Source organism: Antechinus flavipes, chromosome 1 (genome assembly GCF_016432865.1).
Source record: "Antechinus flavipes isolate AdamAnt ecotype Samford, QLD, Australia chromosome 1, AdamAnt_v2, whole genome shotgun sequence".
In the NCBI taxonomy this organism is placed as follows: Eukaryota; Metazoa; Chordata; class Mammalia; order Dasyuromorphia; family Dasyuridae; genus Antechinus; species Antechinus flavipes.
Window position 1 is genome coordinate 653261783 of NC_067398.1, and position 138687 is coordinate 653400469.

The 138687-nt window shown below is 45.6% G+C and overlaps 9 protein-coding genes across 18 annotated transcripts; 4 read left to right on the forward strand and 5 right to left on the reverse strand.

The window, feature by feature from the left end:
* The first annotated feature begins 8506 nt into the window (after positions 1–8506).
* Positions 8507–15811, forward strand: MRPL4 (mitochondrial ribosomal protein L4). The gene is made up of 9 exons (XM_051971501.1): positions 8507–8629; positions 8739–8796; positions 8878–9040; positions 14425–14476; positions 14558–14675; positions 14820–14926; positions 15082–15191; positions 15374–15447; positions 15602–15811. Exons 1-9 carry the CDS (start codon positions 8564–8566, stop codon positions 15745–15747), a joined length of 894 nt encoding a protein of 297 aa, XP_051827461.1. The 5' UTR covers positions 8507–8563; the 3' UTR covers positions 15748–15811.
* A 2373-nt stretch (positions 15812–18184) lies between these two features.
* LOC127544724 (intercellular adhesion molecule 1-like) lies at positions 18185–26505 on the forward strand. The gene is made up of 7 exons (XM_051971495.1): positions 18185–18391; positions 18573–18744; positions 19396–19671; positions 23368–23700; positions 24023–24307; positions 24398–24640; positions 25869–26505. The coding sequence occupies exons 2-7, from the start codon at positions 18678–18680 to the stop codon at positions 26054–26056; spliced, it is 1392 nt and encodes a 463-aa protein (XP_051827455.1). The 5' UTR covers positions 18185–18391; positions 18573–18677; the 3' UTR covers positions 26057–26505.
* A 100-nt stretch (positions 26506–26605) lies between these two features.
* On the forward strand, positions 26606–31569 carry ICAM4 (intercellular adhesion molecule 4 (Landsteiner-Wiener blood group)). 2 transcript variants are annotated; one of them, XM_051971503.1, is made up of 4 exons: positions 26606–29495; positions 30003–30269; positions 30466–30780; positions 31013–31569. In XM_051971503.1, the coding sequence occupies exons 1-4, from the start codon at positions 29432–29434 to the stop codon at positions 31180–31182; spliced, it is 816 nt and encodes a 271-aa protein (XP_051827463.1). In that variant the 5' UTR covers positions 26606–29431; the 3' UTR covers positions 31183–31569. The 2 variants fall into 2 exon arrangements, with proteins under 2 accessions (XP_051827463.1, XP_051827462.1); XM_051971502.1 differs by having other exon boundaries at positions 26606–30269.
* Positions 31570–31669: 100 nt separating this feature from the next.
* ICAM5 (intercellular adhesion molecule 5) lies at positions 31670–42408 on the forward strand. Of its 3 annotated transcripts, XM_051971489.1 has the most exons (12): positions 31670–32241; positions 33565–33847; positions 34412–34681; positions 35031–35351; positions 35594–35890; positions 36008–36262; positions 38700–38948; positions 39224–39454; positions 39532–39792; positions 39885–40124; positions 40205–40471; positions 41964–42408. In XM_051971489.1, exons 2-12 carry the CDS (start codon positions 33766–33768, stop codon positions 42227–42229), a joined length of 2739 nt encoding a protein of 912 aa, XP_051827449.1. In that variant the 5' UTR covers positions 31670–32241; positions 33565–33765; the 3' UTR covers positions 42230–42408. The 3 variants fall into 3 exon arrangements, with proteins under 3 accessions (XP_051827449.1, XP_051827450.1, XP_051827451.1); XM_051971490.1 differs by lacking the exon at positions 39224–39454 and having other exon boundaries at positions 31670–33847; XM_051971491.1 differs by lacking the exon at positions 41964–42408 and having other exon boundaries at positions 31670–33847; positions 40209–40343.
* Positions 42409–43789: 1381 nt separating this feature from the next.
* Positions 43790–49931, reverse strand: ZGLP1 (zinc finger GATA like protein 1). Of its 5 annotated transcripts, XM_051971498.1 has the most exons (9): positions 49477–49931; positions 49253–49319; positions 49063–49169; positions 48221–48308; positions 45646–46083; positions 45346–45446; positions 45097–45190; positions 44719–44843; positions 43790–44060 (listed from the first exon to the last, which is right to left on the reverse strand). In XM_051971498.1, exons 1-9 carry the CDS (start codon positions 49628–49630, stop codon positions 43879–43881), a joined length of 1356 nt encoding a protein of 451 aa, XP_051827458.1. In that variant the 5' UTR covers positions 49631–49931; the 3' UTR covers positions 43790–43878. The 5 variants fall into 5 exon arrangements, with proteins under 5 accessions (XP_051827458.1, XP_051827457.1, XP_051827456.1 ...); XM_051971497.1 differs by having other exon boundaries at positions 43790–44051; positions 49063–49319; XM_051971496.1 differs by having other exon boundaries at positions 49063–49319.
* An 89-nt stretch (positions 49932–50020) lies between these two features.
* On the reverse strand, positions 50021–57806 carry RAVER1 (ribonucleoprotein, PTB binding 1). 3 transcript variants are annotated; one of them, XM_051971492.1, is made up of 14 exons: positions 57413–57803; positions 56037–56103; positions 55446–55915; positions 54963–55154; positions 54682–54814; positions 54460–54560; positions 53883–53970; positions 53462–53670; positions 53302–53383; positions 53073–53188; positions 52690–52773; positions 52469–52603; positions 52110–52193; positions 50021–52013 (listed from the first exon to the last, which is right to left on the reverse strand). In XM_051971492.1, exons 1-14 carry the CDS (start codon positions 57794–57796, stop codon positions 51867–51869), a joined length of 2292 nt encoding a protein of 763 aa, XP_051827452.1. In that variant the 5' UTR covers positions 57797–57803; the 3' UTR covers positions 50021–51866. The 3 variants fall into 3 exon arrangements, with proteins under 3 accessions (XP_051827452.1, XP_051827454.1, XP_051827453.1); XM_051971494.1 differs by lacking the exon at positions 52110–52193 and having other exon boundaries at positions 57413–57802; XM_051971493.1 differs by lacking the exon at positions 52110–52193 and having other exon boundaries at positions 52469–52773; positions 57413–57806.
* A 152-nt stretch (positions 57807–57958) lies between these two features.
* Positions 57959–65507, reverse strand: LOC127548057 (intercellular adhesion molecule 3-like). Its single transcript, XM_051975225.1, has 7 exons — positions 62605–65507; positions 61998–62258; positions 60494–60811; positions 60103–60387; positions 59699–59992; positions 58417–58710; positions 57959–58328 (listed from the first exon to the last, which is right to left on the reverse strand). Exons 1-7 carry the CDS (start codon positions 62669–62671, stop codon positions 58033–58035), a joined length of 1815 nt encoding a protein of 604 aa, XP_051831185.1. The 5' UTR covers positions 62672–65507; the 3' UTR covers positions 57959–58032.
* A 22826-nt stretch (positions 65508–88333) lies between these two features.
* On the reverse strand, positions 88334–102278 carry TYK2 (tyrosine kinase 2). Its single transcript, XM_051971488.1, has 24 exons — positions 102133–102278; positions 99718–99964; positions 98961–99084; positions 98327–98480; positions 97920–98083; positions 97044–97434; positions 96730–96933; positions 96459–96616; positions 95743–95860; positions 95450–95663; positions 95118–95224; positions 94711–94890; positions 94536–94623; positions 94280–94407; positions 93924–94059; positions 93675–93826; positions 93373–93523; positions 92957–93051; positions 92655–92847; positions 92194–92312; positions 91948–92120; positions 91629–91746; positions 91421–91531; positions 88334–91154 (listed from the first exon to the last, which is right to left on the reverse strand). Exons 2-24 carry the CDS (start codon positions 99893–99895, stop codon positions 91020–91022), a joined length of 3591 nt encoding a protein of 1196 aa, XP_051827448.1. The 5' UTR covers positions 99896–99964; positions 102133–102278; the 3' UTR covers positions 88334–91019.
* A 7761-nt stretch (positions 102279–110039) lies between these two features.
* Positions 110040–115918, reverse strand: CDC37 (cell division cycle 37, HSP90 cochaperone). The gene is made up of 8 exons (XM_051971504.1): positions 115725–115918; positions 113678–113959; positions 113188–113293; positions 112240–112355; positions 111854–111976; positions 111493–111675; positions 111168–111239; positions 110040–110646 (listed from the first exon to the last, which is right to left on the reverse strand). Exons 1-8 carry the CDS (start codon positions 115824–115826, stop codon positions 110482–110484), a joined length of 1149 nt encoding a protein of 382 aa, XP_051827464.1. The 5' UTR covers positions 115827–115918; the 3' UTR covers positions 110040–110481.
* Between the last annotated feature and the right edge of the window lie 22769 nt (positions 115919–138687).

Sequence of the window (138687 nt, forward strand, 5' to 3'; positions counted from 1 at the left end):
GGAAGATCATGACTGTCATCATCAAGGGACTGAGCCATGTGTAATAGAGGAGCCAGATTGGGCAGTGTACATGGATGTCAGATCTTGAATAGTTCCAAAATGGGCCTTTTTCTGGACATTAGCTCTGGGAAGTGTCTATAGGCAAAAGGAACAACCTTCAGGCCAGGTGGCTATTGTTTCTTTCTTCCTCATCCCTCCTTGCCCAGCAGAACAGATAGACACCTGAGTGTAATACAGAAAGATGAGTACTTACCTAATCATTGAAGATCTCTGAGCGGATATCTCTTCATCGATTCAGGAACCTGAAAGCTGCTGAGGAAGTCACTTTGCTCCTTTTCTGTCGCCTGTTTTTAGTCATCTCATTGCATTTGCGGTTCATTGCCTCCAATTACAGAAATGGGGAAGACAGCGTCTGTGAAATCACCCCGTCTCCAGACAAGTGATGAATTCATATTCTCTCCCTACAACAGAGACTAAGACTGACCTCCAGATGGTCTCAGATTCAGACCCATATATTGGCTGACTTGGATTCAGAACAACAAACCCATAACCCGAAGATACAGTCACTCTTACCTAGAGAACTTTGGTCTCAGACTCATTTACAACTCAATTTCTCAGTCTCACAGACAAATAGATTCAAAAAGAACTTCACTGTATATAAGATAAAAAAGTGTGAGCTAGTAGAAGACAGTACAGGTAAGTGGATTCACAGAAGTTTGAATGAACTAATCCTGGGTAATAAATGGTGCTTAAAATTTGGGAGGGTGCAATTGGGGTTAAGTGACTTGCCTGGGATCACACAGTAGCAAGTGTTTGAGGTCATATTTGAACCCAAGTCCTCTTGAGGACACATGGTAGATTGGGGGGTGGGATAAGAAGGAAACTGTCTCACAGAAAGTTAAAGCCCTGGGCTTCTAGTGGCTCAGAGTGGGAGAGTGACAAGGGACACTGCCCCTCCAACTGCCTTGGGAAGGTAAGCAGTGACACTCTAGCAATCAATGACTGAACTCCAAGGCTGGTACTCTATTCAATGTATCACCTAGATGTCCTGGATGATGCTATTTCTATTCTATTTGGAAACTAGATGTTTCTAGTTGAGGGTCCCAGGGATGTGTCCTTAGCTCAGAATTGTTCAACACTGTTATCGATGACTTAGATGAATATCAAATTTATAGTTGACGCAAAGCTAGAAAGAATAGTTCAAACAATTCACAGAAAGATGTGCTCATCTTATTAAATCTAATAGGAATAAATATAAAGTCTTCAAATGAGATTCAAAAAATCAATTTCACAGATCCACGATGGGGAAAGAAACAACAATTCATGTGAGGAGAAAGAGATTTTAGTGGACCAGAAGCTCAATATGAAACAATAGGGTGATAATCTTAACAGCCCAAGACTCAAACATATTTCCTCCTTTGCAAAATGAGGGGATTGGACTAAATAGCCTCTGAGGCCCCTTCCAGGTCTAGATGTGTGAAATGATGTTAAGCTGCATTAATGAGAGAAGTAACAATCCCATGGTCACTGCCCGCTTCATCTGTGTTGTTTTCAGTTTAGGACACCATGTTTTCTGAAGAACTTTGTGGCAAATTAATGAATGCAGAGTACTTTGACCATGCAGGGAAGGGGATTGTGAGTACTCCCAAAGAAAATTGTGTTTAGTTTGGAGAAAGACTTAGAAGAACCTTGCCCTAAAGTATTTGAAGGATAGCAAAATGGTAGAGTGTATAGGAATCTGTGTCAGGAGAATGGAAGAAGTGAGTTCAAATCTGCTCTCAGACCCTTACTAGCTATGTGAGCCTGAACAAGTCATTTAATTGTTGTCTGCCTCAACTTCTTTATCTGTAAAATGGAAGTCATAATAGTTCTTACCTCTGAGGATTCTAGATGCTAGATTCTTGATGCTAGAGAACAGAACTAGGTGGATAGTTATAAATTTTAGGGAGATACATTTAGGCTTGTTGTAAAGAAAAATTAGAGCTGCTTAAAAGTGGAAGAGGGTCCTTGTGATGATAAGTCATCCCTCAAGGATAACTCTGATGAATATAGTAAATGATCACTCAGGGAATGTAGATGTAATTTCTATTCAGGTCCAAGTTGGAATGTATGCCTCTTAAGGTTTCCTCCAATTCTAAGTTTCTGTGCTATTCCGACATACAGATTCAGCCCCTTAGTGCTTCTCTCATATGTCCCAAGTACAGAGCCTACAGATGACCCACCACTCTAGCCCTACCTACTTCGCTGAATATATAAAGAAGCCACCTTTATGTTTGGAGAGGGGCAGAAGGGACAAGAAGCTTCCTTTGCCCTTGTCATTCTGGATCTGGAACCTCTAGATGCCTCTTTGTTGTACCACCTGGAGTCCCTCTGGACAACTTCCATCAGATTCATACATACCTACCCCTAAGTTTAATTAGTGGAGTGAGATGAGAGTAAGAAGGATCTGTGGTCCCATGACCCTTACCCCACTGGACAGTCATTCCTTGGTGACAGAACCAAGACCCGAGCCTTGACTCCAATCCCTAGTCCTCCCTTCCTTGCCTGCCAAATGTTAGCATCTGACTGGGAGTAGAATGTTCAGGGAAAACTGGGGGGTGGGGGGAGGACCGCTTTAGGGGAGAAGGTCAGAGCTACCACTCCCCAACATCCCCAATGTTATTTTAGCCCCAAGTGACAACTGGATCCAGGAGTGGGGGAAGGGATTGCCTGCTACAGAGAAGATTTCCAGATGTTCTTCTTGGCACTCTGAAGGGATGGAGGGGATGAAGGAATGGGAATATGAGGGGGTGGGGCCCAGTTTTGGCTGGAAGAGTCACTGGGGGGGGCCTTGAAACTCCAGGCCCAACTCTAGCCACGTCTACAACTGTGTAGTAATCTTGTATCACCAGCTTTCACAGGAGGATCAATTAACTCTGTAGGAGTTAGGAGTGGATGCAACATGAACCCTTCCCCACAAATATCAAACCTAATAGGGCCGGCCCAGGTCCTGTGTGTGGATGGATATCTGGCAGTAGGGGAAGTGGAGCAGCTGTTCTGGACTCCCAGTTACCCACTCCCCTCCACCTATTGTCCCCATCAGTATAAAAGCAAGAGCTCCTCATACACATACACATAACAGAAAGCTGCTTGAGGACAGTGACTCACATTTTGTCCCTAGAGCTTAACAGGGTTCTGGGCACCTAAGAGACCCTCAATAATGGTGTTGAATAAAACTGTATTTGCATGTCTTTTTTATGACCATAAGCCCTTTGAAATAATTTTATAGATGAAGAAACTGAAGCTCGGAGAGATTAAGGTGATATCAATTAGCTCCCTTGGGGGTCACTTATATCTCTGTGAAGATGATTTCAAAATTTACATTTCTGATCTTCATCTTTTTCCTGAGATCCAACCCATTCTGCATTCCCAATTGACTTGTGAGCATCTTTTTCTTGAATGTCTAATTGATGTCTCTAATCACTATGTTTGAAATGGAATTCATTATCTTCTCCACTAAACCTAAATCTCTATCCCCTTTCTCCAATTTCTTGTTTGTAGTCAGCTAGTTATCCTGATTCATAATGTCAAAGTCAAGCTCAGTTCTTTGTTTTCTCTCATTCTTAATAGCCACTTCACAAAAATTAGCTTTACAAGAACTAGATTGGGGGATGGGGGAAATAATTCATGTGGAAAAAGATATTGAGATTTTAGTGGACCATAAACCCAAAAGGAGCAAACGGTTGTCAGTAGCCAAAAAAAAAATATCTAACCTGTTTACTCATATGCAAAGTGAGGAAGTTGGACCAGATGGCCTCTGAAGTCCCTTGCCTCTAGATCTGTGAGCTCATGATCTTTTCGGCTTCAGGAATGAATCCAGAGCATCAGGAATTAAAATGAGTTGCCAAGACTTGTTGATTCTATTTCTACAACACTTCTGTCTCTCTTTTTATCAAAATCATCATCCTAATTCAAATTCTTATCACTTCTGGATAGAATATTGCAATAGCACTCTTTTGTGGGGGTTGGGGGGACATTTATTAACTTATTTTAGATTTTTATTTTATTTTACTTCTGTTCCAAACTCTTCCACCCCATCCATTAAGAAAACAAGTAAATATGCAGCATTATAAATGTGTAAATATGTTTAGAAGAATTGCACATGTTTAACCTATATTGGATTACTTATTGTCTAGGGGAGGGTAGTGGGGGGAGGGGAGAGGGAAAAATTTGGAACCCAAGGTTTTGCAAGAGTGATTGTTGAAAACTATCTTTGCATGTTTTTTGAAAATAAAAAGCTATTATTAAAAAAAGTTTTTAAAAAGAAAACAAGAAAAACAAAACCTATTACAGATATGTATAGCTGAGGATAGCTAAATGGCCCAGTAGATAGAGCTCTAACCCTGATGTCTGGAGGAGTTCAAATCCAGCCTCAGACATTTACCACTTACTAGCTGGGTAACCACTAGCAAGTCACTTAACCCCAATTATGTTGCAAAACCAAAGCAAAAATCAAAACCAACAACTCACAAATATGTGTAGCTATGAAACACATATTTTCATTTTAATCATGTCCAAAAGAAGGAGAAAAAGAAGGGAGAGGAGGAGGAGACAGAAGACAATATCCTTCAATTGCATTAATTCTATTAGCTCTCTATCTGGAGATAGCTAGCATGCTTCATGATGAATCCTTTGTAATTGTACTTAGTACATTAGATACTGAATTTTATAAGTGATTATCTTTATAATATTGCTGTTACTATATAAACTATCGGGTTCTGTTCACTTTACTTTGCATCAGTTCATACAAATCTTCCTAGATTATTCTGAAACCATTTCTTTCATCATTTCTTCTTCTTTTTTGTTTTGCTTAGGTTTAGGAATTAAGTGACTTGCTCAGGACCACACAGATAGGAAGTAATAAGTGTCTGATTTCAGATTTGAACTCAAGTCCTCCTGACTTCATGGCTGGTGCTCCATCCACTGCTTCATCTAACTGCCCCTCTTTCATCATTTCTTTCAACACATTTCTTTCAACATTGAACTGATATGCCATAATTTGTTCAATCAATCCCCAATTGATGGATACCATCACAAGTTTCAATTTCTTGCCTCCACAAAAAGAGCTGCTATAAATATTTTTGTCATATAAGTGTATTTTCTCTTTATTTTATCTCTCTGGGGGTATGGATCTAGTAATGGTATGACTGGGTCAAAAAGTATACACACCTTAGTAGCTTGGGGGGCAACTTTTGTTGTTATTCAATCATTTTAGTTGTCACTCCTCTGACTTTTCATGACTCTATTTGGGGTTTTCTTGGGAAAGATAACTGGGGTGGTTTGCTTTTTCCTTCTCTAGCTCATTTTACAGATGAGAAAACTGAAATAAACAGGGTCAGATGACTTACAGTTAGTAAGTATCCAAAGCCAGATTAGAACTCCTTAAGAAGTTTCTTCCTGACTCCAGAGTCAGCACTCTATCCACTGTGCCAGCTAACTGCATTTTGGGCAGCTATCAATTCATTTAATTAATAATTTAATTTTTTAATTATTAGTGATTTAGATCATTTTTTTAATATGGCCATGAATAGCTTGGATTTTTTTTTCTCTGAAAACTTCCTGTGCTCTGACCTTTGACCATTTATTAATTGGATGACTCATTTTTGCAAATGACCTAATTCCCTATATATTTTAGAAATGAGACCTTTGTCAAAGAAATTTGTCTTCAATAGTAGTTTTTTTTCCCCCCTGAAGCAACTGGGGTTAAGTGACTTGCCTAGGGTCACACAGCTAGGACGTGTTAAGTGTCTGAGGTTACATTTGAACTCAGGTCCTCCTGACTTTAGGGCTGGTGCTCTATCCACTGTGCATCTAGCTGCCCTCCTTCAATGGTGTTTTACTTATTCTTTATGCTTCCAACCTTTCCTTTCTCTAATCTATATTCCACATAGCTGTCAAAATAACCTTCCTAAATTGAATTTCTGGCCAGGTTACTTCCCTGCCCAACAATCTTCAGTTGCCCCTTATTGTTTCTAGGATAAAATGTCTCAGCTTGGCATGTGAAGCCCTTCATGATCTAGCTACAGACCACTTTTTAACATTTAATACTAGTCTTCTTTACAGTCTACGTGACAAAACTAATTTCTTTTCTGTTCCATGAATTCAGCATTCTATTCCCCTCCTCCTTGCCTTTGTATAGGCTGTACTTCTTTTCTTCTTGATATGTACTTATTCCTTCTTCACCTTTGTCTCCTACACTCTCCACAGGTGTCACTTCCTATCTCCCAGTTAGTCAACTTATCTTGCATTTACTTATCTGAATACATGTTGAATCCTCCAGTAGCATACAAGCTCCAAGAAGAAAGATAAAGAGTTTTCATTTTCTCTGTATTCTCAGCTAGTACATAGTAGATTCTTAATAGGGCATCTAGGAGGTGCAGTGGACAGAGCACCAGGCCTGGAATCAGGAAGACCTGAATTCAAATCAATCTCAGACATAATTTGTGTGACTCTGGGCAAGTCATTTAACCCTGTTTGTTTAAGTTTCTCATCTGTAAAATGAGCTGGAGAATGAAATGACAAATCATTCTAGTATCTTTGCTAAGAAAACCCCCAAATGGAGTCATGAAAAATCAGAAATAAATAAGATCCTTTTTAAAAAAAATAGGTTTTTATTTTCAAAATACATGCAAAGATAGTTTTCAACATTCTTCCTTGCAAAACCTTGTGTTCCAAATTTTTCTCCCTCCCCCCAACAAGTAATCAAATATACATTAAACATGTAATTCTTCTAAACACATTTCCACATTTAAATAAGATTCTTAATAATGCTTAATTTAATTGTCCAGGGTCACACATTTTGTTAATGTCTTACACAGGATTTGAAGTCAGGAAGACTCCAAGTCCTGGACTTTTTTTCTTCTTACTTCCATATGGCTTCACTCAGAATCACCAAAATGGGCAGAAGAAAAACTCAAAAGTTATCTATCAAACTCAATCTTGAGCAAGACTACACTCTATAACTTTCCCAAAAGGTGGCCACCCAAATGCTGTTTAAAGATCTTCACCTTCTGCACAGCCTTTCCCATCCCCAGGCTAGCCCTCATCGGATGGTACTAAGGCTTGGCCCACCTTACTTCTCTTACATACACTTAACCCCCTCCCCCACTTCCCATCACCACCACCACTCCTACCCCAAGGAAACAGAAATTTCCAGAGCCTCCTCCACATGCAAAACAGAGTGGGGGAGGGGTTGGGGGTGCCCCTGGGGATCTTCCCTCCTGCCGTACTAACAAGCAGGGCAAAGAGTATCTCCTAGAACGAAAGGGAGCTAGAGTGCAGCTCCCCCTCCCTCTGGATCCCACCCCGTCTCCCCAGAGCTGGACGTCTGGTGGGGATGGCCCGGTTCGGGCAGCAGAGACGCAGATTCAGTGTACAGTGGCCAGCGTCCAGAGCTCCGTGCTCTTGGAATTGTTCACGGTCCAGCTCGGCCCTGGTGGGTCTCTGTGAAGGCAAAGCTTGGTGCGCTGCCGCAGTCTTCCCGAAGCAGTCTGGTCAGAAGGCCATGGGAGGGCTCACGTGGGCGGGCCTAGTTCCAGACTGACTTAGGCGTCTCCACAGCCTGACCTCGGCCGCCCGCCCCGGACTGGGGAGAGGCAGAGGGAGACACCTGTAGCTCTCCTCTGCAGCCTGGGGCGCTAATCATGCTGCGGGTGAAGGAAAGCCTGACCCCGTTGACCCAGGAGGCTCTAGCCTGACCACAGTACCCCGGAAGGGGCATGCTGGTCACCGTGACTGGGGAGGGAGTGCACAGATCGCACAAGCCGCATTAGCCTCCCGGGGTTACCCTGAGAAAAAGGATGCCTAACTCCGGTGCCCTTGGAGAGAGGAGGGCCAGAACGAAGATGCAGCTTTACTGAGTGATGGGAATACGGGGGAGGGTCCTGGGGGTACCGCTAGAGGAGTCTGAGTGCAGACGCTTGGTAAAGAGCCAGACTTGGTGGAGAACCCTCCCCCCAGCACCACCAAGTTGCATGGTCTTGGGCAGACGTCTTTTTCCGGGTCTCGGTTTCTTCAACTGAAAAATGAAGGAGTAGGGCAAGACACGTCTGCGGTCCCTTCAGGATGCTTGTAGCTACGTCTCCAACCTCCATGTAAATTCAGCTGGGATTGTCGTTATTATTATTTCGATCTAAATCTCGGGTTCTGAGCCCGGGACGCTCCTGGAAGACCGGGGGAGACCCCCAGCGGAGGCTGGGGCAAGGGGACAGGATCACAGAGGTTCCCGTTCCTCATTGATCTCAGCTAAACCCCGCCTCTTCCCGCCCACAGAGGGAGTGGGCGGGGTGACAAGGAGAAAGACGTTTACCTTGGGCGCTGAGAGGGCGGAGTCTGTCTGGGGGCGTGGCCCTAGTGGGCGGAGTTGAACATAGTCCTCAGCGTTTGTCCCTCCCCCCCGTGGGGGGAGGGGGCGGTGTCCAAGCTTTCCCGCTCAGAATTCGAGCTTACGCCATCTGTCGCATATGATGTCATTTCCGGGCGTCCAGGAAGTTGTTCTCTCTGGGTGTCCGAGCCGGTTTTCGCTATGCTTCTGATCCGAGCAGCCCTGGGGCTCCGGGGTCCTGGTCGGGGTCTGATCCCAACACGAAGGGTGAGGGCTGGGCCGAAATGGGCCCAATCAGAGATAAAGGGGAGGGGTCGCGGGAGGTACGAGGGCGGAGGTCAAAGGTCATCTGGGCCCCTCTCATCTCCCCGGACAGGCTCTTTCAGCGCTGACCGGAGGAGACCTCGAAGTCCCGGAGCATGCGTTGACTACAGGTTAGAGGTCATTAGGGAAGGGAAGGGGTAAGGGATAAGGGGTGCTGGTCCATGCTCATGCTCACCTTCTCCCCGTCGTAGCATCCCCAACCTCCGTCGGTGTCCCCCTGCTCCGTCGCTGTGAGCTCCCGGTTCCCGTGCACCGGAGTCCGGTGCAAGCCTGGGTGGAATCCCTCCGGGGCTATGAAGAAACGCGCTTGGGCCTGGCCGACCTGCATCCCGATGTGTTCTCCGTGGCACCCAGGTGAGTGGGAGACGACCCCACCCTAACTCTCCTCCCACCCATTCATTAAGTGCCCGCCCACTCAGTGCTAGGTGAACTAGGTTACACTGTGCATTTCCTGCACACACACACACAAGATTTCACACTTATTCAAAGAAAAAACCTGACCAGCCTCTTTTCGATATTAAAAATATTCATGTTTACTATTTGCTACCTTGTCCAGATGATTCATCAAAGCATAGCAGGAACCCTGATTTTAAAATTTATTAATTTAACATTTTTCTCCACCTCAAAACAATTTTTTTTAACATTTTTAAAATAGCTTTTTATTTACATGCATACATTTATATGCATGGGTAATTTTACAGCATTGACTATTGCCAAACCTTTTGTTCCAATTTTTCCCCTCCTTCCCCCCACCCCCTCCTCTAGATGGCAGGATGACCAACACATAACATTTGTTTTTAAGATTTTTTAAATGCTAGGTTCTTTCCCTTATCCCCACCTACAATTAAGAAACCACATATGAAGTTATGCAAAACATTTCAATAAAAGTCAAGTTTTAAAAGAAAACATAGATCTCCTACCTTAATGAAAATAAAAACCCTCAAGAACAATTAAATTAAAGAGAGAGAAATAGAGAATGCTTAAATCTGTTTTCAGACACAATCAGTTTCTTCTCTGAGTATGGATAAGATTTTTCATCATTAGTCCTTCAGAGTAGTCATTTACGGCTGGGAACCCTGGTTTTTAAAAGCTATTTTAGGAAATACCAACTTTGCAACTTTTACTAAGCTGGAAAGGTCAGTGAGATTCCATCACTGTTTGAGATTTCCCAAGATCATTTAGTTCAGCTCTTAATTTTAATAGGATTATAAAATGAAGCTTTATGCCCACATCAGTCTCATTCTTTACTGGAAGATTACCCCTGTGGCTCACCCTCTTGCTTGTTTCATGAAAATAGCTTCCTAATTGGTAGTGGGGGGGGGGGAGAGGGGGAGCGCAAGCATTTATTAAGCACCTCCTATATGTCTATATACATAGGCAATGAGCTAATCACTTTGCAAATATTATCTTATTTTATCTTTACTGTAACCATGTGGGAAGGTGCTGTTATTCCTGTTTTTCAGATTAAGAAATTGAGGCAGAAATTAAGCGAATTGTTCAAGGTCACACAGCTAATAAGTGCCTTGAGGCCATATTGGAACTCAGATCTTACTCTATGCACCCTATTTACCACCTAACTGTTTCCCAGACAGTTTCATTTCTCTATTATACAAACTCCAAGGACAAAGCTATCTAAAATGAAATACAAAAGCCTCTGTTTAGAATTTAAAGCCTCACACAGTCTTGCTACAATCTACCTTTCCATTCTTTTTACATAGTCTAGTCTAGCCAAACAAGAACTCTTGATATCCTTCAACCAGAGCCTCCTCTCCCATTTGTTTCTTTTGGACAGTCCATTCCCTCATTCCTGGAATTATCTCCTTCGTCATCTGTTGTAGAATCCTTAGATTTTATGAGCACTCAGCTCAAGCACCAGCTCCAACATCATGCCTTGCTGGATTCTCCCCAGTTGCTGACATCTCAAACCTAAAAATTACCTGTATTTATTTATACTTATGTATATGTATTGTCTCTCTTCACAAAATGTAAGCATTTTGAGAGTAGGGACCTTCATTTTTGTTTTTATATCCCTGATGCCTAACAGTGCCCAAGACATAGGAGTTACTTAATAAATCCTTGTTTCTTTATAGATGCCTAAAGTACCCCCAATTCAAGTCCAGCACAAAGCTTTTATTTCAGGCCCAACAGGTATCTGTTTTGATGATTATCTCCAGCTAATTATGGAGAAACTTGTCACCAGGGAGTTGGCTGCAAAATGACCCATTTTTCAGCTCTTCCTCGAACTAAGGGCAGAGAAGAAAGAGGAATATTTGTCAGTGTAGAGGAAACAGGGTTGAATCCACAGGTCCTTGTTGAATAATACAGTATGGTTATTACAGCATGGAGAGCAAAGTCTATCTGGGAAGAAAAAGAGGGATCACAGAAATCAGCACAACTGTGAAGTGTGAATGACTCAGTGGTAGAAATGGATCTTATGAATCTTCTGGAATCCCTGAGTGGTTAAGTGACTTACTATAAAGTCCCAACAGCCAGTGGCACTAGGGGCTGGAGATCTTCAAGCAAAGGATGGATAGTCCCTTATTGGTTCAGTTGCAAGGGGAACACATACTTATTTGGACTGGAAAACCTTTCTCTTATTCTATAAAAGTGTTCTGTGTCCCATCTCTTCCTTGTAGTGCTGCTAAGCCCTCCATAAATGTTTATTGTTGTCTGATGGCCCATAGGAGAACCTTAACCCAACTTAAGGCATCTATCTCCCAGCTCCCACCTCAGTACAGTTCAAGCAGCACTAATCTCCAGCTCTTTAAACTCTGGTTCACAACCCCATGTGAGATCTCATAATTGAATGAAGAGGTTGCAAAATTATGGTTTATTATGAGTAAATGTTTAATTTGTGTACCTATTTTCTATACTCATATATTCAGGGTGATATAAAAATTTTTCTCGTGGAAAGGGATCAAAAGTGAAAGAGGTTTAAGAAGTCCTACACTATCCCATGTGTTGGGGATATCAGAACAAAATGAAGCAGTTCTGCTCTAAAGGGACTTACATTCTTCCAGGAGATTATACACAAAGATACACTGGTACACATTAATACATAAATGCAAGCCCATTTGATAAAGGAAGGACCATTAATGACTGGGGGTATCAAGAAAGGATCCTCCAGAAAACTGGGAAACAATTTTTACAACCAGTGTTTCTAATAAAGGCCTCTTTTTTTCCCCCCTGTTTTAGATGAGCTTTTATTTATTTATTTTTTTGGTTCTTGGAAATTTTTATATTTTGGGGGTTTTTTCCTATTACATTTATTTTTTTTTAATTACAACTTTTTATTGACAGAACATATGCATGGGTAATTTTTTTTGCAATATTATCCCTTTTATTCACTTCTGTTCTGACTTTTCTCTTCCCTCCCTCCATCCCCTCCCCTAGATGGCAGGCAGTCTTATACATGTTAAATATCCTAGATACAATATATGTGTGCAGAACCATACAGTTCTCTTGTTGCACAAGAAGAATTGGATTCAGAAGGTAAAAATAACTTGGGAAGAAAAACAAAAATGCAAGTAGTCCACGTTCATTTCCCAGTGTTTCTTCTCTGGGTGTATCTGATTCTGTCCATCATTGATCAATTGGAACTGAATTAGATCTCTTTGTCGAAGATATCTACTTCCATCAGAATACATCCTTATACAGTATTGTTGTTGAGGTATATAATGATCTCTTGGTTCTGCTCATTTCACTCAGCATCAGTTCGTGGAAATTAAAGACCTCATTTCTAAAATATATTAGAGAACTGAATCAAATTTATAAGAATCCAAGTCATTCTCCAATTGATAAATGGTTAAAGGATATGAACCGGCAATTTTCAGATGACAAAATTAAAGCTATTTGTAGTCATATGAAAAAAATGGTAAATCACTATTGATTAGAGAAATGCAAATTAAAACAACTTTGAGGTACCAACACATACCTATCAGAATGACTACTATGACAGAAAAGGAAAATGATAAATATTGTAGAGAGTTGTGGGTAAATTGAAACACTAATGCATTGTTGGTGGATTTGTGAACTGATCTAATCAATTTGGAGAGCAATTTGGAACTATTCCCAAAAGGCTATAAAACTGCATACCTCTTGATCCAACAATATTCATAACTAGCCCCAAAAGATCATCAAAAAGATGAAAGGATCTACCGTGTGCACAAATGTTTATAGCAGCTCTTTGTAATAGCAAAGAACTAGAAATTGAGGGAATACCCATCATTTAGGAATGGCTGAACAAATTGTGGCATTTGAAGATAATGGAATACTATTATTCCTAAGAAATGATGAACAGGCAGATTTCAGAAAAACCTGGAAAGATTTACATGAACTGATGCTGAGTGAAATGAGCAGATCCAGGAGAACATTGTACACAGTGACAAGATTATGTGATGATCAACTATGATAAACTTACATCTTCTCAGAAATACAGTGATTCAAGATAATTCCAAAAGACTCATGGAAAATGACATCCACATCTAAAGAAAGAACTATGAAGATTGAGTACAGATCAAAACTTTTGTTTTTTCTTTCTTGTGTTTTTTCCCTTTTCTGATTCTTCTTTCACAAGATGACTAATGTGGAAATATGGTTAATATGTATACATGTATAACCTGTATCAGATTGCTTGCTATCTTGGGGAGGTGGGAGAGGAGGAAGAGAGGGCAAAATTTTTTTGGAATTTAAAATCTTATAAAAATAAATGTTAAAAACTAATTTTTTCATGTGATTGGATTAGTGGGAGTAGGGGAAGGGGAGGAGAAGAAAGGTTTCTCACAGAAGGTGAGCTGAACCTTGAAGCAAAGTATGGATTCTATGAAACTTGTGGAAAAGCATGGAAGCAGGAGATGGAGGGCTGAGGTCAGAGATGTAGACTTTGTAAAGGAGGGCAGTATAAAATGTTTGAAAAGGAAGTTTAGGGTTTTAGATGCCAACCTGAGGAATTTGTTTTTTATATTTAAGGCAATAGGGAACTACTAAAGATTCTTGACCGGGAAAATGACCTAATCAGACTTGTGTTTTATGAGGGTTATTTATATAAACTAATGAGATTAATTGGAAGATGTCCTAGAGGTGAGAAGCAGGAGACAACCATGATAGTGCTCATTTAAATGAAGAGATAAAAGAGGTGTTAATAGAGGCAGAATCAATAAATCCCATCAACTTATTGGATATAAGAGTAAGAAAGAGTTGGCATTGACTTCTAGATTGTCGACCTTGGTGGAAGGTGAAATCGGAGATGCTCTCAACAGAATTGAAAAATAACAGAGAGAGGATTAAGGGAGACAATTTTAGGTTTGATATGCCTTCAGGAATGAAAATCAGGAGGTGAAGGTTGAACATCTATATATGAGAGAGCATATGACAATCAGTTGCTTACAATTGCTAGTTTAATCCAGTTGCTGATGAAATCACCAAGAGAATGGTATGAAAAAAGATGAGAGGCCCAGGCTGGCTTGAGAGCAGCCAGTCAAGGGTCAGGACTTGGCAGACAGTCCAGCAACCAAGACTTAAGAGTAGTTAGACAAATAAGAGAACCAGGATCTATTTGCTAAAAATTAACTGCAGGAGAAAATCTCTAGGAGAAGAGAATTGTAGTAGCTGTTAGTTGTTACAGAGAAGGCAAGGAGGATGAAGCCTGAGAAAAGGCGTCAGATTTAGTGATTAAAATGTCTCTCAGAAGCCACTTGCTGAGAGTTCTTATTGCCCGTGACTTTTCTTTCTCTTTCCAGGCTGGACATTCTACATGAGGTTGCTATGTGGCAGAAGAACTTCAAGAGAATTGTGAGTGTCATTGGGGGTCAGGGTGTCACGGGGCAGGAGTGGGCCCTGGAATAACTCCCCTCTTTTCTTTCATCCCATCAGAGTTATGCTAAGACCAAGACACGGGCAGAGGTGAGAGGAGGTGGGAGAAAGCCCTGGAGGCAGAAAGGTTCAGGCCGGGCCCGGCACGGGAGCATCCGCTCCCCCATCTGGCGAGGAGGTCAGTCTTGAGGATTTGAGGGACAAAGCACTAAAACATTTTTGGAGCCCTAGTGTCCTGGGGCTCCTATGGGGGTCCTAGCAGGAGTACACTGGGCATTTATCAAACCTTCCCTTGCTTCCTCTTCCCCCATCCCCATTGCAGGTGGTATTGCCCATGGTCCACGGGGTCCGACTAGCTACTACTATATGTTACCTATGAAGGTTCGAGTGCTGGGCCTCAAGGTGGCCCTGACAGTCAAGCTGATGCAGGTACCAACTATACCCCTCACATGGACAGAGGGAGGTGCACTTATTCCTTGGAAAGGGCTGGAAGCAAGAGCTTTGATGGCTTTTGTCATAAACCAGAATGTCCCATCCATGAGAGGGTCTAGTTATTGAAGGCTGACTTGACTCTAACCTCCCAGGATGATCTTCATGTGGTAGATTCCTTGGAGCTGCCAACCTCAGACCCAAGATATTTATCAGACCTGGTTCGGCACCGGTGTTGGGGTGACTCAGTCCTCCTTGTTGACGTGTGAGTGGTATCTGTGGGTGAGTGGGAATGGTACAGTCTTTCACTGGGCTCAATTTCCCCTACTCCAGAGGGGCTGCCAGTTCATGATTGGGTGGGGGTCAAAAGGAGCTTCCAAGGCCAGGGCTTCTTCATCCTGGACATTGTCTAAGTTGACCTGCTGCTTACCCGACCTTGTGTTCCAGGAATGAGGAGATGCCCCAGAACATTGTTTCCGCTGTATCCAACCTGAAGACCATCAACCTGGTACCAGCAGTTGGTGAGTGATTGGGTCCGAATGGTCCAGCTTGGAGACCCCATTCCTTAGAAGCCTGGTGGTTCGCCTGTGGGATTGGGTTACATCTTAGGAGCACAAGTCCTATGAGATATGTGATTCTGTCTCCAATCTTAGCCTCCCTCTTCCATACCCACAGGCCTCAATGTCCACAGTATGCTGAAGCACCAGACCTTGGTCTTGACTCTCAACACTGTTGCCTTCCTAGAGAAGAAGCTATTATGGCACGATAAGCGCTACACAGCCCTCTACCCATTCCGTCTGCCCTACAGCGACTTCCCTTGACCTCCAGAGTGACTGTGCTTCCCCACTCCTGGCATAGCAAAATAAAGAGTATATTTGTCACTTATTGCTACCTCCTCTCCCAACTTTGATAAACCTGAATTGCTGCATTCTGGCAAGTGTCAGGAAGTTCTGGCTCTGACTCTGTCCAACTTTCTTCTCAAAGTATCTCCCTCATTCTCTTTCCCACCCACCCTTCTCCTTAAGCAGCCTCTGTTTTTTCTCCCAACAAGGATTGGTCAGTGAATCAGGTTGCCTGATGCCTTAGAGGAAATCCTAATTTTCCTTTCCCCTGCAAGCTCAATCCTGCTTCCTATTTCCCAATTATATACCCCTTAGGGAAGAGGAATTTGCCCTCAAACCCTAAAGGCAGCAGAACATCTGTTTCCTTTTCTTCTCTTGTCCCTCCTTTTTCCTCCCTTTCCTTCCCAACAGAAAGTTTGCTTCTTGACAAACCAGGCAACCCCACATTTCAGGTGACACCTCTCTCATTTCAGCCCTATCCCCAACAGTTAACAGCAGATGAGATTAGAACTGAGGCTTCTGGGTACTTCCCTCCCCCTCCCCCCTCCCCATCCCTTCATTCTTGATTGCAGGCTTCCCCTTGCATTGTCGGGGAAAGGACTATGAAAACCTGAGCAGTCTGAACAGAGAAGTCCAGTCATCCCCATGCAGCCGCATGGGGCCGCTCTTGGCCACAAGTCCCGGGGTTAAGCCTTAGATACCCTTTGTTCAGTTTAGCTTGGGGAAAGTTTCACCTAAAAATAAGCTGTACATTCCCACCCAACCGCTCAGGATTTTCCAGACCCGACAACCTGAGCTTGGGTTTCCCAAATCCCAGAAGACCTTGTGATTTAATTAACTTTCTCATACTTTTCCCTCTCAACATTCCCTCTTCAAAATACCATAGGAGATCTGGCACTGCCAGTCTGGTGAAGTCACCTTTGGACTAGGGTTGAGGAGGGGAAGGAATGAGACTCTCCGATTGGGTTTCTCTGAAACTTGATAAGGGAGAGGCTGTCTCACTTTTCCGGCCCTGGAGGGGTGAGGGAATTGGAATTGGAATAAGATTGTTTGTTCAACTCGGACTGCTACTCCAGGAATGTGAGGGAGGTTGGGGCGGTCCCCTCTTGGGGTCTCCGAGGAAGTGAGGGCTCCGGAGATGAGGACACAGCCCTCCAGTGTCACTGCATTCCCGGCATAGGCCCCCCTCCCCTTCCCTTTCTGCTCGGAGACCTCTTTGCCCTGTGGACACCATGGCAACAACTCAGTGTGGGTCCCACAACAGGAAACTGGGGGAGGAGGGGAGACTGTAAGGCCCAGCCATAAGGGGAAGGGGAGAACCAGTCTGGCAGACCCTCCATCAGAGAGATAGGAAAGAGGCTCCGGAATCATTTCATCGAGTTCCCCCCCCCCCCTTCCTCAGGGTTCCCAATTCTGGAGAGGTGGGTGAGCAGGGACCGGGACTCCGGAGGCACAAGCTCAAGCCATCCTTGAAAGGGCTTCTGAGATAGGGAAGATGGAGCCTAGGCTTCCTGTCCCCTTCCCCACCCACCCTCTCAGCAATGCTGGGTTCCGGCTGCTCCTGTAGTCCGGTCCCGGTTCAGAGCTCCCTGACTGCTTCAGCGGTGAGAGTGCTGGGACGGGCTGCTGTTTGAGTTTCTGCCGAAACCAAGCTCTATCCTGGGTGTCATTGCATTCCCGATGTAGGTCTCCCTCCACGAAGCCCCTGCCTCAGGAACAAAATCCTTCTATCCTTTGCTCCTGGATTTTCCCGACAGGATAGGGGCACATTGCTGTGAGCGTTGAGAGATGGGGAGGAAACATCTCTTCCCTGGCGAAAGGCCTTAGTTATCTGGAGGGGAATCATTCACGGAGCCAGAGATTAATCAGCACGTCCTTGCACAAGTGCCTTCTTCCTCTTTCTCCGAACCCCACTGTAGCCCCAGTCCGAGGGAAAGGGAAATTTTAGTGCTGGCAATTGTGACCACAGCTTTTAGAACAGACTAGGGTGGCGAGGAGACGGCATGGTGATTCAGCGTCACTCCAGATGTCTCTCTACCCCTCCCACCGCCTCCCGCCCACGGCCATCTCACGAGGCGGGGGCTAACGCCGGGACCGCGCTGTCAGGGGCTCCAGCCTGCGGAAAAGTTCCGCATTCCGAAAGTTGCTTGAGGGGGATGGGGGGGGGGCGGAGAAGAGCCCTGAGGGCTACACCCTCCCGTTCTTTCACTGGAGTCCGGAGTTCCTGGGTCCCATTCCAATCACCTTCCCCATCCCCTCGCCCTCCGTCCCTTCCACTGCCATCTGCTCTGACAATTCTCGCTTCTCGAGCTTTAAAAACGCTGGAAGACTCCCGAGATGAGAAAATGGGAAGAGCCTTCAAAAACAAAACCAAAGCTTCAGGAAAGCAAACGCTGGATCTAAGCAAAAAATACATTTTGAGTGGCCCAAATACATTCAAAAATCTTAGTCAATTAAAAATAATAATAACGCTAATCTATAGATTTGCCGGATCCTCAATCTTCTAAAGGTAGAGATGGGCTAGGTATCATTTTCTACAGGATATGACTCCATCCTCAAAACTCGCCGCCGGATCCCTCTCTGGCCCCTAGACGACCCCATAACACACTCTTCCCCATGACAGGTAAACACTGTTTGCTTAACTCTGGAAACTCCTGAACTGGGAGGGACTGATCCCCTGCGTGCTCCCCCTCATACCTCCAAATACACCCCCCCCATCCGGAAATACCGGGCAACTTATTCTGGAGGGGAAAGCGTGAGGTTTCCGGGAAAGCAGGACCGCCTTCCCCCCTCCCTCTCTCCAGTCCAGCCCCTAGTCACCAAGGGAGATCATAAAAGGAGCCCCGCACTTCGGCTTCGCATTCAGCCCGCCCCGCAGACTCCGGCTCGTGCCCGACTCCTGCGCCAACATGAGAGTCCTCAGCTCCCTTCCCGCTCTTCCTGCGCTCTTGCTCCTGTCCCTACTCTCATCTTCAGGTGAGACCCTCGGTCTTGGTTAGCTCTCCTCGCCCCCAGCCCTGTTCCAGACCCCTTGCTTTGCCCCGGGAGGGACCAACAGGAGAGCTGCCTGGAGGAGGAGGCACTGTCCTTAGCTGTTCTGGGCTGGCATCCAGTCCCGAAGCTGCAGCTGACTGCTCTGGGTCAGAATTGAGGGTGGGAAGGAACTTGAGACAACTTTTGAAACACTTGGAGGTGGCAGATAGGATAGAAAGGAGTGAAAAAGTCCCACCGCTCGCTGACCGAGAAGGGGGTTAGGGCGGGAGGGGGAGTCCGAGGATGGACTGCGTTGGTCTGGAAGGAAGCCTTGTGCCTCGGGGTGCCAATCCCCTCCCCCCAGAATGGTTTTCTCTCTCTTCAGACGCCTTCGTCTCCCCCTCCCGTCCTCTCCCAGGGGAGAAGTCTATGGTCCCCATGGCGGGGGAATTCCAGAGCTGGGTTCCCCGAGGAAGTGCTAACAGAGTCAAAAGCGCCCAGGCTTGGGGTGGGGCAAACCCGGGGGGAGTTCCCTTCAAATCTCCGGAGATTAGTTCCTGGGAGACCGACTCAAAACGTGTGTGTTGATTGTGAAGGGATAGAAGCGACTCCGTTTCCAGGGCCAGACTCTGGACTCGCGGTCTCTCCTTGCAGGAGCCCAGGAGAACCCCACCAAGGTTCGGGTCTGGGTGGATCCCCCAAACCCCGTGATCCTCTTGGGGACTGAAGTAACTGTGAACTGCAGCAGCGACTGCGCCGACCCCCTCGGGATCGGCCTGGAGACCAGGCTGACGAAGGCCGAGGAGAGCTCGGGGACCCACTGGAAAGCCTTCAGGTTGAGTAACGTGACCCAAGATAACAGTCCGCTCTGCTTTGTTAACTGTCGCGGAAAGCCTCAGGGCATCGCCAAGGCGAGCATCACGGTGTACGGTGAGTGAAAGCGCGGCGGTGTTGGGGGGGACTCGGGGCTCGGCGCGGGGGGCGCCCGGCAGGTAGGGGCGCGGGGGTGGGGCGTGTGCGTCCAGTTTCGAGGAAGGGCGGGGAGCTTGCCTTTGGTGGAGGAGAGAGTGACTGAGTGAGTAGCGGGAAGGAAAGGCTGGGTTGGGCAGGCAAACAAATTCCCCGGCCGCGGCATCCTCGCTTAGGAATTCACTTCAACAAAACAAACACTTGATGCTACTGATTAAGGCTCTGAGGGAGACGGCAGGAAAGTGACTTGTCGGAGCAGGGTCCTGCCCCCGGGAGCTCACTGCCTGAACTTGGAACCGGGCTCGGATAATTACAGCTGGGTCGGCAGGCTCGCCGCGGGAAAAGCAGGGACCCAGCTAGAGTGGTCGGGGATTCGGAAAAGGTCGCGTCCGGAGGAGTGGTCGGGCAGGAACACTGGGACGCGAGAGCGGGTCCTCTCCCCCGGTGGGACCCGGTTCCGACACGTTCCCTCGGAGAGGGGGAGGCCGCTTTCCCCCGCCTCTCCCAGCCCCGGCTGCCTCCCCTATAGATCCACGCGACAAACATTGAGCACCCACCGAGTCAGAACCTGGTGCCGGCCCCCGGAAGAGATACAGTTTGAGAGAAAACACAGTCCCTCCCTGCCCTTTACTAAATGCAAGACAAATGACCATCTGGGAGGTGCAGGACAGAGGGCCAGACTGCGGAGGGCTATGAAACGCTAGGGTGAGGAATTCGGCATTTATTTAGTGCGTGAGCTATTTCCATGGGTAACAGAAGGGTTTTTGAACAGAGGAGTGATATTACCAGATCTGTCTTTAAGGAGGATTTTTATTTTTATTTTTGATGGGGAAGAAAGTCATGAAGAATAAAATGGAGTAAAGAGGAGAGTAGAGGAAGAGGGAGAATGTAGATGAAAAAAACAGTTAGGAAACTTGCAAATTTTCCTGTAGTCGTCTGCCCTACAGCCTTGAATGAGCGGATACTTTCAGCCTTCTCTTGCTATGGAAAGTAGAAGTGAGGAGGGGGCTCCCCTATTAAGACTCTTCTGCAAGGGAATCTGAGCCTAGGTCAGAGCCAAAGTCAAAAGTTGTAAAGGTCAGATTGTACAATGAATCAGGCTAGGCCCTGCTTCTGGCACCTTCCACCTTCCTGTCTGAACTGAAACCAAAATTGCAGCCTTCAGTGCAAGTGTGTCGAAATCTCCTCAGGTAATAGAGCCCCTCTTTGTCCAGAAGTGTTTACATGCCTACTGAACCTGGCCTAGCTTGTTTCTCCCTCTTAGCCAACAAGAATCAGGATTAGGGTAGAGACTGGACCCGTGATTTCATGAGTGTAGGGAACTCTCAGAGAAGGAAATTCCTACCACCAAACTCTCTAATGGTATTCTAAAGGAATACCACTACTACCTGCCATCTAGGGGAGGGGCTGGGGGCAAGGAGTGGAAAAGTCGGAACAGAAGGTTTGGCAAGGGCCAGTGTTGAAAAATTACTCATGCATATGTTTTGCAAATAAAAAACTATAATAAAAATTTTGAAAAATTGCCATCTAGGAGAGGGGGGGAAAGGAGGGGAAAAATTGGAACAAAAGGTTTGACAATTGTCAATGCTTTAGAATTACCCATGCATATAACTTGTAAATAAAACGCTATTAAATTTTTTTAAAAATTGAAAATTAAAAAAAATACCATTAAATATTTTTAAACCCTTTGCAAATTAGAACATATAACCCCAGATTTATAAGCCTTCCCCCAAATGGACCATGACCTATTATTGATAAAACTATGCTGACATGAACTACAGCTTCCACCTCTTTAAAGATTTTTGCCAGGAATTGAAACCAAACTTATTTTGTTGTTGTTTTAAATCAATAACTCTACTTTCATAGCCAGTAAACCTGCAAGTGCATCCCTTCCTTTCATCCAGTATGTCTATTCAATATAATAAGAACAAATTAAAAAAAAAAAAAAAGGGAAAACAATTCTGCAAAACCAACCTATCAACTGAGACTACAATATATGTAGTGCTCCACATCTATAGTTCCCTATCCCTTAGTCAAAGGAGAAAAGTTCATCTTCTCATTTCCTCTTCAGGGCTCACTGGCCTAGAGTTAGCAAGTTTTTATTCCCTGTAGTTTGCAAGTTTTATCTCTCTTCCCTTTTTAAAATTCAATTTTATTTTGTTGTTAAGTTTCAAAATCACTCCCCATTCTATCCTTTGCTCTGGTCATCAAGAAAACAATAATACAATAGCATTATAAATATGCAGCAATGCAAAGCATATTTCTACATGAGCAATGGCTCCTTCTTTGGGGGGAGGGGAACAATTGATGTTAAGTGACTTGCCAGGGTCACACAACTAGTGTCTGAGGCTAGATGTGAGTTCAGATCCTGATTTCAGGAGCAAAGTTCTACCACTCCAACACTTAATTGCCTCAGCCCTCTTTTTTTTTTTTTTTTTGAAAATTGAGAAGCTGTTTGTTTTTTTCTAGTCCTCTGGATCTATTCTCTGTTCATTAGAATATCCCTGACAATTGCTCAGCAATGGCATCCACCACTTCTTTCAGTAAGGGATGAATGTATCAGAAAGTACCATTAGGGACTTTCTTGCTATCTTCTTATTTTCCTGGGTATTAACATCCTTTAGTCATTTTTGTTCCTTCTTTTCCAATCCAAAGGTCTTTTTATTTATTTTTTAACTCGTTGCTTTATGAATCATGTTGGGAGAGAAAAATTAGAGTAAAAGGGAAAAACCATGGACGTGATAAAAACAAACAAACAAACAAAAAAAGTGAACATAATATGTGTTGATTACATTCAGTCACCTTAGTTCTTTTTCTGGATGCAGATGGCATTTTCTATCCAAAGTCTATTGTGTTCAATATTCCTGGTTCTGCTTGTTTCAGTCAGTCTCAGTTCATGTCAATCTTTCTAGGCTTTTCTAAAATCAGCTTGTTATTTTTTTTTGAAAATAATATTCCATTATCTTCATACACCACAACTTGTTCAACTATTCCCCAAATGATAGATATCTACTCATTTTCCAATTCTTTGCTACCACAAATAGAGCTGCTACAAATATTTTTGCACACGTGGATTCTTTTTCCTCCTTTATGATTTCCTTGGGATATGGACCCAGTTATAAACTTGACTGTTGAGTCAAAGGATATGCACAGTTTTATAGCCCTTTGGACGTTGCTCCAGATTACTCTCCAGAATGGTTGGATTCGTTCACAACTCCACCAACAATGCATTAGTGTCGTAGTTTTCCCACATCTCCTCCAACATTTATCATAATCTTTTCCTGTCTTCTTAGCCAATCAGAGAAATGTGAGATGGTATATCATAATAGTTTTAATTTGCATTTTTCTAATCAATAGTGATTTAGAATATTTTTTTCATATGACTATAGATGGTTTTAATTTCATTATCTGAAAATTGTCTGTTCATATCCAAAGGTCATTTTTCTAAGCAGAAAAAATGAACAAAAAAATGAATAGCATGACTCAATCTTCTCTTGGCTGTCATTTTTTTTTTTGTCCATCCTGTGTGCAATGTTGACCTGATTTATCCCTCCTTTAATCTTTTTATCTTCCTCTTTCCTCCAATGACAAGGCCCGGGCAGCTCCGTCCAGCCTGCCTTCCCACTCACCTGTCCTCGTTCCTTCCCTGCCCCGCAGAGCCGCCAAGGAGCCTGGAGCTGAGTCTGGAGCCTTCTCAGGAGCACTCTTCTATCCCGATCCCCCTGGGCCAGAACATGACTTTAAGCTGCCGCCTGGCAGGTGGGAGACCCCGGCAGCACCTGACGGTGGCGCTGCTTCGGGGGACCCAGAAGATAAGCAAGCAGCCGGCCCCAGAAAGTCCCCCCGATACAGTCGTTGTCGAGTTCCCCCTGACGGCCACGAGGCAGGATGACGAGACCAGCTTCTCCTGCCAGGCTGAGCTGGACCTTCGGCCCCGGGGGTTGGAGCTTTATGAGAGCAGCTCAGCCCCCCTGAAGCTCTCCACTTATGGTGAGGGATTGTGGGGGCACTGAAGGGTAGATTGGGGGAAAGCAGGGCCCTGGGAGGGTTACAGCCACTTACGAATATGAATGTTCACAGTGTTGACACATAGTTGCTGCTTATTAAGAGGCTATTCCCTTCTCCCTCCTCCTTCAGAATTTTATTCTTGAGAGTTACTCATCCCTCCTCAGTTGATTTACCCAGTTCAATATTAGCCCATGGGGTCTTCTTCCCTAGCACTTCCCTGAAGGAAATTATCCTTTCCCTAAGGGAGGATGACTTTCCTTTCCCTGCTAATTGGACTCTATTTTTCTTCCTCCTTTCCTCCAAGACATAGCACCAGGGCCCCCGAACCTTACGGCCTCCCGGGTCCTGGAAGCTGGGACCAACAAGCAGGTGAGCTGCGAAATGGACAATCTGTTCCCAGTGGAGAGAGCTCAGATACAACTGTCCTGGGGAGGGCAGATCCTGACTCAAAACAGCACTACCCGACAAGGCGACCGGCTGAGGGCCACAGCCACAATCACGGCCCCGGAGAAGGGTGATCGAGAGCTGACCTGCAGGGTGACGCTGGAAAACGAAACCAGGCAGATCTCAGAAAATGTGACAGTCTACAGTAAGGATGGAGAGGGAAGCTGAGCGGGGCTGGCCAGGTGGGAGGGGCCAGGGAAGGCAGGGATCACAATCCAGGCTTCCTCTCCTCCAGACTTATCAGAGCCCACTTGTACGGTCAGTGAGCCCATCGAGAAGGGAAGCCTGATAAACTTGACCTGCCAGGTCGACCCACCGGCCAGGGCCGTGTTTGAAGGAGCTCCATCTAATGAAACTGATAGGCTATCCCTGATAGTCCAGGAGAAAGACAACGGGCGCTTGTTCACCTGCTCCGCTATCCTGGAGCTGAGGGAAGAGAAAATCACCAAGAACTGCACCCTGAAAATAAACTTCTCAGGTGAGTGACGACTCCCACCTTCTGACCCCTTCTCTCTTTTTGTGGCAAAGGCACTGACCTCTCCCTCCTGCCTCTGGCTGTTCAGAGAAATTCAGTGTATGTGCGTAGGGGGCAGGGGCAGCTGGCACTAACCATCCTGGTATCCAGTCCCCCAAAGCTGGATGAGGAATGCCCAGGACACTGGATCTGGCCAGAGGGGACTGAACAGACCCTAGAATGCACAGCCAGAGGAAATCCAGCCCCCGCTGTGAAATGTGTCCTAGCAAACAAACGGGGGAGATATTAGTTGGGATTCCCCAGTGGGTCACACGGACCCTCAATAGTACTTGCCTCTGCACCGCTAACAACTCCCTGGGAGAAGCAAACAAGTCTGTGCGGGTGGTCGTGCAAAGTGAGTGACCAGGGAGCTGACCTGGGAGGGAGGGAAGGGTGGCTCAAGTTCGGGAGCAGGGCCTTATTCTGAGGGGACTGAGAACAAGGTAAATTTCATCTCTTAGAAGGCAGGAAAGCTACACACACCCCCCCTTTTCTCATTGATGAGCACAGAGCTCTGTAGTTTCTAGATAAATCAGTGTTCAATAAAATGGATGAATGAGACAACATTTTAGGAGGGTCACAGAGAAACCCAGGCACAGACTAATGAAGGCTCTGCAGCTGGGGAATTGTCTGAAGAAACCGGGTATGTTTAACCTGGAGGAAAAAAAAAGCATTAGGAATAGAGAGGCAGGAAAAATATATCTATTCTATTGCACATGTGTAACATTTATTAGATTACTTGCTGTTTGGGGGGGGAGAAGGAAAGGAGAAAAAAAACTAGAACACAAGGTTTTGCAAGGGTGAATGTTAAAAACCATGTGGATGTTTTGAAAATAAAAAGCTTTTAAAAAAACTATAACTATTCTATTATCTCTAGGAAAATGTGATAAAATTACACTTGTTCTGCCTGAAGCCAAATGAGGTAGGGGTAAGGAGGAAGCAACAGAGAAGATTTAATCTCAACATGAGAAAAAAAAAAAGCAAACTTCCTAAAAATAGAATGGGCTGCCTCAGTGGTGAATTCATGTTCATCATCACTGGGAGTGTCTGAGCCTAAAGAATTTAGGAAACTTTAATAAGGGTACTTCCCCTTGGAGGGATTCGATGGGATTTGCTCTGCAGTCCTGTCCAGTTCTAGAGTCTTGAGTAAGACAGGGCCACGGAATACTCATTGAGTTCTCCTTCCTTCCAGTCCATGAAGAAATGGACCTGACTCCAGTTCTCATCGGCATACTGGTCAGCGTGCTGGCTGTGAGTGTTCTGAGCTTCATGGGATACATCTATTACCGGCAGCGGCGAATTAGGAGTTATGAACTGAAGAAGGCACAGGAGGCTAGAGCCATGCAGCTGATGAAGCCAGAGGCCAAACTCTGCCCCTAGAGGGGGGTCCCACCCTTCCCTGCACAAGCACTTTTTTGGAGAGCCCCAGGGCTGGCCCCAAAAGCCTGAAGCCTGGGCCGGGAAGCTGCCTGAGCTCTTCCTGGCTGTCAGCACAGTGCGAGAGCTTACTCACCTCTGGCTTTGAGGAACCTGCAGTCTCTTTGGAGCCACATAACCAGGGGGATGGGAAGCCGAGGTGATGAGAATTGTGGGGCTGAAAAAGATGTGGCTGACTACTGATCCCTGGGACCCAGGGACCTGGGAGCACAAGAAGGCTCCTGTGGAGCCCTGGGCCTTGCCCAGCACAGAAGGATAAACACTAGCTGAGGGCTGCTTCAGCACTTGGAGCTGGAAAGAGGGGGAAAAGGTGGAATAAGGCGGAGATAGTTGGGTGTCCTGGCCCATAGCTTGTGGTCTTTTCTACTCCTCCCAATAAAACTTGACCAATGTCTCTGACTCTACTTCTGGGGCAACCAAACACTGGTCCCCTACTCCCCAACCTGACCTTGGACTCGGTGGGAAACAAAAGCATCGGAAGGGTGGAGTGGGTGCCACGGACTGTCAGTGATTGGTTGGTTGGTTTCCTTCATTCTCAAAAAGGACCCAAATGAATCACTGGGTTTGAATGGAGTTAACGTGTCTGACTGAGGTCATCCGAGCTCTCTGAGCTGTCACAGGTTGGACACAGATAGTCCCTATGAAGGCAGACTCTCTAACTTGGCCCATCTTGAGTTTTTTCTGAGCTAGTTCAGTTGTGCTTTCTCAGAGAGGGTACACCGTGCTGGGAGGCGTGTCCTGTGCCAGTGTCTCCCATGTCATACAATCAATTCTAAATTTCTTGAGTGTCTTTGTTTCAATTTTTTGGGCTGCCTTGTGAGTACTTGCCCTGGGTGAGCTCCCTCAGATAGTCTTTTTGGTAATTTGACATTTGAACAATGTGCCCAGCCCAACGCAGTTGGCTCTTCGGTACAGCTGGGATGTCCGGTAGTTTTGTTCCATAAAGGACCTCGGGGCCCCATACCTTCTCCTGCCTTCAGAATCTCCCTAAGGCAAGTGAAATGGAAACGCTTCAGTTTCCTGGCCTGGCAGACTGTCCAGGTTTCACAGGCACACAATGCGGTCTGCGGCTCTGGAGACCTTCAGGTTGTCGGTCAGTCTGACACCTCCCCTCTCCCCCACCTTCCTCAGATCTCCCAGACAGTGAATTACCTCTGGCAGTGAGTGCCTGCTCATACACGCACAAGCCCTGAAACACTCACACACTCTGTCTCTTTCCTTCTTCCTCCCTCCCTCTGCCTCTCTGTCTGTCTGTCTGTCTCACATACCCACACAATAACTGAAGAGTTCCATTAAGGGGGAATTCCATTCTCCTAAGGTGGCCTATTTAACTACTGTGGGCCAGCTCTCCTTAAGCACTTCTCCCTGACATTGAGCTCCTTGCTCTTTTTTCTTATTTCTCTTATATTTTTACTTATTTCTTATTATTTACTTATTTCTCTTTGTTCTACCCTCTGGGAGCAAGCAGAACATCCCTAATCACATGATGCTCTTTAATGAATTGAAAGCATCTATTAGTCACACTTTCCCCCACCTTCTTTTCTTCCAGTTGAACATTCCCAGTTCTTAAAAAATTTTCTTGCTAAGCATGGTGTCTGCATCTGTCATCCTTGCTACTAGAGGATGGGGTTGGTGGATTGCTTGAGTTCTGAACTGCAGCAGCTGAAATAAATGAACAAACAGGAATGATGAATGAGTACCGACAATGGTTAGGAGTAGGGGACCATCAGGTTGCCTAAGGAAGACTGAGGCTGCCCAGATTGGAAAAAACAGGTTAATGGTTCCATGCAGAGCCATGAGTGACTATTGTATATCCAGTCCTGGGGAAATTGGGAGCCGCTGTTTCAAAAACAAAAAAGTCACATGGCAGGCTTGCTAATGTGTTTCCTAAAATGAAACATCCAGAAATGAACACAGTATTCTATGGATAGCCTGGTATGTCGAAGGACAGCATTAGGCTCACCCTCTGATTGAGTTTGACTTTCACTTTCATTTTATTAGATTTTGTTGGGAGGTTCAAACTGCCAAGACTTTTTTGGAATACTCTTGCATCCAATGTCTCAGCTCTTACTCTAGCTTTGTTTCATGTATAAATTTCATAAAAGGGCCCCAAATTTTATAAGCTTAAATAAAGGTCTTTATTTAAGTCACAGATAAAAATACTAAATAGCACTGGTCAAATATGGAATCCTGAGATCCTTTGCTTCTGAATGGGCATGGAGCCATTAATCACTGACTTTTGGGTCATCCCATTCAGGGAGCCCTAAAGCCACTTAATTTTTACAATTGTCTAGCTCTCCATTTTTAAACATTTCTAGCTTGGTGCTAGAGTAAACTCACAAAGGCATAGTACAAAATATTTAAAATTTTTGACAAATAATAGGACTTTGGTTATTTTGGGGGATGGAGAATTGCTATAAAAAATTTCTGAGACACAGTACACAGTACACAGGGACATAGTACATAGAATACACCGAACTGAGAAAGCGTGAGAGCTCCAGTCTGGCCTAAAATCTCTTTTTTTCATTAGTGAGAATATTATGACTTTCTCAAAATCCTTTGTTAAAACTATATACCTACAGTAGTCTTATGAAAGCTCTACCAACCTAGAAACCTGGTTGAAAAGGGGGAGGAAGATAGTTCGATATGACCTTTTCCTCCTCTGACACTGAATACTCTCTGACTTAATGGTGCATGGGATATCTATTATGTCTCTTGGAGAACAAATATCTACTTCCTAATCCCCCTTTGGGAAGAACTTTATATCCATGGCTTATCTTTAATACCTTCAGTAGTCCTTTCCTTTCTTCTTTGCTGCTTCAACTTCCCAAATTCTTCCTCTCCTGTCACTTTCCCTTCTTCCTTTTATACTGACACCCATTTTTAAAGTAAACATTTTATTTTATTATACCTAGGAGCGGGGTAAGGCATTCCTGTTCCTCAAGGCCCTTTGCTAGCTCCTTTTCTAAGAGGAAGCCCAGCCTTCACTCCAGCACAGTCAGACATTCCCCTTTCCCCACCTCCACCATCACTTCCTAACTTCCTATCATATGTCCAAAGATCCACTTACATACTTGCTCCCACACAGAACTCCAGGACCCTGTTCTGGCTTATCTGGCTCAATGGCCAGGGGAGGGGGGGTTGGAAGAGGGGTATAGATGGATGCACCCCCTTCTGACAAACTCTGTCAGGGGGTGGGGGAGAGTATTATCCCTCCTGCTGGCTCTTAACATAGAGGGCCTCAGAGGGCCAGGGTGGGGCTGCCTGTGACCTTATCTCTGTGCCTTCCGAGAGGCCCTCAGTCCCGGGATCCTCGCCATGAAGGCACCCTCCCCTCTTGCCTTCCTGATCCTGCTGCTGGCTGCCGCTGGTGGTGGCCAAGGTGAGAAACTGAAGGGGGTTGGATAGGACTCGGCTAGGAGGCCAGTCTCCTGGACTGATCTGGAACTTTAGCAGACACCTTCCCCAGGAGTCCCCTAGGTGCTGAGGTTGGGGGCGGGGGGCTACAAGAGGAAAGATGAGAGATTATAAGTAGAAGTCTGAATCCTTCACTCTGTAACTTCTTTCTCAGGACTCCTGGATTGTGTGGACTGTGGGTGTATAAGGTGGGGAGGGGAATGAAAGCCTGGAGGCCCTCCTCCCCAAACTCCCCTTCTTCATCTCTCTCTTCTTCCTAGCCTCAGTTGGAGGCTGACGGGTTAGGAGTATTCCAAGGTCTGTCTCACCCCTTACTTCCTAAGGGGCTTCCTTCAGTGCCAGAGCATTTCTGAGCTCTAATATGGCCTTAGGAAAGGCCAAGATTAGTTTGGAATGATGGGATCAAGGGAGAGAAAGTTCGGGCGCCTGGGAGCTCAGAAAATTGACCCTCTCTTCATGGCTCCCTCCACAGAGGCCCGCAGGCCCTTCTGGGTTCAAGCCTTGCCCCGAGAGGTGAGCGTATCCCCTGGCAGTTCCGTTTGGATTAACTGCAGCACAAGCTGTGCCCAGCCAGAAGCCTGGGGACTGATCACTTCACTGACTCAGGGCAAAAAGGTGGCAGGACCAGGATGGGCCGCTTTCCAGGTGCTGCATGTGAGGAGGTGGGATTCAGCGGTCCGATGCTTCTTCACATGTGCGGGAGAAACCCAGGAGGCCACTGCCACAATCAGGGCCTACAGTGAGTGGAAGGGGTCAGCGCCCTGGCTCTCAGAGCCTCCCGGGTGGTCGTGGGCTGGAGCTGGCTCGGCCCTGGGACGTGTGGGGCTCCAGGGGTCTCTGGCTTCCAGCGGCTGAGGATTGGGAGGGCTGTAGGGCTCAGAGAGGATGTGGGTGACCAAAGCGGTTGTCTCCACCCTGCCTCTCCCTTTCCCCAGGCCCCCCGAGCACCGTGGTCTTGGAACAGCCGCCCCTCCTGGACCTGGGCACCGAGTACCAGTTGCGATGCCGGGCATTCTTTGTCTTCCCTGTGGAGAGGCTAACTATGATCCTGAAACTCGGGGGCAGAGTCCTGTGGTCCACTAGCTTAGCGGGATCCGGTGACAGCCTGTACTCAGCCAATGTGACCTGGACCTTCACACTCCATCCCCGCCTCCAGGACATAGGGCAGCTCATGTCCTGCCATGCACAGCTTAACCTAAACAGCGTCCTGGTCACTCGAAGCTCCAAGCCCGTGAAGCTCCACTTCCGAGGTAAGGTCCCAAGCGGGAGGCCCACCCACAAGGGCCCCGTGGGAGGTCCTGGCTGTGGGAATTAGGGAGTCATTGCTCGCTGCCTGCTTCAGCTGGAGAAGGAGGCTGGGCGGGAAGGAACGGGGTGCTGGGAGAGGAGAAAAGACGGCAAGATACTAGGAGGGAAGGAGAAGTGGAGCTTCAGAAAAGCTCGCTGACCTCACCTCCTGCCCTTCCTTCCTCTTTTGTGCAGAGAACCCGTTGTCTCGAGTGGTAGCCTGGGTCGCCTTAGCAGCCCTGGCTGGGCTCCTGCTTCTTACGGCTTCAGGTGCGTTCCTCCTGCAGCCCAGGGGCCAGCTGCAGCCAAAAGGCGCCTGCCTCCCCCAGGTGGAATCCCAGCTGAGAAGGTGTTTGGGACGTTGACAGCAAGAAGTGACGGGACAGATAAAGGCAGAAAGCCGAGCCCCAAATAGTGCCTTTGACCCTATTGGCCTCCTAACAAACTGGAAAGGATGCTCCTCCTCCGGCCCTCCCTCGGATCCCCGAGCCAGCCGGCCGTACCGGCTTAAGTTTAAGGAAACGGAAGTTCCAGCCTAGCCACAGTCCTGGGCTCCACGTTGTTGGGCTCTTCGAGCAGCAAAGAACTCGGGTGACCAACCCGGGGGAGGGGAAAGACTTCCAGCGGAGGGGGAAGACACCTGGGTCCAAATCTCTATGTTGCTATAGCTGTGTGGTCTTGAGCAAACTACTGAGCCGTGGTTTTTCCTCCTAAAAAATGAGAATAATCCCTACCTCACTGGTAGTAAGTAACGTGCTTCTTAAACCTTAAAGACTATAGGAATGCTCGCGCTCCATCGGCTCGCCTTTCTGCCCCCTCCCTCCCCCCGCCCCTTCCCCCGTACTGCTAGCGCACTGGCGGAGCTCTAGACCACAGTCCGTAGCCAGATGCGTCACCCCACATCTTTCACAAGGTAGACTCTAGACTACCGGCTTCCGGTCTCCGGATTTAGAGCAGGAGGCCCAGGGGTCTGAATAAGCCCAGGTCCGCCGGAGCCTCAAGGTCCCCAATCACCCCCTGTTGGGAACGGAAAATCGGGGGTGGGGGAAACCAGGATGACAGTCCGAGTCTATTGCCTGGGGGTGCCAGAGCGGGCGGGGCCTCGAAGGAAAGAGAAACCCCAGAACCGAGGCTTCTCCCCATTTGGCCCCCATAACCGGGCCGCTCTCCCCACCCCCGGGCGCCTTATCGAAGCGCAGCAGTAGGCGGAGAAGGCGGAGTCGAGTGGGGAGGGACTGAGGCCACATGGGGGGCTAGCGGTTCAGAGGGCCATCGGCTTACAGACCAGACCCTGGGACCCAATTGGCTCGGCTCCCGCGGGCGGAACAGATCTGATTGGTCGGTTTACGAGCCCACAAGCCCTATGGTTTGCGCGGAGGGCTAGGTGAGGACAGAGGAGGGGGCTGCGCCTAGCCGGGGCCCAGGTAGGTCCATAACGCGTTGGTTCCCTCGTGTAGCGAGCTCAGGGTTCTGCTCAGAAAGACCTATTTTCGGCTCTCGCACACAAGAAGGCCTACGCAAAGACACTCGTCCCTCCCACGCTTAGTAAATCCGGACACCAACGAAAAGCCCCTAATTGCGATTTCCACCGACACGATGCGCGCTGTACACATGCGCTCGTGCACACTCCGGCACACACGCACACACACGCACGCACAGACTCGGCTGTCTCCAGAGGCAACTGGGCTCTGCCTCCCACCCTCCTTTCGGTGTGTGGTGCGCGGGGGCGCTGAGAACAACGGTCCCTGACTCTCCTGAGCTAGTAGGACCGTGAGAAGCCGCTCTTCGGTGAAGGAAGGGTGGAGCCAGGAAATGGGAAGAAGAGAAGCGCACCCGACCTTTGGGATCCCCGGGACAGGAGAGAGTAGGAGGGACCACCAAGAACCCCCCCTTCCTACACTTGCCCTGCTCTCCCTCAGCCCTCCCCCGCCACACCCCGCCGCCCGCCGGGGTCTCAGCCTCGGAGAAGTCGTCAGCGGCCGGCCTGCTTCGGGTCTCCTAGGTTCGAATCTGGCCCAGGCCGTCCCCAAGGGATCGTTCGCAGAGCTCCGCTCCCCTCACCCCCACCCCGACTCCCCGTAGGGCCGCCGTGGCCAGGATGGGGGCGGGGCCTGGGGAAGGCTTTTTGTGCCTGAACGGCCGGGGAAGGAAGTCTGAGGTTAACAGCACTCTCAGCCTGCGCGGTTTTTCGCCATCGAGCCCAATTCCAGCCGTCAGGCGCGGGTGGTGTGGGAGCCGCGTCCTTCCTTTCACGGGGCCCGGGGAGATGAGAGTAGTCTCCTCCCCGCGGGCGGGACGGAGCTGACGCGTGCGGGTTCCAGAAAGCCTCCGCTGAGGCGTCGCAGTTCACACCTACTTCCCGCCCCCACGCGCCCGGACTTAGCGGCCCAGTGGCTATTCTCCCGGCGCTGTGGCCGCTCGGCTGGGGTTAGCGAGGCTTGGTGGGCACGGCTGCGTGGAGGGGCGAGAAAACCAGCCCTCGTTTCCAGCCGCGGAGGCTGCTGGAAAGGTTCCCGTGGCTCAATTTAATTCAATTCAGCAAGCATTTGTTACGCACCTACTATGTGCAAGACGGTGGTAAGCGCTGCTGGAAACGGCAATCCCGAGCCAAGGATGCTCCAGTTGCCTAAGGGTCTCTCGTTTCTTGTTTCCTCACGCTTCTGAGCCTCGCTCCTGCTCTCCTGCTCCTCTCCGCTCCCCTCTTCTCTCCTTCCTCTCCTGTCCTCTCCCCTCTTCTCTCCTTCCAGCCGCCTCTGCCTCTGCCTCCTCCTCCTCCTTGGATACCAAGTTACCAACGTTAAACCAATCCCCAAGCGCAACTTGGCCTCCTCCACACCCTGCCCCGCCCCGCCGCGCCGAGCCCAGGCAAGCGTCCTCCCCGTTTCTCCCTCTCGTCCTCTTCCTCACCCTCTCCATCTCCGCTTCCCTGCGCTCCGGCTCCGCCGGCAATGACCTTCTCTCGGCCGCTGCTGCTCCGGGCACTGCTCGCCCTTGTGGGGTCCCTCTGTCTGGGGCTGCTTGCCCTCTCAGGTAAGAGTCGCCCCATCCCACGCCTGTAGGACCTGGACAGGGGGTAGGTATCCCCGACTTGCAGAAGCGGCTGATTCCCCGTGGAGCTGCGATCCGTCTGTGTCGACCTTACAACCCCAGCCAGCCAGGGGAGAAGTGAATGGTAGCCCATTCCGCTTAGGCCCCCAAACCCGCTCCATCCCCCACCCCGGGCCGTGCGCGCTCCCGCCCGCCCCCGCGGCACGCGGCTTGGGGGCCAAGGATCTCCGACGTTCCTCTCCTTTTTACCAAGTCCCGAAGCTCTTGACACTACTTGAAGGATCAGGAGGAAAGTGAGACTGGAGATTTCTCGCTCAGTGGCTAAGATCTCAGAAGGCATAGGAACGCGAGAAATCCCGGGCCTGGGGTTCTGCTCGGTCCCCGCGAGGCTGCGCGTCCCCTGGAGAAGGACTGGAATTGGGGGTGGGGGATTCCTGGGATCACGGGAGCGGGAGAGGAAGCGCTGAGCTAGGGTGGCTTTCAGAAAGCAAACCGTCTCGGGTCCGGGACTGGTACCTCCCTGAGGGCAACCTGGTCCCCACGCAGGGGCGGCGCAAGAGCCATACTGGGCAGACCTGCAGCCCCGGTCCGCACTCGTGGAGCGAGGGGGCTCGCTGTGGCTGAACTGTAGCACCAACTGCCCACGGCCCGAGCGGGGCGGGCTGGAGACCTCGCTTAGGAGGAACGGAACGCAGAGGGGGCTGCGCTGGCTTGCCCGCCAGCTGGTGGACATCCGTGAGCCCGAAGCCCATCCCATCTGCTTCTTCCGCTGCGCCCGCCGGACCCTTCAGGCGCGTGGGACGATCCTCACCTACCGTGAGTGACAGTGGAAGGGGGAAGCGGACCCTCTGCAATCCTCCCCCCGTCGATTGCATCCTTCCTTCCCCCTTCCCCGCACCCATCTTCTCCTCCGCGGAACTCTCCAATACTACCCGGTGTCCCCGAGTCCCTTGCCATCGCCCATGCTCCTTCGACACCTTAGCCCCCTTTCTTCTCGGGCGTTCCCCACCCTCCATCTTCTCTGTCTTCCGTGTCCTTGTGCCCTTCTCCATTCCGACTCTGCATCCCTCTCCAGCCTTTCCCCGGGCTCTCCCCTCTCCATCTCACATTTCTTTCTATTCCCTCTCCCCTTCCATTCCCATTCCTCACGCCCCTGTGCCCATAGAACGACCAGATCGAGTGGAATTGGAGCCACTACCTGCCTGGTTACCTGTGGGTGACAACTTCACTCTAAGCTGCAGGGTTCCGGGAGCTGGACCCCGGAGTAGCCTTTCTATCACCCTGCTTCGGGGAGCCCAGGAACTGAGCAGGCGGAGGTTCCCGGGAGAATCTCCAAGAGCCAGGGGCGCTATGGCCACGTACACGGCCACTGCCCGAAAGGAAGACCACAGAGCCAACTTCTCCTGCCTTGCTGAACTGGATCTGAGGCCCCACGGACTGGGGCTCCTTCAGAACAGCTCCACCCCACAGGAACTCCACACGTTTGGTGAGTGGGAAGGAACGGGCCAGCTTCGGATTCCTGATAGGTAGAGAATAAGGAGCTGTGGGCTCCAAGAACCTGGGAAGGTTCCCCAGTTCGATGACGCTAAATTTGTCTGTGCTCACCCCATGTACAGCCCCAATTTTTCCCTTTGACCCTGGACCCCAAGTCTATCAGAAGAGCAGGGTCCACTCACCTCCCCTTTCCCTGGGCTACTTTCCTTTGCTTATTTCTTTCCGTCCTCACAGCCTTGGCCCCGGGGCCTCCTAGCCTCAAATTCCCCAGGCTCCTGGAATTCGGCAGGGAGCAGCTGGTGAGCTGTGAGATGGACAAGCTGTTCCCCGCTGATGAAGCCCACATACAACTGGCTCTGGGGAGCCAGATGTTAAGCCCCAGGATCCTCCTGGATGGGGACAATCTGAGGGCTACGGCTACTCTCACTGTGAAAGAGGAAGAAGTTGAGGATGAGGGGGACCAGGAGCTCACCTGTACCGTGACTCTGGGAGGACAGAATCGAAAGGCCCAAGGAAACCTGACAGTCTATAGTAAGGAGGTGACAGGAGGGGAAAGGGCTGGCCCTTAGGCGGTTACAGGGGGAAGCTGGGGAGGAAAGCTAGCATCTTGGGCTCTGGACTCATGGGCTATGGCTCCCCTTCCTCCAGGCTTTCCTCAACCCAACCTCACAACCAGTGAACCCAGTGTCAGAGAGGGCACTTTGGTGAACGTGACGTGTGAAGCCCGTGCAGGTGCCCAGGTGCGGCTGGATGGGGCTCCTGAACCTCCCCCGGGGGAGCCAGCCTGGCTCACACTGACTGCTAGTGAAGAGGATGATGAGCGGGTGTTCACCTGCGAAGCTCTCCTGGAGGTGAAGGGAGAGATACTTCGCCGGAACCGAAGCCTGGAGCTCCAAGTTCTCTGTGAGTGCACCTGTCGACCTATCCCTCCACCCCTGCCTCTGATGGCTGATCAATATTGCCACAGGCACTTCCTAACATCCAAATCTGACCCCTTTCTAATGTAATTGAATCAGCTTGCCAGCTAGCAACCAAGGCATCTCAAGGCATTTTGAGCAGAAATACTTATTACAAACAGATAAAAAGGAGGAAGGGTTTTGGACCTGAGCCCAATAACAAGGGTCAAAGCTTATCTAAGCAAGTTCTGCAACATGAATAGAGCCAGGACAATCTTGTTTCCAACAAGACACTCAACTGTAAAAAGTCCTGGGGTTCCAAACCAAAATGAAACTGTCCTTGACTTCAAGACGTATATATTTTTCTGGGAGGGGGGGGAAAGGGTTCAAACTATAGCTTCCACGCAAATAAACTAAAGGGATATAATTTGAGGAGAAAAAAAAAGAATTAACTGGGGAATCAAAGAAGGAAGAAGAAGCATAAAGGAGGAAAAAGATAATCTGAGTCCTGAAAAAGGAAGAAAGGGGATAGCTAGATTGATAGAGCACAGGCCCTGAAGTCAGGAGGACCTGAATTCAAATCCAGCCTTAAGACACAACAGCTTATTAGCTGTGTGACCCTGGGCAACCCACTTAACTCCAATTGCCTCCCTCCCACAAAAAGGGAAGAAACTGGTTAAAAGTCTGGAATTTGGGGTAATGATGGGGAGGACTGTGACAGAGAGAGGTACCTGACTCTGCAGGATCCTTATTGCTAGAGTGAGTTGTTGGAGACAATAAGGAGCAGATGGATGACATCATAGAAATACAGGCTAAAAATTGGAAGGACCCCTTGATGTAAAGAGACTAGTTAGAAGATTATCACAGCAGGATGGTGCAATGCTAGAGAAGCTGAAACTTCAGTCAGGAAGATTCCATTTGGCTTGAGACATAATAGCTGTGTGAACCTGGACAAGTCACTGAACCTCGATTTATCTCAGTTTCCTCATCTGTAAAATGGGGATAATAATAGGATCTATTTCACAGGCTTTTTATGAAAATCAAAGAGATGGTATTTGTAAAGTGTTGCAAATTTTAAAGCACTATATTAACACTAATTATTATTATTATTATGATAGCCCAGATGAAAAATAATAAGGGTGCTATAAAATGATGGTCCTAGGGATTCAAAGAAAAGAACAGATGGGGAGGCTGTCATACAGTTGGAATCTGCCAAGACTTGGCAAATGATTAGATATGAGAGGAAAAAGGGAAGAATCAAAGATGACTTCAAATTAACTAGTCAGTGTGACTAGAAGGATGGAGCTGGTTTCAAACTCGAATAGGGAGGATTTAAGGAGGGATGGGTTTGGGGCAAGAACAATTACTTTGATTTTTGTTTCAAAGTTGCAAAATGCTTTTCATACAAGATTTCATTTGAGTCTGACAAAGACTAGTTACTACAGGTATTCTTATTCATATGGCTAGTGAGTGTCAGAGGGAGGATTTAAACAAACACATCATTAAAAACAAATCCTGCACTCTGTCCAAACCAGGTCACACTAAATACACTGAGAATGGTATGCTAATGGTATGGACCATAGAGATACACAACAGCCAGAAGACCCTGAAGGGCGTCAGTTCAGGAGGCAGATGAAGGTTGGGTGTATGTGTTGGGTGTATTAAATAGGAAATCATCTGAGTAGAGCTAATCATTAACTCCATGGGAATGAATGAGATCACTAAGGGAATATACAATTGCTTTGGGAGTGTGATATGGCTAATGATCTAGCAAAAGGGACTAAAGAAAAGTAATCAGACCAGCATCTTAGAATCTCAGAGTACAAGTCCAGAGACCATCAAGTTGAAACCATCCTGGCTAATCCAAGCTTTGCTTGGAAAAAGAGCTCCAGTTTGGGGGTGAAGGTGGGTGGGAGAGACAGTCCATCCCACTTTTGGAGAAATCAGTTAGGAAATGATTCCCCACATCAAATCTGTCCATTTGATTTATAACGAATTTCTTTTTTTTCCATTTGACAACCTTTCGAATGAGCCACGGATATTCCATCCAAGTGTTCTTTCTAGGTTCTATTGAATTCTTTTAGGTAATTCTCATCTTGGGCTTGTTACAATCCTAGTGGCGGTTCTAAGGGATCTTTTGGATGTCAGAAGTCCCAGAAATGAAGAAGGAAAGAACCTCTGATCCTAACTGCCCCCTCTTGATTTCTGATCTCTGACTCTACCCCCCTTCTGCCCCAGACCTTAATCCTGTGACCTTAGGTCAAATCATTTCACCCTCGGGGTATCCTCAAATGCGACATCCAGACTATAATTCTGATCTACCACTTCATGCTGACTTTCTCTCCTTGCCGCGCCTCCGTGCCTTTTGGGTAGAACTGAAAGTCAGACCCACTCTGAGAGTCAGCCCTGCACAGTCCACAGGGAACTCGCTCTTTTCCCTCCAGATGGGCCGCGGCTGGATGAGGCGGGCTGCCCGGGGAACTGGACGTGGCTGGAGGGGATGGAATCCACCCTGCAGTGCTGGGCCCCAGGGAACCCGGCCCCCGTGGTGGAATGCACCCGGCCCGAAGGGGGCCCGGCCATCCCTCTGGGCCTGCCCCTGCCCATCAGCCGGGATCACGCAGGCACCTACCAGTGCACCGCCTCCAACCTGGTGGGCCGGACAACCAAGGATGTGACCGTGGTGGTGGAGTGTGAGTGACAGCGGGGCCGCCGGGCTCCCCTCACTCAGCCCTTGGGAGGGAGGGCCCCCGGGGGGAGCTGGGGAAGGGGGCGGGGGCACGGCCAGAGCGCCCGGCAGAGGAGAAGGGCTGCTTTTAGATGGAGGTTCTTTGTGTTGAAACATTGCTGTCACTTTCCAATGACTCCGTCCCGCCACTCGAAGCCCCCACTTGGCCACAGCTGAGTGTGGCGGGTGCCTTTCCTTTCCTGCCCTCGCCCCCACCAACGCCTTCCCCTCTGCTACCAGATGGGCCAGTCCTGGATCAGTCAGGGTGCCCAGAGAGACGGACATGGCTTGAGGGGACGGAGGAGGTGCTGAGCTGCCGGGCTCTGGGGGTCCCGCGGCCCACCGTGAGCTGCACGCCCCCTGGGGCCGGGGCCCGGCTTCGCGTCACCAGGGAGCACGCGGGCACCTATCACTGCGTGGCCACCAGCCCTCGGGGCTCGGCCTCCACAAACGTGTCCGTCACTGTTGAGTGTGAGTGGCGGGAGAGGGCCCGGGCCGGGCCGGGGGCGAGCCCCCCGCTGCCTGACGCTGTCTTGTCCCCGCGGCAGATGCCCCCAGCTTCGGGGAGGCCGGCTGCCCCGGGGCCTGGACCTGGGTCAAGGGCTCTGACCACCGGTTCTCCTGCGAGGCTGACGGGAACCCGGAGCCGGAGGTGCTGTGCGCCAGGGCGGGGAACCTGAGCCGCGAGGAGCCGCTCCCCGCTTCGGGGGGCTCCCCCCTGGGGCACGCCCCCGCCCCCGGGCTCTACCGCTGCCAGGCCACCAACAGCCGCGGCTCGGCCAGCAAGACCGTCACCGTCCGGGCCGAGGGTAAGTGGGGTCTGGGCGGGGGCCGAGGGTAAGTGGGGGTCCGGCCGGGGGGGCCCTCCCAGTACCAGGCAGCTGACCCGGCTGCCCTCCAGCCCCGCCCCAGATGGACGAAGCCAGCTGCCCCAGCCACCAGACATGGCTGGAGGGCGCCCGCGCGCCGGCACTGACCTGCGAAGCCCAGGGCAACCCCCCTCCCAGGGTCCAGTGCTCGCGGGAGGGCCCGCAGCGGCCGGAGCAGCCCAGCGTGTCCAGGGCGGACGCCGGGACCTTCCACTGTGTGGCCACCAACAGCCACGGCTCAGACTCCAGGATGGTGACCATTGGGGTGGAGTGTGAGTGCCCTGGGGGCCGGGGCGGGGGGGCGGCGGGGCCCGGGCCGGCGACCCTGGGTAAGGGGCTTCTCCACCTTCAGACAGGCCCCTGGTGGCGGAGCTGGTGGCCGTGCCCCCGGGCAGGGTGAAACCGGGGGGCAACTTCACGCTGACCTGCCGGGCCGAAGGCTCCCCCCCGGCCCAGTACAGCTGGCGCACGCCGCCCGGCGCCTCCAACATCGGCCTCTCGGGCAACAACAGCACCCTCAGCGTGGCCGGCGCCCTGGGCAGCCACGGAGGCGTGTACGAGTGCGCCGCCACCAACCCCCACGGCAGCCATGCCCTGCAGATCACCGTGCACGTGGCGGGTAAGGACTGTGGGGGGCCGGGCCACTCCTGGGGGGGCACCAGCTGCTCCTGGGGGACCCGCGGCTGCTCCTGGGGGACCCGCGGCTGCTCCTGGGGGAGCCCATGGCCTGTTCCTGGGGGGACCCGCGGCTGCTCCTGGGGGGGCACCAGCTGCTCCTGGGGGGGCCTGTGGCTGCTCCTGGGGGACCCGCGGCTGCTCCTGGGGGTCCTGTGGCTGCTCCTGGGGGACCCGCGGCTGCTCCTGGGGGTCCCGTGGCTGTTCCTGGGGGACCCGCGGCTGCTCCTGGGGGAGCCCATGGCCTGTTCCTGGGGGACCCGCGGCTGCTCCTGGGGGGGCACCAGCTGCTCCTGGGGGTCCCGTGGCTGCTCCTGGGGGGCCTGTGGCTGCTCCTGGGGGGCCTGTGGCTGCTCCTGGGGGACCCGCGGCTGCTCCTGGGGGGCCCGTGCCTGCTCCTGGGGGAGCCCATGGCCTGTTCCTGGGGGTCCTGTGGCTGCTCCTGGGGGAGCCCATGGCCTGTTCCTGGGGGGACCCGCGGCTGCTCCTGGGGGAGCCCATGGCCTGTTCCTGGGGGTCCCGTGGCTGCTCCTGGGGGGCCTGTGGCTGCTCCTGGGGGACCCGCGGCTGCTCCTGGGGGGCCCGTGCCTGCTCCTGGGGGAGCCCATGGCTGTTCCTGGGGGTCCTGTGGCTGCTCCTGGGGGAGCCCATGGCCTGTTCCTGGGGGAGCCCATGGCCTGTTCCTGGGGGAGCCCATGGCCTGTTCCTGGGGGGACCCGCGGCTGCTCCTGGGGGAGCCCATGGCCTGTTCCTGGGGGGACCCGCGGCTGCTCCTGGGGGAGCCCATGGCCTGCTCCTGGGGGACCCGCGGCTGCTCCTGGGGGAGCCCATGGCCTGCTCCTGGGGGTCCCGCGGCTGCTCCTGGGGGGCCCGCGGCTGCTCCTGGGGGGCCCGTGGCTGCTCCTGGGGGACCCGCGGCTGCTCCTGGGGGGCCCGTGCCTGCTCCTGGGGGAGCCCATGGCCTGTTCCTGGGGGTCCTGTGGCTGCTCCTGGGGGAGCCCATGGCCTGTTCCTGGGGGAGCCCATGGCCTGTCCTGGGGGAGCCATGGCCTGTTCCTGGGGGGACCCGCGGCTGCTCCTGGGGGAGCCCATGGCCTGTTCCTGGGGGGACCCGCGGCTGCTCCTGGGGGAGCCCATGGCCTGCTCCTGGGGGACCCGCGGCTGCTCCTGGGGGAGCCCATGGCCTGCTCCTGGGGGTCCCGCGGCTGCTCCTGGGGGGCCCGCGGCTGCTCCTGGGGGAGCCCATGGCCTGCTCCTGGGGGAGCCCATGGCCTGTTCCTGGGGGAGCCCATGGCCTGTTCCTGGGGGACCCGCGGCTGCTCCTGGGGGAGCCCATGGCCTGTTCCTGGGGGAGCCCATGGCCTGTTCCTGGGGGACCCGCGGCTGCTCCTGGGGGAGCAGCTCAGTGACCCAGCCTCATCCCCGGCTGTCCGCAGGGCCCTGGCTGTGGATTGTCGTGGGCGGGGTGGCCGGAGGGGCCCTGCTGCTGGCCGGCCTGGGCGGCCTCTCCTACTACCTCCAGTCCACGGCCTGTAAGAAAGGAGAGTACAACGTGCAGGAGGCCGAGAGCTCTGGGGAAGCCGTGTGTCTGAACGGGAGCGGGGCCGGCGCCGGGGGCGGCACGGCGGGCACGGCGGGCACCGGGGCCGAGGCCGAGGGGGGAGGGGCGGAGGTGTACTCCATCCAGCTGACCTCCACGTGAGCCCCCCCGGGCAGGATTTCCCGCACCCCTGTCCCCCGCCGGGTGGGCAGCCCCTCCCCAGTATTTATTAACTGATGTATTTATTTATGGAGTCTGAGTGCCAAGGCAGCTGTGACCCAGGATCCCTCCCCCCGCCCCCCGTTTTCTATCCCTTAATAAACTTTTTATAAATGGCTGGAGTCGGGTCTCTGCCCTCCCTCCCCGCCCCCTTGCTCCGCGTGCCTCCCTTTCTGCCCATCTTTCTCCGCGGGGAGGTGCTTCTGTGTCTGCCTCTTGGGGCCAGTGTCTCTATTCCCGTCTCTGCTGTTTCCAAGGCAGCCAGGTGGGGCGGGAAGCGGCGAGGCTGGGGTGGCGGGGCCCGGGTTCTGCCCCAGCCCCTGGCATCAGACTCGCGGCGGGAGGAGGAGAGGCTGACTGGGCTCTGGGAGCCCGCAGCTCCTCACCACCCCCTCCCCTGCTCCGGGGTCAGTACTGGGGAGCTCTGACCCCGAGCCTCGGCCTGGGAGAGCTCGCGGAGCGAGGGAGCCCCCCCCCCTGCGGCCGGGGCAGAGACATCCTTCCGGGGGCCGCGGGTCCTCCCGGGCCGGGCCCGAGGGCTCAGATTGCCAGCCTCCGCGGGGCCAGGCTGTCTCCTCCGGGCTATCTCTTCCGGCCAGACCAGGGCCGTTCCCTTGGCTTCCTCCGGACCGGGCGGGGGTGAGGAGGGGAGGGAGGGGGACTCGGCGGCCCCTCCCCAGCCCGGATGGGGGGTCCCGGGCAGCCGGGGCCTCCCACCACCTCTCGGGCAGAGGCGACTTGGACTGGCCTAGAAGGCCGCTTAGGCTTAAGGGGGCCTCTCTGGCAGCGGAGGACAGCAGAACCTCCCAGACGGGGAGAGGAAGAGGCCGGCGCGCCGGGGCTGCCCTGTTTGCAGTCAGAAGCTGCCGCAGGGAAAGAAGCGGCGCTCCAGGGCCGAGGGAGGGGGGCCAGGTTCTCCCCTTTCCCTCTCTTTTCCAGCCCCTCTAGGAGTCTGAGCCAAGGTCCTCTGGGTCATTTCCCCGTGTCATAAATAGGCGAACTGAGCTAATGGGGCAACGGCTGTCTCGTCCCTCCGGTCTCTAGGCGGGGGCCCTGAAACAGCCGGCCAAAGGCAAAAACAAAAACGGCCGCTGCCTGTGCACACTGACCCCCCGCCCTGGGGGCGTAACGGGTGCCGGTAACTTTCCCGTAAGCCTCAAGCTCTGGCCCCGACTGACTCCTGGGAGGGGGAGAGGAGCCCGGCCGCGGTGGGCTCCGTGTGCACTGGGCAGCCTCCGGCCAAGCCCCGCCCCCTCTGCCTCCCCCACCCGCGCCCCCAAGGGCCCCCCCCCCCCGCTGCTCCCTCCCTCCAGCTTCCCAGACGGGAGGACCCGGGCTGGGAACCCCCGGGCGAGTCGGACGCTACAGCAAGAACTTCCTCCAAGACAGGGAAAAGGCCCCAGGGAGACTCGGGCATCCTCCCTCTCCCCTCCCCCAGAGCCCAGAAGGAACCGAGTCAGGGAACGTCCGAGGGGAGAACGAAGGAGGGAGGGCCGAAGCCCCGGGGTCGGCCCCCCCCAGTCAGACACTCGTCCTTTGCACGAACAGATCCATTTTATTTCTGATTTTGAACGAGAAGGGGGGGGCCGAGGTCACGGCTCTGGCCGTCCCACTGGGACAGGAATCCACATTTCATCAGGGCTACGCTCCAGGCCAGGGGGGATCCCCGCTCCCTCTCCTGTCCTCGCTGCAAGTTCTCTGGGGAAGCTCTTGTCTCTCTCCCCGTGGAGCCGGGGCATCCGAGGCCGCACACTGGAATCCTGGCCTTCAGCCCCTCAGGGCAAAGGGAAGGAAAGAGGGACCTTAAATCTGACAGACAGTGCCCTCCCGGCCCTTCCAGTCCCGTGTACCCTCATGCAGCTAAAGCTCCTCCGAACGTGGGGCTGAGGAAGGGGACGGAGGGAAAGGGGCGGCGGGCACACTGAGGGGGGCCTGTGGCGGGTCAGGGCGGGCACACTGAGGGGGCACACTGAGGGGGGCCTGTGGTGGGTCAGGGCAGGCACACTGAGGGGAGCACACTGAGGGGGGCCTGTGGTGGGTCAGGGCAGGCACACTGAGGGGAGCACACTGGGGGGGGCACACTGAGGGGGGGGGGCCTGCGGCGGGTCAGGGCGGGCACACTGAGAGGGGCACACTGGGGGGCCTGTGGCGGGTCAGGGCGGGCACAGAGAGGGGCACACTGGGGGGCCTGTGGCAGGTCAGGGGGACACACTGAGGGGGCCTGCAGCGGGTCAGGGCAGGCACACTGAGGGGGGCACACTGGGGGGGGCACACTGAGGGGGGCCTGCAGCGGGTCAGGGCGGGCACACTGAGGGGGGCACACTGGGGGGGGCACACTGAGGGGGGGCCTGCGGCGGGTCAGGGCGGGCACACTGAGGGGGGCACACTGAGGGGCCTGCAGTGGGTCAGGGCCGGGGGGCGCAGTTCCTCACCTTTCCCGAGGGGGCCCTGTGGGGTACAGAGCCAGGCCCCACACCGAGTACAATGCCCAAGTGGGCAGATGCTCTTCCTGGGAACGGTCCAACAGGCAGGGCAGCGGATGCCGTACTTCTTGTATCTGCACGAGGGCGGCAGTAGATGGGAAGCATCCCCGCAGCCCTTTTAGTTTTCGGGGCGGGAGCCTCTGGGGGAGCGCCCGCTGAGCCCCCTGACTCCAGGCCGGCGCCCCCTCCCCCGCACCGCCTCACCCTGCTGCCCTCCTGCTCTCCAAGGGCCTGGAAGGGAAGGTCTCTCCAAGGCCGGCCCCGCTACCCCAGGAGAAAAGGCTTCCTGCGGGGCGGCCGCCCCCCGACTGCCAGCCCAGCTCGTACCTGATGCCACAAGCGTTGCACAGCGGGGTCCCGTCCTCCGCGTCCCGCCACAGCGGCGTTCTCTGGGTGCGGCAGGAGGCACAGCACCGGCTCCCTGCAAGGTCAGAGCCAGGGTGAGGGGCCCCGCCGAAGGAGCAGCAGCCACGGACGGTGGGGAGGGAAGGCAGCGGGCAGGCGGGGCCCAGCGGACTTTAGCTTCCAGCTGCGAAAAGCCCCCCACCCGGGCGAGAGGGGCGCCCTCCCCCGTACCTGGGGAATGCTGATGGCTCGACGTGGACGCCCCCGCGGGGGTGGGCAAGGCCTCCGCGGGACTGGCCGAGGCCCCCCAGCGCCGGGAACCGCAGGCCGAACTGCAGGGGGAAGCGGAGGCGGCTCAGGCCCCAGCCTCACCTCTGCGTTTCCAGAAGCTCCCGGGCTCCTTCCCTCAGCTTTCCACCTTTGCCCCAAGCCAGCGCATCCCCACTCTGCTGCCCCGGCCCTGGGTCGGGGCGAGCCAGCCCCTGGGCCAAGATGGGTGAGGGAGAGGGGGTGGGAGGTCCCGCTTAATACCTGAACTGGGCAGTGATTAGCAGCTGGTGCCCCTCCGGAGCAGGCTTCAGGTGCATCCTGAGCACCACACCCTGGAATCCCGGCTCCTGCCCCTCAGCTCCCCGTTGGGGGTGGGGCTGTTTGCGGAGGGTCCTGCCTGCCAGGGCCTGGAGGCCAGGTCCCCTACCCAGTCCCGCTCCCAGCCCCACCTGCTTCCTGCTCCTCGGGGGGCTCAGCCTGTGACACTGAAGGCTGATGAGGGCCAGTGAGTCCACAGCATCCCAGGCTCGAGGGCCCCCAGGGACCGGCACGGGGGCCAAGGCCCTGGGGGGCAGTGGCGGCTCCAGCCAGGGCTCAGCTCGGGGGGCTTCTGGCACAGGAGCCTGCGGGAGCAGCTCTGCTGTCTCCTGGAGGAAGCGCAGGCCGGTCACTGCAGCTGGGAGGGCCAGCCAAGGAGTCCTAGGGCGAGCAGGCAATGGGATTAGCTGCCCCTCCCCCAGGGCCCACAGACTAACCCGAGGCCCCCAGGGAGCGGCCCCTGGCTGACCCTGCTTCGAGAACCCAGGGAACGTCCCCGGGGTGACCCCAAGGATCCCGGATGCAAGGGCTACTCGGGCCGTCCTCCCCGTCCCAAAGGGGAGTGCGGGGCGGCGGGGGGGAGGTCTGCGCCCTCATACACCTGCTTTCTGCGGGGCCCTTCTTCTCCCGGCGCAGGATTAAGGAGCCGGCGCAGGAAGAGCGAGGCAGCGCCAGGACCCCCTGGAGCTCGGGCTCCAGGCAGGGAGGAGCCAACAAGTCCCGAAGGACAGAAAAGTCCGGGGTGGGCTCCCCCTCCATGGCGAGGGCTGGAGACCCCACCCCTGACCTCTGGCTATTCTGGCCCCGACTCCCGCCCCCGCCCTCGGCCGGGGGAGAACTGGCCGCAGCTGAGGGGGGCGTGGTCACCGCGCAGGCCCCACCCCATCCTGGGAGAGCCGGACCCCGGGCTTCGGGGCCCTGCCGCGGGTCCGGGCTAGGCCCGGGCAGTTACTCCTCCATCTCCTCACACAGATACCCTACATTTCTGGCGTAGGCCAGTCGTTATAGGCGATATTCCTGCCGACCTCCCATCCCAGCTTGCTGCTTGTGTGATCACTGGGCAAGGCACTTCTGTGAATCAGACTCCTCCTTTATAAAGGGAAGGGTGATTTCTGGGGGTGCCTCAAATTCATCTCATTCGATCTTCCCACTCTTGGAGCACAGAACTGGAGACCCAGAATCCGTTCTGGCTTTGCTTCTAAAATCCCTGATTCACCTGGGGCAGTAATGCCATTTCCTCACTCAGGGGCCATATATTTATCAGCCATTCCATTTAGAGCATAAGGGGGAAACTATCATCTATGTTACAGGGTTAATGTAGGGATTATACGTAGATCATTTTGTAAACTATAAGGCATTATGTAAGTGTTAACTACTATATCCTAATCATCTGCTAGAAAATTCCACTTTCCCTCAAAGAGGAGAGCCAAGATAAGTGGGTGAGCACCCTGGACTTGCTAGTTTCTCAGGGCTGACCCAGAGCCAGAAGACCTACATTTCAATTTTTAGCTCGATTCTGCTTGCAGGTAGGTGTGACTGTAATTCTGGCAAGTCCTTTCCTCTTCTTCTTCCTGGACCACTATCTCTAAGAGGCTTGCAATTTAAAATCCTCTCTTATTATAAACTTAGACTTAACCTGTTGGTCAGGGTGATGATGATAGAATTATGGCAAAACCCTCCTAAAGCCCCACCCTGTCCCAAAGAGGTTTAACAGACTTTGGTGAAGTAAAGTGTTTTATTATGGTTCTAATAGACACCCCCAGTTTGGGGGTCCAGGAGCCCCACCCCCTCCTCTGCCAGAGCTGAAACAAGAGAGGGACAGTTTCTTCTAAAGCATAAGTGTAGATTCCTCCCAAGAAAAGGGAGACTTCTTCGTGACCTCTCTCCTGAGCCCCCTCCGGTCCGGCGTAAGGTGTCCACAATCTGGCCATATTTGGTCAGCAGGGTTAGGCCCAAGAAGAGTAGGGCAAGAGATGAGCTATGTCCATTAAGGGAGTCCTATGCTCAAACTAGGCAGCTACCAAGCCCTGAGGAAGAGACCCACGTGTCCAGCAGCTGCAGGTGCCTCCAGGCCCCTGGCTGGTCCTCCCTATCAATGGGGCTTGGGGACATGGCCATCCACATAGAAGTTTCGAGTAATTTTCGGCAAAGTGAACTGAGCACCCTCAAGCTCCTTTGTCAAGATGATCTGGCAGCCCAGCCTTGAGTTCTCTTGTAGCTGTGGGGCCATGTCCAGCATGTCATCCTCCCTGCCCAAAGAAGTGGTGGTTAATAAAGGAACCAGCAGGTTCGGAGAGTAGATTAGATTCTACTCCTAACTCCCCATCTCAGGCAGCCCAAGGCCCTGGACGAGACCTGAACCACCCACCTGCCCCTGTTTTCCCCTTGCTGCCTGGATGACACCTGTGGCCACTGATTACTGTGCTACATCATCAGCTTCTGGCTCAAATCTGGACTGAGATCCCAGAAAGCCTCAGTCTAAAGCAGCCTCTGCCATTCTCCTCTCTTCTCCCCTTACCTTTCTTCAGGTGGAGGCAAAACAGCCAAATGCTCCTCACTCACATAGACATGGCAAGTAGAACATGCCAGGGAAGCCTCACAGGCTCCTGTGGAGGGAAAGGACAAATATGGGGGATCTAAATTACTCCTTCTCCTCTTCCTCCTCAGAACAGGCTGGGGAAAAACACCCCTCTGCCTACCCTTTTGCTGGCTTAAGTAGTTTAACAAAAGTACAATAGAAAACTGAGAGCTCAAATGCATAAATACTGGGAAGTTAGGAGAGAAAGGTTGATCTCTCTAGGTTATCTCCTGAGGGGCAGGGGAAAGTGACCCCAAATAAAGACAGAAAAGGCCTGGAAGGGATGGTCTCCAGCTCCTTTGCTAATTGCAGTATAGTAAGCACAAAGGTCCCTGGAGTGACTGGTAGAAAAGATTTCAGAGACCCTCCTCCCACTCTAACTGGCACTCGAGTGACCAAACAAGCGCCTTCTTTTCTCCAGCACCACCTTTCCTGCTCCTGGCAGAGATGTTGCATACAAGGCCAGGGAAGGTCAGGGTACCGCATGCTTTGTTTTGTTTTGTTTTTTAAATTGTTACAAGAGAGGATTCGAATAAGAGAGGAAGGGAAGGAGTATTTCCATAAATGACAATGATGTAAAAGAAAGCTAGCAATGGAATTTTTCTTTTTAAATAATAAAATAAAATCCAAACTAAAAACCCTCCCATAACACAATACAGTGGGAGTGTCGGACTGGCAGACGACTTATGATTCCCTTCAGGTTTGACATTCGGTGATTCCCCGTCCGCGGATGTTTTCCCTCGTGCCCCCCGCTGAAGGGATGGCACCGGACGCCCGCTTACCCTCTAGATCGACGCCGTGCCGCTGGGCCAAGCGCAGCACGTCCTCGCCCACTCGCCCACTCGCGGGGATCCGCTTCCCCGAGCGGTCCACGAACACCACGTTCACCCTGGGGGAGGGGGAGTAGTCACGGAGAGGGCGGTGCTCGGCTCCCGCCTCTCCCCTTCTTCCCCTGGGGTGGGTGTTACTCACAAGTCCCCGGAGAGAGGCTCCGACTCTGGTTCCGGTTGCCGCTTTTCTTCCTCCGAGGGGCAAAGGCCTGAAAAACAGCGCGGGCCTTGAGAGCATGGCCTAATCCACAAGGGAAAGGGGTCCCGGAGATGAAAGGGTTAAACCCACTCAGCACCCTGTCCCCCCACCCCTCAGTGGCCGACACGTTATCGCTGGGGAGGAACCTTCTCCCCTCCTCCAAGGACCTGTGCTCCGGAAGCCCCTGAGCCTGACGGGCGAGGGGGTGACAGCTCTCTCCTGTTCCGATCTGCGAGACCCCTGTCCCCACCATATACCGCCTCCCGCGGTGCGTATCAACGATCCGGCGCTCACGCTCCTCCTTGCCATGGAGGCGGCCATGACAGACGCCACGTGACCCAGCAAAGCCTCTGGCGCCTGCGTAAACAACTACCCATCCCCGTGGGGAGCTGTAATTCTCAGAATAGGCGCGCAGGCTGGTGGATCACAAAGGTGGATCCGTGAATTTTCGGGGTTGGGACTTTTCCCCCCGAAGATGGAGCGTTTCTACTGCCTTTTGATCGCGCCTGCTACTCAATGAACTTTTATAAAAACGCTTCCCGCATACAACTCTGTTAAATTCAACTGAGTGATGTGGGACTGGAGACAAATATGCCAGAATTATGCAAGGTGTTAATTCCAAACGTTGATTCCATGCTTAAATAATTAAGCATGTGGGGAGGCATGTGAGTAAACCGCAGCTAGCTGGTCAAAGAATCAGTCAAGTGCTAGTTTTGTTAAAATCATTTTACTTAAAAACTTTAATTCAGCAAATGTAGATTTCAAGGGACAGTCATATTTACGAGGACAGAGCTACTACCCCCCCACCCAGGGTTCCTGTAGGACAGACAGTGGAGGCACTGAAAACCTTGCCCCTGGAAGCTAGGGCTGGTTCAAAGACAGCAAGTCTGAGCCCAGAGCCCCGGGACGGGTAGTCCAACTAGGTCTAGCTCGGATGACAAAGACAAAGTACAGATTAGGAAGAAATATTGGGAATGTGGGAGTGCAATGGAGGAAAGCATGGCAGGTCTTGGGGATAGGCGTATGAGGTGGTGTGCCAGGGGCACATGGAGGCACTAGAAGGGGTTGGCTCACTTAAGAGTTTGGGAGAGGGGGCAGCCTACCCTAAAATCAGAGGCCCGCGATGGCCCTTTTCTCTCCCTGGGGGCATTAAAGAAGGTATCATTCTGCATGGAGACTTTGGCCTTAGGGCTAGCTAGGGGAAGCTGGGAGTCTCCAGCTGATATAGTTGGGCCGAAAGAATTTCACCATAAAAAGCAACTAGGAGCGAAGTATGGGTGAAATGAAAGATAAAGCTTTATTTCAAAGGAGACCTCTGCAAATGCTGCATTTATAATCCAGCAGAAAGTCACTCTCCAGCTGAGCTGATAAGAGGATGGGCTGGCTGAAAGGCTCGCCTCCCAAGCTGTCCTTCCTCTCTCAGCTTGTTTGGTCCTGAGTTTTAAGGAGAGAAGTGTAGCCCCAGCAGCTTCAGAATGAACCACAGATGCTGAGTTCTCTGGACTGGCCTGGGACTGAGGCTCAGGGCCTTAAGGCATCTGGGGACAGAAAAAGGGCCATTTCTAAAAAGACCAGAAGCAGCAGCAGGGGGTGGGAGGCAGCCTCACCTGCAGCATTCCAAAAAGAAAAAAGGGGAGGGGCCAAAAATCACCTCTAACATATGGCTAAGAAATTTAAAGCCATAAAGAAAATATTAAAAGTTGAACTTCCCGGGCTCCCTAGAATGCATGGGAATCAGGAAGCTGAGTTTTTCCTGGCTTCTTATTAAAAAACAACAACACACACAAGAAAATAACAATTGTTAAAAAAAAAATTTTAAAGGCAACCTACAGATGCAGCATCTCCCTAAAGGAACTGCTGCATGATGTCCAAGGCACTCAAACCCCAGGATCCAGCATAGGCCCAGCCTGATGGAACCACCCAGGGAGCCCAAGACGCCTCTCAAGAGACACCAAGGAGAAAGAGAAGAGCAAGACAAGACACACAACGAGATGACAGAGGATGAACAGAGAATAAAAGACACTGAAGAAAGGGGTCACAGAGCAAAGGGTACTGAGGAGAAAGCAAGAATGAGGTCACAAACCCTGGGGGCCTCTTAAGGCTACAATGTTTTGGGGACAGGGTCTCTGGTGGCCCCCCAAAAGTCCAAAGTGGGGCAGGGCAAGGACATTGCCCTGGAAGAGTGACATAGATCCCAGAGTATGGGGAGAAGACATCTTGACCCCTGCCCAATCTGGTCCCTACTTGTTACTGGGAGGATACCCCCCTCATTTTTCTTCTTCTCCACCACAACAACTGAAACACTGAACCTCAAGAGCTACAGGGTCCCAGGGAGGGTGTCAAAAGGTGCTGGTATTGGAGGGAACAACCCCCATCCCCTAGCACAGCCATTTCTACTGAGAAGAAAGGGGCTGGGTCTAAGGGGGCTGGCCCTGTTCAGAAGGCAAGTTCTTTACATACAATTTGTTGTTTGTTTTTTTAAATTGGAAATCCAAGAGTGGGCTTTAAAAGCAGTCTGCCAGCCTAGGGTAGGGTGAAGATTCTGGCCAGGGGTTCATTAGAATATCCTCTTGCGTTTTAGGTAGGAATCTGCATAGTGGCCCCCCAGGCCCTGGGAATGCTGGCCCACATAGCCTCCTTCAGGGCTGGGCTCTGGGGAAGGAAGCAGGTGCGAGAAGCCCCGTTTCTGGCCACCCATGGGAGTCTGTGAATGCAAAGCACAAAGCAGCAGGTGAAAGGTGGTCCCCCTCCCCCAGTCTGACCCCTCACCACCTGCTACCACCTGCTCCAAGCCATTTACCTTCATCAGGCTGCCATGGCTGTCAGGGCCAGGACCCAGACCCAAGAGACCCTCTCCAGAACCCATGGGGGACGTGCCAACAACCTGAGAGGTGAGGGAGCCATCAGTCTCAATTTCCACAACCCAGGCTTGCTAATCTTCTCTCTGTCCCACAGAGCCCTTTCACTAGATAAAGCTGCTCTTCTCCAAAGGGAACAAGACTGTCATGCTAAGATCTTAGCTCCCCCACAATTTAAATATAAGTACTGCCGCCAGGCTCCCCATCCCTCTAAGACTTGGGATTTCCCATGTCAGGTACAGGCAAGGGATTCTTGGAATTCTCCTTCCCATCTTTTGCATGGCCTACTATAGGATCTTACCTTGCTGAGGTGACTCTGCTTGAGGCCAGCCTGCAGACCACTGGTAAAGTAGGAGGTAGGGGAGCCCGAATAAAAGTGGGGAAGCCCCCCACTTCCACTCCCCCGCTCTCCAAATCCACTGGGTGGGGGAGACATCTGTAAGGAGCCAAGAAAACAGAGGCCAGGATGAGATTGTGGAAGAAAGCTAGAATGGGATGGGCTGGACAAAAGGGAGCTGTTACCTTATGTCTGCTATGCCCAAGTGGTCCTAGCATGGGCCCCACAGATTCTCGGGGATGGGAAAACATACGCCGTGGTCCTAAGTCCTGGGGGGAAAAGACCATACAATTGAAAGAAGAGAACTAAATGACTTCACAACAACCACCTCAATAACTATAGCCCAAGTGGTCTCCTTGATTGAGCACTTCCTTTTTGCTCATATCTAAGCTATAACAGGTAGAGAACCCAGCCTCTCTATGAGAGAACTTGGGAGTTTGCTCTTGGGTCATGACTAGCATGAGCAGAGAGAAAGTCTGAGGTTCATGTGCATGTTGAGTCAAAAACTAAGGAACGAGCCAGGAAGACAGAAGAAGGGCAGTCAGCAAAGCCTTAGGCCCAGACTTACCGATGGGTAGTCAAAGCCATAGCCATCTGAGGAGAGGCCGGCCTCGGCAGACAGTCGGGTGCTGGAAGCACTGCCCAGCATGCTGGATTTCAGGTTAAAGGCTTTGCTGCTTCCCCCTGGGGTCAAAGATAAGAACATCAGCTCCTTGGAAGCTGCTCTGATCCCATCACCTCCCAACCTAGGGCTACTCCAACCCAAATCCCAGCTGGGACACCCTACTAGACAGTACCTGTAGGCAAGAGACTGTGAAGGTTTAAATAAGGGTTTAGGGGGATCCTGAAGTCCTTGGGTGGCTCTCCCAACAGTGAGACCTGGACAGGAAGACACAGTCACCTTTGGGAGAGATAACCCGGTCTGCCCCTCCCCCAGAGGAAGGGTTTGTGTCTTACCCCAGAGGATGGTGGGGGCCCATTCTCACTCAACTTCTGTAATCCACTGAGGACAGAGCCTCGGAGGGAGGCAGGGGGTGGAGTGAGCTGAGGAGCTGAAGCCCCTAGTGCCAGAGCTTCACGGTCTCCCCCTGCTGTACCCAGCAGGGGTGGCAAGAGTGACGGTGGCTTTCCTCGAACTGGGGGCATGTCAGAGGGCAGGACTCCTCCTTGGAAGAGAAAATTTGTCATGAGCACAGGCAGCTCTTTAGCATGCACACATAAGAGACACAGACAGCTCTCTGTCCTGGGCCTAATGTTTCTTGTGTGACCTTTCCAAGCATCCCCAGCCTGTTTGTATCATCCATTGTACTCAATGTGCATCTTGTGCCCCTGGCCTTCCCCCCACTGTGGAATGGGCAGCAGCAGCACCTCAATTTACCTGCCGGTAACTCTCCAAGAAGCGTAGGGCCAGGCTGGGCTCCAGACTGGAATGAACCCAAGGGAGAGTCTCCAAGGATTCCTGGTTTCTAGAAACAGTTTGGTCACAGGGTCAGCCATCAGGGCTTTGAGCACTATTGGGGGGCAGAAGGTGGCCAGTCAAAGGAACCCAAGGGGAAAAGCATCAGCACCCCTAGTGGTGAGAGGAAGAGAGGGAAAGTCCATTGCAGAAAGCCAGGGAGATGAGGCTTATAAAGAAAAGGAGGGGCCAACAGAAAGGCCAAAGTCCCCAGGCTAAGCTAGCCCCGGGCAGTCTCTTCCTGGGTAGTGGGATAGACCCCAGACTTTCAGATGGTCACAATGATCCATACACAGGGGAGCTCCGAGGCAAACTAGGTCTCCCATTGTCTGCCAAGCAGGCAGACACAATTAAATAGGCAAAGGAACGTGTTAGACTTCTACAGAAAGAAATGGAAAGGCCTGGCAATCGTTCCAGGCCTTATCTCTTAATCCTGGTTCTAGTAGAGAGCTGGTACAGAGTATGGAACTGTAGCCCAAGAAGGGAGGGGAGGCCATACCTGCTGGACTTGGTTCTGAGTCTGTAGGGCAAGCTGGAGCAATGCTGTAGACAAAGCTGGGTTATTTAACAGGGGCATGGCTGGAGGTGCACCCAGGAGGCCTGTCAAAGTCAGAAAAACCAGTCCCATTCACTACTTCCCTTTTTCCACTGTATTTCCTTACCTCCCAGATCCTTCCCAGGCTCTATGCCCACATCACAGTGAGCTAAGGGGAACACTTACCCTGCTTGTTTCCACTCCCAGGGCCGTGCAACAGGGGATTCAGGAGAAGTTGTAGCGACGCAGGGGGGCCTAAACTACTGAGGATCTGAAGAATGTTTGGCTCAGGCAGCAGCCCTTTCCCTCTGTTCAGAGCCTTAAGAGAGAAACCAAAGAACCCATTCATAGTCCTATAGTTCTACACAGATAACCCAAATCCTGACCCGAAGGAAGAGATCCCAAACCTAGGGACCACGAGTCTCTTAATGAGTTTAGTGCTCTGTGTCCAGGGAGATCCTACTCACTGTGGCCTGGGCAGCAATGAGGGCAGCTAGCATACTTCGGCCAGGGGGACCTGGGGCACAGAAAGAGACTCTGATAGGGCTCCCAGCCAGGACCATCCCATCTGCTTGCTGCTGAGCTTCTTCAGCCATCTGTGAAGTCTCATACTCCAATACTGCAAATCCCTTCAACTGTCCATCCTGCCCATATGCAAGCTGTAGAACAAAAGACAGAAGAAATCAATGGGGAGGTCTATCACTACCCATACTCCAGTTTGAAGACTAGGCAAGTCAAGAAATCTAAGGTCCTGCTATAACAGAAAAAACAAAGGATTTTGAGAGGAACCAAATTCAAATCATGGCTCTGGCACTACCTGTGGAATCTTGGGCAAATCATGCCCTGTCTCCAGGCTAATTTTCTCAATGAAGTGAAGCAAACTCTTAAGGTACCTCTCACGGCCCTCTTAATAAAGGTATTAAAAACCTGACAACTCAGAGCCTGCTCACCTGGCAAAAGGTAGGAGGGTGTACAGAAGAGAGAGCCTGTCGAAGTTCATCCACATCACTGTAGCCTTGGGGTAGGTGGTCAACACAGAGGCAACGTGAATGCAATAGTGCTGGAGTTAGCTGGCTGGCATCTGTCCAATGAACATAGAGTGTCCGGGGGCCGAGTGGCTTGCCCAGCAGGTCTGACTTAGCTCGAGCTGCTGAATCCTTCTTCATATACTCCACAAAGCCATAGCCCTTGGAGTGACCACTGTGCTCACTGTACACCAGGAAACAGCGCTCCAGGTTGCCAAAGGGCCTCACCAGCTCCTCAAACTGCTGCTGTGTGTAGCTTGGGGGCAAGTTGGCGATACAAAGCAGGGCATCTGTAGGCTGCAATTGCACTGACAGCTCCTTATCTCTCAGGTGGGTCTGGTGAAATGCACGGATTGCTGACTCTGCTTGTTCCCCATTCAATAGAGTCACAAATGCTAAGGGAAGAGATCATAGAAGAAAGAAATGCCAAAAGTGATGCAGCTGCCTTTAGAACCTCCTCCTCCTGCCTTGGAGCCACCTTCCCTACTAGCACTCCCCAGCCACAGCACCACTCACCAGTTCCCTTGTACTTGTCCACAAAACAGTACTTGAGCTCATAGTCACTGAGGAGGTCATGAACTTCCTACAGAAATAAAGAGATTGAGAATGTCACTTAGAGTCCTAAAGTAGGGAGCCTAAGGCAGAAAATGGAAAAGGGATGAAGAGAAGAAACAAAACTTCAGGAATCCGGCCAGCTCCTTGATGCTAATAGCAAAACTATTCTTCACAGAAAAGTTGTAGAGGCAAATATGTTTGGCTGACTGTGCCAGACACAATGTCTCAGAGGAGACATCATGTTCCCCAAGGAGCTAGAGTGGTGGGCAACACCCACTCCAGAAATGCTAATTCCATGCCAGAGGCAAGGAGTATTTGCCCTGAAAACCAAGAAGCCACCAGATCGGTTCCCTTCCTATTGAGCTCTTTCTCAATGATTCCAGTCTAACAAAATTCCCAACTACCAGCCTCAATTTTACATTTACAGTCTCATTTCTTTTGTACAAAAGAGTGCTTGCTTCCTTCCTGGGAATCATACTTCTATCTCCACTGTTCAAAGGATACTAGAAGCTCAAAACAAATTTGTTCCATTTTCCTAGCATGCCTGGAGGAAAAAGGGAAAGCACCAACATGAGGGAATTGCATTGGAAGACAGTCCAGAGTCAAGACCCCAAGGCTCATTCATGCAGGCATCCAGTAAGACTTTTGTTTTGCTGAGGCTGTAAGATTAATGAAGAGAAACCTGATCATCCCTCTAAGTTTGCCCTAGTCTTTTCAAGGCACAGCGCCCTTCCACAATTTCTGGAACTCAAGGCTAGATGCCTTCCTCCCCTCCACCGGAAGAGCACAGGAAAAGGCCAGGAGCCCATAGGCAGTCCACAAACCTGTTGTCTTTGGACCAGGCTGGACTGGCCACGAGCCTCGGACGTCCCAGTTGGGCGCAGCAGGTTCCCGGTGGGGAGATTCCCCGCCCCCCAAATCGCCCACCGCCCTAGCACCCCATCAGATGTACTAACTACCAGCGTGTCTCCCAAGAGCGTCCACGGTCCCTCCCCGCAACGTCAATCATTCGGCCTCGCCCAAATTGGTTGGTTGCTTCGGGGCTGCCACGCCCCTTTGATCTTTTCCTTCTCTCCCTTCCCCCCCAGCGCAGCACGCTCCCTTGGCGTACCCCGCCCCGAACTCCCACGTCGGTCTCTCCCACTCCCCCCAACCCCCAGGCGGAGGATGTCCCTTAGTCCCTCCAGCCGTCAGAGCTCTAACCCTCGGGCCTCCCAGCCAGCCTCATGCGCTGTCTTTGGTCCATGTCCGTGCCTGCTCCAACCCCACTCATACACACCAAGAGTCTTTCCTGCCTCTCTTCCTCCCTCTCTCCCCCCTCCCCCCCCGCGTCGCACCTGGTTGGTCACGTCCCCCGGGAGGCCCCGGATGAGGATCTTTCGGCGGTTACGGAACTGGCGCTCAGTCCGCTCCAGGCGGCTCCGCACCTCTTCGGGATCTAGCGGCGGTAGCTTCTCGTCCTGCGCCCTGCGCTCCCCGACACTGCCCGCTTCGGCCTCAGCCTCGGGCTCCGGGCTCAGCGGGGGCCGGTGAGTAACGGACACGTCTGCCGCCATCTTGGGAAACCCGGCGCCTTCTGGGACCAGCGAGCTGGGGCGGAGCGGCCTAGAGCGGCAACGGCGCCGCGCCCGTCCATTGGCTAGGGCAAGTCCCACCTCCCTCCGATCCTTTTGCAGCCCATTGGCTGCGAAACTCCTCCCGCCATCACCCCGCCCACTCATGGGTTAGCTCTGTTCCCTAATTGGACTTTGGTAGCCTATTGTAGGTAGGGAGGCGTGATTGAAGTGACCGGCGGAAACGGTGAGCATGCCTTCTCGTGGCCCCGCCCCACGTGGACGAGCGGACGAACCCAGGGAAAGCTAAGCAAGAAGTTGGAGGCTGTGTCTGTTAGTAGAGTTTATTGATCTAGGCTGAAGCTTCCGGGTTTGGACCTCTAAGACCGGTCGGCGGCGGTCGCTCAGTCGGCTTGCGGATCTTTCAGGGGCTGCATCTGCAGCTCGAAACTGCCTCTTCGCATCTGCGGCTCGTAACTGCCTCTTCGCTTCTGCGGCTCGTAACTGCCTCTTCGCATCTGCGGCTCGTAACTGCCTCTTCGCTTCTGCGGCTCGTAACTGCCTCTTCGCTTCTGCGGCTCGTAACTGCCTCTTCGCTTACTCTGCCGGAGGCACAGGGCTGCGATCGTCCCCGCCAGGACCGCGAGGCCCACGACCAGCAACACCCCCATGATGACGGGCACCGAGTCCCTCGGGGATTCTGCGGGGCGGGAAGAGGGGAGAAATAGAGGGTCAGAGTTCCATTGAGCCCGGGCCGGCTTTCGCGTCCGCCCGCTGCGGTCACTCACTCTCTATGGTCACGGTCACATATTTGGCCGCTTGGCCCCTGTGGCTCGTGGCGGTGCAGCGGTAGCGGCCTCCATGAGCCCTGGAGACCTTCAAGGGCACTCCGAGAGGTAGGCTCCTCTGGTCGCTCTCCGGACACAGGCCACTGCTGGGATGGGGTTTCCATCGGCTTTGCACTGCAGGGTCTGCTGGGTCCCCTCTGGCCAGCTCCAGTTCCCAGGACACTTGGCCTCTTCCAGCCGTGGGCCATCTGAAAACGGGGTTAGTAGTGCTGAGGCCGGGGAGACCCAGACGTCACAAGTTCCTTCCAGAGCCAGAAAAAGGAGCCAAAGGTGTTCATTAAATTTGAGGTGTGTAAAGTGCCAGATAAGTCTTAGAGCACGTGTTTGATGCTATTTTATGTCAATTTTATTAGTAGTCATAATGCCCAGGTCTGATCATGTGACTTGCTTCAAAACCCTTCAGCGACTATTATCTTGTAAGGGTAAAATACAAACTTGAGACATTGTGCAACCTCTGACACTTTACTGTGTGACTAGGGAGGCAAATTATTTAACTTCTCTAGGCATCTGTTACATAGATTTAATAGATACTTATATTGTTCAACCTCATAGAATTGTTGGGAAGTTACTCAACAAATTTTTTTTTAACATATTTATATTGAGCTTACTGTATGACCAGTCACTGTACTAAATACATTGTGTCTTTTGATCATCACAATCCTAGGAGATAGCTGTTATCCCCATTTTTTAGATGAGTAAACTGAGGCAAATATAGGTTAAATGACTTGCCCAGAGTCACACAGCTAATAAAGCTGAATTTGAACTTAGGTTTTCCTGACTTCAAGCCAGGATTCTACCCAAAGCATTTTCTATGAATCTTATGAAGCTCTGGTATTATAGCTTCCAACCTGCCTTTCCAGCCTTGTATAATCTTCCCCTTTGCATAGTTTATTTCTAAGCAAAGCTGTGACCTATACTGTCTCTCTTATACTTTTAGGGCCCATCCTCCCATATGGTTTGTTGAAATCCTTGGGTCAGCCCACATCTCTTCTATGAAATATTTTCTGCTTATTATCTGAGTGATTTGTCTGGATCCATCCTTTGCCCTGATTACATTCTACCTGCTACTGCACGTGTATTTGTGTGTGTGAGAGAGAAATGTCTACATCATTCCATCTAACTAAGCCCCTTTGAGGGCAGCAGGTTCCTGTCTTTCATCTTTTATAAGCCAGGAGCCCACAATGGCTTATGTAGTGCTGCTTAAAATTAGTTCTTGAATTGCCTGGGCAGCACAAAGAGTTGGTGATCAAGAGACAGTACTCACACTGGACTAGAAGCTTCTGGCTCTTGTTCCTCCATAACTGCTCTCCCAACACTTCCAGGACAGCTTGGCAGGTAATCCAGGAGCCATCGTGTTCCTCAGTGACTTTCAGAGAGAGCTGGGCAATCTCACCAGGAGACTGTAGGGTCCCATTGATGTACACCTTGGCACCCGTCCTTGCTTCACAGGTCACGTTCACTAGAGTCCCCTCAGATACATTGGGCTCACTGATCACCAATTTAGGCAGAGGAAAACCTGGGGAAAGGGGCAGCGATCATGTAGCCTTAGTAAGCTGAATGGAGCCGGGACCTTGCCTCTGTTCCATCCCCTCCCTACTTCTTAGCCCCATATATGACTCTCCTTACTGTAGATGGTCAGATTTTCCCGGCCTTCCCGGTTCTGATCCCCCAGGGTCACAATGCAAGTCAGCTCCCACTGGCCCTCTCTGTCTCCCTCTTCAATGGCTGCTATGGCAGTGGCCCTGAGCATGTCTTGGCTCCGGGTAACTGAAGAACTCAGGCTTCTCCCTCCCAGGGACAGATGGATTTGGGCGTTCTCCACTGGGAAGAGCTCATCAATCTCACAGCTTACATTTTCCTCCTTCCCGACCTCCAGAAGCTTGGGGCTTGTGAGGCGAGGAGTACCCAGGCCTGGGGGGACAAAAGGGAACACGAGAGAGGCAGTTGAGACGGGTGGGCATAGACCAGAGAGTGCCATCAGCTTTGGCTGAGCCCAGCCGCTCCTTTTGCCCCTCACCAAAGGTGTGGAGCTCCATGGGGGCTGAACTTTTCTGGTAGAGTCCTAGCCTTTGTGGTTGCAGGTCCAGCTCTGCTCTGCAGGAGAAATTGACCCCATGGTCCTCGATTCTGGCTGTGGCTGTGAATGTGACCTCAGCTACCTTTCTGGGGTCTTGCTCAGACACTGCCTGCCTGCTCAGCTCTTGAGATCCCCGAAGCAGTGCCAGTGTCAGGTTTTGTCTGGGTTTCCCACCCCAGACTTGGCATCGAAGGGTGAAGTTCTGGCCCACAAGGATCCATCGAGGCGGGAGCTCAAGCTTCACATGTTCTGGCGGCTCTGGGAAGAAGGGAGAGAACTCCAAGCGTCTGTGGGAGTAGAGGATAGCCCTAGTTTCCCACCTGCTTCTAGTGGAAGGGCTTGGTAGACAACATAGTGAAACTTGTGGTTTAACTGCCCGCCCTCAATATAGAGTGCTCTGTTTAGTAGTTAGATCCCTCATGAACAAGCCCCCTCCCACTTTTCTTTTTACATCTTACCCCCTTGCCAAGTGTTTTAATCCATTCACACTGGCTCCTGGCTGTTCTTCAGAGTATATGTTGTGGTTCTGGACATTTCTGGTTGTCCCTCATGCTAGAAAGATCTCCTTCCTGTCCTTTGGCTGTTCCCCTCTCCAGGTAAGTCCCAACTAAAATCCCATCCTTTACTGGAAGCCTTCTCCATCCCCTCTTAATTACAGTGCCTTTTTTGAGTGTGTATTATTATATATCCTCTATGTAACTTGCTTTGCATATATTTGTTTGCATATTGTCTCTTCAACTGTTGTTAAGAGGGCAGGAACTGCCTTTTGTTTCAGTTTGTGCCCCCAGATCCTAGTACTTGTGCACATAGTAAGCACTTATTAAATGTTGATTGACTTAATCCAGAATTTAAATATCCAGATATTCCTTTTAAAACACTTTATCAGAATTAAGACTTTTTCAGATTAAGTTGATTGAATCTTTTTTGAACCTAGCTTAGTGAACCTTAATGAAAAGTTTAAATTAATTTTTCTTAGGTTTCCTGTAATCAACAAATTTGCATAAGTTCTATGTGAAGGTTAAATAAGGCAGATTTTTCTTTCTCACTATCATGCTGAATGAATTGTTCAGTAGCGGGATTGAGGAAGGGGAATTGAGGAAGGGATTGAGGAAGGGCTAAAAGAAAGGGTGATAGGTGTTAGCATGCTAAAAGAAAGGGTGAACAGTTCCCCTAGAGTAGGTTAGGAGGAAAGGGGACCTCCTGCAGAGGCGTGCTAGAGAGATCCCAGACGCAGTAGTTCACAGGTGGTTGCCCCGATGGCAATAAAGACTACTAGAGATCTTCCAGGTCAGGCATGGGAAGACTAGAAAACATATTTGCCTATGCCCAGGAAATCTGTTGACCATGTTGATAAACCTAGAGCAAATGCCTCGCTGTCCTATCCTAGGTATGGTTCTGGGCCAGAATAACTAAGGATGTACGTCCCACCAACCCAGTCACTCACGAATCACAGTGACATTGGTACTGTGGAGCATCTGGCCTTTGTCATTGCAGTTGGCAAAGCAGAGAAGCAGGCTATCCTGGGTTATGTTTTTTAGTCGGAATGCTCGCCATCTGGTCCCATTGTCTTCTGGTGTCTTGCCAAGTTGGGTCTCCAAACCGATGAGCAGTGGCTGGTCACAGTCTGTACTGCATTTCACTACCAGTGTCCCACCAAGAATGGTCACTGGGTTTGGGGGTTCTATCCACGTGATCCCTGGAGCCCCTGCAAACACAGAGCTAAGGTAGTTGCCTCAGGCTTTCTTCTTAAGGATATTCTTCCTGGCTTATAAGTGTCTCAGCCCCTTTCTCACCCTTCCATCCACATCCCCCTATAGATACAAAAATCCAAGAGCTCTCTCTTGCCCTTTGAGGAATCAACTTCTTTGGACCAAGCAAGGCTAAGTTAGGGGGTACTGTCCTCCAGGTTATCCTCCTCTCTTGGCCCAAGTGCAAACGCCTGGGCCTCTTTTTCCCCTCCCTGCCTTCTCTCAAGGCTTTCTCTCAAAGCCGGAGGTTGGAGAGCCCAGGGACCTACATACAGGGAGCCCTCTCCTTTTCCAGGGTCTCACCTGAGAATGTGACAGCAAACACCATCAGGTTCAAGGACAGCTTAGGCCACGCTTTGAGGAGTGCCATAGAAGGCCTGGGGTGGGTAGCGGCAGCAGGATTGCAGAGAAGCAGAGCTGCCTCCTGTCTTCCGGGAAGTGGGGGTGTAGGCTGAGTTTCTGAGTAGAAGCTTACCTCAGAGGAAGTATTGGCTCCTGAACCGTGACTCCAGCATGGAAGCTACTCGTGAGCAAGAGGCTCAGAAGGATGGGCCCATGACCCAGTTTTCCAGTCCCTAAAGAGGCATCTCTGATCTAAGTGAAATCACCAGTTCCCACCCCGACAGGAAGCCACCGACCCTTGACCAACGGTTAGGGTTAAGGTCTGCTTCCTTTCTGCTAAACAAAAAGCTTGAGTAGTGGAACTGGAGGTGGGGGAGGAGGAACTGGTGGTTCTATGGGCAATGTTCCCTGCCCAGCTTTGGTGCCTGGGCTTCATTTGTTTGCTTAGTACTCTTCACATGTTCCCACAGTGAGGAAATTAAAAAAAAAAAAAAATCACAGCATTTAGGGCTAGAGAGTAAGAAAAAGAACAATAGGTGATGGAGATCATTTAAGCTTGTTTAACCTGTTATAGGTTACCCCAAGCATGATTAGCTGCCTTTAGAGAGAATGGGCTCCAATTCATTGGAAATCTTCCAGAAGAAGTTGGATCACTACTTGTCACAGATGCTGAGTGGGAATTCTTTTTCTGGCACGACTCAGGCCAGTGACTGCTGAGTTTTCTTCCAATTCTCAAATTCTGGTATTCTGTTGCTATGCTGAGTACTTTGCAAATATCTTATTTGAGACAACCACCCTGGGAGAAAGGTGCTATTATTATCCTTATTTTACAATTGAGGAAACTGAGGCACATAAGGATTAAGTGACTTGCCCACGTTACCAGACATTAAGTGTCAGACTAGATTTAATTGCAGGTCTTCCTGACTGCAGGTCCAGAGCTCTATCCATTGGACCTCTCAGATGTCTATCCAAATTGCGTCTATCACACAATTCAGATCCTGGGAGTCATCTATCCCCTTCTTTCTCAAGGAGCTTGATACCTGGCTCAGAGTCTTCCTTTGAACCACCTCAGTTCCTGCCTTTATACAAAGGGACCTCAACATGCCCACTGATATTCCCTCTTATGCAATGGCCTTCCAATTCCTCAATCACCTAAAGTTTCAGGACCTAGTTTTTTCTTCTAACTCAGCAACTATAAGGACTAACATACCCTTGATTTCACTGTCACCCACACATGTTCCACTTCTGTCCTCAAGAATTCAGAAATTACTTTCTCTGACCACAATCTCTTTGTTTTTTCTCTCTCTCTGCCTTACAGCTGATTTCATTCTTCATTGCATCCTGACTTCAGTTCTTCCAGTCCTGACTTCCAAGATATCTGTTTACGTGCTTTGATTTCACTTCCCAAGCTTGACCCCATAGCTAACCAGATCTCTCCTGTGAAATTCCTCACCACTTTGCCCTTCATCACTCGAATCTTTGCCAAACCCTAACCTCGGATCATTCCTACCACCTACTTCTGCTCCAGTACTTAGACCAATGGTGTCACATAGTCACCATTAATAAATGCTAAGTGAGGAGCAGCTATATGGGGCAGTGGATAGAGCACCAGCCCTGCAGTCAGGAGGACCTGAGATCAAATCTGGCCTCAGACACTTAACACTTTCTAGTTGTGTGACCCTGGGCAAATCACTTAACCCCAATTGCCTCAGCAAAAAAAGAAAAATAAATAAATGGTGTGTGAGTGATGCTATTCATTCATCTGTTGCTAAGCTGGTGAATCTACTACAAATTTCTGTTATCTGGTCTCAACAAAACACTGTCTGGCTATAGCAGAACAATCATTTTACTTTTCACTACTCAGAACAGCTATATTAAAAACAGATCCTCATCTCCATCCCTGCTCTCCACCTTCCCCCCATACATCCATCTTATCAGCAGAGAATTTTGCATCATATTTCATTGAAAAGCAGGTCAGTTATTTGCCATGAACTTCTTTTCCCTCCTCTCCTCATACCTGCGACCCTTAGATATCATTTCTTGCTAGTTTCTGCTGGTTAAGTGGACTGCTCTCCCAAAGTTATCCTTCCGTATGTGCCTGTCATCCCAATTTTTCCTTCCTTTTCTTATGGATTGCTTTCACAAAAATCCATCTTTTCTTGAACTTTCATATTAACTCCAATCTCTCCTTATCTGTCATTCCTTTCCTGCTGTCTACAAATGTGCTCAAGCCTTCTCTATCCTAAAAACCAAGCAAACAAAAATCCCTTTACCACCTTCCTGTCCTTAAATGCTATCATTTTAAATCTTCTATTTCTCAAACTCTTAGAAAAAACTTTCTATTTTCCTTGCCTCCCCTAACTCTCCTCTTAATTCTTAATCCTTTGAAATTTGCTTCCATGCTTATCACTTAATTGCAATTGATTTCTTCAAAGTTACCAATGATGGTTTTATTCATTTTCCAGATCATCATTTGAACGGATGCATTTCTAGGTTATTGTGGAAGAAGTGTACTGGGTGAGCTAGACAACAGTGCTTCTCTCTTTGCCATCTTGACTTCTCTCTGCCCCCATGATTTCTTTTTTGCTAAAGCTAATGAGCTTTTCTCATTCCTCAGTCTTCTTTACCATCCTCCAGCATTTGACCCTGTTGATCATTCTATCTTGCTAGATCCTCTTGCCTGTTTGGAATTTCATGACATAGCTTTTTCTTGTTTCTCCTCTCATTAGTCATCCTTCTCAGAACCCCTATTTTGACTCATCATCTGCCACTGGACATTTCAAACTCAATGTCTTATAGTCGTTTCAAACTCAACATGTCCAAAATAGTATACATTATTTTCCCCTTCCTCTCACTCATTTCTCTTCAAAACTTAACAATAATAATAGCTTTTATACAGTGTCTACTATATGCCAAGAAATATGCTAAGTGTTTTATAAATATCTCATTTATCACAACAAATGTTATCTCACAATGATCTTCGAATCTAAGTGTTATTATATCTCCAGTTTATGGTTGGAGATAGTAAGGCAGATAGAGGTTAAGTGATTTGCCCAAAACCACATAGTAACAGCCTGAGTCTAAATTTGAACCAGGTCTTTCTGACTTCAAGCCCAGTATTTTAGCCACAGACTCACCTAGTTGCCACAAATTTTTCTTATTTCTAATGGTGGGTAATGGTGGGTACCATCTAGTCACCCAGCTTTGCAACCTTGGTGTCATTCTTAACTTCTCATTTTCTTTCATCCTATATATCTAGTTACCAAGTCTTATTAATCCCACCTCCATAATATTTCTTGTATCTGTCCTCTCTTCTCCATTTACATGGATATCGCCCTAGATCAGATTCTCATTACCTTTCAACTGGACCAGCAGCATCCTAATTAGCCCTCTTGATTCAAATCTCTTCTCTCTAATCCAATCTCTACAGAAAGGATTTTCCTAAAACACAGAAATGATCCTGTCATTCCCCTACTCATTAAACTCCAGGATTCCCTATTACTATTAGAATAAAAATGCAAACTGCTCTGTTTGGCTTTTAAAACCTTTTATAAGCCAACTTTAATCTGCCTTTACAATATTATTACAGATATTGCCCCTTCACATGTTCCCTGGTCCAGTCAGACTGGTCTTCCTCACAAGCAACATTTCATCCCCTATACCTGGAATTCACTCCTTCCCTCTTATCTCCTAAAATCACTAGTTGCCTTCAGAGCTCAGTTCTAGCATCACCTTCCACACAAAACTTGTGAATGCTGAATAGTATAGTTTTAAATTCATCAGGAATTAAAATTAAGAAAGGCCTTCATACTCATTTTAAATTTACTAGTTATTGATTATGTCTAATAGTCTGTATGCTAATGCTAGCACAACTATGAAATATCAAAAGATACAAATAATTTTGTGGCATAAATAACTTATTCTTAAATAATTTGCCATTGTTTAGAGCTTTGTAATTTTTCCCCCTGAGGCACTTGGGGTTAAGTGACTTGCCCGGGGTCACACAGCTAGGAAGTATTAAGTGTCTGTTCGGATTTGAACTCAGGTGCTCCTGACTTCAGGATTGGTGCTCTATCCACTGTGCCACCTAGTTGCCCTCAACTTTGTGATTTTTAACACCTTTAGCATATCCTGTAGTCTTTGAAGTTAAATATCATACTATAAGATATCAGAATATACAAATAATTTTGTAACACAATTTGACCTGTATAACAATATAATTTACTGTTGGTTAGAGATTTATGATTTGTAACACCTTTATCACATTCTGGAGTCTTTGAAGCTATATGTCATGGGTACATATATGTCTTTGGGCATTTTTGGTGAAGCCAGACAATGTGTTTTTCCATCATTCTGGAAAACAAATGGCTAAATATCCCTATTCTTTGACCAGACCTTTTCATTGCTACACATCTACTTCAAGGAGGTCAATGACAAAAAAAAAAAAAAAAAAAAAAAACAATCAATATTTATAGTATCATTTTTTTTTTGGTAATACCTAAAAACTTGGAACAAAGTTGTTTTTTTGTTCAAGTCATTTTTCAGTTCTGTCCAACACTCTGTAACATCCTTTGGGGATTTAATTGGCAAAGATACTAGAGTGGTTGCCCTTTCCTTTTTCATCTCATTTTCTGATGAGGAAACTAAGACAAACAGGATTAAGTGACTTGCCTGTCTGTCTGAGGCCAGATTTGAACTCAGGAAGATGAATCTTCCTGATTCCAGGGCTAGCACTCCATCCACTGTGCCGCCTACTTTTTCCCAAGAAGCAAATGCAGATTTCTAAATGGTAGACGAGATCTCCCTGGAGCTACTAACATATCAGAATCACACCCACATACTCACCTCCCCAGTGTTCCTTGATTTCCACCGCCTGTAACCCTAGAGACTGCTTAGAGTGAACTTTCTACCCCACTGTGAAATCTTCAGATATGAGATCTTATCACATTCCCCAAGAGCTCATCTACTTCTGTGCAAATATAAATATAACTCCCTCACTATAAATAACTTCCTTGATTTTTATTTATTTTTTACTTTGAAAAAAGAGATTTACTAACTATTCAGTAATGTGTGTAATTGTGTTATTGGGAACTGGTGAGAATGAAAAAACTGTTACCCTCTCCTTGAGTACAGTCAGGAAAAGTGCTTTTTATTCTGACTTCATAAAAGCAAAGAGGAATTAAGAAACCTCTTAATGAGGGTAAAAGAGGAGAATATAAAAGTAGGTTTGAAGTTTAATATAAAAACTTCAAAACACTAAGATTTTGAGTACTGATCCATTAGTTTCTGACAAATAGAAGGAGAAGAAATGGAAGCAGTGTTAAATTTTATATTCATGTACTCAAAGTTCTTTGCAGATGGCGCTATAGCTATGAAATTAAAAAGACACTTCTTGGATGAAAGCTATGGCGCAATCTGGATGGCATGTTTAAAAGCAAATATATTGTCAAAGCTGAGTTTTTCTGTTAACTGTGTATGGCTAGTGGGTTGAAATATAAGGAAAGCTGAGTGCGCCAAAGAATCAATACTTTTGAATTATGATACTAGATAAGACTTTTGAGAGTTCTTTGGACTGCAGGAAAGTCAAATTAGCTAATACTTAAAGAAATTAATTCAAGGTATTTTTCACTAGAAGAGCAGATAGTGAAGCTGAATCATAAATACTTTGGCTATATAATGAGAAGATAGGATTCACTGGAAAAAACCCTGATGTTGGAAAAGATGGAAGATAAAAGGAAAAAGGAGCAACAGAGGAAGAGATCCAAACCACAAACATGAGCTTGGATGAATTTTAAAAGAAGGGCCTGGTGTGTCCATGGGGTCACAGAGTCAGATAGGACTAAAGAACAATGTGTCAAACCCTTAGACCATAAATATTTGATGTGTGGTAAATAGATATAATTTTAGCTCAGTGCCCCCCTTAGAGGTAGAGGAGTTGTAGAGAAATCATCTAACCACAACAATCCTTCCCAATTAGGCTCCTGGCTATGGAGGCAGAACCTTCTTCCTCTCCCCAAATGTTGAAATTGTAGTATCTGGTGAAGACAGGCTGGGCAAGATCCCTTAGCAGATCTGTCCAAGGCACATCTACTCCACTCTAGCTATACTAGATAGTCACTCAGATACACATGCTACATTTTTATTAATTCATATTGGCTCCCTCAATAGTGTAAATCCATTGAGAAATGACTTCCTTTCCCCTATCTTGCATTGTGTCAAATACAGTAAGTATTCCATATTGGTTGTCGATTGATTAGTTGTTCTGAAAAGACAGAACCAGAAAGATGCAGAGAATCAAATCAGTTCACTGGAAACAAAAACATTTGAATAATTAAAGCTATTCAAGAAAATAAAGTGGGCTACTATTGTTTCTTGTCTTTAAGAGATCTTCTAGCAACAATTAGGCAGTCGCAGTCACTTTTAGGTGATGTAGAGGGTCAAAAATGGTCTGAACTGGATAATCTTTGAAGTCTTTTCCAACTCTTTGAGTCTATGATCTGTGAATTGTGATATGAGAGTGCAATGTCCAAATGAAGATGCCTCAAAGACAGAAATGCAGAATTGGGGCTATGAGGAAGTGGTGAGGGATCACCTGTAATAAGTCAGCACATCTTTCCTCCTCTTTGACAAGAGATACCAGGGATTGTTTTTCTTTATAAGAACTAATCTAGGGTCCTTGAAAGAGGTGATAGTTTATGGTTGCACATAAGTCTGGAGGGAGACTTTATATTTACAAGACAAATCACTTGCAGATTCCTAGGTAATTTTGCATCCTGGCTCATTGCCAGTCATCTTGACTTTTGTCTTGCCTCTGAACTCTGATGATTGTTAAAAGAGTGAGGCTGATGACTGCACAACTCTGCCTCTCACTCAAATCCAATTCACAGACAACTCAAGACATTACCTTTATGATGTAATTGATCCTCTTGAGAAGGAAGGCCAACGACAACAACACGGGACCAAGTTCACCAAAGAATTAGATAGAGATGCTGAAACACAGGCAGAGTCAAACGAAGGAAAAACCTAGCAGGCTATTGCCTGAGATCTCTGAAGAGATGCTCAACAAGAGAAAGAGGTAAAGGAAAAAGTCAACCTCAATGAGGAAAAAAGAGGGGTACTTGTCAAGGAACAGGGCCATAATTTAGTGAAGTCTTTGATGTTACTTTTGCTGATGCTAGAGAGATTGAAGTGGAAGGAAATCATATGTACTGAGGGGCATTCTGAATTTATGCCATCACTGGTTTCATGATTGTGGACTAAGTTCCAAGGGTTAGGGATAGGAAGTAGACAATGATTCCTAATTTTTTATAATTGGAGAAAATGAGCAAGTGTCTTTGATATTGATGAGCTTGGAGATTAATTCTTTGTATATAATGGAAAGACTGGCTAATAAGAGACCAGTTCTTAGAACATGTGGAGTATGCCTTTTTTAATAAATCCATGTGGAAATTTGATTTTTTTATGGCTAGATATGATGGAAAAAACTTTTCTCTCCCTTGTTCAGAGCAGGAGGACATACCCTCTGACTAGTTTCTATTAGAAAGGTTTGTAATTGGCTTCAGAGCCAGAATTGAATGGATATACAGGAGGTTCAATTAAATAAACTATTTTCTCTGATGACTTTTAAGGAGGAAAAACTTTTGTGACCTGCTGAGTTGGGAAGACTCTTACCCAATTGCTTTCTAAATGTTAGTGAACAAATGATACCTCTGTTTCTTCTGTCTCTTGGATTTCTTCTTTCCTGATCTAAGGGAACCAGGCTTTGGAGGTAGAACAGATCAAAATGCAACTTTGTGAACTTCAAAAAGCCGGAAAATTATCCAAGGTCCAAGTTGCAACTGGAACTGCTTATTATGTCTTCTAGCTACAATAGTTAAGGCTATTGAGCTAATTCAAGAAAGACTAGTGCAACAGTGAATTGCTGCAGCAGCCAAGATACCATGTCCTATAAGCAAGAGAGCAGCTTGTCCATAGGCTATACGATTTGGAACTATGTCCAGTGGGTTGTCAAATTGTACATACTGTTTGATCCAGTAATATCACTGTTGGGTCTGTATCCCAAAGAGATTTTACAAGGGAGAAAGGGAAGAAAATACTTAATTGTAAAGGTAAGGATTGAAAGTTGAGAGGATGCCCATCAGTTGAGGAATGGCTGAACAAATCATTATATGATTGTGATGGAATACTATTGTGCTATAAAAAATGAGGAGCTGCTGACCTTGCTGTCTCCAACTTCCAGGAAAATGGGACCATCACGATTCTACTTGCCTTTCTTGGTTTTCCTTGGAAACTGTGATAGCTACTCTGATCCTCCTGGACTTCCAGAAGGTAGGATGTGAACTCCCCGCTGACTCTTGTATCCTGTTTTTCACATATTCTTCCTAATTCAGAATCTAAAAAAAACATCTCCCCCATTCTCCTATCACACTGCTGCCTTCCCTCCCTCTCTCTTTTTTGTAGAGTTCCCATGTTATGAGATTTTTTTTTAGAGAATAAAATGTGTCTTGCCTGAAAAAAAAAGAAAAAAGTGAGGAGCAGGATGATTTTAGAAAAACCTGGAACTATTTACGTGAACTGATGCAGAATTAAGTGAGCAGAACCAGGAGAACATTGTATACATTAACAACAATATTATATGATGAACAACTATGAATGACTTAGCTGTTTTTAACAAAGCAGAAATCCAGGATTCCCAAAGGACTCAGGATGAAAAATGTAGTCTGCCCCCAGAGAAAGAACTGATGGAGTCTGAATGCAGATCAAAATATACAATTTTTCACTTTTTTTTTTGGTTTGAATTTCCCCCCCCACAGAATGACTAATATAGAAATGTTTTACATGATTGCATATGTATAATCTATATCAGATTGCTTACCATCTTAGGGAAGAGGAAGGGGAGGGAGGGTGGAAAAGAATTTGGAATTCAAAATTTTAAAATAGGAACATCAGAAGTTGTTTTTATATGTAATTGCAGAAAAGAAGATATTTTTAAAAATTAAAAAAAATCATAGGCTCTACTATGCCAAAAAATGAAATTGATGTTACAAACCATCCATGTGTTTATTAAAGTCATTGAATGTTAATGTTAAATATTAACCTTATGTTAAGGCAGGGGCAAACAGAGATGGCTGAGGTACTCCACTGGAATTCTCCTGAGTGATCATTAAAATTCATTATAATATTGATTATACCCATATACTTTCACAAAGTTGTGGTAACTAAAAACAGATTGCAAAGAGATGGAATGCGGTAGAGTAAAGACAGCAAACTCAGAATATAATTTTTATTTTTATTAAAACTTTTTATTTGGGTCAGCAAGGTAGCATAGTAGATAGAGTACCAGCCCTGAAGTCAGGAGAACCTGAGTTCAAATCTGGCCTCAGACACTTAACACCTACCTGTGTGATCCTGGGCAAGTTACTTAACCTCAATTGCCTCAGGGGAAAAAAAAAAAAAAAAGCTTATTTTTCAAAACATTTGTGTGGACAATTCTTCAACATTAGCCCTTGCAAAACCTTGTGTTCCTGTTTCCCTCTGTTTCCCCACACCCTTCTTTAGGATGGCAAGTAGTCCAATATATTTTAAACATGGTAGAAGTATATATTAAATCTAATATATGCATACATATTTATACAATCACTGTGCTGCACAAGAAAAATCAAATCAACCCAGTAAAAAAAAAAAGTGGAGCAAAATAAAATGCAAGCAAGAAAATGATAAAAAAAATTTTTTAATTTAAATTAAAATTTAAATTTAAAAAATGATACACTCTCTGGGTATAGATGGCTTTTTTCATCACTAAACAATTGGAACTGGTCTAAATCATCTCATTGTTGAAGAGAACCAAATGCATCAGAATTAATATAATCTTGTTGTTGCCATGTACAATGATTTCTTGGTTCTCAGCATCAGTCCATGTAAATCTTTCCAGACCTCTCTGAAATCATCCTGCTAGTCATTTCTTACAGAACAATAATATTCCATAACATTCATATACCACAATTTATTCAGTCATTCTCCAGCTAATGGGCATCCATTCAGTTTCCAGTTTCTTGCTACTACAAATAGGGCTGCCACAAACATTTTTTGTACACGTGGATCCCTTTTCCTTCTTTAAGATCTCTTTGGGATATAAACCTAGTAGTAACACTGCTGGGTCAAAGGATCTGCACAGTTTGATAACTTTTTGAGCATAGTACCAAATTGCTCTCCAGAATGGCTGGATCTGTTCACAATTCCACCAACAATGGATCAGTGTCCCAGTTTTCCCACATCCCCTCCAACATTTGTCATTATCTTTTCCTGTCATTTTAATCTGAGAAGTGTGTAGTGGTATCTCAGAGTTGTCTTAATTTGCATTTCTCTAATCAATAGTGATTTAGAGCACCTCAACTGACTAGAAATAGTTTCAATTTCTTCATCTGAAAATTCTCTGTTCATATCCTTTGACCATTTATTAATTGGAGAATGGCTTGAATTCTTATAAATTTGAGTCAATTCTCCCAAAATATATTTTAGAAATGAGGCCTTTATCAGAACCTTTGAATATAAAAATGTCTTCGCAGTTTATTGCTTCCCTTCTAATATTGTCTGCATCAGTTTTGTTTGTACAAAAACTTTTAAACTTAATATAATAAAAGTTATCTATTTTGTGATCAATAATGATCTCCAGTTCTTCTTTGGTCACAATTTCCTTCCTCCTCCACAGATCTGAGAGGTAAACTATCCTATGTTGTTCTAATTTGTTTATAATATTACTCTTTATATCTAGATCATGAACCCATTTCGACCTTATCTTGGCATAAGGTGTTAAATGTAGGTCAATGCCTAGTTTCTGCCATGCTAATTTCCAATTTTCCCAGCAGTTTTTGTCAAATAGTGAATTCTTATCCCAAAAATTGGGGTCTTTGGGTTTGTCAAACACTAGATTACTATAGTCATTGACTATTTTTGTCAACTTGTTTCATTGATTAACTACTCTGTTTCTTAGCCAATACCAAATGATTTTTATGACTATTGCTTTATAATATAGTTTTAGATCTGGTACAGCTAGGCCACCTTCATTTGCTTTTTTTTTTTTTTTTCCATTGAAAATTCTATTGAAATTCTTGACCTTTTGTTCTTCCAAATGAATTTTGTTGTTATTTTTTCTAGGTCAGTAAAATAGTTTCTTGGGAGTGTGAGTGGTATAGCACTAAATAAATAGATTAGTCAGTTTAGATAGTATCGTCATCTTTATTATATTCGCACAGCCTATCCAAGGGCACTTGATATTTTTGCAGTTGTTAAGAACTGATTTTGATGGTGTTTTATAGTTGTATTCATATAGTTCCTGACTCCCTTGGCAGATAGATTCCCAAATCTACAACAGTTCTTTTAAATGGAATTTCTCTTTGTATCTCTTACTGTTGGGTTTTGTTGGTGATGTATAAAAATGCTGAGGATTTATGTGGGTTTATTTTGTATCTTGCAACTTTACTAAAGTTGTGGATTATTTCTGATAGTTTTTTAGTTCATTCTCTAGGATTCTGTAAGGGTACCATCATATCATCTACAAAGAGTGATAATTTGGTTTCCTCATTACCTACTCTAATCCCTTTAATCTCTTTTTCTTCTCTTATTGCCAAAGCTAGCATTTCAGAATATGGTTTTTAGAAGATTGCTTCTGGAGGAGAAGAGGTATGGTATCATTTTTAAGAAGATAGTAAAATCAAGGGAAAGTAGTATGTGTGTGTTAGGATATATGTGTGTGTTAGGATAGAGAAGAACTGATTCTGTTTATAGGCTAAAAGGAAAGGGGAGAGTCAGAAGACCTAGGTTTGAAATTTCCTTTGGCCATTTATTGTTTATGTGACTTAAATAAGTCACTTATTCTCTCCGAGACTCCATTTCTTCAGCTGTAAAATTGGGAGAGGAATGAACTAGATGACCTCTAAGGTTCTTTCCAACTCTGATCTTATCTAGCATGACTGATGGAGCCCGCTCCTGTAGACATGGGAGGGGAGAGGATCAAATGGCCTTAGAAGTAAAGGTTACTCTTCCTTTGTGACTACAGAGAAGTTTGGAAAAGTAGAGGAAGGGAATTAAAGAGGTTACTTTATGTTCAAGGCAGCTAGTAAGGCCATTCATTGGGAACAAGGACAGCTGGCCGTTCAGAGAAGAGAAAGTTTGAAATAGTTATTGTGGGGGTATGTGACAGTAAATAAAATGTGAAAAAAAAGCACTGATTACCATGCAGTTATATCAGGGCCTAGCTGAGGTTAGACAGGATAAATTTATAGTAGATTCACTTAGCAGTTTTCTAGATTACTTCAGGAACATTAGAGCCCAAGAGTTGGGTGGTAGGAGTTCTATAAATTGAATATTCTCATTTTGAAGTCCAATCAATGATTAAGGCTAGGTAAGGAATGAGGCAATCTCTGCCTAGATTAATCACTGATTGAACCTTGTCTCAAACAGAGACCCAGGAAAGATCTTGGCTTACAAAAGCCAAGTCTCCCACATCATTGGGGCCAATTCTAGTTGTTTTGATCTGTATCTTGCCACTGGATCCAGAAGGCTCTAGAGGGAAAGTGAAGTAGGTGACTTTGCCCAGCCCCCCTCCCTCAAATTCAGTTCACTTGCATGTCATGGCATCACTTCCCTGATGTCGTGGTGCTCTTGTCCAGTTTTTGCATGGTGTTAAGAAAAGCCTTGTTAATTGACTACTGAGGCAAAGCTGAATGTGAACATAAAAGAAGACAAACTAACCAAATCAATGTTTTTCTCTTCTTATGTCAATCGAGGGAGGGTCTGCTGCAAGCCTCTAGTTAGAGAGAGACCCTGGACCCTAATCTCGTGGGACTGCCATGTGGGCTCCTGAATATAGGGTGCCTATTCATTTGTCTTGAGATTTGTTGTGGGTTCTCTTAGGGGTATTGGAGTTGGAGATGGAATAGACTAGAAGAGAATCTTGTGAACTTCAAAAGGCTGGAAGATTATACTCAGCAACTAGAAAAGAGCCAGTCCTAAAGGATTATTTCCTTGACCCAACCTGAGGTTGGATTTATCCAGCAACTAAAACACTATTCTGAAATTTAAAAAAGCATCTCTGTTCACTGGCAGTAATGCACTGATTTTAAGTTTGAGTGTGTTCTTTCCATAGATTCAAGTGGCAGAAGGGAGAGTGTGTTCACATTGGGGAAATTTTTGTGCTTGGATAATTTTATCATTTCAGTTAACATCTCTTTTCAAAAAGTAATTGATGTTACTTGATTATCAATTACATTGAGGACATATGAATTGAATAAATTGATAGTGGTCTATTAATCAATGATATCAAGTATTCAAGAGATAATAACTGGCACTGGTAAATGATATTGAGGCATTAACCACTGGGGACCATTATCAAAGAGAGCATATTGGACTAGAGTATTAGAAGAAATGCACAGCTCCTTGCGGTGTAGATGGCTTAGTGCATAGAGCTCTGAACAAGAAGTCTGAAGGACCTGAGTTCAAATCCATCCTCAAATACTTTTTAAACTGCGTGATCCTGAGTAAGTCACTTAACCTCTATCTGCTGTACATTAGAAATACAAAAAAGAAAAGTAGTCCCTGTCTTCAAGGAGCTTACAATCCAATATGGAGAGAAAACACAGAAAAAGAAGCTAAAAAGGGGAAGTAGGGGGAGGAAGGGATAGTGTTTCATGTGGGGTTATGATGAAGTCCAGACAAGTACAACTGGTGAAAAATGAAGAGATGGCAGTCTTGGGCTCCCTTCTTAAAAGGAAGTTGTTTTTATTTTTGATTTTTGATTTTACAAGGATCCCATAGCTACTAAGTCTTAAGTGTCTGAGGTCACATTTGAACTCAGGTCCTCCTGACTCCGGGACTGGTGCTCTATTTATCTAGCTGTCCCTAAATGGAAGTTTTGGGAGGAAATTATCTTGCAAGATGACGAGGTTCCTGGAAGAAGTCCAGAAGTAGGGAATGAAGGGCAGCCAATCCTCTTTATGACTTCAGTCCCTGAGTAGAGTAACTTCTGAGTTAACACAATTCTTACATCACATCAATCCCACCAACTCCGTGCTCAAATGTGGCATTGCTATGAGACTAGGTGGTCTGGGCTGTAAAGACTGCTTCATGCTCCAAGCTAGCCTGGCTGATCACACACCAGAGAAGTAAGTCTCCAAATACAAAAGAACAAAAGACTGCAGTTTATTCATGAGCCACCTAGGAGGACCTACAGCCTCTGTGTCCCCTCTCTCACCAGAATGCTGATAGACCGGAAGGAGTCTGTCTAAAAGAAGCACAAAATTCTGGTTGGCTGGTATCTTTTGAATGCCTTGGTTCTGACTAAGAATCTAATCAAAAAGGTTGTTCTTCATCATGTGGTAAATGGACTGAAAACAGATAAAGACTCACTTTGTGCACCAGCATCCCTGTGGAGATTGTATTATCTGTCAGATTGTAACGTCAGAAGTATTCTAGGCATGCATATGAGGAAAGGGTTTTTTGGCCCATCTCTTGTCATATGTGGATTACCTATGTGTTAAAAGAGCATTCAGGAATCATGAAGCATCCAATCTGAAAAAAAAAAAAAGAGATATATTAGAGGACTAGATTGTAAGCTTAGAGTGGGCCTAATGTCTGTGGAGTTTGATATCACATGGAAAATGTATTAATAAAAACTTGAAAAGCTTTATGGGGTCCCTGAGAACCATTCCAACCATGTGCTGCATTCCTTGGCTCTACATTTCAGTCTTCTACTTTTGTAATTTATATTTATTCCATGTTACAAAAGACAGACTGAGATGGTAAACTGAACTGAGTAAGCAGCAGCTTATATATAATAAAAAGCAATATAATCTGAACACTGACAATTGAGGATTTTTACAAAATTCACAAGATTTTGAAGCACTGGCAAAATTGTTTAGAACAAGGGAAAGCAAAATCACAAAACCTGCTGAGAAAATTCCCAAGAGGGGAATCTAATCCCAGCTAACTCTAGAACATCCTTTTGTATATGGACTAAAGAAGCATAGTAAGAAAGTCACACTGATAATAAGGATTCAGAGTCAAAAGTTTTCAAATAATTCATTTACAGGTGGGACAGTAAACAAAGTTGCTCTTTTTTGTGAAGATGAGAGAGTAGGAGAACCAAGTGCCAACGGCCTAATTCAAGAACACTACTATCTTATAGCTTTTGATTTACAAAATATATGCGTGGGTAATTTTTCAACACTCATCTTTGCAAAACCTTATGTTCCAAATTTTCCCCTCCTTCCCCTCCCCTCCTCCCTTAGATGGCAAATATTCAATATATGTTAAAATATATGTTAAATCCAATATATGTATACATATTCATATAGTTATCTTGCTGCACAAGAAAAATCAGATCTAGAAAGAAAAAACAAACAAAAACCTGAGAAGGAAAACAAAATGCAAGCAAAAAACAACAGAAAGAATGAAAATGCTATATTGTGGTCCACATTCAGTTCCCTCTGAGTCCTCTCCCTGGGTATAGATGGCTTTCTTCATTGCTGAACAATTGGAACTGATCTGAATCAATTCATTATTGAAGAAGGCAACGACCATCATAATTGATTATCATATAATCTTCTTGTTGCCATATATAATGATCTCCTGGTTCTGCTCATTTCACTCAGAATCAGTTCATATAAATCTTTCCAGGCCTCTCTGAAATCATCCTGCTGGTCATTTCTTACAGAACAATAATATTCTATAACATTCATATACCATAATTTATTCAGCCATTCTCCAATTGATGGGCATCCATTCAGTTTCCAATTCCTTGCCACTATGAAAAGGGCTGCCGCAAAAGGGCTGCCTTTTTAAAGATCTCTTTGGGATATAAGCCCAGTAGTAACACTGCTGGGTCAAAGGGATTGCATGGTTTGATTTTTTTTTAACAGAGTTCCAAATAAGAGCACTACTTTCTGTTAAAAATGTAGGCTATGTAGTTTTCAGATAAAGAAACTAAAGTTATCTATAGTCGTATGAAAAAAATGCTCTATTGATTAGAGAAATGCAGATTAAAATAATTCTGAGGTACCATCTCATACCTATCATATTGACTAATATGAGAGAAAAAGAAAATGATAAATGTTGAAGGGGATGTGGGAAAATAGATACAAATGCACTATTGGTAGAGTTGTGAACTGATCTTCCTAATCTGGAGAATAATGTGGAATATGCCCAAAGGGCTATAAAACTGCATATTCTTTGATCCACATTACTACTACTAGATCTATATTCTATCATGAAAAAGGAGAAAGTACCCACATGTACAAAAATATAAAAGCTCTTTTTTTTGTGGTAGCAAAGAATTGGAAATTGAGAGGAGGCTCATCAATTGGGGAATAGCTGAATAAGAGGTATATGAATATAATGGAATACTATTGTTCTGTAAAAAACTATGAACAGGCAGATTTCACAAAAGCCTGGAGAGACATGAACTGATACTAAATGAAGTGAGCAGAACACACACAGTAACAGCAATGTTGTGTGATGATCAACTATAATAGCCGTAGCTTTTCTCAGCAATACAGTGATCTAAGATAATTTCAATAGACTTTATATAGAAAATTCCATCTAGATCCAGAGAAAGAACTTTGGAGATTGAATACAGATTGAAACATATAATTTTCACCTTTTTAAGAAAATTTGTTGTTTTTTTCTTTCTTGTGGTTTTCCCTTTTTGTTCTGATTCTACTTTCCCAACATGACTAATGTGGAAATATATTAAATAATATTAAAAATATTAAATGTACATATGTAATCTTAAAAAAAAAAAAGTAGGCCATGAATTGCTTGAATGCATGTGAAAGGAGAACTGTCATTTGATTTGGAGGAAGCAGATGCTTTTGGAAAGAGTCTTGATATGAGGCTTGAGAGTTTTATTTTTTATTTATTTATTTTTTTAATCAAGATATGAAGTACAGGGGCAACTAGATGACACTGTGGATAGAGCACCAGCCTTAAAGTCAGGAGAACCTAAGTTCAAATCCAGCCTCAGACCCTTAATACTTCCTAGCTATGTGATCCTAAGCAAGTCACTTAATCCCAATTGTTTCAGAAAAAAAAAATGAAGTAATGTTTAACTAGTTAAACTATCAAAGGTTTACTTTAGAAAGCTAGAAAAAAAAATTCTGAATGATTCTGCTCCTGAAATTTTTCTTAGATGATAAATTCAAGAATCCCAAGGGAAATTATGAAAAAAACAAGTGGAAAGTAAAGGGCCTTCCATCGGCATATCTCAGACTATGCTACATAGTTGCAATCATTAAAATATTTTGGTACTGATTTAAAAAGCAGAGAAGTCAGTAGGTGGAACTGATTAGTTAAATAATATACAAAAGCAGATAACCCAGTAGCCTAATGTTTGATGTACTCCAAACCTCCAGATATGGAGGTAAGGACATACTATTTCACAAAAACTGCTTGGAAAACTTGGGAAAAAAAACAAGTAGAAATTAGGTTTGAACCAACATTTTACACCACATACAAAGAAAAACTCCAAATAGTTACATGATATAGATATAAAAAGAAAAATCATAAATTAGAGGAGCAAGAAAGAAATTTATTATGGGCTTTGCAGATTGGGAGATAGTTTATGATATAACAAGCAATAGAGGATCACAAAAAGTTAAATAATTTCATTTCAATCACCTAAAATCATCATGCCCATTATATGCCAGGCATTGTGCTAAGCCATTTATAAATATTTTATTTGATCCTCACAACAACCATGGGAAATAGGTACTATAATTAACTCCATTTTATAGATGAGAAAACTGAGGCAACTGAAGTTACTCAACCAAAATCACTCAACTAGCAAGTATCTGAGGCTAGATTTGAACCTTATTCCATCCATTGTACCACATAACAAAATTAACTATTGATGAGGTCCTGGGCCACTGAGTGGGGTTAGCCAATATATTGAGAGATTAAAGGACTGATAAAATTACTCTCTAAGGTAAGCAGGGAAGGACACTGATGGGATCAGCTCAGCCTTATTGTCCTACCATCCCCTGTGGAGGTCATGAGAAGCCCTACCTTGCTAGGTCCAGTCAGAAATCCAAGATTTGTCAAACCAATTTCCCCTATGAATCTATCTGCCATCTTTGCTGAATTCTTTTTGGAATTTTTAAAAAATAGAAAAGTGAGCAAGTGGAGCTGATTAGTTACATAAAATACAAAAGCTAATAACCTAGTAGCTTAATGTTTGATATACTCCAGACCTCCAGATACGGGGATAAGGACATACTATTTCACAAAATTGCTTGGAAAACTGGAAAAAAATAGTAGAAATTAGGCACTCTGCCTTAAGATGTCCTTCCCTTCCTCCTCTCCCATACAACATGGTGTCTTTCCTCTCATCCCCCCAACATGCTTCATGGTGGCTTTTTCCTTGTAGCTAACATTGTACACAGTAACAGCAACATTATATGATGATCAACTATGATAGCCCTAGCTCTTCACAACAATACAGTGATCTAAGACAATTCCACATTTATCATGCTGCACAAGAAAACTCAGATCAAAAAGGGGAAAAAATGGTGTTCAGAGAAACATGGGAAGACTAAATGAACTGATCCAGAGCGAAATGAACAGAATCAAGAGAAATAATTCTACATTAACAACAACATTGAAAAGACAATTGTAAAGTTAATAATAACATCTATCTCACAGGCTCATTGTGAGAATAAAATATTTACACTTATAAACAATATAAGTGTTTAATAAGTAAAGAAATCATTACAGCGCCTGGCATATAGAATATATAAATATATTATATGTATTATGTATACACTATATAAATACTAGGAATTATTATCACTACTATTAGTGATGGATCATAGCCTACTCAAAGCTGTATATCTAGCTAAGGAATGTGGAGCAATTAAAACTTCTTATCTGTTGCTTCTTATTGCCTGCTGTAAAAAAACTCCCATCCTAACTTATTTGTCTTTCTGTAAAAAGTTCTTACTTGTCTCTTTCCCTATATTATGATCTTATTTTTCTTTTATAATTTACAATCTTGTAGGCTGTTAGCTTTCTAGCTAAGCCCCACAATTTCAGTATATAAAGCATTGGAATTATTTCTAATTTGCTAGACTTCCTTTAAAGGAAAGCTATATATTGGGCTATATGTAAATAAAATATAAAATAAAATAAAGCTATATATAAAGCTATATCTCAATAGCTATGTTGCAAATAAATTCTGTGGTGACTCTTTTAATTCTTTAAATTTATGAACCATACTTCATTACTATTACTATTATTATTATTGTTCTGACTACTTCCTGTTAGAGATGAATTCAAAATTCAGAATAAGATAGGATATGGTCAATGAGTGAATTTGTTTTGCTTCAGTATGCATATTTTTACAAGAGTATTTTTCTTTTTTTCTCCTAATGGGTAGGGGGATTTAAAAGGGAGAGAAAAGAAATGTTTACTAATTGAATTTTTTTAAAAAAAGAATCAGAGCAACATGACCATGTTTTGCTGAAAATTTTTGATGTTTAGAGAATATTGAAGAGATTTTTAAAAAGAAATTGATTAAGGGGAGGAGACTTAAATGTGGGAACAACCAGTCACTATTTATTAAATTCCAATTAGGTATTAGGCAATGTGCCAAGCACTAGAGTTATAAGAAGTCATTGATAGAATGCCCTCAAGGAGCTTGCAAAGTAATAGGGAAGGGTGCAAAGCATATATAGATTGGATATGTACAAGAAGTAACAGAAGTCACTGGAATTAATTTCCTGTAGAAAGCAGGATTTTAGTGAGGACTAAAAAGAAGCCAGGGAGGTCAGAGATGTGTAAACTGAAAAAGATATTAGATAGTTAGAGCAAAGACCTTCTGTTAGAATAAAAGATACAAACCATCAGCTTGATACAAAAGAGCAATTAAGTGCTTAAAAAAAGGCAACTTTGAAGCAGCGACTCAAGCATATCTAAATCCCATTTGTTTCTAAATTAGCACAGAAAATTGCTGAGGGTGCTCTCAGAATAAACATATGCTGTAAGTAGACACCCGACATCTTTACTTGGGATAGAGGAGCCAGAGTTCCTTTCTTGCTTAACACGACAGCTATAGCATCCTGTAGGGTATCATTATAGAATGATGTAGAAGTAAAAGTCTTTTGGCATTAAAATGAGAGTATGGTGGTGTATATAGTCTACTGAGGAGTCTGAGGCTTGAGTTTGGGAGTTTTGAGCTTTATTAGAACTAAAGCCAAGCTGGTATGTCTTAGATATGGTACCAATATGGCTGCCTGACAGTTGATCCAGTTAGAAACTCTGCTTGTCAAAGCTCCTCTGCCAGTTAGGAATAGAGTCACACTCATGAATATAGTATTTTCAGGTTGAGTGGGAAACCTAATGAAAGAGAGAGAGAGAGAGAGAGAGAGAGAGAGAGAGAGAGAGAGAGAGAGAGAGAGAGAGAGAGAGAGAGAGAGAGAGAGAGAGAGAGAGAGAGAGAGAGAAAGAGATTAAAATAAGGGCACAAAGAGATGCTGGTTCTAATCGTTGGGACAGTAAGAGTCTGAGGCAAGGTTCCCTGTTGAGAGAGTGTGGGAAGTAAGTGGTATCAAAAGCTTGAGGAAGGGCTAGAAGGTTTGGAACAGAAACTGTGTATAGTACAACAGAGAATCACCTAGGGAAGGACGAAAAGATTATCTTGCCAGAGTGAAGGTACAGTTGAGATTAGAAAACATCATTTACAGTAGTCTCCATGGCAACATGGAGACTTCCTCCAGATCCATTCAGCATTGGCAAATAAAAGCAGAAGAGGCGGATAGTGAGAGTAATTCCAGGTTACTGTTTGTCAAGGACATCAATAGTTATCAGACATTGGGACAAGAGACTTTAGAGTAGAAAATGGTATAACACTGGTCTGGTTAATTATAGGGGTAAGGGCTGGCAATGAAGGAGATTGAGAACAGCTGTGGTAATGGCTTAAGTAATTACTGAGTGAATAGAGGGACTAGAGGTGGGGGAAGAAGAAAAGATCTAAAATGTATAAATTATAGGGAAAGAGAATGACAAGAGATTATGGCTGGATAGAGGACTTACAAATTCTTGCTGATGGAAGAGAGAAGTGTTCTTGGGTCGTGGTGACATAAGTTTTGGCCACTCCCTGTGACTGTCTAAGTGAAGGAATAGGCCATGATAATTGAGGAGACTGAGGAACTTGGAGACTAGGGTGTTTAAGGGAATGTTGACATGCATAATGAAGTCCTCTAGCATAAGGTCCCTTCCTTGAAGTCATGATCTTTGAAAAGAGCAGAAATTGGAGTGGAGATGAAAACTGAATCAGATAATAAAGTCCTTGAGAAAGAAGGGAGAATGAGCCATACATAATTGCACCAATGTGTCTGGATTGACTGTACCTTAAAGGAAGAGAAGATGCTGAGCCATGGCAACAGAGAGAACCTGAAATTAGAAAAGGGAGCAAGAAAAGCCAACTGTCCTGAGCTGAGAAGTGCAGCTAGTACTGGGAAAGGTAATGGAGATGAAGGCTGCACTTTCTGGGCTCAATGCTGTTTTGCATATTCCAGAATAGGGACAGAGAACGGTATAGGAAGACTGGAGGATTCTTAGAGGCAGCTGAAATTGGATGAGAGATACTGAGTTGCAGATCTTGGAGGTAGAACAATTTCTCCAGACGATGAGGTTCATAATTTCATCTTACTCTTCCCTGAATGCATACTATACTCGAGTGTTTACAATTTCATATGTAAACTGTATGATGTTTCTTTAAACAGATTCTTATGACCAATTTATATATGAACCAAGGCTAACAAATTTCTTTTCAAACCACAATAGTGCTTTATTTGGTTTTGTCTACAAATGTTATCATCCTTATTTTTAAAATGGAGTTTATGCACTGATTAGGAGATGAAATTCCCAAAGCCCAGTTGTTACATCGTCACTTCTTTTTATTTGGGGAGAAGAGGCAAACAGGGTTAAGTTTAAGACTTGCCTATCTGAGGCCACATTTGAATTCGGATCTTCCTGACTCTAGGATCAGTGCTCTATCCACTGTGCCACCTGTCTCTGTTATATCATTTCCCAAGGTTCCAGGGGGAACCCTGAGAAGGGGAGGGTGTCCCAATGCTATATAACTCACAAGCCCCCAAGGCTATTCTTCTACCATTGATTATCAGTTGATCGGTTAGCCAAATTTATTTACTTTTAGAAATAGGTATCAAGGTGCTATAGTTTGTACAAAATGTCATCTCTCTTCCTCCCACCAATGTTGGTATATTCTCTTCTAGAAAAACAGAATCTCAAGGAAAGTGGGTTTATGCTTAAAACAATGTGAGACAAAGGAGAGAATCTATATCTCCAAGTCCTGTTGCTAGCTCTCAGACTGTTCCCTTAGGAATCCTGTAGCTCCTTATCTTTCTTCACCATATCTCTTCTCCCTCTAACTCCCAAAGCAGATTCTGGCATCAACCACTGCCGCTCAGAGATGCTGCTGGGACACTGATGAAAAGGCCTCTCATTCCCCCAATGTTACATGGTCCTTCTTTGGCCAAGGGTAAGGAGACCAAGGTTTACTTGTTTCCTGCATTTTTCCTGAGCAACAATCCTTTGTCAGGGGTTGGGCTGGAAAGCTTCCACTGTAAGCAGCAAAGCTACCAGATGCTCTACTGGTTTGCTATTTTATAGAAAACTCACAGCTGTGACCCAGTTTTTGCAATCAATCAGAACCCAATCCCTGTGTGATGTCATTCTAATTCATCCAGTGGTTTTCAAAGATATCTGCATTGATCAAGGACTTGTTTTACACCTGGTCTAAAGCCTATGATTGATTGAAGAAGTGTTTTCATCCAATTAATCAGGACTATCAAAGGATAGCCCTTTGACTCTTAAGGTTAGCCTAAATTAATCATCCCACTCCCAATACTTATATACATAAGGCAAATTAAGTTAAGAAAAATTAAGTGTCTTGCCCAGGATCATATCGATAGTATGAGAGCCAGGATTCAGAATTAGGTTCTCTGATACCAAGATTTAGGCTCTTGCCATTATTCCAAAGATTCCTCTAAATTCTGTGAGGACATAATCCCCATATGCATTTGTAATAGGAGTAATCTTTGGTGCTGAACATATGCTTTGGCCCTTTGTTAAAAGATAAGGATCTCAAAAAGTTATCAGACTGTGCATACCCTTTGATCCAGCAGTGGCTCTACTGGGTCTGTATCCCAAGGGTTCATAAAAAAGGGGAAAAGGACCCACGTGCCAAAATGTTTGTGGCAGCCCTTTTTGTAGTGACAAGAAACTGGAAACTGAGTGGATGCCCATCAATTGGAGAATGGTTGAGTAAATTGTGGTATATAAATGTTATGGAATATTACTGTTCTATAAGAAATGACCAGCAGGAAGATTTTAAAAAGGCCTGGAAAGACTTACATGAACTAATGCTCAGTGAAATGAGCAGGACCAGGAAATCATTATGTACTTCAACAATTCTATATGATGATGAATTCTGATGGACGTGGCTCTCTTCAACAATGAGATGAACCAAACCAGTTCCATTTGTTCAATAATGAATAGAACCAGCTACACCCAGCGAAAGAATACTGGGAAATGAGTGTGAACCACTACATAACATTTCTAATCCCTCTGTTTTTATCTGATTGCATTTTTGATTTCCTTCTCAGGTTAATTTTACCTCATTTTGAAGTTCAATTCTTTTTGTGCAGCAAAATAACTGGACATGTATACTTATATTGAATTTAACTTATACTTAAACATATTTAACATGTATTGGTCAACCTGCCATCTGGGGGAAGGAATGGGGGGAAGGAGGGGAAAAGTTGGAACAGAAGGTTTTGCAAGGTTCAATGCTGAAAAATTACCCATGCATATATCTTGTAAATAAAAAGCTATTTAAAAAAAGATAAGCAAGAAATGATCAACTTGGATCAACTTTTGTTCTTCCAGCAATATAGTGATCTAAGACAATTCCAAAAGTCTCTTGATGGGAAAATGCCATCCACATCCAGAGAAAGAGCTATGGAGTCTGATTGCAGATGGAAGCAGGCTATTTTTGCTTTTTTTTGTCATCTTTTATCTTGTTTTTTTCTCTTTGTTTTAATTCTGCTTTCACAACATGACTAATGTGGAAATATGTTTAATATGATTGTACATGTATAATGTATATTAGATTGATTGCTGTTTTAGAGAGGGGAGTAGGAAGGGAAGGAGAAAAAATGGAAATCAAAATATTGTAAATGTTAAAAATGAATAAATAAAATATAAGCACAGCATAGCAACTTCTGATTTGGTTCCAATGACTGGGGGTTGCAGCAAAAAGGATTGACTACTGAGAAAATTGGTCATAGAGGGGAATAAACTCTTGTGGAAGGCTCTTCCTATTCAGTGGTCTACAAGGTAAAGAGATTTTTCTCATTTCTCCTCTTCCCTAAAGCATGGCAATAACAATCTGAAGATTGAACATATGACATCAAGGATATATGTTGTGTAAGTGAGCCTATTTTTGGTTGCTTTCTGTATTTGTACTTCACAAAAACAAAATTTAAGAATTGGAAGATTCCAACTCAGTGACCATAGAACTTAATGCTTACTTTAAAGAATTCCCACTCTATATACCTTGACATTTAAGTGGTTATATAGAATTCCAAGGCAGGATAAATCCATCACCTCTTAAGACAGTGCACTCCATTTTTGGATAGCTCTAATTCTTAGGAAGATAGATTGTTATTTTTCTGACAACAGATTGATATTTGTCTCTGCAATTTCCAGTGTACCTGGTTTCTTGAGTCTGATTGCCCCAAAGGAGGTGATTCCTGCAACTACTCCACTGGAAGAAAAGTTAGGATAACAAACAAGAGGATGTTTCAGTTGAGTGTTAAGAAAAGTCATTGCCCGATGGGCAGGATATCTGAACACTATGAGTTACTCAGTGCAGGTCCAAGATGAAAGTGAAATTTCTATTTCTGCTGTCCCACAAAATTGTCTTTACCCTTCTGGAGATTATAATGGTAGTGATAGATTTTTGTTTGTTTTCACCATTTGCTAATTTGTACTCATGAGTCTTTCTATTTTAAGTAAAATTTTTTTGTTTTGGAGGAAATAAATGCTTCCTACCTGATATCAAATTTTTAAAATGTTACTTATATTTTTACAAAACTCCTTGTTAATCCCTTTTTTAGTGAACCTCTATAATGAACCCTTCTGTTTACTTTTAGAGATTTCTCCTGAAGCTCTACTCCTAAGGAGGGAGCATGAGCAAAGGAGAAAAGAAAACTTTGACTCCTTTTTTGGGGTAATCATCAGGCTAGTCTCAGGATAAAGACATATTCTATAATAGAAGTCAGAGCTAGAGACTCTTTTTTTGGAAGGGCTGTGGCTCACATATTCAGAATATATTTTTTGTTGAATTGGGTTGAGTTCCTTACCCATTCCACCACTGAATTCACTAAAGGTTTGTTTAATTAAAAGATTTAATTTTTAAAGTTCTTATTCTTTATTCTTTCTGGAAGAGTAAATCACCCCCTCTTGGGCTCACTCCTCAACTTGAACTGGCATTAGTGAATTTGGTACCCAGAGGGGCAACTACTATTTCAAGTATTAGGTATGATCTTCCTAACTGGAACTCATAAGGCATCATTAATGGGCTTCCTCTTAACAATCAACCAGTAGACTAAAATAACTCTTAGACAAGACATTTACTCAAATGACGTAACAAGAACAGTAATTACAAAGCATTTCCCAAAAAAATCTGGGATGTATTCTCCCACAAATATACATAGACTCTGTTAGGGATAAGCAGACATGAACTTAAAAGTACAGTGTAGTGAGGCACATATGTAGGGAACACATGTACCCAAGGCAATTCACAATTCTGGAATATCAGGGATTTCATGTTCTTTTTCCAGAATCCTCAAGAAGTTCCTTACAGGAGAGCACTAGTAACAGTGATGAACAAGCCACTCCATTGCCAGGCTAATTTTTCCGAGGATACATCTCCGTTGGATAGGCTCTTCAGGCTATGCTTACCACTCGGAGAACAAGATGTCTTAGGTAGCTAGCGCAGTTTGCTGCTGGGTTTATTAAGTAGTTTGTTCTGCTGTTGAGCCAGCCCTTCACGGGGCTTGTGGACAGACCAACCTACACAAGTCTCTTGGCCACTGGGCAGCTGTTGCTAGTCTGGTCCGAGCAGGCTGTTTGGTTGCTGGGCTCTTCACAGAAAGCAACAGCTCTGCCAAACAGGTCAAAAGGATGTTTTAATTCAAATCCTGAATTCCTCGGTGAGGAACCTCACCCTAACTTTTGATGGTCCCACAGTTCACCTTCCTGATCCCGTGGGGATCTCACACAGCTCAGTGACTGGGGACAACCATTAAAGTTATGAGGTTAAATATTTGTCTCAGGCTCTAAGCTCTAGAGTGCTTTATACTTCCAAGTCCCCTTTTCCAACTTGGTGCTTTGCTGAAGTCCAATATGATAGATTCCTTACAACAGGTTCAGATGCAGAACTTCAAGTGACCTTTAAGCTTATCTAGCCAATCATTTTATAGAAGAGAAAGGTCTTTGCCCAAGGTAACACACACACAGGAGGGAGCAGAGCTGGGAATTTTAATTCCCTTCCTAGACTCTGAATCCAAATGTCCATTGCTCCGATTGAGAGTAAAGCTCCTGGGCTGAGGGGAGGATTAGAGGGCTAGGGGATGGTGGACAGAATGTGAGCTCAAAGCACATCCCTGGTCCCTCCCTTAGTGCTGCTCAGGGTGGTGGTCAAGCCTTCACTGAAGATGTTCCATCAGACCCACTCGATCTCCAGGCACACATTTCAGCTACAGTGTGTCCTCCTCTGCCCAGTGCTAATCACTTCCACCTGTGCTCTCTTCCCCCAGCTACCGTGGGAGGGATTAACAGGTTCCCCCGGGAATATAAGAAGGAGTTACTAAACTGGGTGGATAACTGATTATAAAGAAAGGCAGCTCCCTCCTCGGTCTCATCCACCTGGATAGTGCCCAGAAGCTTCTGCCTTTTTATTAAATTAATTAAATCTTTACCTTGGCTGAGGACCACATTCATGCATGATGTCATGAGGCAAGCTGCATCACATCTGCAGACCAATCGACAGGATCCTGTGGCTGGGGACCTGCCTGCTCTTGCTCTTCCTCCACCACAAACACTCTATAGAGTTCCTGGTGGGAAGCCTGGGGACACTGTGCCACAGGCAAGGGGAGAAAATTCCTGCCCTCAAGGCCTACAGAGGCCAGGGAACCTCTCTGAATGGCCCTCTCTTTCACACACAGACACTCTTTTCTGAGTGAGCTGTGAAACTGGTGGGGGCCCAGATGCAAACCTGACCAGAGATTGGCGTCACATTCTGGGAGAAGCTGATTTATAGAAAGAAGGCCTGCTGGACTTGAGTGGGAAATAAGAGGAGATGGCAGTGTTTCTTGGAGAAAGGAAGTGATACTGTGATGACTAACTCCATCCCCATCCACACCCAGTCTAGATTCACTTTAGAGACCAGGAGACCCAATATGAGGAAAGAAGAAGGGGGAGGGGAGAGGAGAAGGAGAGAGAAAGAACAAAACAAGTGTGGCTACAGTAAAAGGAAAGACGGAGCTCACAACTTAAGCCTACTCTGCCTCATCTAGCCCAAGTGACTGACCCTAGGGAGGGGCAGACCCTGTGTTTTAATCTTTGAAAACTGTAGTTTCCTATGGCTGGTCCTACCCAACTGAAGCTCATGTTGGCAGACCATGGTTTTGCTTGTGGATAAAGCAGGGCACAAAGAGTAGTCTCTACTCTCAGTCCTGCCGTATCCAAAATGGAACTCAAGAAGCAAAAGGGGTACAAGGGATTGGGATAAAGGCAGAGAAAGAGAGTTAAGGCCTCTTGGAAAAAAGGCATCAAGTTTTCCCCTCACTGGTCCTGAGGTAATGGGGGATGGGGTGGGGGGCAGAGGTGTGTTGTGAGAGAAGGGAACTGGGGCAAGGCACAAGGTAAGTGGCCTAGGGAGACTGGCTGACCCTCATTCCCACTCTGAGGGAGAAGTATGGCAGAGGTCACAGTGTTGCGTTCTCTTGTTTCCAGAGTTTCACACTTATATGGAGTAACCAGTCAGCCCTGGCCATACAGCCCCCAGGCACCTCCTAGCACTGGGGGAAAAGGTTGAGGATGGCACCAATGGGCTTTTCCCCAAGGGTCCCAAGGGGTTAAAAATGGCCTCACTCCCTCCAGGACTGAGGATGGTGGAGAGAGGGGAAGACAGTCTCCAATCACGGAGGGGGCCTAAAAATAAGGCCCCAGCTGGATTTCCTACTCCCCTATGCACAGGTGAGCTCAGGCTGGCTGAATTGCTTGAGGCCTCCCCTTCAGCATACACTAAACACAGAGGGAGCTTGACTTCTATACTTCTCATGGAATGTCTTGAGGAGGGGAACAAGGTTCTGGAAGGTTGGGCGGAAGGAGGCTTCAGATTCCCAGCAATTCTTCATGAGAAGATAGATCTAGCAGGGAAAGAAGGGGGCAAGAAGGAGGGGAGCTTTAGACCCCACGTTTTCATATGGGGTTCATCTACTAGAGTTTGGGGGGCTGTGACTATACCCCCAAAACTGGGCAAGGCCTTACCTCTCAATGTCGAGGGTTATTGAGGTAGTTATAATCAATCGCCACAAGCAAGAAAAAACCTCCAATGGGAAGGGGGCAGCACAGAGAGAAGGGTTGGGTTCTAACAGTGTCGTCAGCAGTGGGAAAGGGGAGGAGGGGAACTTACCTCATAGGGACAGTCCTTGGGACAAGGTAGTCTCTGGCCTCTCTCTAGCAGATCTATGAGCCTCAGCACTGTCATCTGGCCCTGGGTGACCCCAATCATTTCGATGAATTTCTGATCAGAAAAAAGGTACAAGGCGGGCTGTCATCCAGATGGGTGCTGCTAAGGAGTCTGGGGGGAGGGGCTGGCAGGCCCAAGACCAGGCTCTCACCAAGGGTGGGGTTTGATTGCAGTCACAGCGGGTCAGCAGTTCGTAGAAGGTGACCCCAAAGGACCAGACGTCGGAGGCGTAGTAGAACTTACACTCCTTGAGACACTCCATAGCATACCTATGGGATATGAGAGATGATGCTTGGGCCACTGGAAGGGAAAAATAGGTCCCCAAAAGGGATGGCAGGAGGAGGAGGGAAAGACAGGGAGCCTCGTGCTAGAAAGACGCCTTAGCTCTACCAGCCCATGCTCCCTCCCCCTCCTCCCAAACCTCTCATCTAGTATGTGGACTGAATCCCCCTGTCTGGGCCCCTGGTCACCAGAAGACGGGGCTATCTCCATCCTCCCGGACACAGTAGTAATCGTGGCCTTCTGGCACGGCCTTGGCCAGACCAAAGTCCCCAATCTTGACAGTGTTGTCATTCTCCAGAAGGACATTTCGGGCTGCCAGGTCTCGGTGGATGTAGTGTTGGGAATGGAGGTAGGCCATGCCCTAGAAGGTTACCAGAAGTTGGGGTCACAGGTTCCAGAGTCCCCGCCTTCCCTCCACTTCCCAGGGGGCTCACCTCACAGATCTGCTGAGCAAACAGCAGAATCTGGGCCAGCCCCAAGCTGTGTTTGGGGAGATAATCCCGCAAGCTGCCCAGTGGCACATACTCCATGATCAGCTGGACCATCTTCTCCCCTGCAAAATCAAGAGAAGCGTATGAGGAGAAGAGGGAAGAAAGAATCCCGGGTCAGGAGCCAGAGAACTTGGATTCAAATCCTGACTGTTCCTCACTGCATAGTATGATACGGGGCAAGTCACAACCTCCCTGAACTTCAGTCCCCTGGTCTGTGGAGGAGGGGCTGGAATAGATGTCTCTAAGGGTCTTCCCCACTCTAACTCCCACCTGACCCAAGGCAAGTCTCTTCCGTCTGTAAGAGGGGGTGCATCTGGACAGCTGCTAAGGTCCCTTCCTGGCCCCAAAGCCTGTCATTCAAGGCCCAGGACTGCAGGGAAGCCGATCCCTCTCTGCTTTCTGACCTTGGTCACTGCAGCAGCCCTTATATTTGACGATGTGCTCGTGGTAGAGCGTCCGGAGGATCTCAATCTCCCGCTGCCAGCTGCTCAGGAGCTGGGAACTGCAGCCAGCCTTGAGAGACTTCACAGCCACCATCTCCCCTGTGCCGTCATTAGTTGGGTCATAGCAGTAGAGGCTCACCTTGCCAAAGTGGCCCTGAGGAGAGGTAGGGAAAGGAGGGAGGGGCTGGCTCCAGGCCGGACTGCCCCATGCCCGATGCCCTCATCCACATCTGTAAGCCCCCTTCTTCCCCAGCCCTTCAGACCTCTCCCAGGTCCCGGATCTTCTTCAGGTAGCGTTTCTGAAAAATGGTGGGATCTGAGGCTGGGAACTCTGGGCTCATGGTGGTGATGTCGAGATCTGGAAGAGGGAGTTCAAGAGAGCTAGAAACAAAGCCAGTGTGTGAGCTCGCTAACCTCTCCATCCTGTCCCCATCTTGGAGCTCGCTGGGCCTTGGGTCTGGGATCCCGAGGACAGCCTGGCTGGGTGGGCTTGTCTCAGGGCCTGTTTGCTGAGCAGAAAGCAGCCTCCTCTTTCCCTTGTGAGGCTTTCACCTAAGGGCACCTTCTCTGGTGACTGGTCCCTAGAAGCCACTTCTTTGTCTAATGACTAGGAGTGACCACCCGGGGAGGGAGCAACAGAAGCGGCCAGGAGGGAAGGGAGGTGGGGAGCCAGCCTTACTCTGGGGCTGCAGCTGCGTGAGATCGCGCAGGATGGTTCGGAAGGAGGGCCGCTGGCTGGCGTCATAGGTGAGGCACTGGCTGATGAGCGTGGCCAGCTCCTTGCACGAGGGCTCAGGGAGCCGGTGCTTCTTCTCATAAAATCGCTCCTTCTGAGGGGGAAGGGAAGTCGAGGGAAGCACTCGGCTCCCGGCAGGGCTGAGCAGTTAGACCCCACCCTGGTTCCTCAGGACCATCCCAGAGGATTGAGAGGCGGGGAGCAGCCCTTCAGGGGGGTGAGACAGAGCTGGGGGGGGGGGTTACCTCAGAAGGGCTACGACCCTGGAGAGGCGCTTCCCCGTCAAAGCAGATCTCTAACAGTGTCGTTCCAAAGCTCCACTTGTCAGCAGCTGTGCTGAGACCCGTCCCACTGGGGACACACTCAGGGGCGATCCAGGGAATGCGCTCTACCCGCTCTGGGGGCAGAGTCAGAGGTCAGACGTGACCCATATTCGGCCCTCAGGGCAGACAGGCACTAGCTGGGGGCAGCCCCCCGGTCCCCACCATCCTCACCCTCCCTGGAGAGGGCCACGACGCTGACACCAGGATCGCTGAGCTTGATGAAGGGCTGAGTGCCGTCCCCAAGGCCTCGCCTTGCCAGCAGGATGTTCTTGGCGCAGACGTTGCCATGAACCAGGTTTTTGTCCTCCTAAAGAGGGATATGAGAGAGGGGGTCACAGAACATAATACGGAGCTGAGGACCACCCACGGCACGTGTGCAGGGCCCTTCTCCCGGAGTGCTGGTGTCTGGCTTGGTTTCCAAGGTGGAGAGGTGCAGCAATGCCTTCGTGAGAGCCACTTTGGTGGTTCTTCTCCTTGCCCAGCCCCTCGATCCCCTGGCACTCCCATTCCCTGGGGCAGGCACCTACTAGGTAGCTGAGAGCACTGGCAAGCTGCTGGGCCACAGTAATCTTCCAGGCCACTGGCACATGGCCCTTCTCTCGCCGCAGACATACGTCCAATGGCCCATGTTCTACGTGTTCTGCCACCATGATGTCTATAATAGGTGAGACCAAATACTTACATCTAGAGGCAGTCTAGGCCAGGGAAGGGAAAACCTCTGTCTTAGGACACCGAGACTCAAGGAGCAGTAGGGGGAGAAAATAATAGATGAGATATACTCACTCTCAGAGCCCCGGACACAAACACCATGGACAAAGGCCAGGTGGATGTGGGAGACCTGGCTCATTAGGCTGGCTGTCTCAAAAAATGCCTGGGGAAGATATAACAGTACATGGGGGATACCCACTGCCACAGAGGAGATCCTTATTCATACAACATTTCCCCAGTTCCCTCTTACCAGAGCAATATCGCGGTGACTTGGATCCAACACCTTTAGCACTACTCGAAGCTCCCGATGGTTGTTGTTGGGTTCTGAGGGAATGTTTTCTTCTTCCTCATCCTCGCCTCCCATTCCACCCCCCACGTGCAGAAGTCCCTCGTAAATGTTGGTCCGGGTGCCTTGGCCTAGGTGAGCCAGCTGAGGTGGGTGGAACAGGAGGGGAGAAAGAGAGGGACCACATCAGTACAAATGCAGTACAGTCCATCCAATCCAAATTGGGGACCTTAGCTCCAAGAAACCTTTTTTTTTTTTTTTTTGGTCTATACCATCACCCAAATCCAAAACAAGGGATCTGGATAGGGAGGAGCAAATGACCCAAAAAAAGTATTTTGGTGTCCCAAGAAACAGGGAGACCTTTGACCCACCTGGGTTATTTCTTCCTTTCGGATCTGATGGAAGCTGAGCTGGGACAAGTTAAGTGGTTTGGGACCCTCCTTAGGACGCTGCCGAGTAATGATCAGATTGGAAATTTCTGGGGGAAACAGGGATGAAGAAATATAATCAAGACAGAATTGTCTTGTCTTACCTTGAGAATAAGAAATTTTCAAATGATCCTATAAGGAAGCAGATTCCCCACCCCGTACCTCCAAAAAAGAGGACCACCAGTCTAAGGTGAAGGTGAATGTCCTCATGCCCATGGAGCCTAGCCACATTCCCCTAACATTTATCCCCCCTTCCTTCCTGCCCTTGGCTGTACCTCCTGCTCGAGGCAGGCAGCATTTGCTGAGTGTGAAGCTCTCTAGGGTAGAGCCAGGACCAGAGCCAGAACTGGATCGCAGCGTGCAGCCTTGCAGGGCTGCAGTGAGCTCACGAACACTGGGAAAGGCTTGATCCCAGCCTTCAAGCTGGAAGGTCAGGCCCTGCTCTTCAATTCGGAACTGCTTGTAGCGGAGACCCTGTGCTCCAGCTGCCTGTGGAAGCAGTGAGGAATGAGCAGTCTGGTTCTCCCGGGAAAAAGGGAACATCTCTCCTACTCCCTCAAGTTTTTACCTGGTCTTTCCGGGCCACAGTCAGGATGAGGCGGTGGAAATCAAAGGAACTCCAGCGGATAAGGTAGAGTCCATCCTCTACTTCCTCTCGCTTCAGTTTGGACAGTACATAAGGCTCTCTGGGACATTAGAAAGTAGGAGAGATGGGGAAGCAATTGAGGTCTGGATAAATTTTTCCCTCTGTTCCATCAGCCACAGGTCAGTCCTCATATTCCCACACTGACACAACCACGCAATAATCAAGTTACATAAAAGACAATGCATCTCTCTCTCTCTCTTTTCCTCTCATCCCCCCATCTTTCTCTCTCTCGCTCCCTCTCCTTCCTCCTTCTCTTTCTCTCCTCTCCTTCCCCCTTCTCTTTCTCTCCCTCTCCTTCCCCCTTCTCTTTCTCTCCCTCTCCTTCTCCCTTCTCTTTCTCTCCCTCTCCTTCCCCCTCCTCTTTCTCTCCCTCTCCTTCCCCCTTCTCTTTCTCTCCCTCTCCTTCCCCCTTCTCTTTCTCTCCCTCTCCTTCCCCCTTCTCTTTCTCTCCCTCTCTTCCCCTTCTCTTTCTCTCCTCTCCTTCCCCTCTTCTCTTTCTCTCCCTCTCCCTTCTTTCTCTCCCTTTTCCCCCCCTTCTCTCTCTCTCTTTTCCTCCTCCTCCTCCTTCCCCCCCTCTCTCCTTCCCTTTCTCTCCCCCCCCCTTTCTTTCTCTCTCACATATACACACACACACTCACTGCAGGGGCCCATGGATGCCATTCTGAATGCTCATCACCAGCCTCGGTGGGGCCACTTCATGGCACAGATAGTGGCTGGAGTCTGCTGTCAGCCTGAAGTAGCCATCAACCAGGGATACCAGAGAGAGTGCCACCATAGGTGAAGGGAGAGTCAGTTCCTGGGGATGGGGAAGGAGGCATTAGCAGGATTTTCCCACTTGAATTATCTTCCCAGCCTCCAGTGGTCCCACCCCAGGCCTTCCTGGCCCACTTCCTTTGCTCCAGCCCCCACCAGGCACTTGTTGTCCTGACGGTGGATGCTGACGTTGTTCTCCTTGACCACAATATGGGTAATATCTTGGAAGTCACAAAAATATGTCCAGACAATCTCTTTCTTCTCAGTGGGCAACTGGCTCAGCTTCCGGCTCTCTGACCCCCGGGTCTTGGACTTCTTACCAAGGGAGCTTTGGGAGTGGTTGACTTTCAAGTCAGAGTCCTGAAAATGAGGAATGGAGAGATGAAAGCCTGGTCCCTCTTCCCTCACTCTACCCAGGGTGAGGGGAGTTGGAGGATCTTAGAGGGCACCCTCCATGCTTGTCCGCTCACCTCCACCTGAAGAAGCCGCCAATGGATACCACTTGTCCCCGTCACTAGAACCTCATGGGTAGGCGCCTGGTCAGCGAGAGAGAGAGTGGCTCCCGGTGGAAGCGTAGGCCCTTGCTCACTGCTATTGACATAGCACAGATCCCTTTCAGCCTCTGTGGGCAACGCCAAGGTCAGGGCAAGGAAGCGTTCAGTGCCAAAGCGCGGGGCCAGCTGTTCCAGCGTAGCCAGGTATTTGAACATAATGTCCTGTTCACTAAAACGCCCCGGACCCACTGTCTGCAGATGGAATCGTCTCATAAACTTCTGGAAAACGTTCCTTAGGCGGAACTTAGTCAGAGAATTGTTCTGCTGGATTTGTCGGCTGAAGGAGCGTGGGATGCAGTCTTTGAAGCTGAGATAGGAGAGGAAAAGGACAAGCACAAGATCGGGGAAGGAAAAAGTGAGTGGGATTTGAGAGGCTCTAGCTGGCCTCACAGGACCACCAGGAGGAGGTCCAGGGACTTACTCTTCCTGTGTCTAAGGGCCCTCCCGTCATGATGTCAACATCATCTCCCCAGCAGACCTGCTACTTCTTAGAGCAGCTTGCCCAGGAGCTGGCTCCCGAATCAGGTTAAGTCCTTATGTCCCACATGGGCTCCCATACACTTCTTAGTCTCTCCCCTGCACTGTGCCCTCCGATTATCCTTTAGTCTAAATTCGGTCTGTTCAGCAGGACAAACAGAAATCCCAGCTCTTCTGAGCCCTTGCCTGACTGCAGCCCACACGCTGGCCTCAGGATGTCTTGGGCACATGGCGGCACCCGGGAATGCCCGCCCCGCCCGGCCAGAGTGCCCTGACTGGCATTCGGAGGACCCCGAGCTCTCCTGCAGCCACTACCTGGTCTTCCTCACCACCTCTTCCAGGGGCACGCCGCGCTGCAGAGCAAGGTGGGAAAGGTGCAGCACGGCCATGCCCAAGCTCTCGTTCTTGAAGTGCTGAACCTCCGCGTCACTGTGCAGGTCCGAAAGGGACGCGACATCATTGACAAACTCAGACTTTCCCTGGGGAACAGGACAGAGTGGGGTGAATGACTTCCCCAGCCCTCCCCTCCTACCGGACCTTTCCAAACATTGCTGACCCTTAGCATGCACAGCTCTTAATGGGAAAAGGCAGATGAAGGTCTGGCAAAAGTTTGGAAGTTTTGTGAGGGACAGCAAAGAAGAGGATCAGCAGCAGTGATCTCTAGCCAGGAAACAACATCCCTTCATGCCCTGCCCTCTGGGAGACGCTCCCCACCCCCCAACCTGTTCGTAGAGGTACTCGAAGGAGGCTTTGTCCAGCAAAGCACACCCCTGCTCAATCCTGGTCTTCTCTTCAGAGACCTCAAAACCTCGAGGCATGCTTCTGTACACAGCTGGCTCCTGGGTGTTCAGCCCATGCCAGTTCCTGAAGTAATACCTGCAGGGTACATGGTCTTATCTCAGGTTCTTTGCCAAAGAAGAGGAACACTTCCTTATTCTGAACCACCATAGCCTGCCATCCTGGGGGCCCTTAGCAGATGGGTCCCATAAAGGACTGGCTAGCACCTATAGCTCCTCCTGATTCTGGTGCCTCAGATCAAGAAGAAATAAGGGACAGAAAACCTCCTACTTCACCTTTCTTCAATTTCCAAAGCCCATATCCCTAAGTTTATTATAGTGGGCCAAAGACATGTACAGAATGGGAGAGTATGTATCCACCCAACACCCAATTCTGAGAAAAATTGTCACCATAGGAAACTGCTCTCCCAGCCTAGAGTCCCCACCAAGAACCATCACTTCTTGAGTATATCTCTAAAGATTCTATGTAGGGATCTTTCCTGAATCTGTTACCACTGGGGAAAAGACTTCTGTCATGACCCCACTCCCCCAAGCCCAAAGCTCAGGGAGCTGCTGCTACCTCATTCGAAATTGCAGGGTTTGATTGGTATCCTTGGTGATCTCAAAGAGGTGGTTAGGAGGCAGCCAGACTTGAGCCTGGGTATCATATAATGCAAAGAGGTTGTAGCAGAGTGGGGTGATCCCTGGAAACAGGAACAAGGTAGATAAGAAGGGCATTAGAATTAAGCACACACATACACATACACGTACACGCCCCTGAGAGTTTGCCCCTGCCTCTAGAAATTAGAAAGAAACTAGCCCTCCCTCCCTCCTATGCTAAAGTGAGAGCAGGGAAACAAACTTCAACAATCCTAATATTTTGTTTTCTCAGAGGTTGGTATAAGATTAGGGCAGAAAATTCTAAGGAACTCAAGATAAGGAAATAGATACTCAAATAGACATCACAGAACCTTCCACAGGCCCCAGGTACTGAGACTAGTGGCTTGATATCTTTGGACAAAGACTAAACTGTCTTGGAAAGCCTCTGGAATCCAAGCTCCTGAGGCCAAAACCACTTCTCATATCCTTGGGACTGGAAGAGGTGATTATACTTGCCCTATCAAAGGCCAACCTGGTGGAAAGCAGACCTTATTGTCCTGCTTAAGGAGTCTCCTTCCCATTCTACCCCACTCATTCATCCATTTCACTAAGGAAATGTCCTGAAGTAAGGAAGAGAGAAGCTGCTTTGAAGTAAGATTCCTGCAGTTTTTCCTTATTCCTAATCTACTAAGTTCTCACCTCTGATCCATCTTTCTCTTACTTCAAACCCCACTCACCCACTTTCTGTGCAATGTGAATGCAGACTTCCTCTGCAGTCATGGTGCCCTGATTGTAGGTCACATACTGGTCACCCCCATTGCTCCAGTGGAGAAAAACCTTGAGCCCACTGCTGTTGGGATGGCCCCACTCTCCATCAGAGTCACTGTGTCTTGCAGCACAGTGACATAATGGCATCTTGATCTCCTGCCAACTGAAGGGGCTTTTTAGGCCTCACACTCCAAAACTCTTTGTATCCAAGTTGTCCTAGTCCAGGAGTTAGGAGAAAAAAGAAGAAAACAAATGGAAAATCATTTCATAGAATCATGGAAAGACCCCTGGACTTGGGGGGTCTAAGGACTTTGGTCTAAGTTTCAGCTCTGACACTTACGGGATATATGATATAGAATAAATTATTTTACCTCCGCTCCCATTCTACAAAATGATGGGGCTGGGCTAGATTTTTAAGAGGCCTTTCTGTTCTGTGATTCTAATAATAGATTACAGACACTACTATAAGAAAGAAACAATATGTCAATAGAGAACTTTGAGGCAGGTGGAATTCTATCTAAGCTAAGCCATTCTTAGCAAGTCCTTTTCCCATCAATGTGTGCTGGATCTTGCTACTCTCTTCCCAAATTAAATTTTCCAGAAAGAATTTAACTCCATCCTAAAACACTAGAAGGTAGCATCTTCAGAAAGTATAGGACATGATACCCATGGCCCCAGAACTGAGATGAATGGGATCCACTTAGCAAGTCTTCCTCTCATCAATGTGTGCTAGATCCTGCTACTCTCTTCCTAAATTAAATTTTCTAGAAGGAACTTTAGCCCCATCCTAAGACAGTAGAAGGTAGCATCTTCAGAAAGTATAGGACATGATACCCATGGCCCAGAACTGAGATGAATGGGATCCACTATACTAGGCTTGATCAGAATAAATATAGCCCACGCAAGTAGACAGATCCCACAGTCAGATCTTTGTGCAACCATACAGGCAAACTCATACCCTACTCTTCTGCAAAGAAGTCCAGTTCTAAAAACCCTAACCTCCTAGCAACCCTCTCTTATTACAAAGATTCAGGTACCTGAAAGATGATATAGGCAAATCTGGAAGGGATTCCAGAAACTGAGGTTTGGGACACCTAAAAGGAAACATCCCCACCCCACAGCACCCAATCTGACAAGCGAGCAGAAAAGAGAACAGAAATTCTCAGCTGCTCGGCTGACCCAGGTAGACAGGCCTCTCCCTGGGTGAGGGAACTCAGGTCTTCGCTATGACATGGGTTCACTCTGCTAATTTATTTAATGTCCATCAGTCTTAAACCCAGCTTCCAAGATACCAAGAGGAAGGAAATAAGGGAAAGAATCAGAGAGCAGCCAGTCATACTGTATATATCCCCAAGAAAGAAATATTCCTCTCAATACCCAGTTCAGAAAATATTCCTGTTCCCTAAGGAGGCTAATTCCCACAGGGCCCATTCTAGCACACAGGGGCCGGAGGCCACATAATCTGCTTCCCTCCCTCCCAGAGTTTATCCCAGACCCTCAGGTCTGCGTAAAAGAGCTTTCTCTTGCCAGAACCCCTTGAGACCAGAGGATGTATAGGAGCATGTGAACTCCACCCTACTCCCAGCTCTCCTACCCACACTTTCTAACTAAACATTAGTCCCAGCTCCCCTCCTGCTTCTCCTTAATCTGCATTAGTCTAAATACCCAGTTTAGTCATCTGGAAAACAAGTATAACAAAACGGGAAAATATTTCTGAGGCAGAGAATGATAAGGTTAGGCTTAGTCCCTGAAGCAGGGAAGGCTGGGAAAGGAGCTGCACCATCCATCACTAGCCACCCAACGCCCAGAGAAACAAGGGAGAAATACATGCCCTGTGTGCAGGAAGTGCTTAATGAAGGCTTGCTGAAGGTGGGGGCACAAAGCATGTTGGGGGGATGGGGCCAAAAGTGAGGGAAGCTGCAGCGCAGGATCCTAGGAGGCAACGTCTGAGAAGCTACAGGCCTCGTTGGCGATGCTTCCCGGCCCCCGCAGCGCTCCAGCCCATTCATATCCTCACTGACCGCCAAAAGGCCTACCTGCGACCCTCAGCTGCCCACCTGTGCCCGCTGGCCGCTTCACCCCGGTCGGTGCCCTCCTTGTCTCAGCCTTGCCCAGAAGCTGTCCCCCTCTCGGAGCTCCCCGCAGGCACTGCCCCCGTGCTTCCGACCTTACTGATCACCCCCACTGCCCCCCAGTCCTTGCCCACCCTGGCGGTCTCCCATGGGCGCCCCCCTGGGGCACTGCCCCCATCCCGGGCACTGCCCCCTGGTGCTAGCCGGAGAAGGCAGCGCAGAAGCAGCCCGGACGCAGCCCCCACCTCCCTGGGGCCGCGCAATCCCCGGGGATCCCACACACCAACCCCGCCGGCCTCCCAGACCGCTTACGGAGCTGCGCTGCTCCCCGGCCCCGGGCCTGAACCCGGGGTCACCTGTCAGTGCCCAGGTCAGCCCAGCCCCAGACCGGACTCCGGACTCGGGCCACGGAGCTCGCTCTTCCTCAGTCGCAGCGGCAGCCGCAACCGGACCCTCTGACTGACAGGCCCTCTCTAGTTGGGCAGCCGAGAGCTCGCATCCCATTGGTCTCCTGCAACAAGCTTATTCATTGGTGGCTGCTATAGCGCTTTCTTATTGGGAGTGCGACGGCCGCCAGTCTCCGGTGATCAGCGTTGATTGGCTGGATCCTCCAGTCCCAGCAAGAGATGACGGTGATTGGTCGACGGAAAGAAGGCGGAAAAGGTGGCTGGGGACCTGGAGAGAAGGGGCGGGCTGGGGTATTTCCTCTAGAAGAGGTGGGCGGTCCCTGAAGTTCTCCCCGGGCGAAAGGAGAAGACTGGGCGGAGCGACGGGCTAATGAATCTTCCTAAAGCACTTTCTCTTCTCGTTCTGCTCGAGTACTCTCGGTGTCCCCACTTCCCGGAGGACCGAATTCGGGCCTTTGGGAGGAGGCGTTGTGCAGTGCAGAGAAAGGGACGTTGAGAATCAGAGCACTCCCCGCCATGAGCCTGTGTCCTCATCTGAAAGGTGGAAAGGGCTGGTATCGGGGAGACCCGAGTTCAAGGTTAGCCTCAGACATTTACTAGCTGTGTGACCTTGCGAAAGTCACTTAACCCTGCCTTAGTTCCTCATCTATAAAACGAACTGAAGAAGGAAATGGCAAATCTCCAGTATCTTTGCCAAGAAAATTCCAAATGGGGTCACAAAGAGTCGGACATGACTGAAAAACACTCAACAACTTGGGAAGGGGGAATTCAGGGGTCCTCAAACTACGGCCCGCGGGCCAGGTGCGGCTGCTGAGGACCATTATCCCCCTCACCCAGGGCTATGAAGTTTCTTTATTTAAAGGCCCACAAAACAAAGTTTTTGTTTTTACTATAGTCCGCCTCTCCAACGGTCTGAGGGACGGTGAACTGGCCCCCTATTTAAAAAGTTTGAGGACCCCTAGTGCTTTCCAATTCTAACCCATTGATCCTTATCCCGGCACTCCAGGTCTCAAAGATTTTTATCTCAGGCTTCTATTTCTTCTTTTTAACTCCCTCTCACCTGCAGCTAGAGTCTTCTCCGTTTATATTAAATTTGCTTTTTATATTTTGTATTTACTTATAAATGTCAGTCTTGACTCCCTCATTAGATTGAAATCTCTCCGGTTCCTTTTGGTTTGTCTGTTGCCGCTGTCTAGCACTGGCATATAATAGGAGTTTAGCAAATACTTCTTTCAGGGATTAATCCGTTGGGACTAACAGCCGTGAGAAAACCGGGTGGCCCAATGGATAAAGCTCTGAGGCTGGAGTCGTGTGAAGATGGATGCTGAGTGGGATCAGGAAGGAGCTTCAGTCCAGAGGAAACCAGGCTCTCGTACGCCCTAATTTCCTTTGAGCACTTTCTGTTCCTTTTCTTTTCCAGAAAGGAAGCAGTCACTTCCACTCCCAAGTCATTAAAGGGATAATCCTTTCCTCAGCCTCCCCCTGAAAAAGAAAGTCACACTCAGGAGGGTCTGGCCATCTGCCATTCCTCTGCTCTCAAGGGTGAAAGGTGTAATCCACACACATTCCAGGGAGGCTAGGCTGGCTCTGGGCCATTCTCCCAATTGTAATCCAGGAGAGACCACAATCCAACTGTGGGAGGATCATCAGCCATAATCCTCTGAACTGTCCCCTCTCCTTTATCTGGAGACACACACTCACACTTTTAACTGCTTGAAAGTGGTTCTAGCTACAGCTTACCCTGAATGCAGCTTTTTCCACAATTCAGTTATTCATTTACAGACTGTTTAAACATGTGTCCCTATTTTATCTATGGGGCTAGACAGTAATTCCTCTTTGAAGCACTGTGCCCAAGCCCATGACACTACAGGAAGTTAAATTAATTTAGCTTTGCTTGCTAATTATTTTTTTCCTAATGAATTCACTACCAAGAGCCCCAGAGATGCCAACACTCATAGCAAAAAGAAGTCTACATTCATCTGAGCCTGGTCAACACCTTTCCTTAGTCAGAAAGAAATATATTTGTTATTAATAATTAATGTATTAATAGATTTTCTAATGTTGAACTTTCTTGCTTTCTTGGTACAAATATAACTTTGTCATAATGAAAGTTTTATTTTTAATGTTTCTTTTGCTATAGTGTCTTTGCTAATGTTTTATTTAATTGTAGTCCATAGATCTTACCATCTCTGGATAATCTAGGACTACAGTTCAAATTTGTGGGGACTTATTCTTTTGCTTATTACCTCACAGTCAGAAAACTAAAAACTTCTGCAGTTAACTCAAGTCTAAATAGTCATAGGATCATAGATTTAGAGCTAGAATGCTAGAGTGTTCTTTCCAGCTCTAAAGCCTGAGTCCAACTTTCCATTTCATAGTTAAGGAAACTGAAACCTAGAGAATGACTTGCCCAGACTCATACAGTTAATAAATATAGGGGAAATTTAAGCACAGGTATTCTCGATTCTAGGACCAATGGTCTATTTACTATATCATGTTGCTTCCTTATTTGCTTATCCTGCAAACATTCACTGGTGAAAAAAAAAGCAAAATATTTAATCAAGACAAATGAATAGTAAAACATCAGAAAATTATGTCATTCCACTTTATCTCAGAGTAGTTTGAGAAACTTCCTCCAAGACTTTTAGATTGCTTAAAACAAGGAATAGGCAAGATCCCTATGTTGCTGGAGGGCTGGGAGATTTCCCCGACAAGTGCTTGCATCTGAGTTGAGATCATCGGCCAATCTCCCCAGTTTATAATTATTCATATTACAATTTATTAATTTCTGCCTATCCTGTTCAATTCTTGTCCATGTCCCATTGTATATCTGTCACAGAGGGTCCACACAACACAGTAGGGCTTTCTTCTATCTCTCCTGATGTTTCATGGATACCTGTTGGTTATCCCTTTATCTTACAATGGAAGCCACTTTTCCCCCTCCCCAATCATACATCTCTCTAATGACATTCTTTACTAACTGGGATGAAGTAGAGCTCAGGAACTTCAGCTCAGAAGAAATCTGGCATACACACACACACACACACACACATACACACACACACACACATACACACACACACACACCCCCTAATTCCAAATCCTTTAAGGACATTCCTTCACATGTATCTTTCATATAATTTCTCCTTTGCATATTTTGCAGCTCACTTATGACTACCAAGTGCTTTCTTACTGTTTTTTTGAGAGATCAACTTGAATCCTTTGGGGAATAAAACTCTGATGTGAGCCATACAACACACACACACACACACATACAAGCACACACACTTTTGTTTCAAAAGGTGGGGGCCATCATTAAAGAAACTGTGAATTTGCCAAAGATGTGGCTGTGGAGTAAAGAAACCATCATGGGGGCAAATTTGACCACCTATACTGGCTGTGGGACTGGGCAAATCACTAATCTCCTCAGTGTCCCAGGAAACTCTTGATGACTAAATTGCAGAGCAGATAACAATTTGCATTGGTAGGGAAAAGATACTCTCTGGGTTTCCTACACTAATGAAATTACAGGTCTAGTTTAAAAAAAAAAAAAAAATCTACCTTGCTTTCTTATTCCACTTCAAATCTGGGTCCAGCTCATTATTTCTGTCCAAGATGTACAAACTCATAGGCCAGCTCTGTGAATTATCTAATTGCCATTCTACTTTCAAGCTAATTGCTGATAACAATCAAGAAATAAAACAGAGGAGACAAGCTCACTCCAGGTGTTTCCCAATATCGTTAACAATATCCTGAGCAAAGAGACCAAGTCACAGAGGGCTTCTCAAAAGAGAACCTCCACATGCTCCCTTTTGCTGCAGATGTGGTACTGATTACATCTAGCCCCAGAACATTTCAAGGCCTCATAAATGAGATCTGTAATCACTCAAAAGTGTTTGGCCTAAGTCCACACAGGAAAAAGTCATTATAATTCAAGGATATTATTGTTTAATGTTTTTCCCCTTAACAATTTCTGCTGAATAATCTGTTAAAAACAAAACAAACAAATAACATAGTATTAGTTAATTGCAGCTTGTTGGCTTGAAAGACTGTCCCCAATCTTCTCCTTCAAAACATACCCCTTTCTTCCTAAACCATGTGTCAAATCCCACCCCCCTCCCCCGACCTGTTTTTTTTTTTTTTTTTTTTACGATCAGCCTATACTTGTTTTGCTTTAAAACAATCTAATCACAATCTCCCTACAGCCTATCCAACATTTTTTTGTTTGAGTTCCTTGGCAATAGTTTGAAGTAACACTATATGTAGTGCTTTATTCCAAAGAACACTAATTTCTCCTTTTTTTTTAATCCTTTAGTACAAGAGTACTGGGATTAATGATAATTATTCTCTTTGTTTCACCCCCCTTTCCCCCCAAAAAAACAGGCAACTGGTTTGGATCATCTCATTATAAAGAGCCGCATCCATCAGAATTGATTCTCATATAGTGTTGTTGTTGCTGTGTATAATGATCTCCTGGTTCTGCTCATTTCACTTAGCATCACTTCATGTAAGTCTCTCCAAGTCTCTCTGAAATCATCCTGCTTTCTTACAGAACAATAATATTCCGTAACATTCGTGTGCCACAAGAAACACTTCAATCTATTTCTTAACACACACAACACTGCATTTCTTTATAGGCCTTTCAGGCTATTGGATTTGCATATAATTAGTTTTATTTTTAGTGAATTTATACCTCAAAACCCAGCTTATATTTGGTTATCTGTGAAGGAATCACTGAAACATGTCATCCTATAAAAGGTCTTTTAAAAAAATGTTCAATTAACAGATATTCTGAGAACAAGCTTTGCTCTTTTTTACACTTCATATTCCAGCTTTTTCTTTCATTTTTTATTCTTAAGAGGACTTAAATGATTGCAGCTGGAGTTTTTAGATATGTCAATTGTCTTCTCTTAGTTATTTGTCAATTTTTTTTTTATTTGAAGCTCTGGATTTTGGTGATAATTAAGGTAAACTAACTCTTGAGATTATTCCCTGATGAGAGCTTATGAATTCTTAATTTATATTTTTTCCTTCTCTTCCCTCTTTCCTTCAAGACAGAGTTTTTGTGCCTATCCTTTGATCCAGCAGTGTTTCCATTGGGCTTATATCCCAAAGAGATCTTAAAGGAGGGAAAGGGACCCACATGTGCAAAAATATTTGTGGCAGCCCTTTATGTAGTGGCAAGAAACTGGAAGCTGAGTGGATGCCCATCAATTGGAGAACAAATTGTGGCACACGAATGTTATGGAATACTATTGTTTTGTAAGAAAGCAGGATGATTTCAGAGAGACTTGGAGAGACTTACATGAAGTGATGCTAAGTGAAATGAGCAGAACCAGGAGATCATTATACACGGCAACAACAACACTATATGAGAATCAATTCTGATGGATGCGGCTCTTTATAATGAGATGATCCAAACCAGTTCCAATTGTCCAGTAATGAAGAGAGCCATCTACACCCAGAGAGAGAATTGTGGGAACTGAGTGTGGGAACATAGCATTTTCATGCTTTCTATTGATGTTTGCTTGCATTTTGTTTTCCTTCTCAGGTTTTTTCTTTTCTAGATCTGACTTTTCTTGTGTAGCAAGATAACTGTATAAATATGTATACATATATTGGATTTAACATATATTTTTACATATTTAACATGTATTGGACTAGCTATCTAGGGGAGGGAGTTGGGAGAAAGAGGAGAAAATTTGGAATAGAAAGTTTTGCAAGGGTCAATGTTGAAAAATTATCCATGTATTATGTTCTGTAAATAAAAAAACTCTAATTAAAAAAAGACAAGAGTTTTATATGATTTTTTTTCTCCCAGATTTGTCCTGAAACCACTTTTCTTATGATTTCACTCCCATGGATTCAATTATCATCTTTATACTGATGATTCTCAAATCTACTTAACCAACCCTAACCTATCCGATGACCTTCAGTCCCACATCTTCAACTGCCTATTGGATATATTGAGGTGGATGTCCTATAGATAGGAAATTGAACATTTTTCAAAACTGAATTCATTTTTCCCCCCAAATCCTCCCTCCTTCTTAACTTCCTTATTACTATCACCCTCCTAGTTGCCTAGGTTGTGAACTTTGACAGTTTTGATTCTCTCCAGACTCACTCCTCCCCATGTCCCATCTCTTGATAAAATCTGTAGACTTTACCTCTGTAATGTTGTAACATTTTAATGATAGGCACCACTTTGTGACCCCATTTCGGATTTTCTTGACAAAGATATAAATGAGGTTTGTCCCTTCCTTCTCCAGCTCATTTTACAGATAAGGAAACTTGAGACAAACAGGTGAAGTGATTTGAGAGGGGTCACCTGGCTAGTGCTTGTCTGAAGCCGGTTGGAACTCAGGCATTCCAGGCCCGGAACTCCTCTCTAGTACAAGAGCACTTCTATGCTCTGACACGCTCCTCTAATACTTCCAGTACCTTAGGGCAGGCCTTCATTGGCTCAGTCTGGATTACTACAATAGCCTCTGCTGAGTGGTCTCCACCAGTGTCTTCCTGATCTAATCCACTCCATTGCCAATGTAATCTCCCTAAACAGTAAGACTGTTACTCCTCCACTTTAACAAAACCTCAGGGGCCATGCCCTGTAGGATCAAATACAGACTCCTCTGGCATTCAAAGCCCTTTAACATTCACCTGCTTTGCACACTTTATCCCCTAAACTCACACACACACCTCTGCAATCCAGAGACTGGCCTCCTTGCTGTTGATTTCTAGGAAAGCGATCTTCTAACTAGGAATTTCTGGTGGCTGTTCTCCAGGCTGGAACTTTCCTCATCCCCATCTTCTAACTTCCTTCACATCCCAGCTAAGATTCCACCTTTATAAAAATTATTTTTTCCTCGTCTTCATTATGATGACTTCCCTATTGTTTTCCCATTTACCTCCTTTTATCTTATCTGTACAGCCTTGTTTGTACGTCTTCTCCATTAGATGGTAAACTCTCCAAGAACAGGGAATATCTTTGGTCTTTCATTATATCCTCAACACTTAGAATCATGATTGCACATAGAAGTCATTTAATAAATGATTCATTCTTCATTTCACCTTTTTTTTCCTGGAAGATCAGTTAAGTCTCAGATTAGATCAGATCTGTTTTCAAGGTCTGTTACTTTATTTTGTGGCAACTTTGGATTTTCTTCTAATTTCATTTTTTCCATCTTCTTCTATATTGATGCACTTTTGTATTTTTGTGTTTTCAGAGTACCCTATGCTTGAACTTTCAGCTTCTGCTATTAACTATGAAATCTTTTCAAATCCCTTAAGGCCCTTCTCCATTTGGGGTTCTCTTTCATTCCAGGGGTTCTCATGGTTGCTTCATTTTTTCACGTAATCTAATTGTCACTGTACTATTTATTAATACCTACATGAAACGGAAATTTCTTTCTCTTGCCTTATAGCATTCCTATATTGTATTAGGACCTTTTTTCCCTCATTTCTTCAGTTTCTTGATCATCTTATCACAAGGTTTTCCTTGCTAGTTTCTTTCTTTCCCCCAACCCTGTCCCTTCTTGAGGGTGTTTTATGGTGTACTTTTTCCTATTTGGGGGTAAAGGAAAGCTAAATATGTCTACTTGTCCTCATGCCCAGGAACAGAAGGGTCACAAGACGACAGATGTTTCCCCATATCTATCTGTAACAAGCTAAAAGTAAGAGAATAAAGAAGGAACCCATTTGTCCATAAAGACAGAATATCCCTCTGGTTGAGTCTGGTTAAAAGCCAACTTGAAAGGGTACAAGGGAAGCCAGGCAAATGACACCCACAATGTTATGAGAAGAAGTCAACCCTGGTCACAACTCCTCAAAATCTTTTATTTGAAGATGTTTGCCAGTTACCCTCACCTCAAAAATAGACACAACAGCACACTAACGGGTTAATTACAGTGCCCAGAGCCATGCCTACGACCCTAGTCAGCTCTAAGTCCCAACCAAGCTCCTCCCCCCAAGTCCCAGCACCAGCTCCCACTCCTACTGGGCACAGGGAAGAAGACGGAGGGGGAGGGGGCAGTAGTGGTGGCACACAGAGCCATTTGGAAGCCCCTTCACACTCAAAGCAGATATCTGGATCAGAGCTGGGAGGGAAAGGGTGTTGGGGAGGAAATGCCAGCACTAGGGATTTGGTGTGGAAAGCGAGCAGGAGACTCAGAAGCTCACAGATTTTATATATTCATATATTTGTTGGTTTTGTCGTCTTAAAAGAGAGTCTGGTATAAAGTTTCCAGCAGGGGCCAGATCAGACGTTCCCTTTCTCTTCTTCTTCGACCCTGCCCTTCCTGGCCTCACCCACAAGGTCTGAAGCTGGGGAGTCGTCATCGCCTTTCTCCTGTCCTCCGGCTGCCTTTGCATTGGGGACCCAGAGGCCCGAGTCAATGCAACGTTGCATGTGATATTTTGCTTCCTGGAACAAGAGGGTACACCAGCACAGGTGAAGATGCTTTCTCTGGTCCCTGGATTTCCCAAACCTCCAGCTTTGCCCAAGGAGCCCATCAATGAACCTGTGACTCTCAAGCACTCTTGAAGAGGCCGCCTGCTGGCCCTGAGGGCCAGCACACTTTGCTCCCCTTGGCTGAGACAGCTGAAACTCCAAGCTTCCTGGCCCGGGGGACTAGGAAAAGGCAGAGGCCTAGCTAACTTTCCATAAAGGTTGGGGGGGGGGAGAGGGGAGGGAAGGGGAAAAGGGGGTATTGTCTCTGATGCTAGTGCCTGCCAGGGTGGGAGAACAAGTCAACCACCCAGTGGCCAGGAGGATCTTCCGCCAAGAAGACACGGAGGCCAGGAGGAGATAAAAAGCAGGGACAAAGAAAGGAAACTAAAAGCACTAACAACCTGGCACCACACCCCAAGTGCTTAAGGAAGCTGGTGACAATGGCTGTGGCAAGACTAGGGTTTTATTTCGGGCTCCCCCTACTGGACACTCACCGCAGGGTCCATTTTGCTGATGGTATCTTGGAGCATCTGTACATCCTTGATGTCAAAGCATTTCTGGAGCTCCTAAGTAAGCACAGGATGGGTAAGAGGAGAGTTGTCCAAAACAGAGGAAGACAGCTTAAAAAGGTTCAGTGACTAAACAATAGCACTCCCTAAGAGGAAAAGCTCAGAATCAAGGGGAGAGCAGGGGTTCTTTCTGGGCCGATGGCCCTCTCTGAATGGGGTCCTGGGGAATTCTCTGGGCTCAAACAGCCCCAAGGTAAGCCATCTTCCCAGGGCCCAGCACAGAAAAGCAGCTCCAGCTGAAAGCACATACCACAGGCAGTGCCTCATAGACCTCAACTGGGTCCAGGCCCCCAGGGCCCAGCCGCTTCTTCCGCTCTTCCTCCTCGTACTCCTTCATGGCCTTCTCAATCCGCACTTTGGCACGCCCTCTCACTCGCTCCTTGAAGGACTCCAGCTCATCTGTGAAGCCTTCCATGTACTGTTGGTCGGCTGTCTGTAAGGGAAAAAAAAAAGATAAGGAACCATTCTTTTGCTGAGATGAATGGGAGCACGAGGTTCCTTAGAGCCTTTGGCTAGGCCCAGAGGATGCCCTGTAATGCTCAGGCTGGAGCCAGTCCTGCAGGCCCACAGAGTTAAGTCCCTAGTCCTCAGAACCAGACCACAAGACTCACCTTGATTTTTGTGAAGAACTGCCTGAAGCAGGCTCGGGGATCCACTTTTAGGCTCTTGGCCAACTCCAGAATGAATTGCATAACAATTGTCTGATGAGCCACTTGCTCCATGAGGGCACATTTCTAAAGAGGAGAAAGGCTCAAGTGGGCATAGGAACAAAAGCCTCTCACCCGGCCGGCCCACCCCTTCCATGCCCTCTGGAACAGCAACTGGTATTCCTTAAACTCTTCTTTTACAATTCTATAGAAGAGTGTTTATCATGTGACGTTGTACATGCATATCACAGACCTCTGAAGAGCAAAGAACTTTCGACCTCCCCAGACCAACTTGCTCTACACAGTATGGGTCTATGCTTGTAGCTGCTCCCTTCCCCAGCTTCCCTTACCTCCTCTACTTCCAGGTCAATGCACCAGATGACCAGGTAGTTGGCAGTCTCCTCACAGACCAGGTGTGGGTTTTCGGAAAGGTACTTCTGGCTATCATCCCAGCGCCGAAGCATGCCTGTCAGAATGCATGGCACTGACAGGGACTTCGAGGCACTTAGCCCACACATTTACATCTCTTCCCCCCTCCACTAAAACACGCTTTTTCTTTAATTCATTTTTTCACACGTGCCAGGAACCATGGCAAACACTTCAGAAAAACTCACATCTTATCCTCACATTTCAACACAGCCACTGTTTTGAAGACATCAATTTTATTTCATTTTGTATAAATATCTTGCCAGTTTTTTTGGGGGTCCAATGAGATCAAAATCTTTAAAAAGCTAGAGGTAGTATTTTTTATCTTTCACTATTCTCCATAGCACAGCACAGATGCATTACGGGCAAGCAGAAATATCTTATATACAATTAATTGGTTTGAGTGACTGGAGGGACTAGAAGTATTCAGAATACTTTCCACCATCAATTTGGGGAACAGATAGAATATCTCTTCCCTTTTGATCTCAGCACATTAACATGCTGGGAGAGGCAGAGAAAGGAAAAAAAGCTACTCAGGTACCCCAATATTCCATATTTTTTGCTCTCAAGAAAGCAAGAAATCAGAAAACTGATTGTTAGAGCTGAAGAGGCCTTAGAAATCATCTAGTCTAATCCTATTATTTACAGGGGAAGGAATTGAGACTAAAAAACATTTCATAGCCTACAGTGCTTTGGGTCTAACTATATCTTCAAGGTCATGGTTCCTGGCAACTGGTGCCTTTATCAGTCTTCCCACCCAGATAGAAATTCTCCAAGGGACCATTCCCCATTAATGGTCCAAGGGTAGGGTCTGTTAGGGCAGAATCTATTTTCCCCAGGTTGGGAGATCCCACTAAATAACTGGGTCTTACCAAAATGCTTAATCTGCTTCTCATATTTCTCTACAAAGGTCTTGTGCTTCTGTTCTTTCTGCTCCTCAGAATCCTCCTCCTTGTCTGGCTTAATATTGAACACACTCTGTAATGGGAAAGTGAGGAGAAGAAACCAATGAACCAAATCTTCCCTATGCTAAGGCTCAGCCCCTTTACCTGCTCCTTCCATAGCAAGAAAAGGAAGATGGAGTAGCAGGTCAAGAGAAGAGGCTGGCTTATTCATAAGGAAATTGACTAAAAGATAACTGGAAGGCTTAATGCTCCTTGAGATGACTGGATGTTCATCTACTTGAGCCATTCAGTCCCAGGGCTACTTTTGCTGCTTATGGATTCCAACACCAACTTCCTCCAAGAAGCCCCAGGTCATGAATCTTTGCTCAGTGTCCTCATCTCCAAGGATCTCCCTCACCAGCTCCATGGGGCAGCCCTGGAGCTAAATTCTGCCCCACACATTGGATCCCGGACTCACTTTGCTGAAACCATCCTTGCTCAGCGTGTCTACATTCCATGGCATGTTTTTCTCCTTCTTGCGCAGTTCATCAAGCTTCTGCTCCCAGCTCTTCTCTTCCTTCCGCAGCTGCTGGGCTTCTGCCTGAAGTCGCTGCACCTCTGCTTGGCCACCTTTGGGCTCAGCCACCTCCAGCTCCTTCAGTTTCCGCTGACATTCGGCCACCTTGCGCTTACACTCCCTGCATCCTTTGTCTAGTTCCTCCTTCTCTTTCTGAAACTGCTCCATGCGTTCCACTCGTGCCTGCAGAGAGAAAAGAGCACTTTGGAAGAAAGTAGGATACAGAACAAGTCCTGGAGGGGGGTTGGAATTGGAAAGCTGGGCAGGTAGCATAGAGGTCCTGGGGCTGAAAGAATTTTAATCCTCTATCGTCTAAAAATATAATTATAAAAACATTAATAATAACTTAATTTTTACCCATGACTTTCTTCTGGATTATAGAAATAGTGAGAAGTGATTTGCACAGGGTTTGATAATTAGGAAATTTCAGAACTAGAAGCCAGATCTAATTGTCTTGATTTAAAGTTAAGTGCTTTTCCCATTTTGTCATGTGTTTTTATTACAGGGTTTACCCTACCTCCCAAGTCAGCCCCACCCCACTTATTTTTGCTTGGTAGAGGTTTTCTTCTGCTGTGGGGATCCAAAGAAACAAGTGCTCCTGGCTAGTTTGGCAGATTACTCTTTGTCCCATGGGCCCACAGACAACAAATCCTTACCCCTGCTGAGTTAAATAAAGAGATGTGAATAAATACATTATACATGGATAGTCAGCGGAAGCAGTAGCTTGGAGCTGGCTTCCCCTCACACCATCATACTACAGGTTTAGAACTTGGTCAGGAGATTCTGGTCTGGGTTGTGTAGCCCCCAAACATCCAGGTCCAATCCAACAAGCACTTATTAATGCAAACTCCTGTTCTAGATGATGAGGATTCACATACAAGATAAATGTCAGTCTTGAAGGACTTTGTATTATACTAAAATGTACATTCTATTGGTCCCATATTGTCACCTGAGGAGTTATGAGCAGTAATCAGGGAACATACTCCCTCAAAAAGGTACCAAGTGGCCCCTAGCAGTGAAGTGAAGTCATGGAGGGATATCTTGATAGGAAAAGGTATCAAAGTGAAGCCATCTCAGAGAGAGGGGGGTGGGGAATGTAACCAGAAAAGCTCATTGGATTTAGACCTAGAAAGTAAATTACAGATCTAGTCCAAGTCCCTCTATTACAAACTGAACCCCATCCTTAAAGTGATTAGGTCACAGGGGTAGCAAACAGCAAAGCTGAATTTCAAACCCTGGGCTTTCCACAGAAATGCTAGCACTAGATTTCACAGTAGAGCCAGGCTAAGGAAGTGAGTAACAGGAAAATCCCACAGGGATTTCCACCAGGAATGGAAATTTCTGGGCCTGGCTGGGAGGTGCCTTTGGACACCCTGCCACCTCCCAGAAGCCTACCCTCTTCCTCCTGGTGGGAGGAGAAGATTTCGGGGCTGATATAAACCCGCTGGGAAAGTGTGGCGGGAGGCTAAGGAAAAGTTCCCGAGAGGGAGCTCTTCAGGAACGGGGTCACTGCCATCAGTTTAAGGGGGTGAGATTTGAGGGGAAGACTTCCGAATTTGGGGCATCAGCTCGGGGGACCCCCCGATCTTCCCTTTGCCCTCACGCCGCCACCATGCACTTAGGTGGCCTTATATTAAACAGGCTGGATTCCAGTGAGGGGGAGGCCGGACCTCGGACTGGGAGTTGGGGGAGCGGGAGCTACAACTCGGGGCTGCACGGGAAGGATGCCCCCCCGCCAGCTCCGCTCCTGGGGAGGCCGGGATCTCGGGTCAGAGGAAAGGGGGCGCGAGGATTTCGGGATACGAGGTCGAGGAGGAGGGATCTTGGGTCCGGCCGGGTATGCAGGTAAAGGGGAGAGAGAGAGGGCAAGGGGGGCAGACTAAGGGCGAGTCCGGATCTCGGAGCCGGAGGTGGAAGGTCCTGGAGTAAGGTCCGGCCCCCCACGCACCTGGTGCCGCCAGCGGAACAGGCTGGCCGTATCGATGTTGGGATGCGTCTCATCTTCATCGTCCGACACCTCGATGTGGTCCCACACGCTGTAATCCACCATCTTGGCGCCAGACCGATCCCGCCTCGCTCGGTTTCCCTGCGGCTGCGGCGCCTCCGGCCCGGCCCCCGCTCGCTCCGGCCTGGCCCCGGCCCTCCCCTTCCGCTTCCGGGGGGCTGGACCCGAGCGTTCGGCGGGCCCGCCCCTCTCGCCAAAACATCACTTCCTTAGCAACGAGAACCGCCGCCGCTATGCTTGCGTCAAAAACCCGGGAGACTCGCGACATAGAGGCGACCTTAAAGAGACACACGTCTTAGTCAATAGGAACACCTTCCCCTTCCGGTCCCGAGACCTCCTCTTTGTGCCTCCGATGTCCTGGGATTTGGCAGCAGCCTATGGGGGTGGGTCCTGGGTCAGCCAAAGAGAACAGAGCGCGCGTAAGGAGGATCCACCTTTCCCCCTCCCCCCCTCACGTAGTGTACCCGAGGTGCGTAGAGCAGCCTGGAGGTGGGAAGCCCTGGCTGACTGCCGAACTGGAGGCTTCAGCCAGAAGTGCCCTGGACTCCTCCCACTATCCCCATGTTATTGCAGGGGAAACCGGAGCCCGGCTGGGGAAAGTACAGGGATGAGGACGCACACCGCTCGGCAATGGAAGACTCGGCACTTGAGAACCTCGTCTCCTCTCGTTTCTTTCCGAACCCTGTGCACTCAGCAGCCCCATCCGGATCCCAAAGCCCAGGGGTGGAAAGAAGTGTCTAAAAACTCCCTAAACCTTGAGGAAACGGGACATTGACCTTGTGCTCCTTGGGCAAATCAGAACCTCTCTCGGCCTCAGTTTACTTATCTGTAAAATGGGCATAATAACACGTGACACAGTGTTTTGAGGCTTATGTGAGAAAATGTGTGTAAAACTCTTTGAAATCTTTAAAACTACAGAAATGTCAGTAATCTTGACGTGGATAAACTGAAGTTTCTCTTCCAGCCCCCCTTTCAGCAACAGGATAGGTTCTCAGAAAATGTCAGCTATTTCTCTTCTATCTTGAATAGTTGGGGTTGGTTTTCTAGAACTATAATTCAGTACACAAAACCAGTCTCCTTCCCGCAATGATTATCAATTAATTTAAATTATCAGTTTTAAAAAACCATTTTTTAAAAATCTCAATATTTTATTTTTCCCCAATAACATGTAAAAATAGTTTCAACATTCACTTTTCTAAGATTTTTGAGTTCCAATTTTTTTCTCCCTCCCTCTCTCCCTCCCTCCCTCCTCCAAAAGACCCAAAAGAAATCTGATATAGGTTATACAAAAGGCAACCTTTTTGTTTGTTTTTGTTTTTTAAACTGTGCCGGCATAGCTGGCAGGGAATTGGAAAGGGTTTGTGAAAAGCTTCCAGGTCTCTAAATTTCACAACTCTTATCAGGAACTCATTTTTTTAAGTTTTTTATTTTCAAAACCTATACAGGGATAATTTTCCAACATTGACCCTTCCAAAACCTAGTGTTCCAATTTTCCCCTCCTTCCCCTCATCCTCTTCCCTCCATGGCAAGTAATCCAATATATGTTAAACATTCTACAAATATATGTTAAATCCAACATATGTATACACATTTATATAATTATCTTGCTGCACAAGAAAAATCAGATCAAAAAGAAAAAAAAAATGAGAAAGGAAATAAAATGCACGTAAACAACAACAAAAAGTGTGAAAATGCTATATTGGGGTCCACACTCAGTTCCCATAGTCCTATCTCTGGATGTAGATGGGTTTCTTCATCACAAGATAATTGGCCTGAATTGTTTCATTGTTGCTCAGCGTATAATCTTGTTGCCATGTACAATGATCTAGTTCTGCTCATTTCACTTAGCATCAGTTCTTGTAAGTCTCTCTAGGCCTCTCTAATATTATTCTGCTGATGTTTTTTTTTTTTTTAAATAGCTTTTTATTTACAAAATATATGCATGGGTAATTTTTCAGCATTGACCCTTGCAAAACCTTCTGTTCCAATTTTTCCCCTCTTTCCCCCCACCCTCTCCCCAGATGGCAGGTAGACGAATACATGTTAAATATGTTAAAGTATATGTTAAAACACAATATATGTATACCTATCCACACAGTTATTTTGCTGCATAAGAAAAATCAGACTTAGAAATAAGGTAAAAATAACCTGAGAAGGAAATCAAAAATGCAAACAGATAAAAACAGAAAGAGTGGAAATGCTATTTATGGTTCACACTCATTTCCCATGGCTCTTTTGATGGGTGTATCTGGTTCTCTTCATTATTGAATAAATTGAACTGATTTGGTTCAATTCATTGTTGAAGAGAGCCACATCCATCAGAATTGATCATCATATAGTATCATTTTTGAAGTGTATAATGATCTCCTGGTTCTGCTCATGTCACTCAGCATTAGTTCATATAATGAACCAGGCCTTTCTATTCATCCTGCTGGTTGTTTCTTACAGAACAATAATATTCCATAACATTCATATACCATAACTTGTTCAGTCATTCCCAAGCTGATGGGCATCCACTCAGTTTCCAGTTTCTTGCCACTACAAACAGGGCTGCCACAAACATTCGTGCACATACAGGTCTCTTTACCGTCTTTAATATCTTTTTGGGGTATAAGCCCAGTAGAAACATTGCTGGATCAAGATATGCACAGTTAGATAACTTTTTGAGCATTGTTCCAAATTGCTCTCCAGAATGGTTGGATTCGTTCACAGCTCCACCAACAATGTATCAGTGTCCCAGTTTTCCCATATCTCCAACATTTGTCATTATCTTTTCCTGTCATCTTAGCCAATCTGAAAGGTGTATAGTGGTACCTCAGAGTTGCCTTAATTTGCATTTCTTTGATCAATAGTGATTTGGAGCATCTTTTCATATGACTAGAGATGGTTTCAATTTGTTCATCTGAAAATTGTCTGTTCATATCCTTTGACTATCAATTGGAGAATAGCTTGAATTCTTATAAATTTGAATCAATTCTTTATATATTTTAGAAACAAGGCCTTTATCAGAACCCTTGAATGTAAAAATGTCTTCCCAGTTTTTTGCTTTCCTTCTAATCTTGTCCGAATTAGTTTTGTTTGTATAAAAACTTTTTAACTTAATATAATCAAAATTATCTATTTTGTAATCAATAATGATATCTAGTTCTTTGGTCACAGATTCCTTCCTCCTCCACATATGTGAGAGGTAAACTATCCTCTGTTTTTCTAATTTGCTTATATCACTCTTTATATCTAAATCATGAACTCATTTTGACCTTATCTTGGTATAAAGTGTTAGGTATGGATCCATACCTAGTTTCTGCCACACTGGTTTCCAATTTTCCCAGCAGTTTTTGTCAAATAGTGAGTTCTTATCCCAAAAGCTGGGGTCTTGGTGTTTGTCAAACAGATTGCTATAGTTATTGACTATTTTGTCCTGTGAACCTAACCTATTCCACTGATCATCTCCTCTATTTCTTAGCCAGTACCAATTGGTGTTGATGACCACTGCTTTATAATATAGTTTTAGATCTGGTACAGCTAGGCCACCTTCATTTGCATTTTTTTCCCATCAATTCCCTTGAAATTCTTGACCTTTTGTTCTTCCAGATGAATTTTGTTATTACTTTTTCTAGGTCTGTAAAATAGTTTCTTGGGAGTTTGGTATAGCACTTAATAAATAGATTGATTTAGATAGTGTTGTCATTTTTATCATATTCGCTTAACCTACCCAAGAGCACTTGATATTTTTCCAATTGGATAGATCTCAGACCTGAAACAGTTTGGGTTAAATTTGCACTAGGCTGATTGATCTGGGATCCTAGTCTACACCCTTTGGACACCAAGGATATGACTGCAATTTGAGGGACTTTGAAGAGAGCTATAGGGAGCCTCCTTGTTAACTGCTTTTAACCTCCTTACCTTGGGACTTTTATCTGATTTTAACTTTCTGAATTTTTAATTGCCTTGAGGACTGCTTTTAGCTGATGGTATGGGAATATGTTTTTAGGAAAAGACTTCTTTATTTGAACCTTTAGACTCTGGGTGATCTGTTGTTCGACATGCTGAACCATAACTGAGATAAGTGGTATAATTGGCTTTAAAAAGTCTCCAAAATTCCATGACTCACTGTGCTACAAGTACACACAGAAATAGAGTAATTGATATAATCCAAAATTAAGGAGAGAGAAAATTCTGGAAAGGAGACAATGATCAAATCCTTGGTCTCAAATTCTATATTAACAAAAGGAATCTAAGGGCACAACACAAAGTGGTAAATGTGACTTCATAGATAGAGAATTAGTGGGGTGAAATACAGGACTAAGCTGCTCTGGATGGACCTTATTCAAAATAATCCAGGAACCAGAATGGGGAAATGATAAAGAATATTTGAGTAAAGGTCAATGGAGAAAGAAATAGTATTGATTTTCTCATTGACATATACTATAAACTATCAGGACAGAAAAAGGAAAAAGATGAGGAATTTGGGAAAACAAAAAGTATGATGAAATAATATTGGGGGATTCCAGTTGTCCAGGGGCTGCTAGGTGGTACAGTGGATAGAGGGTTCCTGGAATCAAGAAGACCTGAGTTCAAAACCAGCTTTAAACACTTACTAGATGGGTGATCTTGGGCAAGTCACTTAATTTCTGCTTCAGTTTCCTCATCTATTAAATAAGTATAACAATAGTACCTCCCTCTGAGGGCACATTGGCTGGCACATAGTAAGTACTAAATAAATGTTATTTATTCTCCAGACATCTTCCCTATAAGTATTGTTTCTATCATTAAATTTAAGCTCTGTGTGGGTAGGAACTATCTCAATTTTATATTTGTATTCAATGCTTTGATATAGTAAATGCTTAATAGATGCTTTTCAAGCATTCATTTCATTCAATTAGTGGAGCTCAGGTTCCTGTGCACTCTATCTCTCCCTCTTTCCCTCTCCTTTCTTCCTCTCTCTTCCCTCCCTCCCTTCTTCCCCTCTGCCTCCTTCCTTCCCTTTCTCCCTCCCTTCCTTCCTCTACTCCTCTTTCCCTTGTCCCCCCCCCTCCCCCCGCCTCTGTCTCTGACTTGGAAACGACAGAACAATAACCACTAAGAAGGAGTTGATATTCAAAATAAATAAATAAATATATAGAAAGCTTGGTTGCCTTTAATGAAGTCAAATCAATTGGCCCAATTAAATAACATTTTGGTTCCTGAAAAAAGTGGCGATTATGATTCCTGTGGTACTGATATTCAACTGAAATTTGAATTGAAAGAATTTGAATATTCTTTCAAATATTACTATTTCAAAGAACATAGAGAAGGACCATAAGATTGGACAAAGGCAAATATTGTTCTAATTATCAAAAGAAAAAAAGAAAAGATAAAAGAATCCATAAACTATAGATCAATAGTCTAATGGATTTCCTCCTCCCCAGAATGTTAATCCATTGTGTACATTTTTAAATTAAAATTTTTTAATTATCAAAAATCTACCTGCTCACCTTTATATTACCCTTCAGTTGAGAAAAAAAGTTCTATTACAAATAGTAAAATTAAAGAAATTCCCTATTTCCAATTAATGCTCTTTCTTTCCAGTTTCCCTGTTAAATAAAATGTGAATGTGTCTTTTTTTATTCCTCTGACCAATTTACATGAATGAAATTCAAATGTTAGCTATTTCCTACACCCCTTTGTATTTTTTTTTTTTTTTGGTATAGATTTCTACTTACACATCCCTAGTATGTGAAATAATTTTCTCTAATCTCCCTTTACCTTTCCCTCCCATAGTTGTCCTCTTTTCTTCTTTTCATTCTTTTAAGATCAGCAAGACATAATAGAGCCAGTCTCAGTGTTCTGTCTAATTAGACTCCCTCTATGATATCTAATGATGATACTTTTTAAAGGGGATACGTGCATCAGCTCCCATAATAGAAACTAAGCAGTTCATTCTTTAGTTGTTTAGTTGTTCAGTGATGAACAGGAGTTTGAATTTCAAAGTAGCCCTAGTGTTTTCCTCAGGAATGCTTGGAAGCCTTCAGTTTCATCAAAGACTCATTTTCCCCTTGTAGCAATATTACTATTTTGTTGGATAAGTTATTTTTAGCTATTATACTTTGCCTTTTGGAGTATTATATTCCAGGCTCTCTGCTCCTTTATAGTGGTGGCTATTAAATTGTATATAATACTGACTATGACTTCTTGATTTTCAAGTTCTTTCTTTCTGGTTGCTTTTATTGTTTTTTCTTAGAACTGAAAGGTCCTGGAGTTTTTTATTTCGGGATTTCTTTCAGGAGGTAATCAGTGAATTCTATTTTGACTTTGCCCTCTGGTTCTAAGAGATATAGGTAGTTTTCAAGATTTCTTGTAAAGTCTGTTTTTTTTTTTTTTTTTTTTGTCATGGCTTTTAGGAAGTCCAATGTTTCTTAAATTACATTTCCTGGATCTTTTTTCCAATCTATTGTTTTTTTCTATGAGATGCTTTGCATATTCCATTTTTTTCAGTCCCTAGGATTTTGTTTTAATATTTCTTATTTTTTTTTCTCATAGAATCACTTCTATCTTCTTCTATCAACTTCTATCACTGCTAGGGCAAAGTTGTATGCCTCTTTTCCTAAGCTATTAATTTTCTAATTCTTTCTTCCATAGCCTTTATTTGTTTTCCATTTTTCCCTCTAATAGTCTCACTTCATTTATTAAAAAACCCTCATTTTTACCTTTAAAAAAAACTTTTGCATTATGTCTTCTAGAAATTCCAGCTGAGCTTGTATCCTACCTGAGTTTTTCCTTTGAGACTTTGATGTGGTGGAATCATTCTTTTCTCAGTTTGTATCTTGAACATCCTTATTGTCATAATAATTGGTTTTTTTTAATAGAAGGAGTTTTTAACTATTTTCTCACTCTTGATTTCAGATTTTATGTTAAGGCCAGCCTCTGCATACTTCTGGAGAGAATGTCAGAGTTGGTACTGTTGTTGCTTTCTTGGAGGTAATTGAATTATGTTAGTTTTAGGATCCCAGATCAGAAACTTGCAGGTTTTTAATGTTTCAAAGTGCTCTAATCCACAATACAGTATGATGGCTGTCCCTTTATCTTCATTCCACAAATTCCTGACCTGGGTTTGGATCTGAGCAACAAGCCTATGGACTTGAACCTCTATGGTTTCTACAGACTGCTGCTGGACTCAGCCACTCTAAGCCAGCTTAGAAAGCTCTGCCAGTTTAGAGTGACGAAAGTGCAAGCTCCCCTTTGGTTTGGTCTTCCTGCTTTGGTTATTCTTCTGCAGTTTGAAGACTGGGTTAGAGCTGTAGTCTCTGCCCTGAAACTGTGATCTTAGTCACATTGTTACTGGGTCCAGTCTAGTGCCCATGGCCAATCTTCACTGTGGAGTGCCATGGTAGGCACAAGTCCTTATCTCAGTATCTCTTGGATCTATGACTTGGACCTAGGTAATAACCAACAGAGCTTTCATTTGGAACTCTTCCTGTACCCTGCACAAATTTAGGACCCTCTCTACTGGGTCTGTGATCTCTTCTTGATCTGGAGTAGAGCCTTATCCTGTAGTAGCAGCAAACTTCTGGCTAAATCCTGTTCTTGGTGTCCATACACCTCTCTATCTGTCTCCCTGTGGTGTCCTAGCATAGAAAAATTACTCACTGTCATATATATATTTTTAAAATTTCAATCAAGATTTAGTCTAATGCATTTTTTAGATTTTTTGGAAGTGTTTGAATTTCTGCTTTTATTTCTGCTATACTGAATCTTCCCTAGAATATATTTTTAAAGAGATAGTGAATACAAAAAAAGGAAATAAAGATTACAAAGATCCCATATGGCATCATCAAGAACAATTGATATCAGACTATGCTCATTTCTATTTTTAATTAGATTTTTGTTGTTGTTTGTCTTTTGTTCTGGAAGATAACCATGACATTAGGGAAGTGATGCCATGACATGTAAGTGAATTAGATTTAAATGAGGGAGGATTGTGCAAAGTCACCAGTCCCACTTTCTTTTCCAGGGTTATCTGGGTCCAGTGGAAAGATATAAATCAGGACAACTGGAGATGACCCTGAATGCAATGGGGGACCTTGACCTTTTTTAAAAATAATATTTTATTTTTCCAATTATATGAAAGGATAGCTTTCAAAATTAATTTTTGTAATATTTTGAGTTCCAAAAATTTTTTCTCTCTCCTCCTCCTTTACCTCACCCTTCCCCAAGACAGCAAACAATCTGATATGGATTATACATATAAAATAATTTCTTTTTTTCTTTTTTTTTATACTAGCTTTTTATTTTTCAAAATGCATGCAAAGATAGTTTTCAGCATTCACCTTTGCAACACCTTATGTTCCATATTTTTCTCCCTCCCTCCCCTAGACAGCAAGTAATCCAATATAGGTTAAACACATGCAGTTCTTTTAAACATTTCCACATTTATCATGCTGCACAAGAAAAATCAGATCAAAAAGGGGAAAAAATGAGGAAAAAAAACAAATAAACAACAAAGGAGAAAATACTATATTGTGATCCACATTCAGTCCCCATAGTCCTTTCTCTGGGTGCAGATGACTCTCTCCATCACAAGTCTATTGGAATTGGCCTGAATTACCTCATTGTTGAAGAGCCAAGTTCATAACAGTTTGATCATCAACAGTTGTGCATTACTATGTACAAGGTTCTTTTCATTCTACTCCCTTCACTTAGCATCAGTTCATATACAATCATTTCTTAATATATTTCATATTATCATGTTGGGAAAGAAAAATCAGAATAAAAGGAAAAACCACAAGAAAGAAAAAAAATTAAGTGAAAACGTTCATGCTTTGATCTGCATTCAGTCTCCATAATTCTTTTTCTGAATATAGATGGCATTGTCTATCCCAAGTCTATTGGAATTATCTTGGATCATATTGCTGAGAAGCTCTAAATCTATCATAGTTGATCATCACACACTTTTACTGTTACTGTGTACAGTGTTTTCCTGGTTCTGCTCATTTCACTCAGTATTAGTTCATCTAAGTCTTTCCAGATTTTCCTGTAATCTGCCTGCTTATTTCTTATGGAACAATAATATTCTATTACATTCATATATCACTTGTTCAACCATTCCCCAATTGATGAGCATCTATTCAATTTCTAATTCTTTGCCATCCCCAAAAAAGAGCTATAAATATTTTTGTACATCTGAGTACTTTTTCCTTTTCTATGATTTCTTTGGAATATAGATTTCATAGTAATAATGGCAGATCAAAGGGTATGTACAGTTTTAAAGCCCTTTGGACATAGTTCTAAATTGCCCTTCAGAGTGGTTGGATCAGTTCACAATTCCACCAACAGTGCATTAGTATCCCAGTTTTCCCACATCTCCAACATTTATCATTATCTTTTTCTGTCACTTTTATCTAATTCTAGTTTTTAACCCATTCTGCTAGTCACTTATGTTTTACGGGAGAGTGTATTCCATTCACATCCACAGTTATGATTATCAGCTGTATATTTCCCTCCATCCTATTTTCTCCTTTTGTAAGAAACAAAATAGCTTACCAAGATTTATTTTACATTCTCACAAGAACAGTTGCCTAGGTGAGTAGACACACCTTTGAAACTCCAAAGGCAGCATTTTATTTCTTATCCCGAAACACAAGTCCCTCCCCTGAGTTCTCATTGATTGGATGTTACATTAATTACATGAATGAATCTCCACTCTTCATTACATAGCCAGTCCCTGTTCCAAAGAAGTTTCCATTCTAAAAGGGGGAGAAAGGTAACAGGAGAACTAAGGGCAAAAAACAAAAGATTCTTTTCAAATCTCAGGCCATCACTCCTATTAACAAAAGTCAGTCCCTTCACCCCCAAGGAGCTTACATTCTTTTGGGGGAAGGTAACTAATCTCCACCCTTGATTATTCCTTGATGTCCTTGATCTCAGTTTTCTAAGTTCAGTTTCATTTCTCCAATTTAATTTTCATAACTGTGGAAAACAAAATGGCCATCCACTTCTCACAATTTCCCCCTTATTTTCTTTTTAATAATTTGGTTTCCATGTCCTTTTCTAACCCTCAGATAGGGCTAATTTTTAGATCCCACTTAATAAAAGTCTATTAACCTCTACACAGATCTCCTTACACAAGATGGCTAATTAATCCCTGAATTGTCTGCTAATTCTTCTGACAGGGCTATACTAGGACTGAAACTAGTTCTAATTGTAACATGTTTTCTCCTTTTTGCCAATAATCTTTCTAGAGTCATTTTATTTTCCCATGCCATTCTGCTAGTGACATCTTATTACTCTGCTATTTCCTTCCCTGCTTCTCTGATGTAAATTATCCAATAGTATTTACTCACTAGAGTAGTAATGACCCAAATCCAGAACTAGATTCCTAGCCTTTAATTCATCATTTACCCTCCTTGACTTAATTTTTCCTGTTTTGGTATTACAGGGTAAATGGAATAGCCAACTGGATCAGTGCACAGGTGCTCACCCAGTTCTTGGGCAAAACATGTTTGAGAGTACTGGTTCCACCATACCATCCAAGGTTTCTCATCCCTGAGAAATGGCCAGAGCTACCCAAAGTTACATTCCAGACTCGGATACATGCCATTACATCCCTAGATTTTGGAATCTTTCACCCTGCCAGGAGATGCAAACTGATTGATCTCCAGAGCTAAGGGACTAGTATAAAACATTGCAATTCTTCCCAAGAAGGTTATTGTGGGATCCAGAGGAATTCACTCTCCTGTTCTTCCATACCCAGAGGGAATGGGACTCTCTGGGCATGGAGCAACCCACAGCACAGATATAGAAAATGCTTTTTGTTCAGATTCCTTATAGAGTACTTTTACCAATTCTACCCAGGCATTGGTGTCTATCACTTGCCCTAAGTCCTTAACTTGATTTCAAATCTTCCTAAGAGATCTATATCTATTACATGTATAATCCAACTTACTCTTTGATCTGCATTTTCTAAATGTCTAGCCTTTGTAGCAAATCAGACATTATTCCAAACTGGACAGAAAGTTCCATAAAATCCTCTCTCTATTGGGACACAACTATACCTATTTGTCAAAGTTAGTCAAGCCTCTACAATTCTATACTTTGACAAGCATCAAACTGAATATGTTTATGTATCTTTCCCAGTAATATGTCCTGATGTCCCTATCTTAAGTCCCAAATACTATTGTAGTAGCATTGTCTGAATGGTATGAGGTCCATTTACCAACCAATTTCCTTCCTAATTTATTTCTTATCCTGAAACACAAGTCCCTCCCCTGAGTTCTCATTGATTGGATGTTACAGAAATTACATGAATGAATCTCCACTCCTCATTACATAGCCAGTCCCTGTTCCAAAGAAGTTTTGTAGTAGCATTGTCTGAAGGGTATGAGGTCCATTTACCAACCAAGTTCCTTCCTAAACAAATGGGGTCCAAAGTTTTTTGGGGTATGGGATGATCTCATCTTCTGAAACTACTTCCTGTTGAGAATGGGCACTGAGCTGGGTAATCCCACAATGTCCTATTTCTTCAAATGGGCTTGAGCTGATTGAAGATCCAGTGGGTTGAAGATCCCTGAAGCTGGTCAATACAGCTCTTTAGTGCTGATCATTTGAAGGTGAATTGTTCAAAGACTAGAGGACAACAAATCTAAGCGAACTAAAGAGAAAGAGCAAGTACAAAATCCTGATTCTTGGGAGGTGTGCTTATATCTTCCCTGAAGATTCTGTAACTAGTTAAGCACCATCTCTCCTTAATAGAGACTATATTATATCTCCAAAAGCAACTGTCAGAAAAGGGGATTCCCACCAGAATTACAGAGGTATTCACAAAATCCTTCATTAATAGGGTCTCATTTATCTATCAAAAGTAGGATAGTGATAGAGATTAACCCAAAGTTCTGTATAAGGCATATATAAAGCCTCTGCCAGTATTTTCTTCTAAAGATATTCTTCCTCTTTTGCCTGTTGTAGTATAAACCGAGAAAGGCCAATATAGATTGGCCAGCAGCTTTTCAATATAAATTATTCAAAAGGAAACATTATACACACTATACAAACAAATGCTATTTCCACATTAGTGACAAATAAGTGACTTTTTTTGTAACAAAATATTCCATAAATTACATCCCTCTTAAAAAAAACCTTGAGTACACTAAAATTCTCTTCTTTAAATCATATGAAAGATATTTCAGCTTCAGTTTCAATAATCAATAAAATAACAGGTCCCAAAGACAGTTGTATCAAATTTTTTTTACATTTACATAAGGTCCTTTAAGGATCTTATTTTATACAGACATTCATCTAGCAACAGGTAAATGACTAAGTCAAATTACTAATTATAAGATATAATGACTATATATTTTCAGATTGAAAATAGTAAGATATATTCTTGAATTGTGCTTAGGGCTTCTATTGATCTCTTATTCTGATTTTAAAATTTTCTTATAAGAGGAACAAGCAGGCCCCTGATTATAGTAACTAACTATCCTACCTTATAGCCAACTCAGGAATCTTTTTGAGTAACTTAATAGTATTTCTCTCAAATGGTGGGTTACTAACTTAATTCAGATAATCATTCCCAAATTCAAAACTCAAAACAGTATCAGTTATAATTCTAAGAGATTTCATCTTCATAGCAAGTTTCATTGATCAGGTTTTTAGAGCCTAATCCCATGTGCCTACAGAGCAGAACAGTCAAAATTAGATCTTTGGACTGTCATGTTGAAATCCTGCTCTAGGTACTTCAAGAAAGCACATTTGCTACCATGATCGACTTAATAAATTAGATAATGTGCTGAATGGATTTTGAAATAACCACTTTCAGAGAATTTTCAGATTATCAGAAATCTAACAAACTTCTCTTAGAAGTTCCTTGCATTGCTAAGTGGTAGAACCTTTAATATAGCATCACTTTGCCTTAAAACAACCACAGACTTGAAAAATAAAAACAAATATTCAGTTGTTAATATCGTGTAAATGTAAACTATTCCTTTAAACAATAAATTAATGTTAAAGTAATTTCATTTAACTAGAGGAGAGGGGCAGAGGTTGGGGGGGAGTGAATGAGTTTGGGTTTTTTTTTTTCACTTCTGAGGAGCAGCCACTCATGAGGGAAGGGTAAACTAAGCCTTTACCTTCCCAAATCAACAGATCATGCAAATAACTAGTATATAGTTTTCAGTTCTAAATTTTAGATTAACTATAAAAAATCCCAATCAAAAATGTTCAGAAAATTAAAGGTGAAGAACCTAGAATTCTATACTCAGAACCAAGCTTTTTCCAAACCTGACAAGTTCACAAACCAGGAGAATCGAGCCCAGAACAGGGGTTGAAGTATACCTCCCCTGCCTGTCATACCTTACATACAGTCCCAGAAGCAGGGAAAATGTACTGAGATCAGCTTAGCTCCATGGTCCCACCCTTTGCAAAGGTGGTCCAGTCTCATCCTGCCATGCCCTGTCAGAAATCCTAGTCATGTCCCTGAGGTCAAATCCTCCCCATAAAATCTACCTATAGGGCATCTCATGGCTGCCACCTTCCCTTTGAGTCAGTCCTCCATGGCACTGTGCCCCCTGGTATCTTTCCCTTTTTCCCCTTTCCCCATGCCACTTTTAACTCCACTATGCTTTCTGACCCCACTTCTCTTCTTTTGGGGTATTAAGTCCCCAGTATTTAGTCTACCAACTAAGGGCATGCACCAATTTCAGGAGGTGTTTCCTTTCTCTTAGCAAATGGCAAGTTCCACTATGGAACTTTCCTTCATTTCCTTTCCATCATTAACTATTAAAACCTCTTACTATACTCTCCCACTCTATTTCATATTTACCATTCCTGGTGTCTATTGTATCCCTCCATTTTGTTTGTAACCTCTTACCGAAACAAATCTATCTTTTGCCAAAAAGAATGGCCACTGTGAATTCTTCACATGACTGAAGCCCAACTTTTGGTACCTACCATCATCTGGGGTCTACATAACCCACATCATTTTGGAGTCCTAGAACCACATGTTTTGGTGCCAGCCAAAATATCCTGCCCCTCTCTGTGCCCAAAATCTTGTTCTTTTCTCTCTCCAACATGGCCTGGTCTCCTCTCTCTCTCTCTCTCTCTTTCTCCCTCTTCAGCATCCTATCATATCAATAATCCTTAACAAATTTACATTTTTGGGCAGCTAGTTGGTGCAGTGGATAGTGCATCATCCCTGAAGTCAGGAGGACATGAGTTAAAATCTGATCTCAGACACTTAACACTTCCTAGCTGGGTGACCCTGAGTAACTCACTTAATCCCAACTGTCTCAGCAAAAAAACAACAACAATAAAAAAAATTAGGTTTCAATATTACAATAACCCCAAATAACTTAAGTAGCAATCTCACAATTTTTATAAATGATAACCAAATAGACATAGCATAGCCTGTCACAAAAATGGATAGGAATCTCACATAATTTACAATCAAATTTCTAATTTTAACATATATGCCAACTGAAAAAAAACACCTTATTTTAAAAGTCAATACTTCAGCTTGTGATATTCTAACTGGCATTTTTATTCAAACTATCAATTGGTTTTGCAAATCAATCTTTCTTGTCCCTTGTTTTTAAAACCATCTTTTTTAAACTTTGAAATTTATAATATTATTGATATCTAAATAACTTTGGATCAAATTTCATAAAACTTATACATATGTCCAGCAGAACTGACAAAACTTTAAAACATAGTTCATAATTTTTACAAATTACCCAATATGCAATTTAGAAAGCAACATTTCATCTAATTAGGAGATACAAACATATGATTTCTTTAGATAAGTTACCAGAAAACTTTGTTTTAATAACCACTTTTTAATTTAAAATTAAATCAAATACAGATTTAAATTTCAAGTAGCAATATTACAATATTAAAGCACACATATTTCTAAAATCTTATTCCCAAATGCATCAATTGAAAATAATTCTATCATATATCATTCAAATTTAAACTTTATACAGCAATTTAGGTCACATTTTTGGGAGAAAACTCCTTTTCCATCTTAAAAATTCCATTCTCCTAGACTGCCCAAAATCTTTGAAATGGCAGTAAATTATCTAAGACCTGAAATGGAACACAGGCCCCTGGGAGCAAAATGGCAATAGTTTCTATCTCCCCCTGCCTAAATTTTGTACTCTTCCCTATGTGGACCACTGTATTGAGAAGGTGGAAAGATTTTAAAATGTAAAATGGATTTCCTAAGATTTTCCCAAGCCACATGGAGATAGGCCATATCCTTCTGTAGAATCCAGAGTCCCCTGAGAAGAATATTGGGGATCTGGGGAATTGACAAACCCATCTAGAGATAAACTGAGGCTGACTCTAGAGTATGGGGTTTGGGGGACCTACTGTTCTTTGGAGAGGCTGGACTGGACATAAGTCCAGACACAGAAGCCTGATCATTCTATCCCTTCTAGAGAGAGAAACTTGAAAACTTAAGAAAAATTCAGGTTAGTTTGCAAAAAGGTGCATTAAAAGTGCTTTTAAATCCCCAAATATTCACATTTTTTCCTTTGTAACTCAGCTGAGGGAGAGAAACAGAAGACAAAACATACACAAACACAAATTGTTTTTAAATACCTTTTCTTTCTGTGTAGTAGAGTTGTTTCTTCCCTACTACCTGGAGGACCCCACTTCTTTCTTTACTAGAGTTTCTTATAAATTTCTCTTGTGCAGATCCTTCCTGCACCCCAGCAAGGAGATTTCCACACTCCAGTGATCCCAGATCACTAATATTTACTCAACTCTAGATTTCCTGACATCCCCTCTCTTCCAGGATTATAGGAGAGGTTATATTCCAGAGTTCCCACTCCTTGGAGTCATTAAATCCCCATATTACTAAACTATCTAACACCTTAGACCCCCTAAGATGGCCCCAGCCACCAAAGGCAATACTAAATAGTCCACATTCTTACCTTTGGTCTGTTCACAGAAGCAAACCTGGATGCTGCAGAACCTACTCTAGCTTCCTTCCTGATTCCTAGATTCATCAGTGACTTTACTTACCAACATGGTCTTAGGATCTCTGGACAGTTTATGTTGGGGGAAAACTGGAGCTGAGCCATGAAGCCATTGAAATCAATGGGACGAGTTTCTTATGCTTCAACAGAGCCTCTCAAAACTCATAATATCTGGATCCCGGAGGAGCCCACATTTGTAAGGAAAAAAGTATCCTCCCAAACCCTCCAGTGATTCACTGATGAATGCAGGAAAGATTTATTTTACATTCTTGCAAGAATGGGTGCCTAGATATACCTCTGAAACTCCAAGGCAGCATTTTATTTCCTATAATAAAGTACAAGTCCTTCCCTTGATTCCTCATTAATTGGATGTTACAGAAGTTACAGGACATGAATCTCCATCCCTTATTACATAGCCAGTCCTTGTCCCAAAGGAGTTCCATGCTAGGAGGAGGTGAAGGTAACAGAGGAGAATTAAGTGCAAAGAACAAAAGATTCTTTTCAAATCTCAGGCCATTACCCCTGATTACAGAAGTTAGTCCCTGCCCCCCAAGCAGCTTTCATTCTTTTAGGGGAAAATAGCCTCCCTTCTATTATTCCTTGATGTCCTTGTGGGTTTCAGTTTTCTACTTTAAGTTTCTTTTTTTTTTTTTTTTTTTTGGTTTGTTGGTATATATATATCTTTGGGTTTTTTTTTAATAACTTTTTATTGATAGAACTCATGCCAGGGTAATTTTTTTACAACATTATCCCTTGCATTCACTTCTGTTCCGATTTTTCCCCTCCCTCCCTCCACCCCCTCCCCCAGATGGCAAACAATCCTTTACATGTTGAATAGGTTACAGTATATCCTAGATACAATATACGTGTGCAGAACCGAACACTTTTCTTGTTGCACAGGGAGAATTGGATTCAGAAGGTATAAATAACCCGGGAAGAAAAACAAAAATGCAAGCAGTTTATATTCATCTCCCAGTGTTCTTTCTTTGGGTGTAGCTGCTTCTGCCCGTCTTTGATCAATTGAAACTGAATTAGCTCTCTTTCTCGAAGAGATCCACTTCCATCAGAATACATCCTCAAACAGTATCGTTGTTGAGGTATAGAATGATCTCCTGGTTCTGCTCATTTCACTTAGCATCAGTTCATGTAAGTCTCGCCAGTCCTCTCTGTATTCTTCCTGCTGATCATTCCTTACAGAACAATAATATTCCATAACATTCATATACCACAATTTACTCAACCATTCTCCAATGGATGGGCATCCACTCAGTTTCCAATTTCTAGCCACTACAAACAGGGCTGCCACAAACATTTTGGCACATACAGGTCCCTTTCCCTTCGTTAGTATCTCTTTGGGGTATAAGCCTATCTACTTTAAGTTTCATTTCTCCAATTTAATTTTCATAACTGTGGATACCAAAATGCCCATTCATTTCTCTCACTCCTATTTAGACTTTTTTCTCTTTTCACTATGTCTCTTTCTTTTCTCTGTTTGTGTCACTTTGCCTGACTGAGGCAAATATCCAATCAGTGATTTGGCCTGTGTAAGAAATAAGGCAGAAAATGACATTTTTTACTTAGTCCCTCCAAAAAAACCCATCTGGAAGGGGAAGACCCTCAGAGTTTCTGATCAAAACAGAAACAATTGCTATTTATATTCACTCTGAGCCAATCAGGACCCTAACAAGGACCAAGTCTTTTCCTTGCAAATTGCTAAAAACCCTTTACTTGCTAACTCCTGTTATACATTTTTACATAATAAATAGTAAAATTTTGCAATCTGCAATGGATGACTTGTCATGATTGCTCCATGTTGTGAACTTTTATATAATATTCTTTGTTATAATCTGTTACTCTCCAAAATCTTTTTCATATTTACTACTCCTGGTACCTGTTTTATTTCTTTACCATGAATTAAAAAAACTATTAAAAATTAGTGAAAAGTGACATTATTTTACATATTTGAGAAAATCTTTTTAAAGTTTGTCTTAATAGAAGACAGATGATCATATCTGCTTTTATTTTTAATCTGTTGATAGTGTTTTGGGTAAAGTTTATAAAGAAATTCTAATCTCACATAGATACATAGTTAAAAGGGGAACAATATTTTAGTAGGCAAATAATGTCTTATTGTTTCTAAAATAGTTTCAACCTTATGGACCTCTGGAAGTTTTTTTTAAAGATCTATAGGGGTCTTCAGACCACACTTGGGAGTTGATGATAGTACAATAAGCTGGATTCACAAGTGGGTGCATAGCTAAACTCAGTATGTCTAATGCTTCAATATCAATATAACTCCTGTTTTAAAAACTTGTCATGCGTAAGCTAGTTATCTCTTCCTCATCACAATTTTCCCCATTGCAGTTTTGTTATATTATGGGTTAGTATAAGAAATTAAATGGGAAGTTTGGGGAAGTTTTGAGGAAACCACAGGTGACATTCAAAGGTCAGCAGATAACACAGAGCCTATGACCAAATACTTAACTCATATTTTACAACAAGATACTGTAATCACCTCATAAAAGTAGAAAAAAAATTCAGACTTCTTTGGTACAAAGGGAGGACCCAAAATATTTACAGGAACTTTTCAGATCCAAGGGACACCACACCCCTATTCCCCATGAAGTGGAAGGGATAACTGTACTACTATATTTTTAAGGAGGAAAAATGCTAAGAGATTTATACTTGGAAAACTCCTTTTATAGATGTTTTTCCCCTATGTAGTCAGGAAAAGTATTTATGAGTTAACTTTGACCTATGAGGATCAATGAGATAAAGGCAGGAAAAAGTAGAGAGGAAGAATGTGAAAAGAAACTTCTTCTGTAATATAACTGTCTTAATTGTTTTTGCTGATGCAATTGATCACACAGGGTCACATAGCTAAGAAGTGTTAAGTGTCTGAGACCACATTTGAACTCAGGTCCTGACTTCGGGGCTGGTGCTCTATCCACTGCGGCACCTAGCTGCCCCTTAATTTATGGAGAAACATTATAAGGGAGTCATAGTTTCTTTATAGAGATGAGATGAAGAGTGAAAAGTTGAGAGAAGTAGAAGGTGCTGTTTTCCTTCATCAGTGTAATTTATGTCTAAGAGAAACAGAGAGAAAGTGAAGAGGAAAATGGAGATATTTTATTTTTTAATTAAACAATTGTGAATTTTATTTTGAAAATAAGATGAAATGCTTTCTTATGACTACTTTTGGAAGTAAGGAGAAGCAATTGCCTATTATAAATGAGGGCTTGAGGTGACTCAACAACGATTGTTCTCATGGCTAAAATATTTCTTTTTATTTGGCACAGTGGATAATGTCAGATTTGGAGTCAAGAAGGTTGGGTTCAAATCCCATCTCAGATATCACTAGCTATATAACCCCAGCCAAGTCATTTAACCACTGTGGGGTATTTTTTGTTTTTATTTTTGTTTTTAGTTTTCTCATCTGCAAAAAAAAAAATAGCCCCTAACTCTCAGGGTTTTTGTGAAGATCAAATGAAATAATCACTGTAAAGTACTTAGCATGGTATCTAGCACAAAGTAAGTGCTATATAAATGTTGGCTATATGGCTGTTACTAAATTACATTCAGTTGAGTTTCAAATAATTTAGAGATAGGGTAAGTTAACATTCTAGACAGGAATTAAACCCATGAATGAACTAAAAATGACATTTTGATAACAAAAATTATTATAGTGAAAGAGGAACAATCTAATGAATTTATGTGCGGACATTCAAAGACCACCTTATATTTCAAAGGCATATATAGAAGATGGAAAGGATAATAGCTTAAAGCAAATACAAGAGTAACAATATTAAGAGAAATGCCAAATATCCTGACCAAAAAAAAGCTCAAAGAAGGCATTTGAGTTATAGAAATGATGTAGCTATGCTTTATGCGTTGCAATTCATTTACTTGAGATTAAAAATGAAAAAACCTTTAGTTGTATTGATATTGAATATTAAACTTACAATAAATTATTTTAAAATGAAAAAAATATGTTCAGTAATTTTATATGGGTTTAATTCTAAAGATAAAGCATTCTATTGAGAAAAGATATTTCTCCATGTTATCACATTATAGTCATAAATAAATAATATTAATAAATAATTTTATGTATTAGAGTGGTAAACAGGTAGACAATTCAGCTTAGTTGATTAATTCATATGTATGCTAAAATTATGAATTAATGAGGAAAGATATAAACATGCTCCTGGATTACCCTAGATCACAGAATAAGATTGAATATGGGAATAAATCAAATAGAAGACTACAGAGTGACCTACAAGTGAAGTTACTAACCCATATAACCTTGTTACAACCATATAGCAAGAGACTGCCTGTGCAATGCCCTTGGCCCTGTGCTGTTTAACATTTTCTAAAATCAATTATTTGAATAAAGGATTATATGACATGATCTCCAAATTTGCTATTGATACAAAGCTGGGAAGGATAACTAACCCACCATATAATACAGTCAGGCTCCACAAGGTTCTCAATAGTTTAGACTACTAGACTGAATCTAATAATATAAATGAAATTAAATAGGGATAAATGTAAAGTCTGATAACTAAATAAAAAAATCAGCTTCACAAGTACAAGATGTGGGAAATATAAAGATCAATTGGTTGGGGGAAAAAAACTGGTAGTTTTAGTGAACTGCAATCTTAACAAAAGTCATCTGTATGAAGTGGTAAGCTAATGTAATATTGGACTTCATTAAGAAAGTATAATGGGGCAACATAGCATTTTCACTCTTTCTGTTATTGTTTACTTGTATTTTTGTTTTCCTTCTCAGGTTTTTTTCTTTCTTTCTAGATTTGATTTTTCTTGTGCAGCAAGATAACTGTATAAATATGTATGCATCTATTGGCTTTAACATATACTTTAACATATTTACCATGCATTGGACTATCTGCCCTCTAGGGGAGAGGATGGGGGGAAGGAGGGGAAATTTGGAACAGAAGGTTTTGCAAGGGTCAATGTTGACAAATTACCCGTGCATATGTTTTGTAATAAAAAGCTATAATAATAATAATAATGATATAAAAAAATGAGAAAAAAAGAAAGGTATGGGAGTAAAAAAGATAATTGCCTCCCCCACCCTAGGACTCTGAGCCACTTTCAGTTAGCCGCGTGAGCTATGACCCATTATAAAGAACTTTGTTCTTTGAGATGATGAATCAATCTCTGTATAAGCAATTGAGCCAGGAAGAATTGTCAACTATGAAGATTTTAAAAGGAGATAAAACTTTTGTTCTCAATATTTTCCATCCTCTCTTTGGAATAAGATATTTGTAAAATGCTTAGCATAGTTATCTGGCACATAGTATATAAATGCTTATATAAAGAGGCTATATAAGTGCTTATTCCTTTCCTTCTCTGGAATATCTTGTGGAACTCATTTGGAAATTTTTCTGGTACCTTGGCAGCTGCTCCCACATGGAACAGGACACATGTATTTTCTTGGCAAGCTTAAATTTGAGTCTCGGGTCCTTGACTGACTCTTCTGATGATGTTATTTACCAGAGCATGAGTGACCATTGAGATGGATATTTCCAACCTTGGGGATAAATTTCTGATTTGAGAGGTCAGGAGACAGTGAGTCCCTCAGGGTGGTGCCAGTTTCACTGCAGGAAATGCCATTTACAGCTACTATTTAGAAGAAATGACTACTGGAGATGCCAAACCCTGGCCTGGCTTGCCAGAAGACACTAACCTTCGGAGAGTTATTCCAACAGTGCAGATTCAAAATAAAAGTGAAATGTTCAGCAATCACATTAATTGCTTCATATTTTAATATCTTAAGTATCAGCTTCCCCAGAGAACATAATAATAGTTATGGGTATTGTATCATAGAAGACAGAGCCAGGAACAAAGGATGGAAGCTATAAAGGGCAAATTTAGGCTCAACATCAGGGGGAAAACCAAAACTAAACACATCCTAAGAATTAGTTATTCAAAGATGAATTGGACTGCCTTTAAAGTTAATGCAATCCTCTTCTTTAGAGGTCTTAAACAGAGGTTGGATGATCACTTGTTGGGTATGTTATTGTATAGATTCTTTCCATCTTACATACTAGACAAGATGGCCATTGAAGACCCTTCCATCTCTCAAATCCTGTGCTAAGCTGATTCTCTTCATCACTGATTTAAGATTTAAGAGAATAGACTCTTGTCTCAGGAGCTGCCCATTATCCTGGGCCTATAAAAGAGAGCTAAAGAGCTCCTTTTTTTGCCTTTTGGTCTGATGACAGGAAGAAATAGGTAGATTTTTGTTCATTGTAAAAAATATATATATATTTTAAGGAGGACACGGTAGAAGTAGATGTGTGCTCACTCAGATGGGCCAAGATAGTAGTTGATGGTCAATATGTGTGAAACTCTACCATCTGTATAAAGGAACATGGGATTTCAATTCTTTAGGATCAACTTAATTCTAGAAATTAGACTTTTGACCAGAAAAGAGAAATTTCCTGGACAGCACCACTCTTATGGTTGCTTTGTGGGGAGCCCCCAAATTTGAGTGTTTAGCCCATGTTGTTGTCAAGCATTGTCCAGCCTTGAAAAGAGGATAATTTTCCAAGTGGTCATTAAGGCGGACTGATAAAGCCATCTTATGGTGAGGGCAAGAGTTCTGGGCCTAGCCCCATCCCATTATTCTAATGAGTTGTGAATTATTGAAACAATAAAGATTTAGTGGGAAGGGCTATTGCTGTTTAATAGCTATGAAATGTGTGCTTCCCATAGCATATATGTAGCATCCCTTCTGTACTCATTTCCCCAAGTTTGGGGAATGGCATATTGAGTCTCCGGAAGATGGATAACTACTAGTTCCCTCAAATTTCTTAGAAGTAACTCTGAAAAACCGAGACTTGTAATATTAGTATTTAAGATTCCCATCTGAAATGCTCCCAAAGGTCAACTGATCAGTACAACTTCAGGAAAGAAATGTACTATAG

Excerpts from the sequence above, each read along its gene's own strand:
- CDC37 (XM_051971504.1), bottom strand. The coding sequence starts at position 115,826 with ATGGTGGATTACAGCGTGTGGGACCACATCGAGGTGTCGGACGATGAA. Across the intron at positions 111,977-112,239 it reads TTGACCTGGAAGTAGAGGAG|AAATGTGCCCTCATGGAGCA; the intron begins GTAAGGGAAGCT and ends TCTCCTCTTTAG. Across the intron at positions 110,647-111,167 it reads TCAGCAAAATGGACCCTGCG|GAAGCAAAATATCACATGCA; the intron begins GTGAGTGTCCAG and ends CTCTTGTTCCAG.
- ICAM5 (XM_051971489.1), top strand. The coding sequence starts at position 33,766 with ATGACCTTCTCTCGGCCGCTGCTGCTCCGGGCACTGCTCGCCCTTGTG. Across the intron at positions 38,949-39,223 it reads TGTGACCGTGGTGGTGGAGT|ATGGGCCAGTCCTGGATCAG; the intron begins GTGAGTGACAGC and ends CTCTGCTACCAG. Across the intron at positions 39,455-39,531 it reads CGTGTCCGTCACTGTTGAGT|ATGCCCCCAGCTTCGGGGAG; the intron begins GTGAGTGGCGGG and ends TCCCCGCGGCAG.
- LOC127548057 (XM_051975225.1), bottom strand. The coding sequence starts at position 62,671 with ATGGCACTCCTCAAAGCGTGGCCTAAGCTGTCCTTGAACCTGATGGTG. Across the intron at positions 60,812-61,997 it reads TACCAATGTCACTGTGATTC|AGCCGCCAGAACATGTGAAG; the intron begins GTGAGTGACTGG and ends CCTTCTTCCCAG. Across the intron at positions 59,993-60,102 it reads GGAAAATCTGACCATCTACA|GTTTTCCTCTGCCTAAATTG; the intron begins GTAAGGAGAGTC and ends CCCTTTCCCCAG.
- ZGLP1 (XM_051971496.1), bottom strand. The coding sequence starts at position 49,562 with ATGGTGGGGACAGGGGTCTCGCAGATCGGAACAGGAGAGAGCTGTCAC. Across the intron at positions 49,320-49,476 it reads CAGGGGCTTCCGGAGCACAG|GCCTTTGCCCCTCGGAGGAA; the intron begins GTCCTTGGAGGA and ends GCTGTTTTTCAG. Across the intron at positions 45,447-45,645 it reads CTAATCACTGCCCAGTTCAG|TTCGGCCTGCGGTTCCCGGC; the intron begins GTATTAAGCGGG and ends TTCCCCCTGCAG.
- LOC127544724 (XM_051971495.1), top strand. The coding sequence starts at position 18,678 with ATGAGAGTCCTCAGCTCCCTTCCCGCTCTTCCTGCGCTCTTGCTCCTG. Across the intron at positions 23,701-24,022 it reads CCTGAAGCTCTCCACTTATG|ACATAGCACCAGGGCCCCCG; the intron begins GTGAGGGATTGT and ends CTTTCCTCCAAG. Across the intron at positions 24,308-24,397 it reads AGAAAATGTGACAGTCTACA|ACTTATCAGAGCCCACTTGT; the intron begins GTAAGGATGGAG and ends CCTCTCCTCCAG.
- ICAM4 (XM_051971502.1), top strand. The coding sequence starts at position 29,924 with ATGATGGGATCAAGGGAGAGAAAGTTCGGGCGCCTGGGAGCTCAGAAA. Across the intron at positions 30,270-30,465 it reads TGCCACAATCAGGGCCTACA|GCCCCCCGAGCACCGTGGTC; the intron begins GTGAGTGGAAGG and ends CCCTTTCCCCAG. Across the intron at positions 30,781-31,012 it reads CGTGAAGCTCCACTTCCGAG|AGAACCCGTTGTCTCGAGTG; the intron begins GTAAGGTCCCAA and ends TCTTTTGTGCAG.
- RAVER1 (XM_051971492.1), bottom strand. The coding sequence starts at position 57,796 with ATGAGTGGGCGGGGTGATGGCGGGAGGAGTTTCGCAGCCAATGGGCTG. Across the intron at positions 53,671-53,882 it reads TCTTGGAGAGTTACCGGCAG|GAGGAGTCCTGCCCTCTGAC; the intron begins GTAAATTGAGGT and ends TTCTCTTCCAAG. Across the intron at positions 53,189-53,301 it reads TCACAGTCTCTTGCCTACAG|GGGGAAGCAGCAAAGCCTTT; the intron begins GTACTGTCTAGT and ends CTTTGACCCCAG.
- TYK2 (XM_051971488.1), bottom strand. The coding sequence starts at position 99,895 with ATGCCATTATGTCACTGTGCTGCAAGACACAGTGACTCTGATGGAGAG. Across the intron at positions 94,060-94,279 it reads CCAGTGCTCTCAGCTACCTA|GAGGACAAAAACCTGGTTCA; the intron begins GTAGGTGCCTGC and ends ATCCCTCTTTAG. Across the intron at positions 92,313-92,654 it reads GGGCTGCTGCAGTGACCAAG|GGGAGAAGATGGTCCAGCTG; the intron begins GTCAGAAAGCAG and ends TTGATTTTGCAG.
- MRPL4 (XM_051971501.1), top strand. The coding sequence starts at position 8,564 with ATGCTTCTGATCCGAGCAGCCCTGGGGCTCCGGGGTCCTGGTCGGGGT. Across the intron at positions 8,630-8,738 it reads GTCTGATCCCAACACGAAGG|GCTCTTTCAGCGCTGACCGG; the intron begins GTGAGGGCTGGG and ends CTCCCCGGACAG. Across the intron at positions 15,448-15,601 it reads CAACCTGGTACCAGCAGTTG|GCCTCAATGTCCACAGTATG; the intron begins GTGAGTGATTGG and ends CCATACCCACAG.